The sequence below is a fragment of the Nilaparvata lugens genome, chromosome 12, assembly GCF_014356525.2.
Source record: "Nilaparvata lugens isolate BPH chromosome 12, ASM1435652v1, whole genome shotgun sequence".
NCBI classification, from domain to species: domain Eukaryota; kingdom Metazoa; phylum Arthropoda; class Insecta; order Hemiptera; family Delphacidae; genus Nilaparvata; species Nilaparvata lugens.
In genome coordinates, this window is record NC_052515.1 from 7,307,043 (window position 1) to 7,451,221 (window position 144,179).

The 144,179-nt window shown below is 34.0% G+C and overlaps 4 protein-coding genes across 5 annotated transcripts in view; 3 read left to right on the forward strand and 1 right to left on the reverse strand.

Annotated features, from left to right (window-relative positions):
- Positions 1–13,312: 13,312 nt before the first annotated feature.
- On the reverse strand, positions 13,313–66,079 carry LOC111049637. Its single transcript, XM_039438837.1, has 23 exons — positions 65,964–66,079; positions 64,641–64,755; positions 60,849–60,959; positions 59,419–59,520; positions 57,729–57,863; positions 56,621–56,752; positions 53,984–54,181; positions 53,207–53,269; positions 52,010–52,054; positions 51,023–51,184; positions 43,228–43,416; positions 41,727–41,810; positions 36,533–36,664; positions 34,478–34,687; positions 33,285–33,347; positions 32,670–32,699; positions 22,754–31,798; positions 21,712–21,792; positions 20,685–20,729; positions 16,736–16,783; positions 15,946–15,993; positions 15,189–15,266; positions 13,313–13,482 (listed from the first exon to the last, which is right to left on the reverse strand). Exons 1-22 carry the CDS (start codon positions 65,966–65,968, stop codon positions 15,234–15,236), a joined length of 11,076 nt encoding a protein of 3,691 aa, XP_039294771.1. The 5' UTR covers positions 65,969–66,079; the 3' UTR covers positions 13,313–13,482; positions 15,189–15,233.
- Positions 38,247–40,937, forward strand: LOC120353805. Of its 2 annotated transcripts, XM_039438843.1 has the most exons (3): positions 38,247–38,386; positions 38,844–39,211; positions 40,361–40,937. In XM_039438843.1, exons 2-3 carry the CDS (start codon positions 38,850–38,852, stop codon positions 40,758–40,760), a joined length of 762 nt encoding a protein of 253 aa, XP_039294777.1. In that variant the 5' UTR covers positions 38,247–38,386; positions 38,844–38,849; the 3' UTR covers positions 40,761–40,937. The 2 variants fall into 2 exon arrangements, with proteins under 2 accessions (XP_039294777.1, XP_039294776.1); XM_039438842.1 differs by lacking the exon at positions 38,247–38,386 and having other exon boundaries at positions 38,557–39,211.
- Positions 66,080–68,073: 1,994 nt separating the features above from the next.
- On the forward strand, positions 68,074–73,976 carry LOC111049636. Its single transcript, XM_022335764.2, has 4 exons — positions 68,074–68,396; positions 70,880–71,074; positions 72,249–72,360; positions 73,660–73,976. The coding sequence occupies exons 1-4, from the start codon at positions 68,340–68,342 to the stop codon at positions 73,917–73,919; spliced, it is 624 nt and encodes a 207-aa protein (XP_022191456.2). The 5' UTR covers positions 68,074–68,339; the 3' UTR covers positions 73,920–73,976.
- Positions 73,977–136,549: 62,573 nt separating this feature from the next.
- Positions 136,550–144,179, forward strand: part of LOC111057874 — a 195,662-nt gene continuing 188,032 nt past the window's right edge. The window contains exon 1 of the mRNA XM_039439440.1: positions 136,550–136,900. The gene's annotated coding sequence lies outside the window, so the exon portion shown is untranslated. The remainder of the gene's footprint in view (positions 136,901–144,179) is intronic.

The following is a 144,179-nucleotide window of genomic DNA, read 5'->3' on the forward strand; positions in this document are numbered from 1 at the left end:
CAATGCCAAATCTGTTTTTGACAATGTAGAAAGATAATTAATCAAGGCAGAGAATCGGCAAAGCTGTTATCCCATCTTAATCAACTGTCATTATAACGTGGATCTCACTATAGCGCCATCTGCTCTGTTAAATGATACACAAGTATAGCAACACCATTGCAAATCACACACTGCCATTATAACGTAGACCTCACTATAGATACTCAAAGAATACTTTTGAATATCTATGTGATAGCTGTGACCGTTGCTGGCCGTTACTCTGTATCTGTGACAAAGAGAAGCCTCTATTCCACTTCATTGGCAGCCATGACAGAGAGGGAAGAAGCGGCGGGAAATTTGAATGGCCTTATTGTTATAATGGGAGCTTGCATAAAATACTAGGCGCAAATCAGTTATATTTAATAATAACTACATTGAATTTTTATTGAGCATTTCAAATGAATGTATTACAGTTGTTATGCATCCATAAAATTAACTGTTTGAATTGCTTTACTTGAAGCCTTAGATACATTGTTGATACTGCCACAGAGGAAAGAAACACTATTTATGCTTATTCCGTGATACTGCTTAGCCGTACAAGTGCTCTACAAGTTGAAAAGCCATACTGTAATACTGCAAAATTATGATTTTAGAGATTGGATTTTTATGTTATTTTGAACAAAGAATTCGAAAAACCAGTTTATGTTGACGTTTCTTTGATACCAGCTTACGGTACTTATTAACTTAGTATCTACAATATCTCCAAGTTCAAAACATGAAGGCAAAGTATGATAGGTACGGTAGTAAAAAAAATAACAAACTAACTTGAGGACGCTATTGGACGGTAATATTTCTGTCATATTCAGATCATATGAAATAAGCAAAGACCTTAAAGATTATCATTCTCTTTAAGGTCTTTGGAAATAAGTTGTACGAAATCATTTTTTCATGTCATAGAACTACTACCGCCTAATACCGGCCTAACATCACACATAACAGGCATAACATGATCATACATATTATAAGCTAATGTCTATATGTTCATTCCAGTCAAGTTTGTATATCATCATCATCATTATATATATATCACTAGCAGGTAACCCGTGCTTCGCAAGGGTCTATTTTAAAACTTGACGTAATGAAATCCAGAAGAATTGAAAATAGGCCTATAAGAATCCTCGTTTGATTAAGAATTTATAAGCAGCATTTAAAGTAAATCAGTCCAGTAGTTCAGACGTGATGATGTGTCAAACATAATTTCCCTATCCTCCATACACGTGTGTATACGTCTTTAAGCCAGTTCTTTCCTCTATTATAGTATAGAAGATGATAGATAGATGGATATATAATCCATTTTATCTATCATCTTCTTTTCTATAATAAAGGAAATGATTGAGAATAAATTTTGAAAGGTTTGAGATATCGATGTGCGGTTTTCACCACACCTTTTCTCTGGAAATCCTGTATCGGAATCATGTATCATATGACCACCTTTCAATTAAAAAAAGAAGTTGTATTCAAAATGGTGGTTCCAAAATGGCGGAAAAAATTTGGGTGCGACGGAAAACCTGTTTTCATCATTCGAAAAGGATCCCCAATCATTACGGTACCTATCTTCTAATTTCCCTTTTAAGAGAAATGTTCTGCTGCTTCCTTACAACAAGTGAAAGCATGACAAATAATTGAAAACTTGACAAACTGAAAACTTGATGTAATCAAATATTGAAGAATTTAAAATAGGTTTTTATAACCATCCTCGGTTAAGCAAGAATTTATAATGCAAAATTTCAAGTTAATCAGTCCAGTAGTTCAGACGTGATGATGCGTCAAACATAATTTTCCTATACTACTTTACACCTGTATACGTGTATAATCCAGTTCTTTAATATAATAACATTTTTCAATTCCGACCATATGATTTGGTGATTTTTTTATGAAATCGTATGTACTATTAATGAAGTTTGAACATTAATTTTGAAAAATCTAGAAGGAAAAGTGAAATTTCGGCTTCCAGGTGCACGAGATTGATATTTTTAGAATCTATGTTCAAAATTAGGAGATCTGAATCATTCCTGTTTTTCCCGTATGCAATCCACAAGTTGACATGTTTTGATGCGAACAAACGAACAAACACAACCCTACTCTCTCTTATTATATAGATTATCGATTTCTATCTAGTAATAACTAAAAATCAATTAATTCTAAACACCGAAGACAGCAAAATTATTCGAAACAAAGCAATGTCTTCAGAGCAGAGCAGTCTTCAACCTGAGGCCGCACTGCTGGATGGTTAGACACAGAACAGTGATTTTGTTATTAGTCGGGGCGTTTAGAATAAAATACATGAGCGATTATGGACCAGCACACACTCTGGTCTACTATCTACCGACGGCTGTTGGATGACGCAACGATTACCTATAATAACAGCTGATTTTTATTTCAATGTGTGGCGAGCTCACAAATCTTTTCCCATAAGGATTACATGTAAACTTTGAAGGACCGTAGGAAAGAGTCCTGAAGTCGGATTATAAATTTGATAGGCCATAAACCTGGTCCTGAACATAATGAACACAACTAAAAAAAGATCATCAAATTCGGTGCACACATAAAACAGTTATTGAATGTCAAAATTTGATGCTCGATTAATTTTTATTCATATAGATAGATTAACGGTATATTTTTACTTTCCTTGCCCTATTACCATAGGTAAGGAAAGTATTGCTTTCCAAAAAAAATTAAGGTACCCCAATTTCAAGTTTTCTATACGTTTCAAGGCCCCCTGAGTCCAAAAACATGATTTTTGGGTGTTGGTCTGTGTGTATGTGTATGTGTGTATGTATGTCTGTGAACACGATAACTCCATTCCTAATTAACCGATTGACTTGAAATTTTAAACTTAAGGTCCTTATACCATGAGGATCCGACAATAAGAAATTCAATAAAATTCAATTCAAGATGGCGGAAAAAATGGCGGATAATTACTAAAAAACCATGTTTTTCAAGTTTTTTTCGAAAACGGCTCTAACGATTTTCTTCAAATTTGTACCATGGATAGCTATTTAAAGCCCTATCAACTGGCATGAGTCTCATTTCTGGGAAAATTTCAGGAGCTCCGTAATATTCCGCCAGTGATATTCGGTGGTCGAATGATGCTCGTGTAATCTACATTAATGAAACTATGTCTCCGTTCTGCAAGAGTATCTTCAACAAAGGAAAGGAACTTCAAAAACAAGGTCATTTGAAATATGTGTGGTTCAAAAATGGCAATGTGAGCTTATTCGTCAAAGCTGATGATCGTTCCAAAAGTGTACACATTTTAAGAATTGAGGACTTCAATAATTTAGTTACTAAAAGATAAACTTTGATTGATTGATCTATTTTTGTCATACTAGGCTATGTGGGCATGTAGAGAGTGCAAATTGCCGTCTAATGTTTTTATATTATTTATTCTATTTCATTTTTTCTATTCTTATTATGATTTCAATAATTTTGCTTGCTTGATATTTGATTATTATGCCAATTTGCATATTAACTGATACACGTTTTGAATGCTATGTGAGTGGAACAAGAATAATTAAGTTAATTGCAATAATTTTCAATATATTTCATTCTATTTTATCATGAACTAAGACGTTTTTACAATACGTTGATGAATTAATTCATTTCAATTCTATTATTATTGATTTTGTTCAATGATTAAATTGAAAACGTTAACATTAATTTATGAACGGTGAATCATGTGATAAAGGCAATATTGGTAATTCACATTATATGTGATTTTTTTTTAAAGTTTCTTTGAGGAGTCTCCTGCTTTGTGCATTATTATTCAGATTCAGTACCTATTGTAGATGTACCCAATCTGTTTCTGCAATTCGTATAAAATATCATCTATTATGAGGTATGAATGTAGTGTGAATGTTGCATGTGGGAATTAATTGTTTAATTAATTATTGTTTTTCTGTCACAACTTACTAAATTGTATGTCAATCTCATCATTCTTTTATGGGGGCTAATGTGAAGTTTTTTGAGAGTGTAGATGATGTTAACAATTGTTTTCTTACTGGTAATAATAATCTTACTATAGTACACCAAAATATTCGTAGTATGAACCGTAATTTTGACTCCTTTATCACATACTTGAATTGTTGGGATAAAAGACCGGATATTATAGTTTTATCTGAAACATGGACTCAATCTGAAAATGATGCAGCTATGTATAACATTGAAGGGTATGATAGATATCATGCTGGTGCTGATTTCACAAGAGCTTCTGGTATTATAATATTTGTTGCAACTGAAGCGGGTATAACGTGCTCTGAAATTACAGCAAATATCATCGGTGCTGATTCTGTATTACTTGAATGTCGCATGTTTAACTATTGTTTCAGTATTCTTGGTATTTACAGATGGCATGGTGTACAAATAGAGAATTTTCTTGATAGTCTTAATGAATTGTTGGAGCGCTACCAAGCTGCAAATTGTTTTATAATAGGTGACATTGATATTGATATAAGCAGAATTGGTGATATTAAAACTTTAAAATACTTAGAAATGTTGTTTAGCGATGGGTATGAGTGTCTTATAGACATGGATACTCGTCGCTTATTGAATGATAGTTCATCTTGTTTGGATCATATATTTTTTAGATCAGCCTTAAGTAAAAGAGCTGTATCAAGTGCAGTAATTGAATCTCAGATTACTGATCACAGAGCTGTAGCCGTTTCCTTATCTAAAAGTAGTTGTGAAAATTTCAGATTGTCTTCAACGGAGAAATTAATAATAGATTATGATAAATTAAAAAGCTTACTAATGCATCATGACTGGAGTTCGGTATATTGTTATAATGATGTTAACTTCAAATTCAATACATTTATTGGTGTTTTGAATAATTACTTAAAACTGTCAAAGTACACTATTCTTGTAAATTTAACCAGCCATGATAAGAAATTGAAACCTTGGATGACTGAAGGGTTGTGTGCTGCTATAAAAAATCGTGATAAGCTTCACAAAAAAATGTCCAGAAATCCAAATGACAATAAATTAAAATCAGATTATTTGAAATTTAAGAAAAAGTTAGTTGTGTGGATGAATGAACAAAAACACAGGTATTTTTCTCATCTCAATGTCTTACCTATCCAGCAACAATGGTAAGATATTAATAAATTGTGTGGTCAAGCGTCAAGAAAACAAACAATTAGTTTACAGATAGGAGGTACAATTGTTAGAGAAGATCAGACTGTAGCTAAGGAGTTCAATAATTATTTTGCTAAAGCAGCGGTTGAAGTAACTTCTTCGGTGAAACCTTTATCTGATGAAAATAAGCAACTGTTAAGGAATAAATTTAAAATAAAGAATTATTACAATTCAATATTCCTTGAGCCTTTTCATTTTGATGAAATTGATAAGTTAATTCAGAGTTTAAAGAGTGGTAAGTCTCCAGGCATGGATGGATTTAGTGGTAGGTTAGTAAAAATAGTGTCTACATCAATTATTCCCGTTCTTTGTGACATTTTCAATAGTAGTATTCCTTGTGGAGTATTCCCTGATGCCTTGAAAATAGCCAAAGTTGTGCCTATCTATAAAAAAGGTTCAAAAACTGATATTGCCAATTACAGGCCAGTATCTTTGCTTTCAGTTTTTTCTAAAATACTAGAGAAACTAGTAAAGAAGAGAATTGTAGATTTTTTCAATTTTAACAAATTCTTCTACAGTGGCCAATTCGGCTTTCAACAGGGTTTGAGTACTGAAATTGCGCTGAATCACTTTATGACAAATATTTATAATAGTTTGAATACTCGTGGTAAGATGAAAGTTTCAGGGCTCTTCCTTGATATTAAAAAAGCTTTTGACACTGTTGATCATGATATATTGATAAATAAGTTGTTCATGTCTGGGGTTCGTGGAATCCCCTTAAAGTGGTTTAAATCTTATTTAGAGAATAGGAGCCAATGTGTTAGTATAAATGGTATTAATAGTGAATTGGTTGTAAACAGCAATTGTGGAGTCCCTCAGGGTTCAATCCTGGGGCCTCTCTTACTTTTAGTATATATAAATGACTTATTCTCATTGAATTTTCATGGATCTGTAACATCATTTGCTGACGATACTGCACTGGCCTATTCAGCTAATAGTATAAATGAATTACAACTGATGTTACAGTCAGACTTGAGCAATTTGAGACTCTGGTTTGATGGGAACAAAATAGTGTTAAATGCTTCTAAAACTAACTTCATTACTTTCTGCCTATCAACGGTTTTTGAATTCTCAGTCCCTTTAAAGTATCACAAGATAGATTGTCAAGCAGAGTCATGTAAATGTAATAGTATTTATCAAGCTAATTCCTTGAAGTATCTTGGTATGACTTTGGATGACAGATTAATTTGGACAAATCACATAACAAATTTGAAATGTAGACTTCTTTTTTTAATTAGGAAATTTTATAATCTTCAACAATTCTTACCTAGATATATTCTCCATCAATTGTATTTTGCATTTTTTCACTCAAAACTAGATTATGGATTATCTTGCTGGATGTCAACATAATGCTTGTCACTATAATCCAGTTGTAATTCTACAGAAAGCCATAATACGCATCATTTGTGGTGTTAAAAGAAGGATTCACTCGTTCCCTTATTTCAAAATTTTGCAAGTTCTGCCCTTGAGAAGCATGTATGTGTTCAAGGTGCTGTCGTTGTTCTTTAAAATGAGTGGGAACCGAAATATGGGGATTGCGCCTGAAACTCATCCAATGGGTGAAGTGATAACACGGCAAAGAACAAGAGAGTTGTTAGCAACACCAACGCCTTATCAGGGGTGCCCACAAGGGGGGGGGGCATAGCGCAATTTGCGCCATCAACATTTTTGGGGGGGGCATGATTTTTTTTATATTTTATGTCAAAATTTTGAATCATGGCTGAAAAATCAAGGTATTAAATAGAGATATCCCAATGTAGATAATTTTAATACTTTTTCCCACCTTTACAATGTTATATTTTGCAAAGTTTAACTCAATATGAAGCATAAAAAATGCAATTGATAATATGTTGTATGCAGGAATTTTAGTAATTTTAAGCCTATGAGTTTGAAGGTAAATCTTTGACAAAAATAAATTATAACTTCATCATCCACTATTATTCTGATTTCCTTTGCTCAATTTTAATTTTTAATGGTCCTGTGTTTGAGTTTCCTTGCTGTTGCAACCTAATTTTCTTAAAAGCACACTGATAAGTTAAATTGTAATGTACATTTTATTCTAATAATTATTTTAATTTCGAAGGCATTTCATGATGATATTAATGTCTCTGAAATGGGAATGAATTATAAACAACATCGCAAACTCTAGTGAATTTGACAGAAGAAGAAACTTAAGATGAAATAACTAAAAAAAATATCAAATGAAGCCAATTTCAATCTTTCAAATTTACACCCTATTTAGCACACAGTGACCAAGTAATTATTGTAATGCTTCATTACTTTTTTCTGTTTCGTATAGTCCAGTCAAATTCGTATAGTCCGGTCGTTTTTCAGGAAACAGACCGAAAGAATCTTTCGCGACGGTTCTATATGTATTTTGGGGCGCTGAATGCTAATCTGAAATTTGCTGACACGCCAGAGGGTGGCTTCAACCCCAAAACTCCCAAAAAAACCCAAAATTTCGGACTCTTTTCAAGTTTTCCATTTAATCTTGAGAACCTTTAACTTTTCGAGAAAAGGCATTCATAAAAAGCATGTTTTTCATAGATAAATAAATGAATAAAATATTAAAGATAATAGAATTTCCAATAAATTGAGTGGTCGTGCAGGACTCTACGATTTTTGATTCTGGAGCTAAGAGTTCTCAAAAAAGGGGTATTTTTTAAGGGGTTTTCAAAATTATGCAAACCTACCACTTCTACCCTATACAACTAGGGTCTTTTTCTAGTAATGATAGAAAGCCACACATCAAGTGAATTAACAATATTAATTCTGAACAGAATTCCTTATGTACCTATTTTTGAATTTAGTAGTGGTCGGAGGGGGAATACACCCAAAAAATAGAAAATCTTGTCCTACAGCCAAAATTCAAATTTTCATTATAATACCTTTTCATGGTCTTCCTAACAAAAAAGAAACATATTTCGGTTGAAATCACCTTACGAGGGTTATGTTCTATGAGAATCACTAGTTAGATTTCAGTATTTCCTAGTGGGGGGCACACATAAGGATACGTCCAGGATCGAAACTTCAAACACTTATAACTTTTGACTGAATGATCACATCTCCTCGTACTACAGCTCGTTCATATCAGCTCGTCAAGGCGGTTGAAAATCATGTATCATCTCACTAAAATTTGTTTAAAAAATAGGAAATTCCTCCTTTAGTGTATTTTAGCCCATATTTCAATGCATAGAAAAATGACCGATTCAAAACTGTGTGTCTCGGTAACTCAGAATGATACTTGGTCTTGATTTGAAGAAAATTATCTCCTCTTTTATGTGAGGTGAATGATTTTTGTAAAAATATAATCGTGAAGTAAGATACGTTTGATTCAAAAAACTAAGAAATTTGCGATATTTTTTCCATTTTCACAGTCTCGACAGTTTTTCGATATAAACAGTGATGCAAGATCAATTAAGTCAACTCAGCTTATAGAGCATGAAATTTTCTCTCATTTAAGACCAATCGCAGGTTTCTATCATGTATTGTACTCATTCTAGAGACTCTTTAATAACAGTAAAATTGCAAGAAGAGTGAGAAAATAGAAAGCATCATTCAATTGCCTGTAACTTTTCAACGGTATTGAAAACAGAAGTATAATTCATGGGAGTGAAAAGAGGAGAAAATTCATCACAAACTCGACTACTTTTTGGATTTTTTATCTGAAGTGTTCCACAAGATACGCAACGTTGCACATGCGGAACTGTGAAAATGGGGGAAATATCACAAATTTCTCGCACATTCAAAGTTGTGTATCTTGTGGAACACTTCAGATAAAAAATCCAAAAAGTAGTCCTGCGCGACCAGTCAAATCATTGGAAATTTTATCATCTTTGATATTATATAGAGAATGCTTTTTTTCGATAAATTCAAGGTTCTCGAGATTAAATGGTAAACTTGAAAAAGTTCAAAAATGTTGGGGGTGAAGTCGCCCTCTGGCGTGTCAGCAAATTTCAGATTAGAATTTAGCGCCCCAAAATACAGATAGAACCATCGAAAAAAATTCTTTCGGGGCTGTTTCCTAAAAACGACCATTTGACTGGACTATTGGACTACTACTGGACAAGTTGTTATCTATTATATTAAGCGAGCAGTTTCTGTTTATATTTTTCTATTTTTATATCTGGCTATCTGGTTATATGGTTATTTATGATCAACGGATCTCGGAAACGGCTCTAACGATTTTCACGAAATTTGGAATATAGTAGGTTTATGATATCAAACTTCGATTGCACTAGGTCTCATCCCTGAGAAAACTCCCTGAAGGACATGAAAAGGATAATTCATCCTTGGAAAAACAGATGATGATTCCGTCGTCTGTCGATAACAGAAGATGCGTGTGCCATTGTGGGAGATCAGCTGTGTAATCAATTAGCTTATCGTATCTCGCGAGAAATCTAGAAATATTTCAATTGAATCGATCAAAATACAGTAATCTGATTTGTTGACATGAGATGGTATATATCATAATATTCAAAGTTAATTATTATTTTACAGTTTTAAGTGATTAGTGAGTGTTATTTTGTTATTCAATTTGGTATGTAAACAATCTAAATTAGAACTTTCATGTTTTCAAATATTTGGACTGAAAATTTCACTTGAATTCAAGTGTATGAAACATAACCTACTTTTTGGAATATTAAATATTCCAACTATAAATTTTATAGTGTATAAATCAAAATTCGGGGAAGAAAAAGTTTTGAGCTGTGCCTGTTAGTCCTTCCCTAATCATTTCAAAGAATTTAGTTCTGTTTATCAATGAATAAATAACGAGCAAAGCTTGGTGCCCCGATATTTGGTATTAATAGATAGAATTTACAAGATGTACTTGTTCAGATGATATCTTTATTCCAAAAACCGAACCATTTAAAGATACATTTTGTTCGACTTGTGTTATTTACTCCTGTAATGTTAAAAAGTAAATACTATCAACAACACAACATCAGTGACAACCTGTTCCAATTTATGATTAATATCGGGGCACCGAGCTCCGCTCTGGAATACCTACAAAAGCATATAAAAATTATTACGAAAGAAGAAATTATAATGAATATTCATAGTTCATACAGAAAGGTTCTATCTAATCACAGTGGATTGAGATTAATTCTCAGAGGAAGGCAAAAATTTCTCTCACAAAAGCATGTTAAATTTCAATCCTGATTAATTCCACGTGAACCAAATCACAGAAGACCATCTCAAAAAGATAGCTTATCTGATTGGTTCTACTGGAATTAATCAGGATTAAAATTTAACCGGCTTTTGTACAACTACCACTGAGTACCTGATTGAATTAGGTGAAAAAGTTCAACAGCTGAGTCATAATTTTGTCGCTCACTCACTTCCATTATCAACAGACGACAAATTTATCAGCTGTTTTTCCAAGGATGAATAAATTATTTTAATGTTCTTCAGCGAGTTTCCCCAGGGAAGAGAACCAGTGCAATCGAATTTTTATATTATTAACCTACTATGTTCTGAATTTCGTGAGAATTGTTAGAGCCGTTTTCGAGATCCGGTGAAATACAAACATATAAACATTTGAACAGAAATTGCTCGTTTAATAGTATAGGATTTAGAATACCTAAACTTGCCGACATTATATATTGTATGAATAAAATCGTTCCAAATTTGTATGAATGTTCATCAAAATTGCTATGCAATATTCTTTTGCAATAAAAGAATATCAATTATATTATTATTCAACTTTTTATAAGTAACCTTCACATTTAAAAAGCAAAGCCTCCCTTACTTATCTTTTAATATCCTATAAAATATTTGTCATGTAGTTTTTCCTGATGTAATGTAGTACTTTTTAGTCCTCCCGAACAAGAACGGGTGCACTGCTAGTCACAAAAATAACATCAAAAAGATACTCCATTTCTATTTTAAAAAGATAAGAGTCGATGGTATATATTTTTACAATATTATGAAAACAGAAAGAATTCCTCACAAGAACAAAGGTAAATAATGTCCTTTGGAAGATTATAATGTAGAATTAGAATTGGGGTACTTTGGGGGGGCATTACATTTGGATTGGGGGGGGGGTGGCATTACACTTGGATTGGGGGGGGCATCACACTTAGATTGGGGGGGCTGGGCACCCCTGCGCCTTATTGTACCAGGTATAAAAAGAGTTTTGTATTTTTAGGATGCAAATATTACAACTTGCTCCCTACTGACATAAGGAGAATCAATTCTTTGACACAATTCAAAGTGAAAGTAAAGAAATGGCTTTTGAGTTTGTCATTTGAAGATTTAATGATGTTTAATGAACTATAATACTTTTATTTTTTACCTTTATTAATTTATTTTTTATTTGTTGTACTCATTGATGAGTTCTACGACTTTGTCTATAATTAAACACCATCTCAGTGGTGTTGATGAACTTAAATATTTTTGTGTACTCATTAATTAGGTTTTTTTTTTTAATATACAACCTTGTCTTTAATTTGATATTATTATTGCAATTTTTTCACAATTTAGTCTGTACTGTGATACTGTTGTTGTAATGTCTTACTTCTAAGTGAGGAATTTATTTTTCCTTGTTGACAGTCTGTGTGTTATTTTTAAAGCTAGTGTTTATTTTTTTTTTTGCTTTTCTCTTCATAATGTCATCTATACTTGAGCAATCTAAGCCTTGTTTTATTACCATGGGATGAATAGTTTAATCAAGAATTAGTTGTTGGTTGTGAGTATTTATTATTGAATTGTATGGTAAAGCGCAAATTGATTCCCATATGCATGTGTGAGAGTGTGTGTGAAAGTACATTTTGATAAAAATTAGCAGTGTTGTCAGTTCCTACTAACGGGCAAAAGACTTTGTTCTTTTTTGTTAGTAGTAATTTTATTTTGCTCTGTGAAAATCATAAGTTTGTTTTTTTTCATTTTCTCTTATATATATTTTTGAGTTTTAAATTACAGTATGTTATTATACTCAAGAGAAGGAACTTGTACTATATGTTGTATTTGTTTTGATGCAAAATAAAAATTATTTGATTTGATTTATTCTTGAGAAAAATGGCGGATAATGACTAAAAAATCATGTTTTTCTCAGTTTTCTCGAAAACGGCTCTAACGATTTTCTTCAAATTCATACCATGGATAGCTATTCATAAGCCCTATCAACTGGCATGAGTCACATTTCTGGGAAAATTTCAGGATCTCCGTAATATTCTTAAGAAAAATGGCGGATAATGACTAAAAAACCATGTTTTTCACGGTTTTCTCGAAAACGGCTCTAACGATTTTCCTCAAATTTATACCATGGATAGCTATTCATAAGCCCTATCAACTGACATGAGTCTCATTTCTGGGAAAATTGCAGGAGCTTCATAATCTTCTTGAGAAAAATGGCAGTTACTGAAAAACCATGATTTTCTCAAAAATGACTTGACGATTTTTTTCAAATTCATACCCTGTATAGTTTATCAGCTATATAAACTGGCATGAGTCTTTTTCCTGAGAAACTAATGGGGGGTCCACTCCATCCTTCAGAAATGGTCTTTGTAACCTCCTTCTCGTGTATGTGGTAGGTAGGTAGAGCAGTTTATAAAAAAAAGAACACAGTCATAGTCGAGATATTTAACAGCTGTTTTGACGACTTTTACACAATCATCGAATTTCACAATTTACACAAAGGAAAAAGTACTCTGAAAACAATTATATACACACATATACAGTAATCTGATCGTAGTTGCAAATATGTTGCCGCCAATTGTCATTATGTTATTCCCTAAAATTATTCTCGTTTAAGAATGAGGCTTACAGTTCAATGAGCAAGGAAAGTTGTGTGAGTGTACCACACCAGATTTTTCTCTATGGTGAAAGTGATGGGTACAATGAGAATATTACCGTATTCCCATAGGTGTTAATGGACTGTTCTCATACTGGCTCAGTCTTGCTGAGTGGGAATATTATTTCATTCATCCATTTATTCATAGGATAGATCAAACAATACAATACAATGGAGAAGAAAAAACATCCATTGCTCAAAACTTCTTCACCTATCATAACTGATGGAAATTATATTGTCACTGAGCCGTTCACTTTCAATGACACTGATAAATGGGAATCCAGCTTGATACATGATTACTCGTACTTCTACCGCTTATATGAATAGTTCAGTAAAGCAACTGAATGCAATAATTTATACATTTATTTACATTTTTTTGTTTTCTAATCAAGCTTATAATTCCACCCTGAAAATGCAATTGAATTGATAGATAATGAGGTGGTGGACTATTTTCAAGCGATGTTTTCGAGACGTCTTCAAAGTTCTTTACGCCTGACTAACAGGTTTCCATTACCCTGAAACAAAACAATTTATTTCATTAGGAGAATTGGGAATAAAAATTAAATTTTCAAACGTTAAAGATTGAGGTGAATCAAAGATTTTTATGAATAAAACCAGTGTAAAGTTTATTATATCATTCAAACAGAACATTACTCTGATACTTAGAATTTATTATATCATTTGATTCAGTCACTCAATTTTCAAGGTCTTTCATATTTGTGAATACCTCATCTTTTTATCATATTTCAATATAAGAAATAAAAATAATTTACAAGTATAATATTATTATGATGTATTCTTTAGGAGTAAATAATTTTTTAAATCATCTCCTCCTCAACAAAAAAAAATGTTTCTATTTTCATTTATCTTATTCTGTAGGAGTGCAAAATTATTTAAAAAATCTTTAAGAGTGGATAATTTAAATACAATAATATTACTGAGAAGAAGATAGCTTTTTAAAAATTTCACTAATACAGTATTAACTTACTGAATATTTCAAGATTGAAAACATGATGGAAAAATTAAGTTACTGAAAAACAATTGGGCCTAAAATTTTTTTCATTATGATTGTCATCAAAACTAGTCTGAAAAAAACCATCAATTTTCCTTCTACTCAACATCTTACGCTATGGAAAACTATAGAACTCCAGTTCATCCATTGATAACCCAAGTAGTTCTGAGATCATTAGAGCAGTACAAATTATATAGTCCGCATCACAAAAAATAGGCTTACCATGAGGTTGGTTTCCAATAATGAGACTGATAGAGTTGAGATATGAGACTGGAAATATTTTTTTCCTACAGGTACCTTGAAAAGTGACCATTTCTACACTGATTGCAGGCCGCAAAGAATCACTTTTCCGCTCTAGTGCGCAAAGTATTACTTTGCGTACTCTTAATACTTTGCCTATTTTCTTGCAGCCATCCCAATCAACTGTTGACATTGTTGGCGTGTATTTTGAATGCGAATTTGTTCTATCTATTTTTTCTGATTTCCAAATAAATAAAAATGAGAAACTCATTAAATTATACATTTTGAATATTATTGATGATTCATTATTTCAAATAATATTTTTTCATTCATAAATTGATTGGTTGAAAAATTATTTAAAAATTAAGATTTACTCGAAATTATTCAAATTTTCAAATTAATTGGATTAATTTAATTTTTAATTTGAATAAATTATCGATTATTAATTTTCAATTGGATTATCAAGTTTAAAATAAATTAAAGTTGATATTAATAACAAAATTATACAGACAAACATTTTATGGATTTCAGCCATCATTTTACCCATAATCAACCACTTTTCATATTCAATGGTAACTGTAGGAAAAATTTAATGTGAAATAAGGGCGCAAAGTTCCTCTGCTGCATTCAAGAAACCATTCCGCCCTCGCCTATGGTTCGTGCGTAAACGTTTCTTTCGGTGCAGCAAACTGTCACTTTGCGCACTAGTTGCACAAATAACAATTTTAGAAATAAATATTGTAATACCTATTTAAAGCCTAATGAGCTTTTCTATTTGGACTTAAATTGATGGAAATATTATTGAAGGAGGTCATACCTTCGCCTATTGGCCGAAAGATTATGTTGAAATTAAAATATTTAAACAGCTTTCGCATTCAGTTACAGTTGTTTGCTTTTGACTGAAGGGATGAAACGACAAACATCACCAATTCATAAAAATAGTGAATAATTGATATTATGAACAGTTACCAATGTAGATTCAGTTTCCAATCCTAATATTGCCAGTACACTCTTCTAATCGTAGTACACGACATATTCTCCAAAAACCTGAAAAATATTCAAGTGGATTATGTCATTTCAAAAATGTGGATAGAATTATGATGACAAACAATGGAACAGAACAGTACCGTCAACCGGGGTGACTTTGTACCATCTCGCAGAAAAATATTAAAATTATCTCCAATCTCTGTTACCCGAAATCGATGTTCAACATTGGGCAGCAGAAGCTGAGAAATTTTTCGATAAATAGTTTAAAATTTTTCAAGTGGATAATGTTTTTATGTTATTATTCATTCTGAAGATTTACAGTTCGTTTCACATCTCTTGGAAATAAACATGAATCCATAGTTTTTTGAAATTGGGATAGAGTCACCCCAACCCGTGGGTATCTTTAATATCTTTATTAAAGTGGATAAAAATATTTCATGAAAAATAATCTTTAAATATTGCAGAATACAGTAAAAAATATTGCAAGTGATTTGTTTCAACTTTAGTATTGGTTGCAAGCTATTTAAAATTTCAACTTTCCAAAATTGGGACAAAGTCACCCAACCCCGGTTAACTTTGAAAAGCAAAGTGCAAAGTAACAATAAGAGAAAACGATAACCAAGTAACAATAGTCATGGAAGAAGTAACGATAAGAAATCAAGATAACAAATACTGAACAAGATATACAGAGTATAAAGGCTTCGAACTGTAAATCCAAATTATACCTGTATAGACTTACCGACATGAATCTATCGCCCAATAGAGGTATCACATCTCTTCCTCCTCCCTGCAAAAATGAATAGAATAAATTGATGATGTTATTAGGGAATGATAATATAGATCATTGATATCAATATATATCAATGAATTTATAAAATTCTATTATAGAGATTGTAAATGCTAATGTTTTTTCAGGCCCAGTTCAGTTACCAATAAAATACACGAATAACAACAAATAGACAAACTAATAAATATAGAGTTATAATGTTCAACATAAATATGTCTCGTTGGGTTTTCTTCCTTTTTGTGAGTTCAGATGCCAAGCTATCCCACAGTCCCCTCCTCCCCTCCAGCCATGACGTCATGGCTCGCTCATCCTCCAAGTGATTAACCCTGAGTCCCGTTTCATAGGAATACAGTGGGCAGTCATCCATTAAGTTGAAAATTAATTGTAAAAATGAGTTGTAAATTTGATTTAAAGTGTATTTAAGTTGTAAATTTGATTTGATTTTTAAAAAAATACAAATAAATAAATCTGATTTAAAGTGCTGCATCGTCTGCACATCTCCACAGGTGCAGTGGGGGTCAGTGGCTATGCCACAAGTAGTCTTTGCTAATAATAGAGATTATTATAGGGGTAAGAAATACCATTTCAATGCCATAGAGCATGAACATTTTAGAAATGGGATACTACATTCAATAATAAAACTTATTGCGAAAAAATGAATCTATATAGAAATAAAGTATCAAATGTTTTTATTCTCATTCTTGAATGATATTAAAATTGAAATAATATATGTCATACTTACAAACACAGTATTCATAGAAATGAAGTGTGTCGACTTTCTCAAAACCATCTGCAATAAAACAATAATTGCAATTAACATAGGTATTGATTGCAATAAACAATTATATCAAATACAATACAAACAATAGAATGAGAAAACAATTTTGAAAAATCCCAGAAATATAATCAGATAACAGCATAATAGTTAATAATATAATTTTGAATAATATACTATGAAGATTCAAACTGATAAAAGTAAATAACAACATCACTAAGTACATCCATATCTACAACCTTTGGAGAACTGATTAAAAAGCATATTGTAAAAATCCTTGACATAGTGAAGGTATTATAATCACACAATTGATTATCATCAATACTCTTGGTATTGAATTTTAATTGAGAAAATACTCTTGGCTGTTATTGCTGAACAGATTCTAACTATATAATTATTCATGCGGTTATATCCTATACTATTAAACGAGCAGCATATATATATATATATATATATGTATGTGACCGGATCTCGAAAACGGCTCTAACGATTCGCACGAAATTTGGAAGAAATTAGGTTTATGATATGAAGATTCGATTGCACTAGAGCTCAACCCTGGGATAACTCGATGAAGGACATTGAAAGGATAAATACATCCTTGGAAAAACAGCTGGAAATTTTGTCGTCTGTCCATACCGTGGAAGTGAGTGAATGAGTGCATGTGTGTGGGATTATCCAGCTGATCTCACGAGAAGGAAAATTCAGCAAGAGAAACTTATTTTCGTTTATTTCTCTTTTTTTTAGAAAACATGTTTACTTCAGAAAGTCCAAAATAGTTACTAGATGCTGTTAGTGTAGAATAGTTCATAGTATATTAACAAATATTGTAGCAAACATAGCATATCATTTGTCACAATCCAGCCCACGTTGAAGCGTCATGTGTCAAAATCCAGCTCCATGGGGGGGACACGGAAATATATAATTATTGATTTTGAATCATAAGACAATAAACTAAGATTATAATCGTTCAACCATGAGTACGATTTCTTCGTATAGAAGGCCTTACCTTGTGTCGGCAAATATTGCAGCCTATTTTGCTCCACGGAGGGGGGTGAATGTACAGAAAAAAGGGAATTAATAATTAAAATGGTTGGATTAAAGAAAATAATTGAACAGTTACAGTATTTGAGGTTATAATTTAACAGAATGTAGTTATAGGTTAGGTTGTCTAACCTTCATTTAGCCGGGATATTGGTATCATTAAATTCGGAGTGTTTAAGTAGAATGACTGGTGTGCGGATGAAACAGAGTTTAATGAAATGGTAATATGGATATATTCTGAAAGATATACTTTTACAGCAGATATTGAATAAATTAATGAACAGATTTTACAAATTATGATTTTTAATGGATACAGAGTGAATATTGATTGATAGCGGATTTGAATCTTTAAATTATGAATACTATGTGAAAATTTGGTACTCTTTGATTGAACAAAATAAAATGGATAATAGCCCTTGGAAGGGTCATAAACTGCACTAACTAAATAGGCAAAAATAAGTTAATACAAAATTATGATTCAGAAAATAGAATAAATGAATAGTTAAAATTATTGTCAGGGTGGGGTTTCACCTAAGGAAAATAGACCTTTTGGCTAAGTACAGCGTAGATATTTAAACTTATTTAATACAATAAAAATCATTTATGATAACTTTATACCCTTAAAACTATAGTCATGACTTTTCTCAAATGGACGAATTTATACGCTGTGTAATTTTCGTAGATCAACGGGGATCCCCTTTTATATATTCGAATAACTTACGTAGACTTTTGTTTCTGTTTTTTTTTCGAAATATATTCGGCCGTAGAATATATTGTTCCGGCTGGATCCTTCCGCGTGGCGAAAAACGTCGAACAGACCTCACTAATAAAATTCCAGGGTTTATTTAAATGAAATTGAAAAAACTTAGTATCACCAGTTATTATAGGAACTTTAAAACAACTTTTTAAAACAGAAAGACAAAGATTGAATTACATTAAACAGAAATTAAAGCTTTTGAACAATTAAGTACATGGACTAGGTCTGCATCCTACTAATGATTTCTGCAAAATGGCCTCGAGTCTTCTTCTTCTAATTTCCACTTGAGTTTCTTCTTCGAAATTTATCTCGCCAAATTTACATATTAATTCAGGATTGGTCAGATTCTGTGACGTAACCAATACGCTGAAAGGGTGGTGTCAATGTGTCCAACTTTAAAGCTTTTAAATAGGGCGAAATTCCTGATTTTAAGTTGTTCCAAATTATCATTTAGTTCCATATAATTATGAGAATACACAAATAAATAATAAAATTTCATCTATGGTGATATGCATTTGTAAATAACTTCAAAGGGTAGCTAATTTTTATAGAACATAGACGTGCTTTTATAACATAGAGTAGACATATAAGAATATACATGCTTGTAATAATAACGGACATAATAATAATTAAATATTTCTTTTTTTTGTTTATGGTTTTTTATATGTTAGAATATCGACCCTCAATCATCATATACTGGCTAAGCTAATCTGTCTTCATATTTCTAACAAGTATATCTTTATGATAGTTCATTAATTAAATAAATATTCAGGCCTATTCGGCATAGAAATTAAAATATAAAAATGAAAGAATTGATATTATATAATTTTTACGATCGATCATCGGTCGAACTGCCTTCTCAATTGGCTACTTGTTGACAAGTTAGCTTTGGTCTGTTTTGGGGTTATGTTTTGGTTCAAATCTAACCTTCAAATATTGTATTACTGATCAAATTAATAAACATACTAACATATATGGTTTTTTCCGTTGACAAAATTTTTGAAAGGTAAATAATTACTGATTTATTTGTTTTATACTCTGTAGGTTAGATAACAGTCGTCTATCTACCTCAGATAAGATTGTAGTGCTTTTCGGTGATTGAATCTATTTTGTTCTTATAACGGCTTATGAATGAATCGATTTATAGTTTGAAGGCTATACAATCTTTTGGTACATCACACATTTTAAATCGAATTCATAGTATATCTATTTGTAATTGATGATGTGTTTGTTTTTTGAAGTGTGAATAAATTGTTATTTTGATGAGTGATAGTAGCTTAACCTAGATTTTGATTTGGACTGTAGTATAAATTTGAAAAGGAACAGTTTTGGGCGTAAGCCTGTTGTGCCTCCTCATATAACTGTAAAACTAATTGTACGACTGAGAAAATAAATAAATATAAACTATAAATTCAATCTTCCGTTACAAATTGTCTATGCTTTTACACTACAGAGCAAAGATCGGTCCCCCGATATTTATTATATTAACTGGCATGAAGTAAATATTAAGATCCTCATAACACTGAATTTATCGATTCTTGCATGACAATATAACATTTTCTTTTATTTTAGTGGGGAATGGAGCCAACATTATGGTGAGGGTGATGATTGATTATATGCCTTTATTAGGGCGGAGTTAGGACTCCAGGTCCTCTCTGCCATACAACCCTAATCCAGAGAGAGATGAATGAAACTAGTTAAAAAAATGTAAGAAAGTTAGTTACTAGTTATTTCTGTAATAATTGAATACTTTATTAGAAATTCTTTGTAAGAATGAATTCTTCATTAGATTTGACGGTGGGTTAATTTCAACCACTTAATAATTACTAGCAGGTAACTCGTGATCCGCAAGGGTCTATTCAAAACTTGACAAACTGAAAACTTGACGTAATGGAATCTTGAAGAATTGAAAATATGCCTATAACCATCCTCGGTTAATAAAGAATCTAAATGCAAAATTTCAAGTTAATCAGTCTGGTAGTTCAGACGTGATGATGCGTCAACATAATTTTCTTATCCCGTACGTGTATAAGCCAGTTCTTTCCTTTATTATTAACAAATAAAGTTGTTTATGAACAAATTAATAAGGCCTATTAATTTGAGGCTAACAATACTCACAGGCTCGACGAGAGGCCTCAGGTGTGGAGGTAGCGCTATAACTTCCTGCGAAAATAAAAATCTTCAGTAATTTATGTACGGTAATGAATTTCTGTAAAATGTCAGTAATGGTAATACATATAGCAAAGGAACATTTAAGAATTATACAATAGATTGAAGATACTGTTTAATAGATACTTGTATCAGATGTCTATGATTATACTTTCCAGTGTAATGATTCAGCTAGATAATAACAGAGACACTAATACAAGTACCTATCTATCAAACAGTATATTTATTCTATGATAATATTCATCCAATTTTTTAATTGATTCTCAAAGTTATTCAATGACCGTAATCAATTTATTTCTTTAGTCATTCAGATATTGAATGACAGCGACTTGATATTGTTGTCAAAACCACAAATTTCTTAAAACAATTTATTTGATACTAGCTTCGGTTGTTACACCATTATCAGCATTATCAAGACCACTAATATATTAAAACCAATTCAGATAGGAAGTACCTCAGAACTGCAGGTTTCAATTGTCTTGTGTACAAACCTAACCTGAAAAGTTCTGTTCAATTAGGTTTTAAAGGTGAAAGCAAAGGTTAGAGAGGTTATGTTTTGGCTTTTAAATTGCGATGAGTTAATATTTTTATGAGATTTGTTGATAATTTTACATTAAAATTGGAAATACTCGCACTTTCGTATGACACCCTTCAAATACTTTAGTTTTGGTTGTTGAACTGTTATCAATCTTGAGTTTCACAATGGTGTAATCACCAAAACTAGTTTCTCGAACTAGTTTTAAAGTTTTGAATTGTGAGTTTTACTAGAAACCACCGAGTATCTGAAATTGTTCTAGTATATTAGTGGTCTTAAAAAAACCAAGTCGATTTTATTCTTTATGGATATCTACCACATCATCTTCACAACAACACATGACGTTTATTTGGATTTTATATTCGGATAAAATACTTGAAATTGATCAAGATATTTTTGAATATTTGAAAATGATGTTTTATTTTATTTCAACAAACGTACCTGTTCAATGAATGCAGTTGCTTCCTCTAGATCGGTGATCTCATTTTCGATTTGCAGATCAGACACCAATTCATATTCTGTCTGGAACAGAACAAACTGAATTACGAGATGTTAATACTAATTCACTTAGCAAACAATATTAAAAAGCTCGTGATTTCAATAATCTGTGGCTGAAGATTTGTTTTTCATAATTATGCTGTACTCGTTGTTAAGCACTATAACTATGATCAGACTGGAGAAAACTGGAAATATTCAATATTGAGAAAACCGAGAAGTGAACACAAATCGAATAACAAACAAAAATTAATCTATAAAATGAATAATAATTGAGAAATGAGTATTTAATCAATTGGAATCACTAGTATAGTGTCTAGATGACACAATCATCTTACACACAAAATATTTATCACCTACTCCTCAAAATGGGAATGATCTAGACATGGGAAAACGTAGATACTAATACTAGGACAAAGAAGAAATAATATGACTGAAACTTTTTGAGAATAATACCACCGTTGTCGAGTATAATATGCTAGCATAGATAGTAAGAGCTAAGCCTGTCTTTTATTCTTAATCATTCTATGATTATGTGTTAATGTCATTGATTAATATTAATAAGATAACTAACAAGTCTGATATATTTGCGTAGTGAGATTCTCACACTTCCTTACAACTTATGCATTATAACTTAATTATAAAATACTAATTTGAAGTAAGAGGTAAATCAGTGAGAGTGAAGATATGCATTTAGGACAGATTTAAGCGGAAACCTTTTGTGGTTTCTAATGAGTATTGTTGTACAAAATGAATAAAAAAATTAATATTATTTTTTTAAATGTATGTTTATTCAGGGCTACTTATTTTTATTTATAAAATAACATTATAGTAGGCCTATCCTTTTTTGAAAAAGTAATGTTATTTTGTAAATAGAAATTAATATTACATTACAGCCCACGATAACAAAACAGAAATATTGTTTTTCTAATTGCAATGATTGAAAAAAATATCATAGATGGAATTGATTGGGAACAATATTACTCACGTCGAGAATCTCCTCCACTAATTCCACTTTGGCCGTCATCTCAGCATACATGGCAGCCACCTCGTCCAGCCCCATATATCCGTCGAAGTTTTCGGCTTCAGTGGGAGGAGCCTCAACAGCCATTGTGTCCAAGCCTGCGATCAGCAGACCATTCCTCTCCACTGCTGCCTTCAGAGCCTCCAGCTGTTCGAGGGTATCGATGCCCTCGATGTGCAGGGTGTAGCTTTCCCAGTTGTCGTTGGGAGGGATCAGCTTGGCAATGGTTTCATCCCCCATCACGCTCAGGAAACTGGTCGGGTCAATCTCAGGGGTGGGTTCACCCGGAAGAGGTCCCGAAACAAACACCGGTACAGGTTGGATGATGACCGGGTTGTTGAACAGGAAACTGGGGTCTTCCATGGGGAAGTTTGCCCCTAGGCTCATCGGGGTTCCCCCTAAACCCATTGGGTTTCCTCCCAAACCACCATACATTGGAGTCCCACCGAAACTACCTCCGAAATCATCATCCAAAATCAAATTTGGTTCCCCAAAACTCAACAGATTATCACCCACTACCCCATCCAGCTCCCCAAACTTACTCCTGTAATAATCGGTGAGTTTCAGCAGTACATCGGGTGACGATACTGCTCCAGGTTTGGACAGTGTTTTAATCATAGCTAACAGTTTCGAACGTTCTGAATTTGGAGACAACCCGGAGATATCACTCAAAAACGGATCCACATTATCAACAGTTTCTAGATTGGGATCTGGTTTTGTAGCAGATAGCCCCAGCTCCATAGCTAGTCGATCGTCCTCCAAGAAGCTGTCAGGTAGTGTGTTGGTGGTAGTTTTCAAAACAAACTCCTCAATCTCTTCAATTGTTGCAGTGTCTGCAGAGTCCAGAGGTATGGCTAGACGTGATTTCTTACTGACTTTCACATGTTTGCGTAGCCTAAACACAAGACGATCAAAAGTTGTCTGATCCAACACTTTAGGTTCAGTTGACATCACTTTGACAACATCATCAACAATCACACTGATGTAATCCAGTTCCAAGTCGAGGTTTTTGACGGCGTGTCGATGTGAGATGTAGTGTCTCAGCTTCAGTAGATGTTTCCTGTAGTAAATAGTGTTCACCAGGTCAGGTTCTAGTTCGATAACTTTCTCCATTTCCCCAATCAACTTCATGAACGGTTTAACCTCTCTTGAGAAATGGAAAGGCCGATCAATTTCCTCGAATATATCCTCGATTACTTCAAAGTAGATATCGGAGTCAAGGAGGTTGGGTTCGATAGCTATGGATGCTCTGAACTCAGACAGAATGTTCCGGTAGTGTTCAGACCTTGTACCCTCTGTACCAAGATACTGGAAATCTGGGATGTAGTTGTAGAGGTCATAGATTATGGGGAGATACTTGTACCTGAATATTAATTTCGGTTCACGACTGATTAGTTCCTCAAGTTTCCCCATCAAACTACGGAAATTCTCAGTGGAATATGGGAACAAAGAACTACAAGTTAGATATGTTGATACCCGAGATAACGTACCAATGTAAGTGTGTTGGTTTCGTATGTTAGCATCTGATGAAATCACGTTAGAAACCTGGGTAACCATATTCCTGTACAGATTCCTGTTTACTCCTTGTGTTCCAAACAAGTGTACATCCAATAAGAAATCATAAAGGTTTCCAATGGTTGTGAAATACTGGTTATGGTTTGTAATGTGTGTTTCTTCACTGATATGATTCTCCACATCAAACAACAAGTTGATAAGAAGCTCAGAATCTGGTAAAACACCACAAGTATCATCGAAAGCTTTAGAAATCAGCATAATCAGTGTAGAATACTTCCCAAAACCATTGTTCTTTGGTTCCTGTGAAAGCATTTTTTGAAGAGTCATCAAATCCTGATAGTAATCTGAGTTATCCAACACTTTTAGACCGAATTGTTTGACTTGGGAAATATAACCAAATAGATTCTTGATGATTGGATAGTATTTTGGAGCTTGGAAAACGTTGATTTCAGTGTTTATGAGTTCTTCTAACTCTGTGAGAAGAGTTGTAAACGGGTCAGAGGTGTGTAGAAAGAAACTGGGTGTTTCAATGTAGGTTGAAATATCTGAGAAGATTTCTGATAAATTTTCAGAAGCTTCCACAGTTCTATCAATATCAGACTTGATTTCAGTTAACAACCCATTATAATACTGTGAATCCACAGCACTTATGCCGTATTTCTTCACAATTTTCGAATATTTTCTGAGTTTCTTTATTTTCAACGAGTATTTTCTTGAATAAACCACTTTTGTTACTGTGCTACTAGATGATAATGCATCATCCAAGTTTGTTATCAACGTTTCATAGGGATCTTCGTTGAAAGTCTCATACTCCGGTATAACCAACAGTTCATTGAGTTGAGACACATTGTTCTCATACCAGACTACATCCTCGATTTCAGGGTCGGCTGAGACTTCTGTCATCATTTCTTCTAGAACTGTGTTGAAATATTTGGGATCGACATATTTAATACCGTATTTTCTGACATCCACCACATATTTCCGCAATTTCCTTACATATTTAGAGTATTTTTTCGTGAACAGAACAGTGTGACCAGTTTGAAACCGGTCTTCAATCTCATTTATCAAACTGGTATATTGGTCTAGATTACTCAAATTCTGATCTGTCTCGAAATAACTGGACAACTCATTGATAAACCCTTCATAGATGGTTGAATCTGGGAAAACTCCATCATTCTCCAACTCATTCTGAAGTTGAGACAAAGTGAACGAGTAGGCGTTAGTGTCTACCACACCTATACCATACTTCTTAGCTTCTGTGGTAAATATTGACAATTTCTCCAAATGAGCAGAATATTTTTTAACATATAAATCGTTGGATCCTGTGCTTAAATATGCCTCAAGTTTTGTAATTACGTCGGTGTACGGTTGTAAATCGTAGTTTACATAAGATGGTGTGACAAAGTACTCGGAGATCTGTGAAATCAAGTTCGTGTAGCCTTCATCCACAACTTCATCAAGTCCCAAGTCCTCTTCAAGTTCGTGAAGTATTGTATTATAATGATCTGGGTCCACTGACTCTATACCATACGTGTCTACATCGTTTATATATCTATATAGTTTCTTAATCAATGTAGTACGTTTGATAGATGTTTTTTTAGTAGTAGTTTTTATTGTGGTTTTTTGCATATACGTCTCCAACTCCGTTACAGCTTGTTTGTAAGGATCCAAATTGAATTCAACATGACAAGAGGTATCAAAATAATCAGAAATTTCCGAAATAAGGTCCTCAAAAATCTCTAAATTTTGAATTTGTGGGTCAGCCGTCAAAGTGCTCCACATCTGTGTCACAAGTAACTGATAATAATTGTTATCGATATTATTTTTTCCGTAAGCTACCACATCTGAAGAGTATTTTTGTAGTTTTGTTAACGGTTCCAAATATATTTCATGAGACGGTAACTGTTTCACATAGGTTTCAATTTCAGAGATAACTGAGGAATAGGGGTCTGAGTTATAGGTAACATAGGTTGGTACTCCAAAGTAATCAGATATTTGTGATATCATATCTTGATATTGTTCCTTGTCATCTAAATGTGTCTCCAGTTCCAACTCTTTATTGAACTGTGTCACTATATCCTGGTAATATTGGAGATCCACAGCGGTCGGTCCAAAACTTTTCACATCTGCTGAATATTTGAACAACTTTTGTATCAGAATTGAAATCTTTGATGATTTTGTGAGTTTTGGTTCTTGTTTGATGTAGGTTTCCAAATCTGAGACTAGTTCTTGGAATGGATCTACAGTGTTTACTATATTCGTTGTAGGAGGTGGATCGAAGTAGGTAGAGATCTGTGAAATCATACTAGTGTATTCGCTGGTGGATTCAATTTCAGGGTCTGTTATTATCTCATCAGTCAAACTTGTAAGCAGCTGTTTATACTGAGTCATATCCACAGCTTTCACTCCATACTTCTTGATTCTTTTGACAAACTTTTTCAGTTTTGTAATTTTCAACGAATACTTTGTAGCATAAACTACACTAGTGTCACCAGCAAATACATTTTCCAACTCTGTAACTAGGTTACAATAGGGTTCAAAATCTATTGATACATAATCTGGTGTAACAAAATATCCTTCCAGTTGTTTCACTAAATCTGTGGTAACTTCTACATCAATTGCTTCATCTGAGATGATTAGATTGTTTAATTGTTGTACCAAACGAGCATAATGTTCATTATCTAAACTAACAACTCCGAAACGTTTCACATCTGAAATATACTTTGTTAACTTTTTCAAAATAGTTGTATATTCTGTGGATTTTTTTGAATGACCCAATACAGTTTCCAATTCCGAAACCAGCATTCTATAGAGACCTATCTCATTAGTTTCTCCATCATTGGGATCATAAACTTGCTGTATTTGTGTGATGTAATCTTTCAAAATGTCACAATCTACCAAAGTGGTATCTTTAGTTATCTCCGAATCCAATTCAGATAAAATACTCTGATAATAGGCTACATCGACTGCATTGATTCCATAACGCTCAATATCTGAAGTATATTTATGAAGTTTTTTCAAGAGTAGGGTGAATTTTGGTGATAGGTTGCTAGTGCTAGCTTGGAATACGGTTTCAAAATTTGATATTAAAGTTTTGTAACTGTTCAGCTCTTGTGGCTCAACAGTTGTTGGTTCAAAATACGTGATAATTTCCGAAGTGAGCTCTGTGAATTTTGAGGTATCCACTGTAGGATCCAAATTTGAAACCTCGTTTTGAAGTTCATTTATCAGCACTCTATAACTATCCACATCTACGGCACCCAGACCATATTTTTTCACAACTGACGTATATTTGTACAATTTTTTGATCAGTGTTGTAGTTTTCTTAGTGTAAACAATTTTGGCTTCCTGTTGGAAAAAGTTGTCCAAATTTGTAACCAAGGTGCTGTATTCATCCAGATCGTACGAGACGTAACTAGGAGTCCCGAAATAGCTGTAGATTTGATTGAAGATTTCTGTATAGATCTCGAGGTCTCCTCCATCAAGTAGAGGGAACAATTCATTAGAGAGTTCAGTGATCACTTCAACGTAGTGTCCAGTATCAACTGAACCTAACCCGTACCTTTTCACATCGGAAATATATTTATGAAGCTTAGTGACTAGTAGGGAGATACTAGTAGTGTATTGAATCCTAGGATCTGAGCGTAGAGTAATCTCCAGCTCAGTTACAACCATCTTATAAGGATCAAGATTATCTTCCACACAAGTAACTGTAGTATCTTCGAAGTGTACAGAAATCTGAGATATCAAATCGATGTATGGTTTTTGGGTTTCAACATCCAAATTGTTGATGACCTGTTTCTCCAAGTCTGTTAGTACACTTCGGTAATTTTCAACTGGTACAGAACTTTTTCCAAATGTTTTCACCTCAGTTACATAGGTGTTCAATTTTGAAATAGGGTTCAAAATTACACCGTTCTCAATTTGTGGATCAGTAGTGAGATAATTTTCAAAATCAGAAACCAGTATTTTATAGGAGTCCAAGTCATGTGAAACATAGGTAGGGGTGTCAAAGTAATCTGCCACTTGTAGAATCAAATCTATGCATGTTTTCGAAGTATCACTATCCAAATCTTCATGCACACTTTCCATGAGTTCTGACAAGGTTTTCATGTAGTATTCGTGGTCTATTTCTGTAACCCCAAAACGTCTCCAATCTGAAATATATTTGTACATTTTTGTAATATGGATAGAGTATTTTGTGGTGTAAGCCACTCCCGAACTAGTCTGCAAATACTTTTCCAACTCAACTATGGCTCTTTCAATGAAGGGATCCACTGGCACATACTCAAACACTTGTTTATCCTGGGATAACTCTGAGATTTCCTCCACTAACCCCAAATATTCAGCACAATCTTGCTCAATATTCTCATCCAACGCTATCTCAGCTTGTAACTCAGCAATGATACGCTGATAATCTTCCGTATCAACAGAACTACTTCCGTATCTTTTCACATTTGATACATGTTTGTACAGTTTCCTGATAATTTTCGAATACTTTTTCTTGTAAACAACAGTAGAACTCACTTGCAGATAGTTTTCCAACTCTACAATGGACTTCTCAACAAAAGGATCAAACTCGTAAGTACCGTAACTGGTGTCTAGAATATAATCTGAGATTTCATTCACAAGTCCTGTATATTGTTCACTGTTTTCAATACTGGGATCAGATGATACATATTGTACAAACTGATTCAAAACTGTTTGGTAGCTGTTCAAATCCACAGACTCAATTCCGTAAACCCTTACATCAGAAATATACTTGTAAATCTTTGTAATTATCTTTTTGTAACGGGTAGTGTGTAGGATTTTAGCATCAGATTCTATCAGACTCTCCAACATGTTAATAGATCTCTCAATGAAGGGGTCTACAGATTTCAAACTTTCAATCTTTGAACTCTCCTTCAAATATCCCGTAACTTGTCCTATGATATGTGTGTATTTATCAATGTCATCAATACTCATATCGTTAAATATTTCTTGATTGATCTCTTCCAAAATACTGATATAACCCTCGGTATCTACAGCTTCCATGCCAAACCGTTTCACTTCAGAGATGTATTTGTATATTTTCGTGATGTGGGCTGAGTATTTAGAGAAGTCAGCTCTAGGTTCGGAGAGGAAATAGCTTTCAAGAGTTGAAATCGACCTCGAGATGAAGGGGTCTACTTCGTGAAGTCCGTAGGATGTATCCACAATGAATGATGATGTTTCTGAGACTAGATTTTCAAAAACCTCAGGATTTTCGAATACTTCATCTTCTTTCACCTCCTCAACAAAACCATTCAACATTTCATAATAATCTTCATGTTCCACCGCTTGTATCCCAAATTTCTTAACACTTGTCACATATTTTCTCAATTTAAAAACATGTTTATAGTATTTCAAAACTTTTGTAACATCTTTTTGGTGTATGAAACTATCGATCTCGGTGATAGATTTCTCAATGAATGGATCAATCTCATGAGTACCCATCAATGGATTCTCGATTTGTTCATTAATTTCGTTGATAAGAAAAACAAAGATTTGAGAGTTTTCATCTGGAATCAAAATATCCTCACGAATTTCATTGATAAATTCTTCTACTTCAATTTTGTACAAACCAAGATCCACTGTTTCCAAACCAAACCTTTCGACCTCATGTACAAACTTATACAAAGTCGTAATGTACTTAGTGTATTTGGATATTTTTATTTCTGTATTGGTAGTTAGAAAATATTCAACATCTGAGATCAATTTCACGAAGTTTGGATCAACACTGTGAATGACATAGTTGGGAGTTTCGATGTAATCTGAAATTTGGTTCAGAAAGTATGTCACTTCCGAAGTATCCTCCACATAACTTTCGTTCTGAGTAATATCACCAACCAATTCCTGTATAATTTCACTGTACTGTTTAACATTCACCGAACGTATACCGAACCTTTTTATACTCCTCATAAATTTCCGAATTTTTATAATCTTCACACTTACCTCATTTTTCACAATTGTTGGGTTTGCTTCAAAGAAACTCTCCAAAAAATCCACAGATCTTTCAATGAAAGGGTTCACATCCACCGTATCATAACTGATCATATCTATGTTGTAGTTGATGTTGGATATGAGTTTCAAATAACGGTCTGGAGTTACAATTGTCGGATCATTAACGATATATTTCTCCAAATCCTGTAGTGCTAGTTGGTACTCTTCCGGGCATACAGCATTGACTCCATACTGTTTCAAGTTTTGTATGTATTTTGTTAGTTTTGTGATTATTTTCTTGTATTTAAACGAGTACACTGATGTTGTCCTTGATTCTATCAGAGCCTCCAACTCTGAAATCAACCTGCTACAAGTTTCAACCTCATCAATAAACTCTACGTTGAACCCTTCTTCAACAATAAACTCAGGAATAACTTCCAAACTCTCTAAATATGTAGTAGAAGTGGATTGTTCAGGATCAACAACTAAGTAAGAGGCCAGATTTCTAGGGTTCACCTCTTCTTTCATGTACAATTCAATTTCATTCATAAGTTCCCCATTGTAACTATCAATATCTACGTCACCCGTAGTAACTTCATTCATAAAATCGTGCATACGAGACAAAAGTTTAGTATAGCTGTCCTGGATGACGTCACTCGGTTTCCAAGCCATAAAATTCTCCAAATCATTCATAATTCTCGAAAAAACATTCCCGATCACACTAGACTCCTGTTTCAAGATTTCAGGAATGGATTTCAGTTTCTCCTGAACCTTTTCCATCACTGTTGAGTATTTTTTCTTGTTCACAATTTTCCTGATACTACTCCTCTTTATTGAAATTGATTTTACCTTCTTGAAAAACTTTTCTGAAAACTTCAAGTTAGTTTTCAAACCTTTCACAATGTCCCCATACTTTTTCACATTCTTCAAACTAGGATGCCCGGTGACAAAATCGCTCAAATTTTGTAGGATTTTTTTAATCTTCTTCATAGATAGATTGTCGGCCGCATTGATGCTCTGTTGAGGAACGTAGGCTTGCAAATCTTTCAAAATCGTCGTCAACTGATCAACACCATCAATATCTTTCTCAGACTTCATCAACAAACCCAGCTCACCCACAACATCCATCCAGTTATCGTGAAGGATTTCAGCATTTTCAGCTATTTTCTTCTCCTCCAAATCCAGCTCAGCCAGAGGGGTTTCAAAGAGTTCGTTCTCAATTTCTTTCTCTCCCGCGAGATACTTGGTGACCATTCCTTGGAAATCCACGTTGGGGTACATGCTACTCAAGTAGCTCTCGTCGAACGGGAATGAGAACTTGAAATCTGGAGTCGACGCTATTTTTGTTTCCTCGGAGCTATCGCTGAAACTTCCCAACTTTTCTATGAGACCTTTCATGCCGCCTCCGTTAAGTTTCAAGGTCAACTTGTCGAGGGATTTTCCGACCGGCTTCACAATGTCGACTGCGTCTATACCTGTGATGGCCAGCGAGAATTTTCCTTTCGGTTTTTCTTCGATTGTTTCTTCGGTGACCTGAAAATGAGAATAATTGAGTGATGTTGTGGAAAATTGACAATAGACAAACTTTGTTGAACAAACGTTGATATTGCAAAGCTTCTCCAGTTGTGCTTTTTCATATGAGTATAATAATTATTATTAAAAGAAGATGAATGAGTAAAGAATGGTGCCTAAAGAAATTTGTTACAAATTAAAGAGTTTTTATTTCCTATATCATAGATTGTTAATATTCTTAGGATATTAGGAATCAGCTAACCGTTCTTATAATCTGTATGCATCATTTCACCAATTAATCGTATGTTTGAGCTGCCCAATAATTTACTGAATGTAATAATAATATTCAATAAGCTTCTGATTGCATAAAAATTCATGTTTCCTTCCTCTCTGTAAAAATCTGAATATGTAACTCTAGTTTGCGCACAGGCATTTGCTCATGTAAACCATTCTCTAAAAATGTATTTACTTTAGTATATTCATGAGATTTTTCTAATTTTTTGTTGTTGTTTGTATTGAAACTGTGTTCTAGTACATACGATTTTATTTGTGAATAGATATATTTCTGTCCGTGAAAAATGTATGGTACTAGTACTGTATTGATATAGAGAAGCCACTTCATGTCTCATATTAAATTTATGATGATGTTCATAGTGAATTTCGTCTCTAATCGCGATAGAAAGATTGACTCATTGAGATATAATAAGATACCCCCAAAATAGTTCTGTATGAGAGGTTCAAACGAGAGAAATTTCACTCCTGTTTTCAAAACAAATAACTGTATCATTGAATTACATAAACTAAGATGATCATTGGGAAAAAGAATTGAAGGGGAAATTGTGAATACAAAGTATTATCATTAATTTTATGATAAAATTCAATTGTTACTCACAGTTTCTGTAATAGTTCTTGTGTATTGACCCTGCAATAGAAAAACGCAAGATTAATATTAGGAAGAAATCATTTCATTACATATTCCATATGAAAAACATCAATTACCAAAGTATATGATTTGTCAATTTGTTATATTCATCATTTGAGTAATTTTATTCAATGTCTGTTTATTAATTCCTTCAATTATCTGTAGTTGGTAGTTGAATACGTTGTGAGAACAAACTTTTCAATGGATTTATCACTAACGAAACATTTTAATTAACAGAATCCAATCTACTTAAGCTAAATGCGATTAATACATTATTAGCACTAGTCTTGAATAAACATTAAATTGAGAAGAGTGATTTGAAGATAGTCGATCCTCATTCATAAGGTAGATTAAATACTTATATATTCATGAAAATAACCATACTTCAAATTTCAATGCAGTTCATGAGAGCAATGCATTTTGAAACGAATGTTCTTGAACAAATTTATCATACTGTTTCATGGAATAAATTTTCCATGATAAATACATAAAGATAATAGGAAAAATATTTAGTTGGTAGGAGTGTAGATATCATTCGATTTGTGGGAAAATTGAGAATTAAATAAAACATTATTAAAGACTTACATCTTCATGTATAAAATCCAAGTAGTCACTCAGTCTAGTAAGCATCTCTGACGGCAGTGCTTTCTGGAGAAAAAATATGGTCAAATTATTCATATTAATTCACCAAATTCACATAATTTGTATGTGTTCTAATGGGGATATTCATACTGGTTTGGACGGGCTGAGTGGCAATAGTCCCATGAGAATTATATTTTCACTGTACCTAACTGACACTCTTACTGATACTAATATGTGGTTATCCAGTTCAAGTCTTATAATGCCAGCAGTACATTTTGTCAGAAGATGTGTTTTGGATTATATAAAAATTCTAACTTGTGTTTGTAGCAATAAAAACTATTCTTATTCTTATTCCAGTCAAAATAATTGCTGATTATTTCTATTCCCAAGGTTAGTCATTTCAAGAACTTATTTTCTGAAGCAGTATGAGTAGATTATTGAGAGAAACTGATAAGTCAATACAATACTTATAACCAGATAATAACCAGTACTATTTATCTATATAGTATACATATAGTAAAGTATAGCATACATAAGTGTGCAGATGTGTATGCTTTCTTTATATTGGTTTAAAAATGATAGTTTAGAAAAATCGTTTAAAAATACCAAAATAAAAACAGCCAGTTTCAAAAGCTTACTCCATTTTCACGTTTTTAAAATAAAATATTATCATTAAAATATTATCATTAAACTATTATTTGTTGCTTTCTTTATAATATACGTTCTCAAACATTTTCTTATGATTTTTATTACTAGCAGGTAACCCATGCTCCGCAAGAGTCTGATTAAAAACTTGACATACAGAAGTCTTGAAGAATTTAAAAAAGGATTATAACCATCCTTGGTGAATTAACAAGAATCTATAGCCTATGCAGAATTTAAAGTTAATCAGTAAAGTAGTTCAGACGTGACGATGCGTCATTCGTGAATTTCCGATCCCGTACGTGTATAACCCAGTTCTTTCATTTATTATAATATAGATTATTATTTTCTTACAAAGAAAAACACAGATCGGGGAGGGGGGGAGGGAACTAAGGATACCTGGTACTATTTGTCTCCCAAATTTAGGGAACATTAAAAAGTCCGAAATAGGGTTATGTCTTCTAGGTTTTCACTTGAACAACTTAGTACAAAAATATTTTTACAAACCATATTAGTAATATTTTCTTCTAGTGAAAAAAATTTTTCATATCTACCTTTTCAATAACTTGTTGCAGATACTTGATGATACGTTTCTTGGAGAATTTTGATTTCTTGCTCTTGCGTTGCTTTTTTTTCTTAACAATCCTGACATCTTGTATCACAGGATCGCTATTCTCTAAGACCTCATAAGTTGTAATAGTTGTTGATGTAGTTATTGACTCAGGAAGAGCCTCGTAGAACGATAGGTCTGTACCAGTAAATATCTAGAAAAAAAACAATAAACATTATTTAAGCAAAAAAGGCAAAACATATTTTTGAAAGATTGAAGTAGAAATGTATGAAGCAAAGTTGAAATATTTGAGAAAATACAGTAGAAGTACATGGGCCAAGGAAAATATGGATAGCCAATGTTCGAAAAGAGATGGAGATGGAATGCAGAGGTTTGCGAGAGAGATAAGAAGCGACTCCAAGTTGCAAAAACTTGCGATGAAAAAGTACAGAAACATTAAAAAATGTGCAAGTGCATAGGTAGTAAAACAGTACAAGTATAAAGTTGCAAATTAAAAAATAACTAAGAAGAAAAGTATATTTTGAATTTAATTTAATTCATTTATTACTCACAAATAATAACAATTTTGTTTCATAGAATACTTGAAAGTTTTATGATTGAACAGCACTGGTTGTTCAATTATAAAACTCTCATTTTTCATTTTTTCAATAACAATTCATTTTTACACTTGAAAGTTGCATAATTAGCCGAAACAGGTCCAGGTCCAGACTACCAGAAAAAAAGACTAAACTAAAGATTAGCCGAAACCAGCAAAAAGACTACCTACTACTGTAGCTATTCCAATCAAATAATAATAATATTATAATCCATCAAGATAACAGCACATCATTTATTTGCTTAACTTACTCAGACAATTGAAAATTATCATTATTGACCGAGCCAAGTAAGGTCTAAGATTCAAGTCGACGGTTTGGCATTTCTCTTTATGTTTCAATGTTTCTATGTTGCGCATTTACGGCGAAACGCGGTAATAGATTTTCATGAAATTTGACATGTATGTTCCTTTTTAAATTGCGCGTCGACGAATATACAAGGTTTTTCGAAATTTTGCATTTCAAGGATAATATAAAAGGAAAAAGGAGCCTCCTTCATACGCCAATATTAGAGTAAAAATCAGACTATAGAATTATTCATTATGAATCAGCTGTCGAGTGAATTATAAATTGCATGACATGACGCATGCAATGCAAAATCTCAATGTAACTTGGTAAAAAATCAGCTGCTGTGTAGACTAAAAATTGCATGTCTCATTGAATGCAATTTTCATGCACTATTAAATTAACTATTGATTGCGTGCAATAACGCATGCAATTAATAACTAAAATAACACAGTATTGTCTCTCGAACTTTCTCTGCTTTCAACTCGGGCCGTCCTGTTGCCAGTATGTCTTGAAGGAGATTAGCTTTTGATGTTAGCATTTTTGATACACCAACCCCAACAGCCATTAGCCGTTTTCACACCGATATTTCGCCGACACTACATACAGACAGGATTTACTCTGATGGATAGTATAATAGGAGGCTGCGGTTTATAACTGCGCGAGGTCTACTGTTCACAGTACTACTAGTAATAATCTATCATATCATTACCCACGCACCCAATCACAAGTATAGTTTATACTACTTGTTATACTTAGCATTTGTACCTGCTTATATGTTCACCACTCAGGAAAGAATTCGTCATTTATTTTCAAATAATTTAAGTGAGTATTAATAATTTAATCATTTATTATATTATAAATATTTAAGAGAGAAATGCAGAGACAAATGCTTGCTGGAAGAATGGAAGGAACAAGAATAAGAGACCGCCCTGGAACACGCTGGCTGCAGGATGTGGAGAAGGATTCAAAGTACTCGGGAGTGAGAAATTGGAAGAGGCAGGCATGTCAGCGAGATTATTGAAGGCAAATTGTCGAGGAGGCCAAGGTCCACACAGGTCTGTAGCGCTTCGTAAAAAAGTGAGTATTATAAATATTATCAATTATTAATTTATTTAAAATTTAAAAAATTAACAAATTATTGAACCAAATTAATTTACCTGATTCAGAACCATTCTACGTTCATCGGTTGGGATGGAAGGCATCAGTAGAGGGTCAGATACTATCTCATCAATATAGGACGGCAGCATTACCAAAATGTCAGCATCAAGGGCAAGAGGTACAAATGAGTCCTGGAACAATTCTAAAAATATCTCAGTTGTCGTTCAATTTATGGGAGGGTCAATCAATATTATTTAAAAGGTAATAAATAATTAGGGTAAAATACACTGGTTTATTGTGAATTGGAATTATTTCATTTACTTATTCCATTGACAATCACAAATCATAATTATAATATAATATGATTGGGAGAAGACAAGAGGCATAGCCCAATCCGTCTTCTCCCAAATTATTACAAATAAGTTTCAAAAAAGAATGAGGTTGAGATTCCACTTTTCATTTCAAAGAGACCAATTTCCACTTCAAAACTAATGAATAAACTGAACATTTTAAATTTTGATATTTAAAAACTAATCAAAAACAAAAATATTTCACTCAAATCTCTACAAATTGGAAAATTTTGAGTAATTTTGCAAAATTTTGAGTCAGAAAAGAAACTTATAGATGGCACTCATATTTACAACGTGTAATGTTACATTAATCATAATTTTTATTGTTTGACAGGCTATATCCGGGGAGTTGGTGTGAAGGTGAGATTTGCAAAAATTCGAAGTAGGCTACCATAATTCAAAGTATGTAACAGAAATGACATTGAATGGTACTAGTAGTCTTAATTCAGCTTGTGTGTTGAAAAATTAATGCAGGTACATTATAAAATGAAAGTATAGTACCCTTTAATATTTTTGGAACAAAATATTTCAAATTATTATTTATTTCACAGTTTTGAATAGTAAGTAGAAGGAATTTTGTTATCAATTCGGATCTTAATCTTTCTAGATTCAAAATGAATTGTTTCAATGTGGAGATTAGTAAAGAATTGGAAAGTCGCACATAACCTTTATTTGGACAATTTATTTTATGAAATTGTGATGAAAAGAAGTTTTGGACTGTAGTCTGTTACTTTGTCCTTAAGTTGATTGTAAATGATGAATAAATAAATATTAATTAAATAATAAAAAAGAGTACAAATTGTAACGTAACTACTAGTTTCGGTGATCATCATATTGATGTACATTGATATTTAGTAATTGCTACAAAGGTGAACGTATTTGGTGGGAGTATTTCAATTGTACGTACATAAGGCGTACAGATTAATATTTCATTATCATAATAATAGTACCCCTATAAGAGAAAAAGTATTTCCAAGAAAATTATCATTCTCAAGATATACATGGCATGATATATGAATTAGCATCACTGTAAATTAGCCTATATGGAAATGATGGTGTTTGGATTGAAATTTCAATCAATACTTTTTTAAGCCTTTAGAAACGGTTTAAAGGCGTTTAGATAATTATTATTATACTTGTTTACCTATTACCTCTTACTATTATGGTCTTTTTAACTCCCAACTTAATTATGGACTTCGACTGTAGGGTAACAGTAGCGAGATGAAAAAGTATTCGTATGGCAGAAAAAAGCTATTCGTTGCATAGTTGGCCTGAAAAGTGATGAATCTTGTAAAAATAGCTTTATCGAACTAAATATTATGACTCTTCCATCTATGTAGGGGAGAGTGGGGCACTATTGGACGGGGGCACAATTGGACATGGCCATTTTAATGTTGAGGGAATTTTTTTCCCCTTTCCCACACAATCACACCTGGGACAGTCTCATAATACTGTGGAAAGTTTGGTTGTTGTATCGCGAGGCGTTTAAAAATTATAAAATAATTTGAGTTTTTTGCTGAGAGTGAAGTGATTTTCCAGTTGCACGGATTCTATTTTCCAAACGTAAGTATTGATTTCAAGATTTCTAATGCTTTTTTTTTAGATAACTTGTTCATTCAGTTACCCATGCCTTGGGCTAGGATTGAGGTTATGTCACATCTGTTCTCACAACTTGCATTTTAGAATACAAACCTACCATGGGGCAGTTTTGGACAAATATTTGGGGCACAATTTTTTATAAAAAAATCACTGTATCGTTTTTATTGATTTTATAATGTTGATATTCTGAACTGAACATTTATTCTGCATCATTTGGGGACCAAAAATTTATGATCCAAAAACTAATTTTGAACTAGCCTAGTTTTCTAATAAAATTTCAAAATAAATCTACCATCAAGTGCTTGAACAGTTTTCTCATTTTAATCATTTAGGTAATGATTATGTTCATGTATCAATTCATGAATAAATGAATAAGTTGTGTAAGTGCTCCGTGCTCATATATTTTGTTGGATTTTTACAGGTTAAAATGGTCAGGAAGTATCAAAAGAAGACTGACAGATTGGATATTTCAGAAGAAGCCATCGTGCAGGCCCTCAACGATTACAGAAATGGGAACTACCGCTCTATTAGGGAAGCAGCAGAAGCACATGGACTAAAAAAATCAACGCTTCATTTTAGATTAAGTAAAATAAATAAAAAAGAAAATGAAGGACATAAACCTGAGGACATCGATTTGGAAAAAGAGCATGAAGACTTACCTCAACCTGTTAAGTCGATTACAGTAGAAGATATGGCTCCAGTTTACAATTCGAAATATTCACATAGGCAGGTTTTTACTCCAGAACAAGAAGCCATGATTGTGGACTATTGTATTGAGAGGTCAAAAATCAATTTCGGCCTCACATATTCCATGACAAGAGAACTTGCCTACAAGTATGCTGTCGCCCTGAACCTCAACGAGCGCATTCCTCAGAAGTGGCACACCACCAAGTCAGCTGGAGAAGAATGGATGTATCACTTCATGAAGAGGCATTCAGATCTTTCCCTTAGGCAAGCTGAAAACACCAGTTTGTCTCGCAACACAAGTTTCAATGCACACAATATTGGATTGTTTTTTGATAATCTCGAAACTGTGCTTGCAAAAGTGAATCCCCCACCTTCAAGAATAGTAAATTTAGACGAAAGTGGTATTAGCACTGTATTAGAGGCACCAAAAGTAATAGCAGCTAAGGGTACAAAACAAGTGGGACAAGTAGTATCTGCAGAAAGGGGAGAGCAGATCACCTTTTGTGCCTCCATTTGTGCTGATGGAAGCTATTTACCTCCAGTTTATATATTTCCAAGAAAACGGCCAAACTTTGCTTACATGATAGGTTCACCTGAGGGCTCCAAAGACCTGTATTCCAGCAATTCAAACGGCGCCTTGCAGCCGAATACAACATCTAGCTATCCGAAAATCCTGGCCACACAATCAGCATCAGAGAAATTCCCAAACTGAGTAAAAAACCGTTTATTGAGTCTTTCACTGAGACAAATATTAAAAGTGGTTTTCGAAAAGCAGGCATCCAACCATTGAATCGCCATATTTTTACTGGTGAAGATTTTAAAGGTGCAAGTGTGACTGATCGCCGCCCTTCTACATCAGCTTATCCAGACAGAAGTGTGCCAAGTATGCCTACATCTTCCAGCATAACATCTACAATTCCTGCAACTGATTTGATCGAAATTAGTACTGGAGAGCATTCAGAGATGGCACCTGCAACCCCTCAACAAGAAAAAACAAAGACAATAGCTCAATAATTTCCCCAGAAGACGTAATGCCCTTCCCTAAATATGTACCAAAAACAAACCAAAAACCAGGACGAAAAAAGGTCGATCACGAATTTTGACTGATACACCTGAAAAAGATGCTCTTTTGAAACAAGCAAAAGAAAGAGAAGAAAAGCGCTTGTTGGCTGAGAAACGGAAGCTGGAGAGAGCAGCAAGAAAGGGAGATAAAAGATCAAAATTTGAAGGTAGGGTTATTTCTAGAAAACTTTTCCAAATAGACTCAAGTGACACCGACGAAGACGTTCCAAAGTATGATGATGGAGGAGACAGCCCTTTCTCAGAGGAAGAAGATGATTTTGAAGCTCCATTAAATGACCAATCTTTCAATGTAAATGATTTCATTTTAACAAAGTTTCCCACCAAGAAGACAGTGTACCACTTTATTGGACAAATAGAAGAAGAAAATGAGGATGGGTTCAGTGTTAAATTTTTGAAAAAAAGAGAAAACTCTCTAAAGTTTTTTTTCTCAGACAGCCCCGAAGTCAGTATTGTGGACCCTACTGACATTTTGTTCAAGATGCGACAGCCGGATATCACTGGAGGAACATCACGAGCAGCCAACTGCTTTGTTTTTAAAGAAGATTTGTCACTATATAACTTCAAATAATATGGAAAATAGTTTGTTTTTGTTTAGTTTAAAGTCAATTCAGTTTAAAAGACAATTCAGTTGAAAGGAGAATAAGTTTAAAGACAATTCAGTTTAAATGATTATTTTTTTCTAGTTTAAAAGTCAATTCAATTTAAAAGTAACCTAATTATTTCAGTTTTAGGTGAATTTTTGAAAATTCCAACAAAAAAAATTATCCCAACAATATCCTATTGGCTAAAGCAGAGAGTATCTTAATCTTACTGACATCAATAACTGGACTGGTAATTGATTTGTAATCTTAATTTTTGTAATATGTTTGACTGGGTCGCGTGTTGCGCCCTCACAAAGTGTCAAAGCCTATTGTATAATATTATGTACTTATTGGTCAATGAAAATTCTTATTTCCTACAGTTACGTTGAAAAGTGGCCATTGCTGCACTGATTACAGAACGCAAAGAATCACTTTTCCGCTCTAGTGCGGGAAAAAGTTTTCTGCACTCCAGATTTGCAACATGGCAACGCAAAATACTTAGTAGGTTATATGGAGCAACAGTGCAGCAAAATCAAAATGAAGTTGGTAACAGTGACTGGGCTGCTATAGTGAGCAGAGGTGCAACGAAGCACAACGCGCTAATTATTATTCATTATATATATTATAACCAACGACAACGAGGACTTAAGGATTTTAAGATTAAGGTTTTTATCAATAATAAAATTACACAGAAAAACATTTGATGCATTTCAGGCAATTTTACCCATAATTACCCACTTTTCATATTCAATGGTAACTGTAGGAAAAACTTAATGTGAAATACGTGCGCAAAGTTCCTCTGCTGCACTCAAGAAACCATTCCGCCCTCGCCTACGGCTCGTGCATAAACGTTTCTTTCGGTGCAGCAAACTGACACTTTGCGCACTAGTTGCACAAATAACTATTCTTATTCTTGTAATTTTATGGATGATTTCATATTTTCTATAGCTTACATGGTTCACAGCAGAGGGATCTCCTTTAGTCATAAACTCCACGTAACCATAAAGTCTATTGATCAAGTCTATTGGTAGTGTTCCCTGTAACAAACAGATTTAGTATTTTTATTTAATTCAATAATTCACTTATTGAATTCATATGAATGTTTTCTCATCATTAATTTTTCTCAACAGTACAATAGTAAATTCGTATGGCTTTTGTTGGTGGGGAGTCCCTTGCGGGAAGGTCCCACCGCCTGAGTATAATTTAAGCCGTCAATGGGCCTTACGAATGTCATACTTCAGCCGGGACCGACAGTTTAACTTGCCCATCCGATAACATGGGAGTGATCTGGTTAAAAAACTTTTGGTAATGAGAGGGTTTGAACCCGGGATCTCTATCTCTAGAGCGCTGCTACGCAAGCACTCTATCCACTAGACCACGGATCACTCCTCTCAACAGTACATGGGATAATATTATAACATCCTACAAACATTTCTGTAGAGGATGATGAATTCTATAAGATAACAGATCAAGTTTGCAGTTATTGGAAATGTTTCTGTTCAGTAGTGAAGGTGATACTGTGAAATATATCCTTATCCAATGGAAAACTTCAAATTTTCACAACTAGTGTTTCAACAATAATCAAGAAACTTGAAAACAAGAAATGCCTAGTTGTAATTTATTAGTAAGAGTTAATTTAATAAAAGAAACTTGTAATTTTATGAACCATTAACAAATAGTTCCAAACTACAACTAACTAAAAAAGAAACTCACTTATAAAAGAAACTTGTAATTCTATCAACCATTAGCAAATAGTTCCAAACTACAACTAACTCAAAAAAGAACTTATAGAAGAAACTTATAGAAGAAGCTTGTAATTTTATCAACCATCAACAAATAACTAACTTTATCAACCAAACTACAACTAACTGAAAAGTCACAAGTGACAATCATGTCTATTTGTTTTCTCTATTCACGGATTTGATAATTAAGTGTAATGATAATTCATAATTCACCTCCTATCCCATATTAAGTGTTCTAATAACTAATTATGAACATTTATAATTTATCTCCTAATTTTGGATTTGTTCAAGAAGCATTAGCACTACGGTTTTGTAAGCAAAGTTTAACATTTATACTATGAAGTGTTCAACCGATTATAATTAAAGTGGATAATACCTTGGAGAAAAAATAGCAAAAGAAGATATCCCATGGTATAGGACGTTTATGTTCCAAATTTCACTGTTAATTCAAGCCGATAATCCCAGTAGTTAATTTTCGTGATGTTATATACGCTGGTAGTCTATCATACTGTGCCGTTCTTACACTATCACCCCCCCCCCAAAAAAAAAAAAAACAGTAATAAAAGACAGTAGTCGACTTGAGTTAACAAAATATCGGCTTGAAATTTGAAACATAAACGAACTATACCATAAAATATCTACTTCTGCTATCTTTTTCTGTGCCTATACTAAGAGTTTGAATGAATTGATTAAATTTTTTGTTCAAACTTACTTTGTTGATAATTTGCTGCAAATAATCAACCACAACAGGCCTTGTCACAGTTATGTCGATTTCTTCAGTTTCAACAATGATGTCCTCTTCTGGAATAAAACTTTCAATGTCCGTAACTTCAGTCTCATATGTAACAGTATCAACCAGTGGTAATGTATCTAGAAATGCTGTATCGGATCCTGATAGAACCTGAGATTGAAAAGAGTTCAGACGAAAAATGTGATTAATTTGAATCCGTCAATTTTGTATCATTTCATTACAAATTGATCAACAAAATATTATATAATAATCAACTATATAATACTAGACTTGAAATATTAAAATGGAAGCAACAATGCTCAAGAAGTTTTCAAACCATATTATATGAAAAAACCTATGAACGATAAAAAATGTATATTCAATTCAAATTTCAAGCAGATTATTCTTAATTGGAGCTGATAGGTTCTAATATCCTTGATGTATTTTAGTATGGACTACTTGGAGGGATTTTACTTTAATCTAGGTCTAATCCTTCTTCAACTTTTCAAAGTCACGACTAGTGTTAGAGATTATTATTCACTCTCAATTTCATTTATATATTTGGGGATATTTTAAAAATTTGGTTTAAATTCTTCAATTGAACGACAAATTAACTGAAAGAATCTACTGAAATCAATTGAAGGACAATAATTCTTCAACTGATTACACGACAAATATCAATGCTGGATTATATTTTCAATTGTATAACTGATAATAATAATAATATCGTGTGACCTGGCTGGCTCAGGTCTGGTGTCAGAGTTTTCAGGTCGCAGCTGATCAATTTCAGGGTCTCTGACATGACCTAACGACTGCTTTTGTGGCAGCCGGGACCGACGGCTTAACGTATAATTGATTACTCATTGTATTTTTTCAATTTAACCAACTTGTAAGCTGTTAATTTGTGCTTTTAATATTGGAAATGTTCAACTCAAATCGTGTTAGGCCTAGTTGGATATGAATTAATTTGATGGAAATATTATTCAGGATTATAAAGTACAAGATGAACATCACGAGATCTATACAGAAAAACAAATATATTTTCAATTAAGTTACAGGACTTGGAAAAATGAGACATATGGTACATAATATATTCTATTTAATAAACGATTTATTTATAATTTGTTAACCCTGCCTCGGTGACATTATGGAACAATGCAACAAACATTTACGATAATAAATTCTCCATCAAAAAGTTATCCGTCTATTGATAACTCTGACATTTACTATAAAGTTCCATAGATCTCGAATTGAAGATTCGATTTAAATGTGAGAAGAAAAATGTAATATTACAAATACCCCCCTCTTGACATAAAAAAATTTTACTGTTTGAAAAATTAAAGAAAAAATTTACATTGACCCTAATGAAAATTGTTGAAATTTAAATTCGAGAACAGTAACAATTTTTTCTAGAAAAACATACATGTCATCCAAAAATATTGAAAATTATTATAAAAATTCATCAATAGCGTTTGTTATATGTTTCCAAACATATCTCAAAATATAGAATATCAATATTACTTTTGATTTAGCTTTATAATTTAAAGAAAAATATCTCAACAGAAAGTTTATATGTAAAGAATAGTTTTTTGAAATTGCACACAAATTTAATAGATAGAAAAATTTAATTTTATTGCATAAAAAAAAATTTTAGTATGTTGAATAAAAAAAATTATTATTATTATTATTTTTTTTTTTTTTTTAAATGAATTGATGAATTGTTACATTTAATTTTCACATAAAATTTCAATAAATCAAAAATGTTCATTTCTTTCACTATTGCCGCGGTTGATTTTATTGATGCACATTTTGGAAAACAGTCCGTTAAGGCACTCAGTATGATTTTCAGTTAAGTGTGACTCCAATGATGACGTTAAGTGTTGGGCTGATCTGGTGCACGAAGTGTTGGGCTGATACTTGTAGTCGACTCTGCATACCAAACTCGATACTGGGACATCTCAGTTAGCATTCTTCATGTTTGTAGTAGACAGCTGCATTCCAAACTTGATACCGGTGACATCTCAGTTAGCATTGCTTCATGTTTGTAGTATACGGCTGCATTCCAAATTCAATACAGAGTCACATAATTTTGTATCATATTATAATTATACAATGTACATTTCAGGCTTGAAATGACAATGTAATTCATTTTTTGGAAAAGAGATAGACGCTGCATACAGGATTAATTTAGGTGAGGATTAATTTAGGTAAGGTTTGGTTTTTTGATATTTTCAGCTTTCAAGGTTTAGAGTTCTGCATACAGGAATAATTTAGGAGAGGATTTTTTGAATCAATTCTTTCATGATACTGTGACTGTTCTTCTGAATTCAAAGTTGTGAATGTGAACATGGTTGGCAATTACCTCCAGGTAATGCAGTAGTGTTGAAGTTTGAGATACAGAGTCAGCAATAAGCATTGGCATTGCTATTGGCGTATGCTTTGGTGTCGGCTTGGCATCGGCGTTATATTGGCATTGATGCAGGCATTGGCATTGGCATTGGCGCAGCATTGACATCAGCACAGGCATCGGCGTTGATTTTGGTATCAGCATGGCGCAGGCATTGGCGTAGCTATTTGCATGATTTTTGTTGTGGCATTGGCGCAGATTTTTGCATTTGGCGTTGTATTAGTGTTGGCGCAGGCATTGGCATTGATTTTTGATGTTAGCATTTTTGATACACCAACCCCAACAGCCATTAGCCGTTTTCACACCGATATTTCGCCGACACTACATACAGACAGGATTTACTCTGATGGATAGTATAATAGGAGGCTGCGGTTTATAACTGCGCGAGGTCTACTGTTCACAGTACTACTAGTAATAATCTATCATATCATTACCCACGCACCCAATCACAAGTATAGTTTATACTACTTGTTATACTTAGCATTTGTACCTGCTTATATGTTCACCACTCAGGAAAGAATTCGTCATTTATTTTCAAATAATTTAAGTGAGTATTAATAATTTAATCATTATTATATTATAAATATTTAAGAGAGAAATGCAGAGACAAATGCTTGCTGGAAGAATGGAAGGAACAAGAATAAGAGACCGCCCTGGCACACGCTGGCTGCAGGATGTGGAGAAGGATTCAAAGTACTCGGGAGTGAGAAATTGGAAGAGGCAGGCATGTCAGCGAGATTATTGAAGGCAAATTGTCGAGGAGGCCAAGGTCCACACAGGTCTGTAGCGCTTCGTAAAAAAGTGAGTATTATAAATATTATCAATTATTAATTTATTTAAAATTTAAAAAATTAACAAATTATTGAACCAAATTAATTTACCTGATTCAGAACCATTCTACGTTCATCGGTTGGGATGGAAGGCATCAGTAGAGGGTCAGATACTATCTCATCAATATAGGACGGCAGCATTACCAAGATGTCAGCATCAAGGGCAAGAGGTACAAATGAGTCCTGGAACAATTCTAAAAATATCTCAGTTGTCGTTCAATTTATGGGAGGGTCAATCAATATTATTTAAAAGGTAATAAATAATTAGGGTGAAATACACTGGTTTATTGTGAATTGGAATTATTTCATTTACTTATTTCATTGACAATCACAAATCATAATTATAATATAATATGATTGGGAGAAGACAAGAGGCATAGCCCAATCCGTCTTCTCCCAAATTATTACAAATAAGTTTCAAAAAAGAATGAGGTTGAGATTCCACTTTTCATTTCAAAAAGACCAATTTCCACTTCAAAACTAATGAATAAACTGAACATTTAAAATTTTGATATTTAAAAACTAATCAAAAACAAAAATATTTCACTCAAATCTCTACAAATTGGAAAATTTTGAGTAATTTTGCAAAATTTTGAGCCAGAAAAGAAACTTATAGATGGCACTCATATTTACAACGTGTAATGTTACATTAATCATAATTTTTATTGTTTGACAGGCTATATCCAGGGAGTTGGTGTGAAGGTGAGATTTGCAAAAATTCGAAGTAGGCTACCATAATTCAACGTATGTAACAGAAATGACATTGAATGGTACTAGTAGTCTTAATTCAGCTTGTGTGTTAAAAAATTAATGCAGGTACATTATAAAATAAAATTATAGTACCCTTTAATATTTTTGGAACAAAATATTTCAAATTATTATTTATTTCACAGTTTTGAATACTAAGTAGAAGGAGTTTTGTTATCAATTCGGATCTTAATCTTTCTAGATTCAAAATTAATTGTTTCAAGTGTTTGTGTTTTGTTTCAATGTGGAGATTAGTAAAGAATTGGAAAGTCGCACATAACCTTTATTTGGACAATTTATTTTATGAAATTGTGATGAAAAGAAGTTTTGGACTGTAGTCTGTTACTTTGTCCTTAAGTTGATTGTAAATGATGAATAAATAAATATTAATTAAATAATAAAAAAGAGTACAAATTGTAACGTAACTACTAGTTTCGGTGATCATCATATTAATGTATATTGATATTTAGTAATTGCTACAAAGGTGAACGTATTTGGTGGGAGTATTTCAATTGTACGTACATAAGGCGTACAGATTAATATTTCATTATCATAATAATAGTACCCCTATAAGAGAAAAAGTATTTCCAAGAAAATTATCATTCTCAAGATATACATGGCATGATATATGAATTAGCATCACTGTAAATTAGCCTATATGGAAATGATGGTGTTTGGATTGAAATTTCAATCAATACTTTTTTAAGCCTTTAGAAACGGTTTAAAGGCGTTTAGATAATTATTATTATACTTGTTTACCTATTACCTCTTACTATTATGGTCTTTTTAACTCCCAACTTAATTATGGACTTCGACTGTAGGGTAACAGTAGCGAGATGAAAAAAGTATTCGTATGGCAGAAAAAAGCTATTCGTTGCATAGTTGGCCTGAAAAGTGATGAATCTTGTAAAAATAGCTTTATCGAACTAAATATTATGACTCTTCCATCTATGTACATTTACTGTAATCTGATTCATGTTGAAAAAATATAAAAATGATTTTAAACAACACTATCATCAGCATGCACATCTAACTAGACACAGAGATAACATAGTCACGCCTTTTTTAGACTGAGCAAATCATTAAAAAGCCATAGGTATCAGCAATATTTATTGTTTAACAAATTGCCGCGCACAATCAGGATCCTTCCAACAAAAAAAATTTATCCCAACAATATCCTATTGGCTAAAGCAAAGAGTATCTTAATCTTACTGACATCAATAACTGGACTGGTAATTGATTTGTAATCTTAATTTTTGTAATATGTTTGACTGGGTCGCGTGTTGCGCCCTCACAAAGTGTCAAAGCCTATTGTATAATATTATGTACTTATTGGTCAATGAAAATTCTTATTCTTATTCTTGTAATTTTATGGATGATTTCATATTTTCTATATTTCTAATTTCTAAATATTTATAATATTTCTATTTTCTATAGCTTACATGGTTCACAGCAGAGGGATCTCCTTTAGACATAAACTCCACGTAACCATAAAGTCTATTGATCAAGTCTATTGGTAGTGTTCCCTGTAACAAACAGATTTAGTATTTTTATATAATTCAATAATTCACTTATTGAATTCATATGAATGTTTTCTCATCATTAATTTTTCTCAACAGTACAATAGTAAATTCGTATGGCTTTTGTTGGTGGGGAGTCCCTTGCGGGAAGGTCCCACCGCCTGAATATAATTTAAGCCGTCAATGGGCCTTACGAATGTCATACTTGAGCCGGGACCGACAGTTTAACTTGCCCATCCGATAACATGGGAGTGATCTGGTTAAAAAACTTTTGGTAATGAGAGGGTTTGAACCCGGGATCTCTATCTCTAGAGCGCTGCTACGCAAGCACTCTATCCACTAGACCACGGATCACTCCTCTCAACAGTACATGGGATAATATTATAACATCCTACAAACATTTCTGTAGAGGATGATGAATTCTATAAGATAACAGATCAAGTTTGCAGTTATTGGAAATGTTTCTGTTCAGTAGTGAAGGTGATACTGTGAAATATATCCTTATCCAATGGAAAACTTCAAATTTTCACAACTAGTGTTTCAACAATAATCAAGAAACTTAAAAACAAGAAATGCCTAGTTGTAATTTATTAGTAAGAGTTGATTTAATAAAAGAAACTTGTAATTTTATGAACCATTAACAAATAGTTCCAAACTACAACTAACTAAAAAAGAAACTCACTTATAAAAGAAACTTGTAATTCTATCAACCATTAGCAAATAGTTCCAAACTACAACTAACTCAAAAAAGAACTTATAGAAGAAACTTGTAATTTTATCAACCATCAACAAATAACTAACTTTATCAACCAAACTACAACTAACTGAAAAATCACAAGTGACAATCGAATGAATTGATTAAATTTTTTGTTCAAACTTACTTTGTTGATAATTTGCTGCAAATAATCAACCACAACAGGCCTTGTCACAGTTATGTCGATTTCTTCAGTTTCAACAATTATTTCCTCTTCTGGAATAAAACTTTCAATGTCCGTAACTTCAGTCTCATATGTTACAGTATCAACCAGTGGTAATGTATCTAGAAATGCTGTATCGGATCCTGATAGAACCTGAAATTGAAAAGAGTTCAGACGAAAAATGTGATTAATTTGAATCCGTCAATTTTGTATCATTTCATCACAGATTGATCAACAAAATATTAGATAATGATCAACTATATAATAATAGACTTGAAATATTAAAATGAAAGCAACAATGCTCAAGAAGTTTTCAAACCATATTATATGAAAAAAACCTATGGACGATAAAAAATTTATATTCAATTCAAATTTCAAGCAGATTATTCTTAATTGGAGCTGATAGGTTCTAATATACTTGATGTATTTCAGTATGGACTACTTGGAGGGTTTTAGCTTTAATCTAGGTCTAATCCTTCTTCGACTTTTCAAAGTCACGACTAGTGTTAGAGATTATTCACTCTCAATTTCGTTTATATATTTGGGGATATTTTAAAAATTTGGTTTAAATTATTCAATTGAACGACAGATCAACTGAAAGAATCTACTGTAATCAATTGAAGGACAATTCTTCAACTGATTACACGACAGAAATATATGCTGAGTTTTTTCAATTCAATAACTGATATAATTAATTAGGTACTCATTGTATTATTTTTAATTTAACAGACTTGTAAGGAGTTAATTTGTGATTTCAATATTGACAAAGTTCAACTCAAATCGTGTTGATTGAATATGAATTAACAATTTGATGGAAATATTATTAGGGATTATAAAGTACAAGATGAAAATCACGAGATATATACTGAAAAAACAAATATATTTTCAATTAATTTACAGGACTTGGAAAAATGAGACACGTAATATATTTGATCATTTATCATTCATATTCATTATCTTAATAAAATAATCTTGATCATTATAATTGGCGTATAATTTCAATTATTTTGGTTTACTCAATTGTTTTTTGATTGAATTGATATTTGTTTCTGTTTTTCAAAACACGAATAGAAATCAATACCGAATTGATAAATGTTTCATCAATTTATCAATATCAAATATTCTTTGATAAATGAGATACGAGATAGAATAACATTGGATGAGAGATGGGCATTATAATAGAATATCTATAAGAGTAGGCCTATATTGTTTTGGAACCTTTTATCTATAAAAATTTGGGATAGATAGTTTTGGGCTCTCCAAATTACTCTATTTAAGTACTCTCCCAATTATATTGTATTTTATGAGACTCAGTTAATGAATTAATGAATAAAATAATATTTGAATAAGACTAACCTGATTCATAATGAAAGCGAGCTCATCTTGTGGTAAGTCTGAGACCAAATTTGGATTGGATAGAAGTCCAGTGACATAGTTCTGTACTGATACCTCTGTGAAATGCATATCGAGGTAAGAGGGATCCACGACTGGTTCTTGGATTACTATTTGTGATATGTCCTGCAACATGAATAAGTATTTGAACAAAAACAACCAAACTTATTCGTTATAAAAAATTATTCTTTCTACAGATGGAAATTACTGAGATATTGCATTTACTCAAATGCTAATAAATTTATAATTATTATTGAACGAAAATTCAAATTAAATGCTGTAAATCATCACAGAAACTTCTACTACTGCAAATATTCACAACAGGGTAAACAGCTAAATGGAAATTCGATGAGCGTAACTATTCAAAAATCATTTGTCATTCCCGGGCTGACAAATAATTTTTGTATAGTAGCGCTCACCGAATTTCCATGAAGCTGTTAACCCTGTTGTCCATATTTGCTGTAGCAAAGGTCTTCGGGGTGATTTACAGCATTTAATTGGGATTTTCGTTTAATAATAATAAAATAATTATTTAGTGAGATTGTTTTAGTAGAGTATCACTAATATTGTAAAATCTAGCAATTTTGGAAAAGAATAATTTTATAAAATTGAGCTTCACTGACAAAGGCCTAGTTGCACAAAAGCATATTTAATTTTAATGATGATTAAACAATGAGAACCAATCAGAGAAGGAGCCTTTCAAAAGAAGGCTTTTCTGATTGGTTCTCGTAGCATTATTTACAGTTAGAATTTAAAAGGCTTTTGTGCAACCGGGCCAAAGTCTACTAAATACAAGATTCTATGCATTCACGCATATTCTTAAATGCATCACTTTTTTCGAAAAAAATCATTAAAATATGAGAAGTCGACTACCCTAGTTCCCTACCAGAAATTTCATTTCTATTTTAATTTATTAATTTTCAAAAATTGAGACACTTAAGATTCACTTACCTGCTCGTAAATGGTTTCAATAATTTCATCTTTTTGATCAATAACCTGCAACTGGAGAAAATTATTGGGATTTTTTCAACAATAAATACTGTAATAATTATTACAGTATACGTAAATACAAATTATATTGCATCATCATTATTATTCTTAATAGTACACAGTATTTTCTTGGGCTATTCGATAAGACTCATAATTTAATGCTCTTTATATTTACTCAATATATTTAACTAAACCCTTCAACTTATATTTATAATGATTATTAACAAATGAGAGGTTATTATTACTGTATAATAATTATTTCAAATATCCAATAAAAGCTATTTAAATAGAGAATATATATGAAAGTTTAAAATAACAGTTTCAAAATAAAGTTTTATTGAGAACAGATGTAGGGTGTGAATTCTAAACTTGTAAGTTATAATTTTGTTGGTGACGTGTCTGTAACGTTGGAGGTGTCTCTGTTCTGACTTGTATTTTGGCCTGTTCTTTCTCTCTAGAAAAATGGCTGGCTACGTGTGTTGTTGTAAAATTTTGCTCTGAATCATTTTCGTTTATTAATGTTTTAAATTGAGTTTTAAACAATTTATAGTGTTCTATTTTGTTCGTATATTGCTATTTGTGTATTCAAGCCAATAGCCACTGTTTTTCAACTGTAAACTAGATAAGTATTTTAGTTCGTAGTTACTCTAAATGATTAGGCTTATAAGATATAGTTCTTTGTGTATTTGTATAAATTCATCTGAAGATTATAAGTTCATTTGCTCTGAAAACTGGATTTCTCATTCATAGGCGATAGATCCATTCATAATTTATCAAGAATCTATTTCATTGGAGCCGACAACTATCCTTAGGTTAATAGGTGTTAAATGCTATTCCAACCGATTTAAGGAAAAATTGGTAGCACGGCAAACTCATTATGTTCTGTAAATCATATCGTTTGTGAGTTTTCAAGAGTTTACAATTGATAAAGATCAACTATACAACGGAATATGACTCAATAACTGAGAATTTTCCAGGATCTGAGATTTTTTATTTGTAAATTCTTTGAGTCAGAACTTCAGGGTCACAAAATCTTGAAAAATCAAGAACATCAAAGTAGGATGGTTAAAAAAATGATTGCGTGCAGAGAAAAAACAATTATAAAAATATATGAGAGAGTTTGAGCCTACATGAAATGAATCAAATGTATATACTTACATCTTGACTCAAGTAATCAATATAATCGACTAGTTTATCCATCATTTCTGTAGGAAGAGCTTTCTGGAACAATATAACACGAAAATAGAATATTTAAAAAACAAGAAAAGATTTCGAATGAAAAAAGAATTTGTCAGACAACGCCATGAAGAGTCTTATTGGCACTATCAATTAGGCTATCACTTATAATATAGAAAATAATATTTTCCTACAGTTTCCTTGAAAAGTGACCATTCCTGCACTGATTACAGAACGCAAAGAATCACTTTTCCGCTCTAGTGCGGGAAAAACTTTTCTGCACTCCAGATTTGCAACATGGCAACGCAAAATACTTAGTAGGTTATATGGAGCAACAGTGCAGCAAAATCAAAATGAAGTTGGTAACAGTGACTGGGCTGCTATAGTGAGCAGATGTGCAACGAAGCACAACGCGCTAATTATTACTATTATATATTATAACAAAGGACAACATTTTTATTCAATTTGACAATAAATTAAGGTTTTTATCAATAATAAAATTACACAGAAAAACATTTGATGCATTTCAGGCAATGTTACCCATAATTACCCACTTTTCATATTCAATGGTAACTGTAGGAAAAACTTAATGTGAAATACGTGCGCAAAGTTCCTCTGCTGCACTCAAGAAACCATTCCGCCCTCGCCTACGGCTCGGGCGTAAACGTTTCTTTCGGTGCAGCAAACTGTCACTTTGTGCACTAGTTGCACAAATAACTATAAAAAGGTTTTTTGATACTGACGAATATTTTCTCCTACCTGTTCAATAACTTGCTTCAGGTATCTCAGTATTTTCTTCTTCAGAACAATTCTGTTCTTCGTAATCGTAGTTTGCTTTCTGTTGACAACCATCTCTGTTATCAGCTCCTCTTCTGAGGACGAAGATGAAGAAAGAGACATGAATGAAGAGCCGGTCAATGGAATTTCGAAGAATGTGGTGTCTGATAGTGTAAAAACCTGTAAGAAATATAATAAATAAAACAGGTTTTGTTTCATAGAAACATACAGGGATAACGCTTTATTTATTCTTTATTCATTTATACGATAAGTGCGTCATAAAAATGATAAGGAGAGGGAAAATAAGGTAACCTTGTGCTATTCTTCTCCCAAATTTAGATTACACATGGTCCGAAATATCTTCAATTCACATAATTTTCAGTCCTCAAGTATTTTCACTACTTTGGGTGGATAGTGTTGAAGTTAAAAAAGTTTTTGGACTTCAAAGGAAAGCAATCAGAGTTATGAGCAGTTTTACCTCCAATGCTCTTTGTAAAATGTATTATTTTATTGGAACTGGTTTTCTGACATTGTCATCGCTATATTCATGTTTGGAAATTCTCTGTTATGGACACAAAAAAATCGGAACAGAAGTAAGATGCAAACAAGAAACTGAAACACCGTCTTAAATAATGTCAAAACAAAATAAGTGGCAAAGGTAGAGGGGATCAAAGAAGGTTACTGAGTGAATAAAAATATAAATCTCAGTACCCTTTCAAATTATTCTGTCACAACATGTTTCGGACATTCATGCCATTTTCAAGACTTGATTGATTCCCGAAGCATGTTGTGACAGAATAATTTAAAAGGGTACTGAGATTTAAACTTTTACTCATATTAAAAATAGCTCTAAAGAAAAAATACAATAAAAGGTTACTGATATTTTTGGGATAATTCATGTATTTGAGTTTCTTCGCTTACTTCTAGCTTCTACCCCGGTCGTGTGTTAATGAGAAGGATATTATTTTATATCCTTCTTAGAGAATCGACAATTATTTATTGAAACACCGCCGATTTATGAAGTTACATTAAAATTTTATATTATCGTTATTCTAATTGCATTTAATCTTCATTCTCATTGATTAATTTTTTATACTTTGTAAAATTCGTTGAATAATTAGCTTTACCGTCATTCAATGTAAATTAGTGTATAAGCCAGTAAATATTGAAACATACATAAATAAAGAAATCTAATCTAATCTACCCTGCCTTTGCCCCACCACTATGTACTGACTGATTTAGATAAAAATTATGATTTGAATATAAACTATTTACTTTTTGAAAAAACATTTTATTTATTACAAAACACATTAATTACAATGATAACTCTGATTTGCACTCAGACGAGTCTGTCCGTCTTACTCGAAGTTTGATTTAGACCTAACTAACTGGCACTCTACTAGATAATCACAACTATGCTGACCAAACAGCTAGCAGTACAATAGAGTGGTTGTATGCAGTTTTCACTCATATAACTTACATGCATTACTTTCAAAACTCCCAGCTACCTTCTAGCTTCATCGCTCCACTAAGTTTTGACCCCAAGGAAGTGTTATAATATGACTAGACTCACTACCTCCGTAAACAAAGCCATAGTGCATGACAGGAGGTTGATGGTAGTCAGCACAGGTGCTCCTACACCAGTAAAAACACTAGCTGATATATATCAGCTGAAATCAACACACTTTGCCTCCATGGTACACATTGGGTAACGCTGATTGGACTAGCATATAATGGCGGTCAGACAAACTTATGTTCTCCTGACCAAAAAGTGCAGAACATATTGAAGAAATTGAAAAAATATAGTGTATGTGCAGACATTTGAGACTCATGAGCTTTATATGTGTTGAGTATCTGCCATACGTTAAATAAATAACACAATTTTATTGGTGTAGATACCCTACCTGTGTTGATGTCACCAGAATGCACTATGGCTATGTTTACGGAGGTAAGTGGCTCACAGACTAGACAGGGAGGTTTTGTGGCAACACAAGACTAGATAACAAGACTAACATTCAATCAATTTGTAAATAATCTACTGAGAATACTGAAGCCACAAAAAGTCATTCCTTCAACAATGAATCAAAATGAATTTCCATGTGAAGGGCTTGAATATCATGAAATATTTAACATAGGATTGCCGATTTTAAAAACTGAAATATTTTTAAAACTAAAAGCGTCAGTTTACAAGCAGAAGGCATTAAGTCAAAAATTATAGTTTTGAGAAAAACGATTTTGAAAGTTTGCATGTTTACTCTAATTATCTGTGTTATATGATAAGATCTGTGTTACTGGTGAAACACACCGAGTCGACTTAATGCGTTTCTCTTGATCAAGAATGTGCGGTAAGTTTGAATGAAATAACTAAGTCCTCTTAGTGCTTTTCTCTTGAAATAAAACAACACAACCTGTGTTGATGCTTTTTTGAATCAGCTGTATCTATGGGAATATCAACATCAGAGCTTAGTGCTTTTCACCAGTCGAAAGAGCATCGAAAAATGTACCACTTAGTGCAAAAATCTCATTTTGTCCATTTTTTGACTTAGTGCATTTTGCTTGTAAGCAGGCGTAAATAATTTCCAACTGATTGTTGAGAAAAACTGGCAAGATCTTACTGACCTTGCTCAAAAAATCGTTCAATTGTGCTGGTGGTATATCGCACTCCAATTCTTGATTGGTGATCAATTCTTCAATGTATACTGGTGCTGCTTCAATTAATTCGGGGTTCAAGGGCGGTGGTTGGAAAATTATCTAAAAAAAGTTTCAAATTTACAATAATATGAACATAAATGATTATACAACATATATACCGGTTGTCCAGACACCAGACAGCATTAGAACAGCTCAATATTATTCAAACCAATCAATACAAATTATACAACTTAAATAGGTACCGAATATCCAAAATGCATTAAAACAGCACAATATTTTCCAAACCAATCGAGGTATGAGACTGAACACAGACCTACAGGCAACAAATCACAGGAAATTGCTTACCTTTTTTGTGTCATCAAGCAATTCTAATTCCCACCCCAAAGTTAAAGGAGTTGCAACTCAAGAATTGTAAATTTGAATCCCTATGGTGAGTTCCACGTTATAATGGCAGTGGATGATCATAGGAGAACAGCGTTGCCAATACTTTACCTTACCACTGCCTTCTATATAGAGGATAGGTGATACTAGTATATCTAATGTGATATACTGTTCATTCTTGTTAAAAATGATCAATTATATTTTATTTCTAAAAAAAATATACTTTTAATGATTAAATAATAGATTTTCATAGTTGAGATTATGCTTTCTAATATTTTTCTAATATAAATAAATTATTTTGTTGATTAATTATAATTCTACATTGTTAAAAAATTATCTGGCAACGTTGCAGAGCTGAGGAAGAATAGCGTTATCTGCCTTGTCCAATGATAGACAAGGATAACTATACTATTGTTGATCAAATACTGCCATTATAACGTGGACCTGGTTATAACTTATGATAGCCTACGTTATTTCAAATAACACAGTCAGGGAGGAAAAACGAAAAGAAATATGAGTTCATTTCTGTCCTAGATTCAAGATCAGAGCTGAATAAATTGCCACGAATCTTGAAAAATCTGGGAAAATTCCTTGTACATTTTTAATAAAATTAGTTATTACATGAAAGTTACTAATCAAGTATTAACATCAACCTCGGCAGAAATTAATATGAATCATAAAATATAATAATTACAGGTTCTAGTAGAGGTGCTCTATCCGTGATGACGACTGTAGTAGTTTCTATTACATTCTCATTTCCCAGTACAGGCAAAGGAACAATTTCTTCGACTGTTTCAACAATCTCAACCACTTCTGTATCCATAACTACCTGAAAAATTGAAGGAATAATTTTATCACAGTAATAAGATATTGAAGAATCTATCATAATGAAATAGAACCGAATAATTGATGTCTTTCACTCTACTTGAATTGTTTTATAAATACAGATCCATGTTATGAATGCTCAACATCATCGTCAGTCGCAGGCTAAAAGACTAAGGTTCAAGGCTCTAAGTTGCATCTCGAGATCTTGAAACTTGAGTTTAAGGTTCTATAGGTTCAACCTTCAACTATATGTTTATCTGTTAAGGAGTTCCGCCTTAAACAAACATTCTAGCAAAATACACCGTGTCCCACGAAGAGGTTTACACGTTTAATTTTATATTACGTGCCCATTCATGCACCGTTTTTTTTTTTAATTTTACACAGTTTACAAAGTAGGTTCTAAAAATATTCTAAGAGAATTTCAGCTCCTCAACCTTCAAAGAAACAAAATGATGACATATTGAAAATTTTACTAATTTGCTTCCTACAAAAACTACTTTCATGAGTTATTATCTGAATTGTTGACTACGTTGCGGTAGTCTTGCCTCATTTGATGGTACCAGAAATGGATCAAGAAATCTTCCAACAAGATGTTGCTCCTCCTCATTCCGCAAATCATGTCAATCAATTACTAAATGACGAAATTAATGACCGTTGGATTGGTTGTGGAAGTGATTTTTTAGATTGCCCAGATTTAAATGTTTGTGATTCTTTTTATGAGGTAGGCTACTTAGCTTCAATAATGATGAGGAACTGAAACGATCAATAGAAGAGGAACTTCTCCGGATACCGCAAAGTCTCTTTGTAAGAGCTTACGAATCATTTCTTAAGTGCTGTTATCAGTGTGTTGCTGTGGATGGGCTCCAATTTGAATAATTTTGGACTTAAGAGTGCAACAATAAACATTTTCATGAAAACAAAAGACACCCTTTCAAAGTATCGTTTTTCAATATGCCGCCATTTTGTTTCTACGTAGGTTAGGGAGTTGAAATTTTCCCAGAATATTTTTAGAACCTATCTACTTTGTAAACTGTGTATAATTTTTAAAAGTTCGGTGCATGAATGGGCACTTGATATAAAATGTAACGTGTAAACCTTTTCGTGGGACATGGTGTATATTAGGAATGATAATTATTGGTAATATATCAGATAACATAATTCAAAGGTTTATTTTAATCATATCTATCTATCTATATATATATATAGTAATACTAGTCTTGTATCAAGAAAATAACAGATCGGTGCATATAAGATGTGTACATAATAATGTATCAGTGCATAATAAAAAATGATTGCACTTGTGATGTCTTCTTGAGGTGGAATCACTTTTCACTACTTTGAATTTCACTTTGCACTTAACATAGAAACAAGTATTTGGGATTTGAATTTTGACAGTTTACAAGAGACCAAATCTAGAGATAGAGCAAGTTGGAAGTGACAAGTGACTACCTGATTTTTACTTTTTGAATATTGTATTTGTTAAAAAAGATTTATATTGATAAAGATTAATAATTTTTATTATTGATAAAAAAGATTAATAAATAGAATAAAAGACTCACATTAGGTTCATTTCGTATAGTTTCAGTTTCAGTGATTAATGTTTGTAGGAGCATCGCCATTTGCGGTGACTCGGGTCCGTAGGTTGAAATTGTTTGAATCATCTGAAAATATAACAAATTCTTAGTTACCATTGTTTTCATGGTGTTATTGCCTATTTATTTGAATATCTTTCATGTAAAAATGAATGAAAATAACACTAATAAAAACATCCACACTAAGAAACCTATTTGGGAACAATGAACTAAGATGGGAAAGAAACAAGCAAATAAATATAAGAAAAAAACAAAGGATTGAAAAATGAAATGAAATTAGTAACTTCAATTGCAATAGAAGGAAAACTTGCTATATAAGTGATAGTTGGTGATTAAGTCTGTGCAAAGGCTAAAAATAAACTTTTTACACGTTACAATATTTTTCAATTTTTTTTTATTTGTATATCATCAAGCTATTAAAATGAAAAAGTTTTCTCAGGAATTTTTTTTTCTGATCATTACTTTTTGAGATATGTTTAAATACGCCTAAAGTTTAAATTTTTGGAACAGAACATTTTTAAACTCGGTGAGAGATAAATCCATGAGATTTAGAGGAAATATTCTTCATGGTATTGTTGATCTAGTAAAGCAAAAATGTTCTGTAAATATCAATTTTTGAGATAGTTCTTCAATTCACTAAAAATAACTTTTAGTTGAGTTATTTTTGGTAAATTGAATAACATTTCCAAAAATTTATATTTTCAGAATTTTTTTTTACTAGATCAACAATACCATGAAGAATCTATCCTCTGAATCTCATGGATTTATCTCTTACCGAATTTAAAATGTTCTGTCCCAAAAATTTAAACTTCAGTCGCTCATATCTCAAAAAGTGATGATCGGAAAAAAATGTTTTCCTGAAAAACTTTTTCATTTTTATAGCTTGATGATATACAAATCAAAAAAAATTGAAAAATATCACGAGTAGAATAGTTATTTGTATATCTAGAGTGAAAAGTGCTGTTTTTTCTCCCTGAGGGAAAAGTTTGAAGCCCGAGGCGAAGCCGAGGGCAACAATTTTCTTGAGGGAGAAAAAACATTTTTCACTCGTGTTATACACAACATTTTTCCTCCATTTTATTTAAATGGAGTCATTTTTCCTCCCAAGGGAGTTTTTCTGTTTTTTACTACCGAGAGCGAAAAAGTGACACTTTAGTATTATGTTTCAGGGAGTAAAGTAAGTACTTTAGACATTAGGTGGAGGAAAAGTTTATTTTCGGGCTTTGCACAGCCTTGAAGAAGCAATGTATGTCCAAGTATATAGGCTATCAATAATCATAAAAAAGAAGAATACATACAGTATAGCTTGCTACATCAGTGATAATTGGTGATTAATGTATGTCCTGAATATATATTTCAATCATCATCTGAGAAAGTGGATTGAAATAATAGCCTACCTCTTGAAGCATCAGGGGGGCATCATTTCGTTGTATAAAATCAGTCCAACAAACAGGAGTACATGTATTAGCTTCATAGATTTTTGTTCCTTGTACTTGTACAATTGTTGTCTGAAAATAATATAGAAATATTGACAGTGAATAATGACATACTATTATGACATTTGTGAGATATGTAAATATACAATACTTTAATAAATAGGCTATAGCAGGTGCCGTGAACCTAATGATAACTGATAAACAGCAGTACACAGATACAACAGTAGTATGGTAGTCTATTATACTAGTAGTTCTGCGAACAGTAGACCTCGCTCATGAATACAACTTTCAAATTAATGAGAAGGGCCATTATGAAAGTACAGTATATTGTGAAGATTTAGCAATGTCATATATTATTTTTCCATTGAAAATGCTAGTGACACCGGAAAATTTTTCCAGGGACACCGGACTTATAAATGTCTTTCGATGAAGTAACTTCTTATTAATTTGAAAGTTGTATTCATGAGCGAGGTCTACTGTTCGCAGAACTACTAGTAGTTTTCCAGAAACTACTCGTCTATGGAACAGGGAAATTTCGTGTTGAAAAAGGGAAAAATTGTGCAGTCAAGTGAGACGTTTTCTACAATAAATTAATAAATACAGCACATCTTAGAGCGGCACGAGTTCTATTATAGAAAATGAGAGCCAATTTTTTTACTTATATTTATTTTGGGCAAGATTTACTCTCAACATAATGTAAATACAATGATCTTTCATTTTGAAAAAATAAAAATGGCTGTATCTTGCAAAATAGCGGCGCTAGATACGAACAAAGTAACCTTCTTGTCTGCGGTTTTTCAAATAACGAAAAAACCGGAGGTCTTATCAAAAATCGTTATACATAGGTTTCTGCGCCTTGTTTCAAAGAACTTGTATACCAAATTTCATCCAAATCGGACAATAACTGCGACTGTAACTGCGGTACAAACAAACAAACGGACAAAAGCTGATCGAGCCGAAACTAAGACCTCAGCTTCGCTTTGGTCAATAAACCATTTAGGCTACATGGTAACATGGCTCTCGAGGTCGATGTAGGCTGAGTAAGGCTCAGAACTGATATCCTAATATCGCTATTGAAATGTTCAACATGCTGCCACCATCTGTGCGTCATTTGAGTGACAGTGAGTTTAAGAGCAGACTCAAGTCCTAGCTGCGTGCCAGACCATACTACTCCTGGAGTGAATTTTTTCAGGAGTCTATAGTTGATATATTGGGGAGTCCGATCTCACTAGGCATCAAACCTGCAATCTATGTAGAAATCAATCTGAAAACATATTTAGTTAAATCTAAATTAAAGACCATCACCGTGTTTAGCCATCTATGCCATTATGTTCTATTTTTTGACGTGACAATGTTGTCAAAAACTTTTGTGTGAAATATGTATATTGACGTGATGACCTACACAGCGCATCTGGCTGGCTAATGGTCCTACGAATAAAGATTTGAAGATTATAGTAATATTTCAACAATTGTAACAAATATGTTAGCCAATATGATTATTTATAACGATGGTAAAACGCTAAACTCTATTGATGACATAAGTAGGCCTAATATTCTTAAGGTACTGTCATGTTAAAAAATATTATAACAACAGCATAACTGTTATAGGAAGAGGTTTCACCATTTTAGGACAACGTAGAAATTTTGTAGAAATGAAAGATTAAAGGTTTAATCATAATTTGTGAAAAAGAATTCTAATCAACATGCTAGGTTATCAGAAAGCCAAGTGACTTCAGCAAGAGAATAGCTATACTAAAGCTATAATAAAATATTTCAAAATTACAATCTTCTTGGATTACTGTCAATTATTTTAAGCTATAGAATATTAAGGCTCACCATGAATACTGTTAGCACTTCTCATAGATAACATTAGTGGTACAGTTAACCAATAAACAATGCAAAAAATTTATAAGCGCTCAAATATAAAAAATATCTCCTAGCGAGAATTAAACCCATATTTATTATACAAACAGAAATAATATTCATTAACTGCATTTCTAAGCTAATCTACTTATGTATTGGTTAATTTACACAAAAAATTGCGTTCTTCTTACCCTAGCTCCCAACCAATGTTGATCCAAAAATAACTCTTCAGGTTCAAGTCAAAGTGAAACATAGCAGCGAAGTAGTTTAATTTGCATTTGAAGTGTTCAAAATGAATAAAATTAACAAATGTGTATAGCATAAATAACTTGGAAATGTTTGATAATATATGTTTGGAGTTGCTTTTGGATTTGGAGGTTAGCCGTTACGTGAAACATAACCTAAATTCAATTCAAAATTCAAATCAAAGCAAAAATTGACTGGAAACTGGATTGTAATGGAAAAAAGAAACGGTTCCATGGAATGGAACAGATGTTTGTAAATGAGCGGGTAGTTTGAAAAAGCGGTAGATTCAGGGTAGGTGAGGTGTTTAAATAGTTACTGAATTTTGCATATTATTTTATAAACTAATTGGGAGGGTAGCAGATATTTGATCACATTATGTGACATTATAATCTTGATACGTAACATTTCAAAGAAATAGTAAATCTTGATAAATAGTTTCAACGAGAATATTAGCCGAGTTTTAAACCTTGAAAGAGCTAACTTGATACTTCAAAATTCTCACAAGATTTATCTTTTAATATAGCTTATTATTAAAAACAATCAAGTTTGAGTACCGTATGCTATTTTAGCTACTTTTAAGTTTTACAAGTCTCACATTTTTACAAATTTGAAAAATTCCATCTACAGATCAATATTTTATAATATTGCAGTGTATCTGATGATTTATTCCATAATACCTAACTTCATGTGTTAAGAGTGTTCATGTGTTTTATAGTCCATAAGAATACACTAGACTCAAATCACATAATAGAAGGAATAAGCTTAGTATTTCTATTTATTTTTTTCTACTTTCATCTTTCTTATTAAAGATTGAATTCTATATTAGAAAATGAAACATTCCTATGGATGATGGAATTTATTCAGTCTTCAATTCCCGGTTGATGACCTCAAGTTTGGAGATTTAGTTAGGGATAGCAAGATACACTGTGATTAGCGTCCTCCTTATTGTACAAAAAAGTTCTATTTCATAAAGGAATGTAGCAAAATATTGGTAAATGTGATAAGAAGAGTGAGAAAGACTTTTATGGTCTACTCTATTCAATAAGTAGCCTATGGAGATTGATAAAACTACTTGTTATGAATCTTAGGGGATTAACTATTGCAGTTATAGACGTCATTGAAATTAAGTTCATCCTCAAGAATTTATAGATTATGCAAAAATCAATATCGATACCTAGTTATTATCAAACAAAAAGAAGAGAGAACGAAGAGCTTGAGAGAAAATGAAGAGGAAGAAAGAGAGCCAACGGTAATGTGTTATCTATAATACACACATGATAGATGGATAATATTATTATAGAATAGAATTATCATCACTTTTTCAAGTGCATTGAGTACATGATAATTCATTATTACATAATTGCCCACTACACTTCTACTTAAGAACTGTACTTCAACTGTACTGAACTGATCTTCCTTGATAGGCCTAGAAATACCCAAGTAGTGTAAATAAAAACATAACAATGGAAATTTCATTCATTCAGAATAATTTTCTGTCTCATCCAAAACTCAAAATTGCTCACAAAACTGACGCACTTCAGAGAGGCAAGGTGTTCCTCTCCAATAGTCATCCACAAGATTTTTCTAAGAGTTTTCCTTATTGTTCCTAGAATTGGATAATAAGATAATCCACTGAATACTCACCAGTAAAAGAGTTATGATGATGCAAGAGATGAATTGCATCTTCATTTTAGATCTAATTCTCATCGAAAATATGACTTCAAACATATTGTGGGCTCTATGACATGCCTTTAGGTTTCTGAAAAAATATCATCATAAATAAATTATTATTTCAAAAACTCTTACTTGGAAAGCTAATAAAGCATAGTTCAAACACTGTCTCTTCAATTTCGAATGTCAATACAAGTTTTTTTAAAATCTATTCACTCAGATTCCTTATCCTCACAACTTACAATAAAAATTATATGCGATTGTTTTCAAATTTACTTAACTTATAATAAAAAATTGAGTGTAGTAATTTTCGTGTTTGATTTAAAAAATGCATTTATTATCATACCGTACTCAAATATTGTCATTTTATGATATAGGTTTCTACTACATTAATCAGTTTTCAGCCTTTGTATGGAATTCATAGAATCTTGAAGAATAATGCTGTGTGCTGTGTATTACAAACACTATGTATTCCGATTGTATTGTGTGTGAATGGAGATATCTGAAATTATTTGTCGAAATAAAACATTTTCAGAACTTACAAGTTTGTGAACTCATTTCAATGTGGAGAATGTGTTACTGAGAATAATATTGAGAAGTAGCGTGAAGAATTTTAGGTGAGGCAGAACTTGGATAATATTGTATAAACAATGTTTTTGGATTTGTGCGAATTATTTCTAGTCCACTTTCTTGAATAACGATTTTCCATAAATTTTGTAATTTATTATTGCTATGCTACTCACGTCATAAACAAACTTCCAGGATCAATTTCTATACATTATACATTTTTTGGATTTTTGTAAATAATTTCTATTTCACTTGACGTAGCCTACTTGAGAAAGAATTTTTATCGAAGTTTTTGTTAATTATTGCTATCATGCTACTTTATCAACTCTATGTTTTATTTAATTTTTATGCAAATGATCTTCGGAATAGCACTTTCTTGGAGTTAAATCGATTAATATTATGTTTTACTCACTTAATACATAAAATTTTTGTCAATAATTATTGCTATGCCACTACTTATTATTACTTCATCAAGCCACTCTTCGGATCGGTTTTAATACACAGGAATAATTCATGTGAAAGGATTATTCTTTAAAAAGTCATTTTTTTATTTCTGCCAATTATAGGTACTTTTCCTAATAATTATTTCAATAAAAATTGTTTGCCAGTTTTATTGCTAAGCCAATTGCTAATCTACTTTTATATTAATCATTGACCACCTGCTCGCGAAATATATAAAAATAACAATACTTTTTCACAATTTTTGTCAATTATTTCTATGTTACTTACTTCATCAACCCACTTTTCGGATCGATTTTCGGTTGGCTGCGACACCGCGAACTGCCAAAAACGAAATGAACGAGGACAAAAGAAAATTTGCAACAACTTTGTTCGAAAACAAAACAAAGAGCGAAGAACAATTGAGAGGATAATTGAAAAAGTGTGACGACATTCGTCTAACAACTACAAAAATACGGCTCACAAAAGTAACAGGCTTGATATCAAGGAGAGAAAGATGGAAATAATTCGTCCAACAGTAAGAAAGTAACAGAAAGATTGGGAAAGGATAAAACTTAAAGACTTGATATCAAAAAGAGAGAGATGGCGAGAGCCTAACAACTGTTACAGAAATAGGCTATGTTTCATGAAAGCAAACTGAAAGACTAAAACTGAAAGAGAGATAGAATGGAAGACATCAGCAAACTGAAAGACAGTGATGAGAATAATGTAAAGTAACGATAATGAGATATGCAAAGAAATATAATTATAATAATGAAAAATTAATGAGATCACAAAACTTCAACAATACCTGACAACTTGTCAAATTTCTCAAAATATTTTCAAATAATACCTCATCAGTGATCCATTTTAAAATACTATAATAGAAATGGAATTGCATTCAAATTGATATTGAGAAAGGTTGTAGAATTAATTCAGGCTATGAATTGTTCATTAATAGAATAAAGCTTGATTCGTCTTCAATGCCACTGAACAGCGCTTCTATCACTCCGAGAGAAAGTTTGAAATTAATATGTTTGGAGGAACGATGAGTTTGATAGTATGATTGGTGTTTGGGAAATTATCAAAACATAAAACTTTAAAAAGCATATACAAGTACGGAAGCTTTCTCTATGATAATATTTATAAGGAAATTTTATTAGGAATTTCATGATAATGTCTTTTGTAAAGGAATTTCATCTAATTTTCTTATTTCTCTGGAAAATTGATGAGCATCAGACATTATTTTGATAAAGTTTGAAGTAAAATTACTTGGTAATACATGTTTAAAAAAAAAAGTTTTTTTTGCGGAATATAGATATATAGGAAAAAAATGTGGTGGAAACTGGAACGGACTGATTAATAATTTATAAATGCAAAGTATTGGAAATCCCCATTGAATCATTGTCCATACAATAATTGAGAAAATATAGTCTTGAATGTATAAATAAAAATTAAGACATCGAGATGCAGACATTCATTAGAGAGAAAAAAATGATTACATAACAATTCATATAGCCTAGAAGATGAATATTTTTCTTCAAATTGTAATAGCCTACTACAATATAAAGATAGAGAAATAGAGAAAATTATTACAAGATAAAGATATTAAAAAACTGATTTTCCTAGATAGTGATATATAGAAATACCATTATCAAATTTTTACCAGCACTGAGACGTTGTTTCATCAATAAGGAATAATAAAACTTTGAGATTGTGTTGGAGAAGTAGTCCTTCTGAATGGTATGGATATCCTCCAAAACGTGATTCGCTAGTATATCAAAAGGGTGAACACTGATGAAGGAAGGATTGTAGGTCATGAATTTCCTCATTTTTAATTCATTCATCGATGTGAAGCTATATTATCAAGATAATATTAATGATAATGAGTTTGTTTTAATAGGCTAACTACATGATGTTAACGATCATAGAACAGACATAGGCTATTTCTACAACAATATTCTTAACCATATAGTAGATGGGGTCTATCGGAGATTGACAATGGTGTAACAACCGAAATCGGTCTTTCTAATTTTCGATAAAATCGTCTGTACGTGGTTTTTGACAATTTCTTAGTATTTATATTCAACATAGTAGATGAGCCTACAATACAAAGTATTACTTGAGAGATTTTGTATAGAATGAATATTGCAATGAAATTTATTTTCCTATTTTGGAAGAATGCATCAACTTATCCCTTGTTAAGAAGCCCACATTGATTGATGTTTCCAAATATCAAACCTCAAACACAATCTAACAATAAAATATTCTTATAATATATTTCCCATTTCCTGTCTGAACATACTTGAAGTTTTGAAATATACTATGAACCTTATCAGTATACCTTCCCAAGGTCAATAATTTTCGCAAAAATTCTGAAGAGAATGAAGTCATGTGACCTGGATACTGTGTGGAGTGCATTTTTTTCTCATAGGAACAACTAAACATTTTAGAGCACCGGGAAAAAGTCTATGACGATTTCTCAAATTGGTCTCTCCGATTAAAATGATATCTCAAGTAGGCTACAGTACTTTAGAGAGATACTAGAGCTTTTAATCGGCTACTCCAATTGATATTTCAGTTTGCAATTTTATAAATTTGGTATCATTGAGAATTCAAGTTAGTTGTGGAGTTGTTTTTGTAGTAGGCTAATTAGACATCATCACAATGAGAGGAATTCAATTAGTTACTTTGAGTATTATGCTCCTGACAGGCCAGCAATTGGTAATTATTTTTGTCAACAATTTATAATACTATCATCATCATCATAATTGAATCACTAGTTCCCATTTATATTCTTTGTCGACTCGATTTCCTTTATGATATAGTGATTTTATAATAATTACTTTGAAACTATCAAGTAGGCTAGCTCTATAGAAATGAATAGATACAAAATTGATAACTTTCAATGAAATCTTGATTATTTTCCATTGTTGGAAATGGAAGTTGAGTCAATCGTATTATAATATCACAGAGAAACGAAAACTATATTTTCGTTCATCTCTAATAATTATTCAGAGAACTGATAATTTAAACTGATCTTCAAAAATATTTCGTTCATCTCTTATAATAATAGAAAAACGAAAACTATCTCGAACGAGAATGTTATAGTTTTATATTATGATCGTAATGTTTTAAAACGATTTCATCCATATCTGATAAAATATAACTTGAGATTCAAGATTTCTTATAAAAAATGCTTGTGCTATGTTTATATTATAAACTCAAAGCTTGTAAGCTTGACCAAACATGGATAATATACGTTTAATATGGAATTAATAGTATTAATACCTACCCAAATAGAGTAGGTGACGATTATATCATAGTTATCATATTGCTATAGAGAGGTATACTTGAGGTACAGTATGATAATTTATTCTAAAATTATTGTTTTTAGCAATTTCTTGAGTAAGGATTCTCTTTTATATATGTAGGGAGACTGGGGCTAGTGTGGACACTTTTTTTCATTTTGCTATAAAAACTTGGAAAACCGTTATTATCGACCAAATTCACATACTTTGCATAGGTAATCTATTTACCTATATAACAGACTCAGAACATGTGCAAAAATTAATGTTCTGGGGATGGAAATCTAATTTTAAAATAATTCTACAAATGTCTACTCTAGCCCCTATATGGGGCTAGAGTAGACAATCAATATTTTCGAGTGGGGCTGGAGTGGACAAAATAAAAAATCTAATTTTTACAATACTTTTATAATACTTTTATACTTTTATACTTTTTCTATTTGAGAAATCTGTGAGTCATTTATAAGATTAAAAATGGAATAATAAGTTGAAATTTCTAAGCCTTTAGATTATTTGATATAATAATTTTTGAAGTTTACTTCAAAACTAAAATAATTGGCTGTCCTCTTTGTTCCTCTTTGTTCCCTATCATTTTATATTTGTGTATAAACTCTTCTGAATGATGAAATTACGCAAACTTAAGAATTTATTTATTTATTATTCATGCAAACTTATTCATATACTTACTTATTTATTTATTCATCCAATCATTTACAATTATCATGATCATTAGGTACATTAATTCATTGAAAAAATATCTTATTATAATATTGGATATCGGTTGTCATTCACAAGCTTTTTCAGATCAAAAGTATCAAGCCAAGCTGGATTCCTACATCATATCAATGACAGTGACCGGCAAAGAGGCAATATAATCTATTATTTTAAATTGGTCTGTTTCCAAGCAGCACAACCTAGCAACTGGTCCTATAAATATTATTGGGATGAAATTCTTACTATACCGGTCAATTTTACTGTCACTGATATAAATGGGAATCCAGATTTGTTAATAAAGCATGGATATTGACTGAACCTTGTGAATTTCTGTCTTATTTCCTATAAATTTCTCTTCTTGATTCATAAAAAATAAAATATTTCATAAAAACATTGTAGCTATAAAATACTTTTTCCAAGTTGTAATCTGAATATTGACTAATAAACCCTTTAAATTTCCATCTCAATCGAGATCAATCATTTTTTCATCTCATATCAATTGATAAAAGTAATATTTGATAGAAATAAATAAAAATCTAAGTAGGTTCCTTGAAAAAAAAACATCGAACTGTTTATTTAATAGTAGCCCTAAGTTAACATAAAAAAATCTATGTGTATTGTTGGAATCATAAACGCTACCTTTAGGTAGCCTACCTACCTTAGGTATTGCTAAAATCATAAAGCCTACTTTAGGTAAAGGCCACTTAAGGCTACCTTCGAACTATTGAGTAAACCTCTGATCATTTATGTTATGCAACAAGTGACTCATCATCATCTCGATTTGAAAATAATATATTAAAAAATACTGTACTATATTGTTCTGAATGAATGGATTTATAATAAGCTTTTCCTAGAATGAATGTCTCATTAGATCTTTCAAATTTCCATCCCTGTTTCTACGTTATTGCTGTCTTTATTTATAATGTGTGAGGTTAATATTTTATTCCAATGAATATGAAAAGCATGAGCTTCTTTTACCTAAATATATTGAGTGAACCTTTGACATCGTCGATATCTCATTTTCAGAATCTTCAATGGAACAAAATTATTCAACAAAAGAATTAAATTTTTTAATTTATACCTGATGAGGATTCTTTTACACTTCAGATATTAGTAATCTATTCAAATTCATATTTTGTTCCAACAACTCTCTCATATTGAATAAGAAAAAATATTCTTTTGCAGGTTTCAGGCAGCCCAGCACCCTCGGCAGGACTAGTTGAGTCCGTTATGTCAGGACTGAACAATGTAATTCAAGATTCTTCTACAGTCGAGGTTGAAATGCAACTAAAAAGTGCTTTGAATGCAGCAGGCTGCTCGAAAGATGCTGTTGATTTATTGAAATTTTCAGCGGGGAAAGCATGTATCGCTGTGTTCCAGGTAAGAACAAGTTATTGAATATATAATCAATAATATTGGTAATGACAATTCTATTTCAATACGAGCGGGTGCTCCGCAAGGATATGTTCAGAGCAAAACAGATTGAATTTAGTTTTATAGATCCTTGTTGATATTGAAAGTATTGACAACTTACTGTGCAATTTATTCCCGTACAGTAATGATTTACAATAGAGAAACTATTTAATTGGGCTTTTATCTTTGTATCACAAATTGAAATATATTTTTTAATTATTAAAATTATAATCAATTGATCAATAAGAACAAAGGTTTTGTAGTGTTTTATACATTAAATGAATGAATGAAAGAAAAAACGAAAATCAGCTCATAACCATCCTGGGAAAATTAGGAATCTTCAGGCTATGCAAAATTTCAAGTTGATCAGTTCAATAGTTATTCAGACGCGATGATGCGACAAACATGAATCTCGTATACCTTACATGAGCCAACTCCTTCTATTATGGATAGTATTTCGCTCATATATATAATATATAGATAGCCTATGCATATATTGATATAGATTAAACATTATTGAAGTGATAAGTTTAGTAATGTACCGGTAGTTTAAAAGTAATTAGTGATTAGTTCAGCTCTTAGTTTATAGTTATTATTTCAATGTCATGTGGGCCCAATCAAAAATGGTTTCTAAAACAAAGAAATAATTAAATTCATAATTTTTTAAAATCTGCCATCATTAAGCTGCGTTCACACCAAAGTTAATAGCAAAATGTGAATAACTTAATCCTTATAGATTCTATCAGATTGAACATATCTTATCATGCACAATCATGATGAACATATGTGTTTGTTAAGTTCCGTTCAATCCAATAGAATCTATAAGGATTAAGTTATTGGACATTAAGTTATTATTAACATTTTGTTAATAACTTTGGTGTAAACCCAGCTTAAGGAGTTGAATTTGTAACAAGATTGTGTGATTCCCAGCTTGATATAATATATCACTTCATAAAATGGTATCAAACATGAGCAAAATATTTTCAAAGCTTAAGTGCACGGTATTCCCCTACATTCACGGTAAGTGAATGAATGAATAGGCCTAGATAGGAAAGTATGCAATGTTGTCGATTCTAGACAAACACAGTGTACGATTTATTTCAAGTTATGATTTATATTATTCGTTTTATGAAAATTGCAGGCGTCTGTATCCTACCAGCAATTTATTTTGAACATTATCTACGCCGTGGAGAAAATGAAGGTATATACCGACTACTCATGCTTCCTGGGAAAATCAAGCTACATACGAGAACGTAAGTTGTATTATTTTTTCCTTTGTTAGTTAAAAAATAATCCCATAGTATCCTACCGTGGGTATTTAAGAAAAATTCTATATGAAATATATTTGTGTTCTATCAGGTGAAAAATAGCACATCACGCACAACACAACTGTAATATGGAAATCCACTTTCGTTTTCACTTTTCGCGTTTTCGCTTTTGTGTGGATGTGACACAATGCCACAATACTGAGATTGAAATAGTGCTCTACCTGATCTCAAATTGTGAAGCACCAGAAGAATTTCGAATTGTACATCTAAATGATAACAATCGGAAGATATTGTTGATCAAAAACTAAAATTCATCAGAATTGATTTTTTCTTTAATTTTACTCATTTTTGAAAAATCATAGCTTAGTACTAATTGGAGATAGAAAGTTCCTAATGATCTTATTTTATTCAGAATTGTATAATCAAAAAAAAGACGGCAGCAAATTTTTCTGTCCGATTACTGGATTTGGCATGAATAGCTGAAAACTGGAAAATGAACAGAAAATAAGAGGTTTTTGGGCTATTCACCTAGCACAAGAAAATTTTTCATGAAGAAATTAGTTCTGGACTTCTTCCATGTATCCAAATAATATATTAAATAATCAGAACTACAATATAAATATAATATTCTACAATATGTTTATCAAAATAAATTACAAGCAACAATGTATGGCCTATAGTGACTGGACTAATATTCTCTCATGCGTTTTTAATGTTGTGTGGAATGATAGATTATTGATATAATGCTTTATTTTCTGAGGATGAAGCTCAACATGCTATAATGCATGAACAATGAAAGGAATATGATTATTATTGGGACTATATTACTTCACTTATGTGGTAAATCAAAAAAACAATTTTGATCATCATTTCATGATCCACATAAAGCCGTGTCCACACCGAACAAATGTTCGACAAACATGTTTGTTAAAATAGTTTGGGCAAATTTTATTATGTTTGACAATGTTCCCCGTGGCCAGTGTGTACACGTCACCAAACAAAATATTTTTGTAAGTGGGGAGAACAGGTTTTATGTTTAAAAGCTGCTTTACAGCTGTCAACACTGAAAATGTTTGGGAAAACAGTAATTTTTTATTTGACAAACAATGATTGTCCAAACTTTTTGAAATGTTTGTCACTGAGCTCCTCAACAAACATGTTTGCCGAACATGTATGTAGAACATTTTTTCAGTGTGTGGATGGCTTTATAATAATAATAAACAGAATCAAACTCGCCAGTGGTTCGGAACCCACTTTTAAAACAAATTTCACGTTTTGTTTCAGTGAAATGCTACCTGGATAACCTGAATAAAAATATGGTCATCAACGAAGTCCCGACTTTTTTCTCACAAGTCAAATCATTAGTAGATGAAGTCAACAAAATTGTCGACTTGTACAAGGACAGCTACAAAAATTGTCTGGATGAGCAGACTTCCCTCACTTATGAGATTGGAACCGAGCAATACTCCAGCCTGGAGTCACTTGTTCAGTCACATTGTCCAGCTGGAACTTCCGTGGAGAAACTGAGGAACAACCAGAACTAGTTGCTTCCAATTATTGTGATTGTCTCAAAATAAAATAAGACTTTTTCACATCCCATATAGCAGATTCACATCATTGTAAATATAGTACCTATACAAGAAGGAAATTGGAATTCTAAGTAGGCCTACTCTTTATTAAAAGATTTTATTCACAACATATACTATTCACATTATATAAATAATATTTATATAAAAAATTATGTTATAATATTCATAAGCCTAACATATTATGTTGTGAATGAAAGTTTTTTTATGAAAGGGTAATTAGTTTTTTTCCTGATAAATAAGGGTAGCTCTCAGCAAAAAGTGAATTTATACAAGAAGGTATAAAGAAAGGAAAAAACAAACTGGGAATCGATTTATCCGTATACAACTCAATGCTTAGTGCCCGTTACACAAAAAGCCGGTTAAATTTAATCGTGATTAATTCCACAAGAACCACAGTTGAAATTTAGCCGGATTTTGTGCAACCGGGCCTTAAACTCGTAGAGCATGATTCAGGTTCACATTACTGTTAGTCATTAACCATTGAACTATACGTAGCCTATGTATATCATACTATGGTATCCAGTTGAAAATAAACAGTTGGAGTTCGACGAGCCTAAATTTAATAATAATTATGTAAACAACATGAATAGTCTTATTCCAAATTTAAAATATGAAATAATATACAGACTGCTGAATGTTTTGAAATAGGTCTATAGGTCTACTAGAGCAGCATATAGTCTTATTCCAAATTTAAAATATAAAAATAATATACAGACTGCTGAATGTTTTGAAATAGGTCTATAGGTCTATAGGTCTACTAGAGCAGCCTACATATTTTCTCAATAATTATTTAATTAAATCCAAACCTTCAATAACTGAAACTGCTGGTTTGTCATTATTCTGTCTGATACCTATAATAATGATGATTGAATAATGCTTTCTCCTTCACCTCCTGTCTAAAGTGCTTACTTTACTCCCTGGAACATAATACTAAAGTGTCACTTTTCGCTCTCGGGAGGAAAAAACAGGAAAACTCCTTAGAGCGTAAAGTAGCTCCATTTAAATAACATGAGTAGCATATCTCTATTTTAAAAACGTACATTTGAAATAGGTTAGAATATCTAAGCTCAGATGAAGAAGCATATAGAGTGGTCATCAAACCAACTAAATTCAATACCTCAACCAGATATTTGATCAATATATGAAATTAATGTTTGTATGCTAAAATTATTACAAACTTCATGTTACTATACTAAAAAAGTGTATAAATTTTTTCTCAATCCATGTTATTCAAAATACCAGCCAACGAATATTCATCATCAACTAATCAAATTTGAAACGGGAACTTCATCATAGTTGTAGTTGTGGCGGCCATTGTTGTTACAACTTTTGCCGACAGATAGTGCATGGCGCTGTCGGTGGAGAACTGTGATTACAAGCCAGCCCAGCCGTTTACATTAAAGATTATGATTGTTGTAACACATTTTTTGGTCACGTACGTTTTTGAAAATTATTTTATTTGCAGTTTCTATAAGAATGTAGGTGGAGAAAAAATGTTGTGTATATCACGAGTGAAAAATGTTTTTTCTCCCCCAGTAAAATTGTTGCCCTCGGCTTCGCCTCGGGCTTCAAACTTTTCCCTCAGGGAGAAAAACCAGTACTTTTCACTCTAGATATACAAATAACTACCTATTATCTAGAAGCTAATTGTTTTGTGTTTGATAGCCTTAGCGGTCAATTGCATAAATTAGCCTACATTAAGATATAAATAATAGCCTATCATAAAATGTTGTCATCTTAGAGAACCAATGATGCTAGGGCTCTGTAAATACTTTATAAGTTCTTATAGACTTATAAATTATGCGATGTCAACCAATGAACAAAACTGACATCAATCCAACGTCATCATTCTACGGTGGTTAGTTGACTTGTCTTTTCGAGCAAGAGCAACTAACCTCAAGCAGAGAAAACCTATACGATACATTATAAATTGTTTATTCTATGTCCCAAGTATCTATGTCGAGTGTGGAAAATATATTCACAGGGAACCTTATTCCTATGTGAAATATTTGCTGTAGCGATTACACAAGAAAAATACGCATTTGTAAGTCAACCTATTTAGAAGAATAGGAACTTTTAACAACAACGATTCATCAATTTTAAAAGAGAAATTGAAATGTTCCTTTTTCTCCGGCCTCTCATCGAGAAGTTATTCGACTACATTTTCCTCCCTCAAGGGTAGAGGAAAAAATCTTCCGAATCTCATTTCAATGCACAACCATTCAAAAAGTTTTTGAAGTCTTAGAAAATGTCCCAGGACACAAATTATCACTCTCCTGATAACTTTGCTTTTATACGAGTGGCAAGGTTGACCTTTCAAGAGCAACAGAGAATAAAAAGAGCAAGTGAGAAGACGATGAGGAAAAAGAAGTAGCAGTAGGAGAAGAATGAGAGAGTGGGAGAAGAAGAAGAAGAAAAGAAAGAAGAATAAGAAGAAGAAGGAGAAGAAGAAGAAGTGAAATAAGTTTTCAAGCTGAAGTTAAAGGCTCAACGATCAATGAATGCCCAGTAGTTGTTCTTTTCAGAAGAAAGAAACTTTAAAAAAAAGTTGCATAAAAGTTGTCTCTGACTAAGCCCATACAAAAGTGACAGATTTTCTCGTTTTTCCTACTCCCCTCGCACTCATTCCTTGACATTCCCTCTCTCCCTCCCCCTCTAGTCAACTTTTACACTTCTCTTCGCAAGATAATTATTAATTATTTCTAATTACGTCGCCGACTGGCTTTCTTTCTCAGCCGCTTTTCTTTGGACAGCACTTCTGGTTGGTTTCAATTATTTTCGAGATTCCTCTCTGTGATAATTATTATTATCATTCAACAGCCCTTTCTGAATAATTTCAACACTCTTCTGTATTCATTCATTTGTTTCATTGTATTCCTTTTGGTTCAACTCTTGTTTTTCTCGTAATATCACTTTCTACTATAATGATAATTTTCTATAAAATATAATTCAACGAAAGAAAACTTATAACATTTTTTTATTCTATGAATTCAACAATGTTTATTTTTGTACAATTGCATTTGATTATGATTCTGATCATGGGATCAAAACACGTCAATTAAACAACTCAACAATGTAGAGAAGGTTATCTAGATTATTTCAGTAAAAGAGTATCATTGCTAGCCCCAGGCCTATACAGTGGAGCCTCGTTATAGTACATTTTCTGTGGAGTCCCTTGGAACTTTCATGTATCTAAATGTTAAAAAGAGGTACATTATTTTGGCTTAGAGACTAATTAGGCACATTATTTGGCCTATATTCACTAATAGTCACCCTTGGGTTGGAGAAATCGTTCATGAACTGTTGTATTGTAATCTTTGAAACCAGCAATTAATCTGACCCGACCGGTTAATGTTCTAAAAATTATACAGAGTTGATGTAAATTATGGAAACAGCTCAATATTCCTTATACAAGAGTAATTTGACAGTAGGTTCTATTGGATATCCATTTGAATTGAAAAATTACTTTTTAAAAATATATTCTCTCGTTTCGACATCTAAAGCTGCGTTCACACCAGAGTTATTAACAAAATGTTAGTAACTCAATCCTTATAGATTCTATTAGATTGAACGGAACTTGACAAACACATATGTTCATCTTGTGTATGATAAGTTATGTTCAATCTAATAGAATCTATAAGGATCAAGCTATTAACATTTTGTTAATAACTTTGGTGTAAACGCTGCTTTAGAGCCTCATATGAATCAACAATTTTTTTCAATGAGAAGATGCTCATGTGATACATAATTTCAATAAAGAGTTTCAAGAGAAAATGAATGGCGAAACCGCACATTGATATCTCAGTTTGTTGAAAATGGTCGCTTGTAGACCACCTAGAAGGTGGGTTTCGATTGTGTCGCCTTCGGCTGCCTAAGCGATTAGTCAAAATAGCAACTTTCCGAAACAATAAATCGAATCTATTTGTATCGTATTCACTCAGTTGATATCTTACTTCATTATATTTGATATAAAAGTGATTCTAATACTAAATACGATATCAACTGATGGATATGATACAAATAGATTCAATCTATTGTTTGGGATAATTGCTACTTTTACTTTCCTTGCCCTATTACCATAGGTAAGGAAAGTACTGCTTTCCGAAAAAAATTAAGGTACCCCAATTTCTAAATTTCTATACGTTTCAAGGCCCCCTGAGTCGAAAAAAGTGGTTTTTGGGTATTGGTCTGCATGTGTGTGTGTGTGTGTGTGTGTGTGTGTGTGTGTGTGTGTGTGTGTGTGTGTGTGGTGTGTGTGTGTGTGTGTGTGTGTGTGGTGTGTGTGTGTGTGTGTGTGTGTGGTGTGTGTGTGTGTGTGTGTGTGTGTGTGTGTGTGTGTGTGTGTGTGTGTGTGTGTGTGTGTGTGGTGTGTGTGTTGTGTGTGTGTGTGTGTGTGTGTGTGTTGTGTGGTGTGTGTTGTGTGTGGTGTGTGTGTGTGTGTGTGTGTGTGTGTGGGTGTGTGTGTGTGTGTGGTGTGTGTGTGTGTGTGTGTGTGTGGTGGTGTGTGTGTGTGTGTGTGTGTTGTGTGTGTGTGTGGTGTGTGTGTGTGTGTGTGTGTGTGTGTGTGTGTGTGTGTGGTGGTGTGTGTGTGTGTGTGTGTGTATGAGTGCGCGCGCGCGTGTGTGTGTGTGTGTGTGTGTGTGTGGTGTGTGTTGTGTGTGTGTGTGTGTGTGTGTGTGTGTGTGTGTGTGTGTGTGTGTATGAGTGCGTCTGTGTACTCGATATCTCATCTCCCAATTAATTAACGGAATGACTTGAAATTTGGAACTTAAGGTCCTTACACTATAATAAGGATCCAACACGAACAATTTCGATCAAATGCGATTCAAGATGGCGGCTAAAATGGCGAAAATGTTGTCAAAAACAGGGTTTTTCGCGATTTTCTCGAAAATGGCTCCAACGATTTTGATTAAATTTATACCTAAAATAGTCATTGATAAGCTATATCAACTGCCACAAGTCCCATATCTGTAAAAATTTCAGGAGCACTGCACCATCTATGCAAAGTTAGATTTTAGATTCTCAATTATCAGGCTTCAGATACAATTTAAACAAAAAATTTCAAGTGGAAAAGATTGAACATAAAAATCTCTACTATTAATGTTCAGTAGCATTTTCACCCAAAATTGAAAATAAGCTCGAAATTCGAGAAAATAAGATTATTCAATTGCAAACTGTTGTCAACTGTTGATTCTATCAAATCATTCACTATGAAGAGATAGCAGACTTCGTGTGTCTGCAGCACTATTGTCCTGTCACCAGCTGGCTCAGATCTTAGAAAAGTAGACTTGAAATGTGCGGGAACACTAGCGTCAGGTGATCAATTTTCATAACGACAAGGAAAGTTGTGTGAGTGCGCCACACCAGAGTTTTACTTAACGCATACGCAGCCGAACGCGGATCCGCACAAAAGAAAACGCACTTTTTTGAGAACCTTTTCTAGATTGTTTATGGACACGACTCAAAGCTTTACTTCTGCGAAACTCTTTGATTTTTATAATTGATTTTCAATTATAACCAGAGTAGCTCACTCCTAGATAGTAATAACAATTTTCTCCAGTTTTATTTAACTTTGTGGTTATGACACTATTGGAAAATATTCAATGTTAAAGAAATGTACATGTTACAAAAATATCATATGTTTAATCACATGATACATTTCGGTGAGTGAAACTGAGTCAATAACAAAACAGTAGTTTCGACCCAAAACAACTTAGACATTTACTTATTTGGCTTCTAAATTTACTGTTTTCCTTTTCTAAATTCACGTACTTTATAAATTTTAATAATTTGATAAAGTTTTCCGTTCTAGTCAAAGTTGAATAGTATCACAGGTGTTCAAATATTTTCGTAAAAACAAGAAGGTCAAGTTCTTATCAAGTTTTTTTTTCATAGAGTTTGCAGTGTATTCTGTCTTGAAAATCAAGAAGCAATGACAACAAAGGTAACCAAACACAAGCAGAACGACGCCAAAACAGCAATCATTGATGGCTTGAAAAGAATGTTGGAGACTGAAGGAGCATCATCAACCGAATTGAAGAAATTCATCTACCAACATTTAAATCTTCAACCGCAACACAGACCGAAGCTCTCGGCCATGCTTCAGCTGGCTTTGCGAAAAGGTTTGCAAAACGGAATTTTAGTCAGGGAACAGGGAAAATTGTTTTTGACTGACGAAGAGGGAATACCAATGGAATCGAGACGGAAAAGAACAACAAAGGAGAAGAAAACGAAAGGGAAAGGGAAAAGCCAAAGATCTGGAAAGAGAGGGTCCAAGTCAAAGAAGAGTAAAGATAAAAAGAAAAAATATTAGTAAATCTTTAAAATACTTGAAATTTTTACACCTCCAACATTTTGTTTCTTGAACTTCCAAATTTCTGTTGACAATGTTAGTTATGTAGTGCAAAAATTCTTGGGATGAATAAATTTTGTTCGTAACTATTCGCATTCAATGTAGATAACGTTACATTCAGCAATTATAATAGAATTCAGCCTACTGTAAACAAATTCAGCGAGAACTAACTATTCGCCTAATTTATCTCCAACCGATTAAGTGACTCGGAATCTGGTTAAAGGCGAACGCACAATCAGCAGACAGACGTATGCAGACAGGGGGAGAATGACGGATGGAGACAGACGGACGTCAGTATGCGTTGCAGCATTTAAACACCTGGGAGGGAATTTTTCTCAGTCTGCTGCTAGGCCTATGTGCGTTTGCCTTTACTGTGTTTTACTTTTGGTGAAAATGTATCTCTCATAATTCACGCTCAAGTCTATGGTGCTGATGAGAGCATCTATCATCCTTAGAAAGAACATCTCACATTTTTTCATCTTCTCTGTCCATCAATATCCAAGTCGTTACAACTGAAGATCTCTTTCGAATTCAAATTTGAATCTTTCCTTGTATTTCAGCGGCTATGCAGTAAGAATCAAGGTAGGCCTACTCTGAATACTATAAATTATTTTATAAATGTACTATAAATTATATACTACAATTTTATTTATTTATTCATTCATTCTACAAAACACTATTATCATGCCATTAGAGGAAAAACTAGGCTGAGCCTGTACTATTTCTCTCCAAAAAATTTGATAAAATGTTGATGTTGTTCAAAGGTTGAGGTTATGAAATCACACACTGCTTCGTCACTTGATTTTCGGTCCAGGAATAATGATTTGAAAATGTTGAATTTTGAAGGTTGATGTAATCACGGTATATAGAAAAAGAACTATACTATAAATTGTAAATTGGAGTGGCCGTAGTCGAGTGGATCAGATACTGGCTTTATGATTGAGAGGCCCGGATTCAAATCCCAGCCCGGGCAAGATATTTATCTCGGGCCACTCCCGTGTTTCGGATGGACACGTTAAGCCGTCGGTCCCGGCTGCCTAAAAAGCAGTCGTTAGGTCATGTCAGTGGCCCTGAAATTGATCAGTAGCGACCTGAAAACTCTGACACCAGACCTGAGCCAGCCAGGTCACTCGACATTATTATTATTATAATTGTAAATTATAAATTGAAACACAACTACCAAAAAGTAATCTTATAACAGTACATCGTATCAAGAGAGAATCATAGATAAATATTGCATTATTTTGTAATGTCTTCTTCCAACTGAAGGAGAAACACTGTTGAATGATGTTTTCCAGTTCATTTATAACAAATGTTCACAATATTAACGTTGATTTATACCCGGTCTCATCAAGCTTGGTCAATATATCTAAACATGGATAAACCTCCGATTTACAAGTAGTGTGCACTGAGTTATCAATAGTAACTATTGCCATAGAAATAATAATATATCCCTCTGCACTTGTTGTAAAGCATACCTGATTGATTTGACTATGTTCAAATGTCTTGGTGGCACCGAACATCAATGTTCTAGCCAACTCGATCAAATGAAAAATATAAAGTTACTTGATAGCATTCTCTGAACACTGCCACCTCATCTGGAACGCGTAACACTATTTCTTTGAACTATTTTACTTATAATTTTCTCATCCATCTCATCAATCTACTCAAAAAGTATGATTTCACTGTAGAGCCGTGTCCACACTGAACAAATGTTCGACAAACATGTTTGTTGAAACAGTTTGGGCGAGTTTCATCATGTTTGACAAACAATGTTTGCCCGTGGCCAGTGTGGACGCGTCACCAAACAAAATATTAATTTGTAATTGGGGAGAACAGATTTTATGGGGTAAAAGAAAGGAGACGGGACCGCCGAAAGCAATGGATGAACAGGTAGAAGTTCTAGTGATCCTTCAGTGGTCGCCTATTGTTAATGAACTTTGACATTTTCGTGGTCTATTGTTAAGGATTTCACTCTGAGGAATAAATTGATGGCCCAGTCTGATTACTTAAAGGCATTTTCAGCTGTAAACCAGTGGTAGCCTGCATTGATTGGATAAACACACACATTACTATCGATTATAAGTACAAATATAGTCTAACTAACAACGTATTATTTTTATAAAGATTATGTCCTTTTATACTTATCCTTACGTCCTATTATATCCAGTGTACATGATGAGACTAAATACATTACATAGACATATCATCAGCTGATGAAGAGTGCACGTGGTCTGTAACCACGAATTGTATGTAAGTCAAGTTAGTCTGTATACAGCTTGTGAGCAAGTTGAGTTTCATCAAAATGAATCATTAGAAATAATTGAATAACAAGTACTTGAACACTGATCTAGATGCAATAATAAAGTAAGAATACAAGTAACAGGTGGAAAGTAATAGATGAGTCCCTACCAGCTAAAACTGCCTTCAAGGATGCAGACGGGGCCACTCCGGCCACTAATGAGGGTAATGAAGCGGATTCAGAGGACAATGGAGTGTGATAGCCGAGAGTTGGAGGATGAACCTCTTTGGAACAATTGCCCAGTGTACAGGCAGCGCGACCCCTTCTCCTTTCTTCAACCCGGTTTTATGTTTTACAGCAATAATTGAAAATGTTTGGGAAAACAGTAATTTTTTTGTTTCACAAACTATTGATTGTCAAAACTTTTTAAAATGTTTGTCCCTGAGCCCCTCAACAAACATGTTTGCTGAACATGTAGGTCGACATTTGTTCAGTGTGGACATGGCTTAAGATTCATATCAAGTAGGCTATAGCACATTCCCCACTCTCCACACAAAGCTAGCCTGTCTGGCAAGTACAGCAACATCCCAGAAACAATTAGACCTTCCCATACTATCACTCTACTAAAACTATAATTTCAATCTTACCCCACACACATATTCCATTTCCTCAAGTAATATCCAGCTAATGTGCATTGAAACAGCATGGTTCACAACAGAAGTTTAGAGAGTATAAATGCCGCTTTCAAAAACAATCCCTTTGCCAGCCCCTTCAAAAAGGGGTCGTATTCACTTCGAATTGTCAGCATTTCTAGTATTTACCATCAATGCTCCCCATGCAACAAATGCTGACAGTATAATAGCTGACAAACCATAGTGAGACCAACTTCGAATTGTCAGTACTTGTTATATGCACCGTCAATGTTCCCCAAGCAACAATAATGCTGACTGTTTAATAGCTACAAAACCATAGTGAAAACCGACTTCGAATTGTCAGCATTTCGTATATGTACCGCCAATGCTCCCTATGCAACAATAATTCTGACAGTTTATGATGAGTCTTATTGTAATGTAGGCTACTATACGTGCGGTAATTACCCTACGAGTGTAGGCTACCCTTCACTTGTCTTTGTTGTAGTTTGACTCCTTTATAGTGCCGTGTACAGAGGGCACACCGTAAACGGTAACGGTAATTTCGTTGATGTCCCACTCTATAGTTTGAAATTCACTTTAATCTGTCAGCAATGTTAATGAATGCAACACCAATCCCACTCATTTGATCAATACTGACAGTTCCAAGTGGAACTCATGAACTCACTGTATATAGCTTCCCATTTAACAAATGCTGACATTTATAAGTGAATCCTTACACTTTGACAAAGTAATTTTGTTGCCGTTTAGTATTATGGGAGAGGAGAATGGTTGCGGCTTATTGTTTGAATTTCAGCACAATGCTCGTTTCAACAGCTGTTCAACCGTTGTTGGCCTCTGTGCTTCTATTACAACATGTGGTGCAACATGTGTTAATGGAAACTGGATTGCTCTCTGCTGTTCCTGGTGAAGAAGGTCTGTACCTTTTACAGAATGGTGTTAACGGAGAAAAGCTTTGTTGCTTTTTGATGCTGTTGAAGTTTTGTTACATTTCAACAATTACAAAAAATTGTTTTACATGAACTTTTGTTGAAATGGTGTGAAAATTTATTCATTCACAATGCAAATGACACTAATTTAATTGGTAGACAAAGTAGTCATTGGGCTATTTTATTCAAAATTTATAGGTGACAAAGTCCAAGATAAGGTTAGAAATGGATTACTTATTGTTGAACGGGCGTTAGCGAGTTCTCACTTTTGGCTTACTGAAGGCCAAATTCTTTGTGCGTCTGATTAAATGTTCTACAATAATTTAAGAAAGAAATTATCAATCAGCTTCAAATTTCAAACACGTATTCTTCGAGCCTTTTCACAGGTCAAGTTCGTTGTACAGCAAAATTGACTCTCTCCTCCATCTTTCTTCAGGATATAACAAATAACATTGAAAGTGCATGAGAAGAAATTGTTGTGATTTATCATTTAGTCGGGTGAAGAATTCATTGCATGCAATTACAACAGTTTTCTTATATTCTCATAAATTCTTTCATAACATCAGCTGTGGCTATTTGGAAGCTATCACACAGACATTCATGATGGAATGCGTTTTTGATGGAATTGTATGCAATGAATCAATTCTTGGATAGGCCCCTTCCGAATTAAATGGATACGTCTTAAAAAATATTCAATGGAATGTACTTGTTTGTTTATTGAGGTCTGTCCAAGTTCGTAGATATAATGGTGGAGAAACTGAGCTTCGAATAACTGAGCACATAGGCCTGGTTAATAAATGAATTGGCATGGTTGCATAAACGTTCATCAGATTCTACCGTGATTAACCGCTGATTAAGACCTCTCATTTACTGATTATTGTGGCATTCAACCGCCATTCAGCATTCAGCCTAATCCCGGTTCAATATAATTAAATTTTGTGTAAGAAGATGGATGTAGAATAATTGTAGAAATAGTGCAACAAATTAGTGATATTAGGGAGAAAATGTACAGTTGGAGAGTGTATTGAAAAACGGCTGAGAATGATAATACAGAATCAGGTCACTCATGAACAAAAAAGTTCTAGTACCTACCCGCAATGAAAAATATCATTTGGGAAAATAATTATAGGCTAACATATCATGATGATACATTTATTCCAGAAGAGTATTTCCCTTTCTGAGCTAGGATAGAGTGGAGTGGAATAATACCAGCAATGCCATCTACAATAAAATAATTGAGCAAGTAGGCTGGTGCGATAGTTCAAGCTTGACTGTCATTGGTCAGCTATTCCCAGTGTTAAAAGTGGGAGGGCTAGTCTCGTCCAGTCACAGTGCTTTATTCTAGCTCGATTCCACCATTTTGTTAGCCGATCAACATTGTCAAACATCGCACACTATAGGAGCTTATTATATCATGTAGCTCATTGATATGAGCCATTAGAAAATGTTAATATAATTGTGGGGCCTAAAAGCAAAAGCTGCAAAATCCACTTTGTGAAATTTTACAGGAGAGCAAAAAGAAAAGTTGAGGTGGTGAAACCAAATGTACAGGGATGAAATTTTTTCTATGAATTCGAATATATTAATGATGAATTTTCCCAAAGTATTAAGGCTTCAAATTCATTTGTTGAGTAGTTACAGCTGTTTTTAGTTGTGACTTTGCAGGTTTTGCTTCTCAGTTTTGGATATTGCTGATTTTGCTTCCAACTTTATATTTTATGGCTCCAGATGTTAATGAATATTGGGCATTTAAATCTAGCATTGCCTATTTTAACATAATATATTAAATTTTAGCATTGTTAAACCATCATGTTAGCGTTGCCTTTACCATAATACTACTTAGAATTTGAGGAAATAATGATGTACACAGGAATAAAAAGATAACTTTTTTATTGCTGCCTTTTCCTTGCTTTACTGGGTGACACCGGTGAAATACCATTTTCTTCATCAGGTTCCATTACACTTTAAGTTTATTGAAATAGCTTAATAATATGAATATTAATAAATTCGTGAGCAGTTACCGTATTCACTACAAACCAATCCTCATTGGAAGTCAACAACATACAGCCCATCACAACTAAAAGCGGCCATGTTGGTCACATGACCAAATCAAGAACTCTGATTGGTGGAATTGGATTTTGTTGGTTATGCTTCTCAGACGTCAAACTTTGAACTTGGATATTGCAGACTTTGCAAACAAGGCTATATTTCATATATTAAAATGAAATATTTCCGAGCAGTTTTTGCCTTCAAGAGTTACATATTCTGAAACTAGACACAGAACAGCTCACAGTGGTACCAATAACTCAATTCCGGAAAAAAGTGGATTTTGCAGCTTTTGCTTTTAGCCCCCACAATTGATGTGTTAGATTTTTAATCCATATTCTGTAATATATCCCTCCAAATCCATAGTTATTTTAACTAGACTCTATCAAACCTACAGTTACTATCCTATATAAGTGACCATTTCCATATATTATCTTTAGTAACTGCGGTATCTCATTAGCTTGGTCAATTTTAGAAAAGAATCGACTACTGAAGTACCCTCTGAATTTTATTTCTTAAAACACTCGACATGTCCCAGCATTCATGCTATTCTCAAAAATTAATATAAAGTATTCACGAAATAGCATTATAATACCCTTTTTCGAAATTAATATAAAATAATAGATTAAAAACACAAATGAAAACTACTGGTTTATTTTCGATGTTTGACATCTTCTTCAGGTTCTAAGTAGCCCTTAATACATACATTTTAAGATAATATCAATTAGTATGAGAGATGCCTTGTTGAACCATTTGAGAGTGATATTATTGAATATTATAGCTAACAAATTCAATTTCAAAGCGGATAGCCTTTTATTTTTCACAAGTAAAGCATTACTTATCAAGCTAAATACAAATTATAGACTGTAGGAAATTAATGCAATGCAAATATGTACTATTTGGGATAAATTATGAACTCCAATCATTATCATTATTTCTATTCATGATGAAAATAACAATATTGTGTATAAGCTTGATTGGCTTTATTCAATAAAGTTTCTATCCTATCTAAAAGTAGAAAAAAGTAGCCTAGTATTACCTATCATATAGGTAATGAGATAAATAAAATATAACAGAGTTTCTCCATAGAGAAACCATTCTTCATCCCTCCAACTTCTCACTGTAATAAAATTTTCCAGTTGAAATTTTGATGGAGCCCAATCTCCCAATAAAGTTGCAAATCCCTTCAAGGCAAAAACAGTAGCGGCGTGAATATTGAGATAAGTTTGTAACATTGTTAGGTTGGTAGCCAGCAGGTCTCAGTTGGTTTGAAAAAGTTTTCCGAGATTGAAAACAAGCTACCTTCAGTGAGATTCAGTTTGAGCTGACAGCAATGAATGAGTGAGAAGCATTTCGATGTTATATATGAGGAATGCTGACTGTTGTGAGTGAAGCCGTGAAGGCAAGAGTTTGCGAAATTACTGTAAAATAGCTTGGGTCGCCAGTTTTACGGTTATTGAAACTTCTTCGATGTGCAAGAAGTTTCTTGGAAAAGTGAATATTTTGATGCTAACAGAGATGTTCAAGACTTTAATTGGCCGGGATCTTGTTGAACAAATAGCTGGAAGACAGCTTTCAAAGACTTTGTTCTCAGAAACACAGGGATTTCTTGAATGTAGTGTGTGGAGAGATAGATTTTGAGATAATAGAAAGCTATTCAATACCCAAAAATTATATGGAAATAATTGGAACAGGAACCACACGCGTAGTCCAAAACTGTTACCCCTCCCCCGCAAGTTCAAGTATTAGTCTTCACTGAAGTATATAGATTTGATGAAGCGTACAATTCATGATAACATGATGATCAATGAGTAACTGGATGAAAAACTCAATGATATGATCACAGAAAGTGAATTATAGATGCTACATGCTAAAGTAGACTACAATAGGTTGTTTAGAGAAGCGCTTACACCAAAGTTATAAACAAAATGCAAATAACTTAATCCTCATAGATTGAACGGAACTTGACAAACACATATGTTCATCATCTGTATGATAAGTTATGTTCAATCTAATAAAATCTATAAGGACGGAGCAATAAATATTTTGTAAATAACTTTGTTGTAAACGCAGATTTAGAAAAAAGTTTAAGTTTTTTTTCAAGTTTTAAAAATTTTAATTATTAACACTGTATGTTTAAGTCATCAGTGGTGATTTAGTGAAGTATTCTTATTTAATTTGGTTTTAAACTCTTCTGAATTCTGAATTCCTAGTTTATAAATATTTTAGACAAAAATCATGAAGTGTAAACATAACCTTTTTTTGCGACAATTTCTATCTAAATTTGGGAAAGGAAAAGTTTTGGGCTTTAAGCCTGTTGTTCCTTTCCCAATCATTCATAGTTGAGAATTATATTGTATGTAACAATGTATAAATAAATAAAATAAATGAATGAAATGAATAAGTAAATCCACTCAATATTCAGTGAATCTTGTTCAAGTACGGGAAACGAAAATGGAAAGCTAAACTGAAACCAAAACTTAATGGAAATGAAGGATGAAAATCAATCTAACAGAGACTTCAAACCACTCGATTTGGTAAGTACTGTCACAGAGGAAAGACACACTACTTTATGCTTATTCCGTGGTACTGTTTAAGTATTGGAAACGAAAATGGAATATTGAACTGCAACTAAATGGAGATGGAAAATGAAAAACTTCTTGAACGAATGTGGAGAAAGATTGCATAATGATTGTTTGATTGATGAAACAAAATAAAATCTTATAGCACCCTTTATTTTTAAAAAAAAAACTTTAAAATAGTTGAACAACTAGTAAGATTTTATCTTGTTTTATTAATTCAAAAGTAGCCTATGTCAATAAGTGTTTGATTGTTTGATGTTTATTATCACTCAATTGATATTCAATAATGTTGCTGAATGATAAAATCAATACCATGATCATCCTCCCTTGAAAGCCACACACTTTTCCTGAATCAGAGTTTCCTATCTCAAATTGGAAAACTTTGATTAAACACTTTTCCCGTAACCAATCACAAATGGGAAGACTTTTTAATTACAGACTCTTCTAGAAACTGATGAGTCAGATGCAATCTTCGTCTTGGGGGTAAGATAAATCTCTATTTTCTATTACAAAAACAAATTGAGCCAAAGTTTCGGCAGGACAGTATCAGTCTCTTGAGAACCCATTCTTTTTTCTCTCTCTGTCCTGCCACTTGATTGATGCCTGTTGTCCAAGTGGAATTCTTTTCATCAACATCCCACCCACCTCTTTATTTCTTCTTCCGCTTCTGTTTCCTTGAGTGTTCTTTCCCAATACTCTCCCAACTTGGACCGTTTGCACAGTAACAGTTTAAACTAAATTTTATTTTAAACTGGATTAAATCCGTATCGTTTGTTATAATTTGATTCATTTTGAGTTTGAGCCACCAGCTGATTAAATTCAGTTTAAGCTTTGACTGTGCAAACGGCCCTAGTACCAACATTGCTTTTTTGTTCATGTTGTTGACTTTCCATGTACTTTATTTTCTCTTTTTCCCTCTCTCTCTTAGTTTTCTTTAACATTGATTCATGATTTTATGATGTTTGTTTTAGTTGTAGCTTTGTAACTTAGAATTGTATGGAGGGTTAAGTGTAAGAGGGCTGCGCCGTAACTTCTCCCTCCTAGGTTTTTAATAAAGGCTGCGAATTAATCAATTTCTCTCTCTCTCTCTCTCATGAGGGTTGTGCATGAACAAGAGCAGCTGATTTTCCTTTATTTGGAGGATTGAGGTAGTTACAAGCTCTAGTAGTCAATGGCAATAGAAAAGAATTTAAACTTTTTCGTATTCAAACATGTATTTTTAAATGATGATAGCTGACCTCCGAAATGGAGAAAGTACTTAAAGAAGAAGTATTTAAATACAGTACCCTCATTTGAACAAATTCTCAAATAATTCACTGAAGACTTAATTTGTGGTCAATTCGTATAATTTGAGCAAATTCCAAGTAATTTGTGGTCAATTCACATGATTTGAGCTGTCTTTTTTGTGCTTCATTCACATTATTTGAGCAAATGATTCGTGATTTGATATTTATTTACATAATTTGAACAAGTTCTACGTAATATATGGTTAATTGGCATAAAAACATAGGTTAATTTTTCATATGTGCGGTTTTTACTTGTATTTCATGCAAATATAGTACATCAATCGCTTCAAAGAATTTTAATAATCCAATTACAAATATGAAAAAGTATATATTATCATAGAGAAACAATAGCGTCAAGTAGATATCCCATGGTAAAGGGCGTTTATATCGCAACTTTTACTGTTATCTCAAGCCGATTACAGTTGATTATTGTCGAATTTTACTGTTTTGTTGGGGTGAGAGTGTATGAACGGCACAATATTGATTGATTGATTGATTGATTGAGTACTTTATTTATGTAGATTACAATATATACTGGCTTATACACTTATATACAATAGCTTACAATACAGCAAAGTTATAGATGAATTTACATAATATAGACTAAGAAAATAACTATTGAACTGTATATGATATGAAAAAGCAATTTGTAATATAATAACTATAGATAATAATCATATTGTTATGCATCTACATAAATTGGCGGAGCTTTGGACATATCAATGTCCATTCTTTGGGAAGAATATTAAAAATATCCTCCCCACTAACTCTCTACCAAAACGTTAATTTCGTTATTTAAACTAAGGATTATTTATTAATGGAAATATTGTAAAAGTTTTAATCAATATGAATATTGAAGAGAAAAAAAAACAAAAATTGATAAAGTAAAATAATTATATAGGTAGATAAGATCAAATAATTGATTAATAAATGAAGTAGGCTGAAAGTAGATCAGGGTTATCAAATTTCAGTAATATACAGCAGTATGCAGTGGATAATTGAAATAACATGAGTTTATATAATATATATATATATATATACAATTCGTTCTATAACATGGTTTAAAGTTTTATATTGGTGGAATGGGTGAGGGATGGTTGTCATGTGATCGTTCTATGGCCGGACAGTTTCACTCCATTATCAACCCTCAATCAATGTGTTGTCAATTTTCACATTACTTGATTATCCTGTGCTTCAAGACATGAATATTTTTACAAATATGAAGCTTAACAACAGAAAAAATAATCACAAACATATTCTTAATACTAAACTGCAATCATCATTAGCTTGTTTCAAGTCATTTCAAACACCTGGTAGAGTTGACTTAGTCACATCTGAAGGCAATTTCGACCACCTTGAAGGGGCTACTCTACACTAATTTGCTAATCTAAGCAATCACAGAAAGGGGTCGCAAGGGGTAGGAGAGAAAGTAAGAGAGAGAGAGAGAGAGAGTGTGAGAGATGGTGAGAGAGACAACGTTAGCTTGTAAGAGAGTGAGATTGAAACTGAGAGTGTGAGAGGGAAAAAGCGTGAGGGAGTAGAAGAGAGAGTGGAAGCAAGAGACAGTGATAGAAGGGAGGAGTGGGAGAAAGAGAGAGTGGTAGAGGGAGTGAGAGTTTGGGAGAGGTTAGCACCCCAAATTTGATTCAAATGGGATGTTCCTCTTATCCAACCCCAAAATTAGTGTCTCATGACTTGGCACGGCTCGATGACTTTGCATCTGGTGCTTCTCTCTGTCCAATTAATGACTGACACAAGGTATTTGACATTTGTGGGATTCACTTTCTACTGTCACTTTTAGTATCATAGAGAAAAGATACCGCATGATATAGGTAGTTTATGTTCTGAATTTCAAGCTAAGCCAATAATTACTGTCAACTACTGTCTATTTTTTCCAAATCAAAATTTTATTCGTAATTCGAACAGTTGAGGGTCCTGCCGAACCCGAAGGTTTTTCGGCGGGTGCCCAGTTACAAAAAACAAGTTACAAAAGAATAAACTCAGAAAAATAGATATGACACTTCAAAGATTTTAAGTATGAGATGAAAGAAAACAGATACAAATTGCTGAAAGAAAATAAGGAATATACATCAGATTCTGATAGAAAATTCATAGAATAGGGAAAATAATGAAAATTAATTGGAAAGGAATGAAATACAAAAAGGAAAAGGGAAAAATTGTTTTACACAATAGCTATTTATGTATTAAGAGCGTAATGCGCGACTTTATCGCTCGCGTGAAACAGTTATCACGCGACGCGAAGCGGAGTGTGATAATTTTGCAAGAGCGATAAAGAAGCATTACGCGCGAATTACATACAAAATTTTTTCTACAACTGCTCAAACCTGTTAAATTACTTATATCAGCGGAGTTACAATTACTGACTTTTTAGGTTAAGATCTGACTTTTGTGCGAGCTGCTTGCGCGGATGGTTGGCGAGTGAAAAAGTAGATTCTCCTCAGAAATAAGCTGTTTTACGAGGAGAATTGAGTATGTAAATTCTTTTTTACGCGCAGTTGTAGAAAAATAATATAACATTTCTATCGTTGAGGCCGGCGGCAGTGACAATAAAAGGAACATTTTAAAACTTCAGGCAGCAAACATTGAAAAATTCTAATAATGTAAACATATGCTGTCATTTTTTTTACTTGACGTTTCTTTATTTATGTGTACATTTTAAAAATTATTAGTTTTATAAATTGATTGTGCTGTTATTATTGAAATATTATTGCTGTTCTGGCCGGGTGAGTGTGTGAGAACGGCACAGTAATGCTCTCACACTCTCGTATGAGTCTACCAGCGTCACATAGTTTTACTATGAAGAGCTTGGATTATCGGTTTGAGTTAACAGTGAAATTTTGAACATAAACATAAACGCCCTATAACATGATATATTTTTCCATGCTATCTTCTCTCTATGCTAGTGGAGTATGATTCACTCCATATTGTTAGCAGCCCTTATGAACATGAATCTCACGAAAGGTAGCCCAAAACGCCAAATGTCATTGAGAAAGGGATGTTTCACTTCTCGGTTCTCCCAGTAGACAAGGAGGTAAAAACGAAGATTATGAGAAATATTATCAATACTGAATTGAAATAGTTATTTGTGCAACTAGTGCTCAAAGTGACAGTTTGCTGCACCGAAAGAAACGTTTATGCACGAGTGCATAAACACTCGTTTATGCGTAAATACTCGTTTAAACACTTCCGTTTATGCGGAATGGTTTCTTGAGTGCAGCAGAGGAACTTTGCGCACGTATTACACATTGAATTTTTCCTACAGTTACCGTTGAATATAAGAAGTGGTTGATTATGGGTAAAATGATGACTGAAATCCATCAAATGTTTTTGTGTATAATTTTGTTATTGATAACTTTAATTTATTTTGAACTTGATAATCCAATTAAAAATTAAATTGATTCGATTCATTTGAAAATTCGAATAATTTTGAGTAAATCTCAATTTCTAAATAATTTTTTTAAACAATCAATTTATGAATGAAAAAAATATTATTTGAAATAATGAATAATTAATAATATTCAAAATGTATAATTCAACGAGTTCTCAATTTTATTTATTTGAATATCAGTAAAAATATAGATAGAACGAATTCGCATTCAAAATACACGCCAACAATGTCAACAGCTGATTGGGATGGCTGCAAGATAATATGCAAAGTATTAAGAGTACGCAAAGTAATACTTTGGGCACTAGAGCGGAAAAGTGATTCTTTGCGTTCTGTAATCAGTGCAGGAATGGTCACTTTTCAAGGTCACTGTAGGAAAAGAGTATATGATCAAATAGTAGAACAAGGAGGAAAGATGAATACGTAGTGAAGGAGAATATTAGTGTAAGAAAGGATACAAGGGGAGAGACAAAAAAGAAGACTGGAAAATTGAATGAAGGGCAATGTAAAATTGTAGGAAGGAAAATTTAAGGGATGTGGAATGGAGTGAGAGAAGGAAGACTAATTATTAAAGACAAAAATGAGCTGAAATGGAGGAGAATGTACGGGTAATATCATGGTTGGGGATGGAAATTGGGTGTAGAAGAAGAATGAGAAGAAAAAAAACAGAAAGGAAATCAAAATAAGAGAAAAAAAATGAGTGGAGAAGGAGAAGGTTAAATAAGTGAGAAAGTAGAATATAGGTAGGATGAACCATGAAAGTATAGGTGCTAAATGTATAGTGGAAGCATTAATCCATATAGTTCAACATTCTTCAGTAATTATTCCTGGTTGAGGTTGAGATAAGGTCAGGTAGTAGAGGTCTCTGATGTCTCCAGATGCTACCCTTTTGCTCATCTCTATCTCTTTTTCTTCTCCCTATTCTTCTTCTTCCCCTTCTTCTTCTTCTTCTTCTTCTCCTCCTTCTTCTTCTTCTTCTTCTTCCTCTTCTTCTTCTTCTTCTTCTTCTTCTTCTTCCTCTCCTTCTTCTTCTTCTTCTTCTTCTTCTCTTCTTCTTCTCTTCTTCTTCTTCTTCTTCTTCTTCTTCTTCTTCTTCTTCTTCTTCTTCTTCTCTTCTTCTTCTTCTTTTTCTCCGGTGTGATGTTTTCATTCTATCCCACCCCAGCACCACCTTCAGAAACCTAGAACTCTGAACTGCAGATGCGTTCCTAGATTACGTCGGCTCGGTTCGCATGAGTGAGAGAGAGAGAGAAAGAGAGAGAGAGTGAGTGAAAGAGAGTGGAAGAAAAGAGGATGAGAAAAGGAAAGAGTGGGAGTGAAGAGTGGAAGAAAGAGAATCCATGAAGTTGAGAGAGCAAGTTGGAATTGATGAGTGTTGAAGAAGCGATAAAGTGTGTAGAGACAACAGAGAATCCAAGGATAAGAGGATCAGCAGGAAAGAGATAATGAATAGAGAGGGAAGATGTAATAAGAAGGAATGAAATGATGATGATGAAGAGGTCGAGAGAGGAAAAGAGATTTAATTACAACAGGAGATGAGCAGAGAATTGAGGTTCGAAAACTCAGGAGAAATGAGGAAATAAATAGAAAGAGGATAGTGCAATGAACGACAAAGATGTAATGAAGAGAAAGACATTCTAAGATAAAGAGGAATAAAATGAGAAATTGAACGAGGACGGGATGGAATGAGAAATTTATTTCGCTTGGACTTAATTGCACTATCCTCGACATGATTTATATTCACTTAATTACTTTCACACCTCTCACTCGTCGTTTCTCCTTTTCTTTAATCTCTCTCCTTCTCTTCTGGCTTCTCTATCACTCCCTCTGTTTCTACTGTATCGAAACTGGTCTCTAGGTAATGGAAGTGGAAAGCTAAATCTAATTATGTGATACTCTAGTGAAAAATCAGAGGTAAACGAGGAATAAATCACTACACGAAATCTGGCTCGAGGAAAAGTGGAGGAGAATGGAATATTTTCAAATTTATATGATAAGAAAAAGTTTTACGTGACAACGACTTTGCGTGGTAAAATAATTTTAATGTGAATATTCATTCGTATAGTAGGAAGAAGGATGAAATAATAAGAGTAACAATTATCACGTACACCCTGAGTAGCTTCAAAGGTGGGTGATTGATACCCAGGTGTTGCTCCTGGATGACTTAGCTCAGTCGTATTGTGGGCGGGGAAAGGAGGCAAGTCGAAGTTCCTCTTCTTTCTTCTTTGTGCCTCAGCTGGTGTGGACAGCAACTCCTGGTGCTTCTGACGGCGTGAAGGTCGCTCTCTTCTCTGATGGCACCACTTCGAGTTAATTTTGTATTGGCCTTATGGCCTCGGTTCCGCTCTAGTATAGTAGGAAGAGGAAGGATAGACAGGAGGGACGGCAGCCAACGGGCTGCTGTGCCTTGGGGAGATGGAAGGATAGGGATGGCAGCCAACGGGCCGCTGTGCCCTGGGAGGATGGGAGGTTAGAGACAGCAGCCAACGGGCTGCTGTGCCCTGGGAGGATGGAAGGATAGGGACGGTAGCCAATGGGCCGCTGTGCCCTAGGAGGATGGAAGGATAGGGACGGCAGCCAACGGGCCGCTGTGCCCTGGAGGAATGTTGGGAGCGGAATGCTGTGGTCTGAGGCTCGTCCGGCGTTTATATACGCTCCCAAAGTAGAGGGAATGGAGTTTCGCCGCCGCCAGAGGCGGTAAGAATTGTCTCGATGCACGGAAGATGGTGCGCCATCGGGACCCTCCTTATCTCTGTGGTCAGCTAGCTTTGCTGATAGCCGAGCGTCTTTCAATAATATTATTAATTATTTTCTCATCACAATTTTACTTTGTTACACAATTTAAAACACTTATTTTATTTATACATAACGATTTATACTACTTTTGTGATTGAAAACTACCACAACATTGTGATTACTAGCCTGGGTTGTAGCCAGCCTGGGAAGTAGTGGCGCAGTCACAGGAGATTGCTTGCAGCGCCTGCGCAGGTTGACTGCTCCGTTTCACTCTCTCTCCAGGTGAATGCTTGCCAGGTGAACTCTTCGGGATGCTGCTGCATTGCTCGTATTCGTGCTCTTTCCAGACAAACCGTGAACTGAAACGAACGCTCTCACTTGCTCTCATTGTCAGCGCATAACACGGACACCCAGAAAACCAATTTATAAGACGTTGTCACGTCAAAAAGCAGACAGATAGCTTTGAAGTAGGAAAGAGAGTATCAACATGAGACTCCAGATATGGGATAAGATATTTCCGCCACACTGCACAGAAAGCAGCTGTTTTCCAGTCCCTACGTAGATCTGAAAGACCTTGTTTGCAGACGACTCTCGTCTGACGTCAGAAAAGGGTTTCTTTTCCAGTCTAGGCCAGAAATTTGTCTCTTTCCAGCCGCTCATGGAAGTCTGTAGTTAATAAGTCATCCGATAGATCGGGCGAGTGTCCACTTTCTTCATCAGCTGAAGTCGCCATGATTTCAGTCTGAGTTTCGAATCAAACTAATTCGCTTCGCAACCAGTTTTTTATTCAATTATTTATTGTTGATTAGTGCATTCCAAATTTTCAAAAATGCTTGAAGATGACGACGCCCGTGATATTCCAAGTGAAATTTTAAAAGAATCTGAAATCCTGACTGAAAATCTTCTACCACTAAAATCAAGAGATAGGTATGATAACAAGTATTCTTTATTTATTTTGTCAGCAATACCTGTAGTGTGGCGAAAAATATTGTTTGCACCACGGGCAAAAATGTTTTTCCGGCTCTCAATCTTTTCTAGTCCTCGGCCTACGGCCTCGGACTTGAAAACCGATTTCGAGCCGGAAAAATCTCATTTCCTGCTCTAGGTGCGAAATATACTATAAAATTGTACAAAAATCATGAAGTGTAAACATAACCTATTTTTGAACATTTTCTATCACAATGTGGGGAAAGAACAGTATTGGGCTTTAAGCCTGTTGTTCCATTGAAAAAAATTATCCAGAATTACAACAGAAGTTATGAGATTTATGAGAAACAAAAGCAAGATATCACTAGAGATCACTGTTTTGGATAGCTTCAATCCTCCCTCACAGATCCTTCAATGACAGACATAGTTCCCTGACAAACAGCCGAACAGCGTGCATTGTCTATGCAAATCTGTCCATGTTAATGACCACCTTACTCAAATTCCTTGAATAATTTATGGATGCTAACCGGTCCAGGAGAGTCATCTGGCAGAGTGCATTCCTTGGATAAATGAGGTCCTTTCCAAAACAGTAGTGCCAGCCACGAAGAGGAAACGGCAATAAGTAGAAGAAGCCGGAATAGGGAGAAGAACGAGGGGATCTGCTGGAAACAGGAATGGGGTGGAAGTGGAATAAAGAGGAGGGTGCGAGTGGGAGAGGAGGATGATGAAGTGTAAGGGGTGAGGAAGAAGAGATGGAAGAAGAAGAGAAGAAGGAAAAGGAGAGAAGGATGAAGGAGAATTACAGGAGAGAGAAAGTGAAGATTGATTGATTGAGTACTTGATTTATGTAGATTACAATATATACTAGCTTATACACTTATATACAATAGCTTACAATAAAGCAAAATTATTGATGAATTCACATAATATAGACTGAGAAAATAATTATTGAACTGTTCATGATATTGTGAAGCTCTTCCTGGGGGAGTCACTCTCACCTCCAAGGATAGGACAATACACGTAGGGTGATGTAATGCTGTATTTGAATGCCTCACATATGTAGGGTGAATCCTGTACTGAGTCAATGGTGTAGAGGCTATAAATTTTGCAATGCGTGTGTGGACGCTAAGGGTACACCAGACTGACAGCATGACATTTGACAATACTTTGAATCAGTCAGCTGCGTTCGAACTGTTTTAAAAACATCTGATCGATAGTAAACAAAGTGTAACCTCAAATTCAATGAGCAATTCGTAAATAATTTGTGCTTTATTTGCAGAATAATTATAATTTTATTGAATAATTTTCTAGAAAATGTTCAGTACAGAACGGTACTCTTATCTAATATACAGTTACTGATAAGTAAGCTTTATCGCTCGGTCGCTAACTATTCCTTTAGCAAATTCTTTCATTTTAAAAGGTAATCACAATTTTTTCTCTTCTCATGAGATCTATTTGAAAGATTCATCACAATATGAAAAGAGCAATTTGTAATAACTATAAATAAAATAGATAATATTGTTATGCATCTACATAAATTGGCGGAGCTTTAGACATATGTCTATTCTTCGGAAAGAATATTCGAAGTATCCTTCCCACTAACTCTTTAGTCTTTACCAAAAGAGGGAGAGAAAGAATGGCAGTAGAGAGAAAAAGAAGAGAAGGAGGTTAAGGAGGGAGAAGTTGTAGAGGAAGAACAATAAGAGGGCTTGAGGAGAATGAGTCGGAGGAGTTGAAGGAGAAGGAATAGAACAATGAAAACTTGGAAGAATAGAATGTGGAGAAGGAGGTGCTGGAGAAGGAAGGGAAGGTCCTCAGAGGTAGGAGAAGAAGAAGAAGAAGAAGAAGAAGAAGTAGAAGAAGAAGAAGGAAGAAGAAGAAATAGGAGAAGATTGAAGAGAAGAAGAAGGAGACAGGTGAAGACGACAATGGAAGAAATAGGAGTAGAGGAGGACCGGGAAAGAGTGAGGAGAAGTCAAGAGGGAAAGTAGAAGATGACAGTAGGAGGAGAAAATTGAGAGGGATAGGAGAAAAATTGAAAAGGATGAGAAGAAGATGTAGGAAAAGTATGGAAGGAGCACAAGGTGAGAACAGGAGAACTAGAAGTAGAGATGGATGGGCCAGATGAGAAGAAGGTGAAGAAGAAGAAGAGGAAGAGAAGAGGAAGAGGAAGAAGAAGGAGAAGAAGAAGAAGAAGAAGAAGAAGAAGAAGAAGAAGAAGAAGAGAAGAAGAGAAGAAGAAGAATAAGAAATAAAAGAATAAGAGAAGAGAAGAAGAAGGAGAAGAAAAGGAAGAAGAAGAAGGAGAAGAAGAGGAAGAAGAAGAAGAAGAAGAAGAAGAAAAAGAAGCTGGTAAAGGTAGAAGAAGAAGAAAGAGAAGAGGAAGAAGAAGAAGAAGATAAGAAGAAGAAAAGAAAAGGAGAATAAGAAGGAGTAGAAGAAGAGGAGAAAGAAAAGAAGAGAGAAGAAGAAGAAGAAGAAGAAAAAGAAGCTGGTAAAGGTAGAAGAAGAAGAAAGAGAAGAGGAAGAAGTCAGAGGTATGTTTGTTTCTGAAACTCATAGATCATGGAACTATATAATTATTATTATCATGGAACTATATAGATCATGAAACTATGAGAATTATTCGTATATGAGACAATTTCTGGAATGGAAAGGCAAGAGAGATTGCAAGCGTATTTCTGGCATTCTGGGATCCAGGTGGTCGGCTAAGGCTGTCCTTGAGAATAGAGAGGCTGGATGAGGATGAGCTCCAGGTATGTTCGCTCGCTCCTAACTTCTTAGTTGTTTGGTAAATTCCCAAGTCTAGAATCTTGCAACTCGTAACACAACAACTGGCTAGCTTGCAAGTTTTGGCAATGATAACTCGAGATGGAATGTCTGAGGAGATGTTGAAGGAGGATATCTTGGAGGAGGAGGGACGTAGAAGGAGAATAGTTCAGAGAAGGAGAGAAGTTGATGAAGAATAGTTTATTGGAGGAGGGAGATTGTAGAAGAGGAAGGAAACTTTGGGGAGTAGGTGGGTGGTTGGAGGAGGAGGAGGCAGACGAATAGCAATAGTATAGATGAATGTTATAAAGTCAGCATTTGGTTTTCATTGGTTTGCTATCCTTGTCTGTCATTGAACGAAGAAGATAGCTCCATCCTTTTCCAAGGATGCACCGTTGTCAAATTGTTTGAAGACTATCTATATATATAAAAGCGAAATGGCACTCACTCACTGACTGACTGACTGACTGACTGACTCACTCACTCACTCACTCACTCACGCACTCACTCACTCGCATAACTAAAAATCTACCGACCAAAAACATTCAAATTTGGTAGGTATGTTCAGTTGGCCCTTTAGAGGCGCACTAAGAAATCTTTTGGCAATATTTTACTCTAAGGGTGTTTTTAAGGGTTTAAAGTTCGTCTTTTAGCATGTATATTCTTCTTCTCCCAATCTCTCAATTATAATTGAAATTTCCATATCATAGATAGAGTACCTCTTCGAAACAGTTGTTAACTGGCAACTAAATTAATAATTTTGTCAGGTTGGCATTAAGTTGAGTTGACTTTGTTAGGTTGGCACCAAGTTGAAGATTTAAATGCATGTATCGCGGAAGATTGATTGGGCACTGCTACTTCAATCCTGGGAATATTATATTACTAGCCGTCAGGCTCGCTTCGCTCGCCATATCCGTTTAGCCAGACGTTAAGTCTGACCCCCCGACTGGATTTTTCTAACATATGATAAAATGCTCAATGAAAATGCAGCGAGCGAAGCGAGCCTGCTGATCTCATTCTTGGACGATCCAGTCGAGGGGTCCAGGGGGCGGAGCCCCCTGGCTAGACGGATATGGCGAGCGTAGCAAGCCTGACGGCTAGTGTAGAAATATGGTGAATTATTGACTCATGCATTGATTCTTTATTGATTCATACAGGTACATCATCAAAACTGATAGGGAGAGAATAAATAAGGTAACCTTGTGCTATTCCTCTCCCAAATTCAGAAAAGGTTACACATTGTACAAAATAGGTTAAGTCTTTAGTTTGTTCACTTCACAAAATTATTATACAATGAAGATAAAATGTTATGATAATATAAAACTCAAGTTTGTTTTTTTTTGTTCCTTCAAAATTATTAAATTAATATGTGAGTATTTCCTATTTTAGTGATAATAATGTGAATTTCTGCTTTTATGTTTGGTTTTGAATTTACTTTGTGAAAATAATTATTAAATATATTATTAAATAAAAAGAAAAAAAAAACTTTTTCAACAAATATAATACATGGAGACTAGAGAGGATAGAGACAATCTAATTGACCAATTAATCAGAATCAATATAATTATATATTGATACCAGGTCGGATAAACCACGGTAATTTATCTGAATAGCAGCTATCTAGCCTACATTGAAAAGCGAAAAAAAAATTGGCAACAGTGCGTCTCTACCATTTTCACTGTCTTTATAAGGTGGATCTCACTATTGAAACGTGAGGCAAAAATATTAAATAATAATCAGAGATAAGAGCGAGCCTATCGTTTCAACTCTTCAATCAATCGGAAGAAAGAAGAATATATTTTCTCTCCACAACAGCTGCAAATTTTGAAACACTCATCTCTAGATCCCGAAAGACACTGAAGTAACGAACGGTTGTTCGCTCTCCCCACTACAGTGTGTGGACAAATCCCACACGAACTTGGTTCCCCGAACCAAGTTGGCCGATCCAAGTTCCCTAGTGTATGAGGCCCTTTAGAAATCAAAATCTGAATTATTCTGGCTGGAATAATGTTTGGTGCGAATAAACTCTCACTGTCATGGAAACAGTGTACTAAAAAGAATCAAATTGAATTGATTGGCATTCTTAGTGATTTTGAAACTCGAATTGTGAGCAATTTTCGAGAATATGATGACAAGATATAAAGAGAATAGAAAACTCAAATTCAAATCTATTACCAAAAAAATAAGTTGAATGACAAAGATTCTTAATCAATATTCATTCAGATTCATTTATGCAAAAATTGAACATATTCACATTATTACTCTCTGAAATACTTTGCTTGAATGCACAATTCACTGATATTGTGCCATCTACTCTAGCATTCCCTTTTATAACATCAACGCTACCCATTAAACTAAATGCCTAAATAATCAAATATTTATTCAGATTTCTTTTTGCAAAAATTAAGCATATTCATATTATTAAGTTCTCAAATACTTTGCTTTAATGCACAATTTACTAATATTGTGCCATCTACTCTAGCATTCCCTTTCATAACATCAACGCCTCCCATTAAACTAGTAGTTAAATGCCTTGACTATACAAAGATTATCGACCAATCAGAACCCGGACGCTCTGCGTCACACTTCCAAACTCCGCCCTCTTCTTCCTGATTGGTCAACAGTTCTATCTATTTCTTCATAATTCCAGTAGATGGCAGCAACAGCGGTTGGGTAGTGTTCTAGAAAACATTTTCTGCCCTTTTTAAAGAAATTGAATTTTAAATTTTTGCATTCTAATACATTATTGAAAGGTACATAATTATATTATTGATTTACTAAGGCCCAGTTTCACAAAAAAGTTCTTGAATTTTGATCATGATGGAGTCACGGAAACCAATCACAGAAGCCTTCTTCTCAAATATATCTTTTCTGATTGGTTCTCTCAATCATGATTGAAACTGAACTGGCTTTTGTGCAACTTGGCCCAAAAGTATTAATTCGAAATAGTAATTGATTTGAAGTGTATAAAAATGAGTGATATTGCATATATTCTTTTCGTATGTAACTTGTATTTGTATGTTGAAGTAAATTGAATTGAATTGAATTGAAAAATAATACTCTGGATACCTTAAAACTCTGCATACTCTGAAAAATCAATTCGAAATCACTTCATCGCATCCCATTCCATCTAATCAATGCTTACAGTTTCAGATGACGCTCACAATATTGAGCTGAAGCATTCTCTACTTGGAATGTCTATTTATCCATCAATTTCAGTTATACAATCATACAAATTTTTAGAAATCCATCACAGTCTTCAGCTCATAACGTTATCGAATATCGTTCATGAATAGAACCCAAAGAGACAAAACCCTAGTGACGTTCTCTGACGTATGTTACTGATAATTCTATTCGAGGACCAGGATAATTATTCTGGTAAAATACAGCGGTTCACGTGGCCTGACAATTGCATTAAAATTGGAAATAAACATAGACCTGGAGTGCTGTTGAAATGTAGCCTATTTGACAGCATTGTAGGTGACAGTTCGAGTTTGGCTTATTAGTTCATGAGAAGAGAGAAGAGAGGATAATGCGGGGAGGAGATAGAGGAGGATGGGGAGAAAAGAGGAGAGAATAGTCATGAAGAGAGGAGAAGGAGGAAGAGAGATGAGAAGACAGGTGGAGAAAGAGAAAGGAGGGAGAAGATAGAGGAAGAGAGGTATTGAGAAGAGAATTGATGTGGAGGAAAAAGGGTGAGAAAAGAGAAAGAGAATGCAAGGGGAACGTATAGAGGATATGCAGAAGGATAGATACGATAAAGAAGAATAACCGACATAGAGGAAGGTAGATAGCATGCTTTTTGTGTAGTTGAGAAGTTGATATTGTGGTAATTATTCATATTGAATGAAATAGACAAAGAAATTGTCAAAAAACCACTGATTTATTGATAATTAGAAAGACCGGCTTCGGTTATTACACCATTGTCAATCTCTAATAAACTAAAACTAAATACAAGAGCAGCAGAATTTATACCATTAGGCGAGTACTGCTATTGGTCGAGGGCATGAACGCCTGCCATTGGCCTAGCCAGACAGTCTCCTCCCACTCAACGGTGTGACAAAATGGCGGCTTAAGCAACAGAATCGCCATGATAATAAAATTTACTTTCAGTACAGAATAAGAACCAAGAAAAAAGTGTGAAAGATAATAAAATAGATATGTAAATGGAAAAACTATTGACTAATGTATGCTTACAATTTTATGATAGAACTAAATTCGTAGTGTTGTATTGGTTGAAATGAATCTGGTCATTTAAACTATACTGGGAATTTTCCTTAATTACTCTTGTTATTTCCAAAGCCTCTAGAATATTCAAAGATCTGCCTTTGTTATTAACATGCAGAAACTCAACATAGTGATTATTTGTTATCACACACACACACACACCACACACACACACACACACCACACACCCACACACCACACAACACACACACACACACACACACACACACACACACACACACACCACACCACACACACACACCACACACACACACACACCCACACACACACACACACACACACACACACACACACCACCCACACACACACACACACACACACCACACACACACACACACACACACACACACACACACACACACACACACCCACACACACCAACACACACACACACACACACACACACACACACAACACACACACACACACACACACATACAGACCAATACCCAAAAAACCACTTATTGGACTCAGGGGACCTTGAAACGTATAGAAATTTAGAAATTGGGGTACCTTAATTTTTTCCGGAAAGCAATACTTTCCTTACCTATGGTAATAGGGCAAGGAAAGTAAAAAGGAATGAGGTAAAGAGAATGAGGGATAAGAACTTCGACTACCTCGGCTACCAGCATAACAAATTGAAGAATGTACCAAGAGAATAATACCAAGAAAAAATGAGAAAACTTGGCAGACAGGACAGGGAACAGTGAAGATAAGAATTTGAAGGGAACGGTGAGGAATAAGCCAATTTGTATAAGGGTAGCCTATATTTTGGTATATATCCTGCCTAGCTAGCTCGGTCGGTATAGAACAATTTATTTCAAAGAATTCAATATAATTCACCTTGAAAGTGAATATAATATGAAGTATGTAATCTATAAAGTGAAGTGAAGTATGTTAATATAAAGTAAAGTAATAACATATGAAGTATGAAGATATTCTAAATATTACCTTTCGCTCTTGATACAGCTTATACAAATTTCGGCTCCAGATGAATGTTGTAAGCTGCCAGATGTAAAAAAACGCAACAAAAAGGAGAACAGAAGCGAAAAAGAGAGAATCATGCAATAGAAAATAGACAAGCGAGAATAGGAGAAGAAGATATACACGCAAACATAGAAAATGACAGAATAAGACTGGGCAGCTGGACAGATACATTGCAAAGTGCTTTAACATGTCAGAGCAAGCGGTGACAAGTCAGGCTATGTCGACGCCGACCTGGAATAGATTGCAGGATCGCAGGATTGCAGGATGCAGGATTGGACAGGATTGAGTGACAGCCATCCTAGAAATCTGCATTTGGCAGGCAGACCAGCAGTCAGGTCGCCGCTCACAGTTCAACCAAAATAAAGCGCACATTGCATCATTTTGGACAGCTGCAAAAGTGATGGCAACGTAGTTGGATTCGTTTTGAAATGTCAGGATTACCTATAAATAACATCATCACTTCTTATTTGAACCAATGCTGACAGACGCAAAAGTGATGGGAGCGTAGTGAAATTCAATTATAATTGTCAGCATCCCGTATAAATAGCTCTAACGCTTCTTACTGAAACTAATGCTGACATGTGCGAAATTGATGAAGGTGATGGAAGGTGATGGAAGGTGATGGAAGGTAATGGAAGGTAATGGAAGATTATGGAAGGTAATGGAAGGTTATGGAAGATTATGGAAGGTAATGGAAGGTTATGGAAGGATGGATATCCACTTCCAACTTTCAGCATAACCTATATATAACTAATAACGTTTCTAATAACCGAATAACACATAACCTAATAACATTTCTAATTCAATCAATGCTAACATTTTGAAGTGTTTGACAAAATAGCTAAAACGGGATTATATTGGTTGAATGTGAACTCCCAATGTGTAAAGTACAGATGGACCAGTGAGCTAAATAAAGTCTACTGGACTAGTCTACCTAGCACTTGCTAGGCCTAATGTACCAGACCAGGGGTACATAAATATTTTTTTCTACAACTGCGTGTGAAGAAAGAATTTACACACTCAATTCTCCTCGTAAAACAGCTTATTTCTGAGGAGAATCTACTTTTTCGCTTGCTAACCATCTGCGCATGCGCAGTAGATTCTATTTACGCTCGCAAATCATTCGCGCATGCGCAGAAGAGTTTCTTTACGCTCACTAATCAGCTGATGGTAAGCAGGTCGCCAAAAAGTCAGATCTTAACCTAAAAAGTCTGTAATTGTAACTCCGCCGATATAAGTAATTTAACATGTTTGGACAGTTGTAGAGAAAATGTTGTATGTAATTCGCGCGTAATGCTTCTTTATCGCTCTTGCAAAATTATCAAATGTTTTGCGCGAGCGATAAAGTCGCGCATTATGCTCTCAATACATAAATAGCTATTTTAGCTAAGAGAATAGATGGTTATCTCTCTTTTTACTTCCCCTTCTTTTGCATCGTTTATTCCTTCTTCGTCGTTTTTTCTCCTTCTTCTACTTCTTCTTCTTCTTCTTCTTCTTCTTCTTCTTCTTCTTCTTCTTCTTCTTCTCTTCCTCTTCCTCTTTTCCTCTTCCTCTTCTTCTTCTCCTTCTTCTCATCTGGCCCATCCATCCCTACTTCTAGTTCTCCTGTTCTCACCTTGTGCTCCATCCATACTTTTCCTACATCTTCTTCTCATCCTTTTCAAATGTTCCCCTATCCCTCTCAATTTCTCCTCCTACTGTCATCTTCTACTTTCCCTCTTGACTTCTCCTCACACTTTCTCGGTCCTCCTCTACACCTATTTTTCTATTGTCGTCTTCACCTGTCTCCTTCTTCTTCTCATCATTCTTCTTCTATTTCTTCTCTTTCTTTTTCATCTTTTTCTCTTGCTCTTTCTTCTTCTTCTTCTTCTCCTTCTTCTTCGTATCCTTTTTTCTCCTCTTTCTCTTTCTCCTTCGTCTTCTTCTTCTCTTCCTTCTTTCTCTTCTTTCCTCGCTCTTTCCTGTCTCTCTCTTCCTCATTATCCAGTCCTCCCATCTCTGGATGAACAATGAAAGATATAATTTTTCTTTCAAAAAGTTCTGACCATCATATCATAAGTTGAAAATGTGAAAATATTTAGCTCGCTGATCGTTCATTCCTCATGTTCAGGATGACTTTTTACAAAATGTAAGGAGTTGTCATCACACAAAACATTCATTCATTCTTCTTCTTCTCTTCTTCTTCTTCTTCTTCTTCTCTTCTTCTTCTTCTTCTTCTTCTTCTTCTTCTTCTTCTTCTTCTTCTTCTCTTCTTCTTCTTCTTCCCCTTCTTCTTCTTCTTGTACTTTTTCTTCCTTACAATTGATTTCTCTTATTTTCTTGAAGTAGAGCTAGATAAGTGGAGATAATTTAGAACCCTTTACACACCTTGTACTCCCAAGGGAGAAATAATAATATAATGGCTAAGAGCATAGCTTAAATTCCTCAGTTTTGCAAAGCCCTCATTTATTCTCCTCCTTCTCCTTCGTATTCTTCTTTTTCTACTTCTTCCTCCTTCATGGACCATCCTTGTAGAAGAGGAACGGATCAGCTGATATACTTGTAAATGGAAACAGTTCTGATTGTACCATTATTCATTAGACTCAAGAATTGCTGTCATTGAAAAACAAATTCAGCTTCCGTCTTTCCCTTCCTATTTCTTCCTTTTTCTCATTAGTCCATTCTATTTTAGAAATGATGCGAAATTATAAAATAAAATGAAAATGTCTTTTCTTAGAGGTTGATGATGATTGTAGATACACTAAAAGCCCGCATACAAATTGATTCTTGTTCGTACGGTATTTTGCCGTCCTTATAAATCCGAATTGAAGAGATGATTCCAAACAGATGATGTTTGTCAAGTTCCGTTTAATCTGATAGAATTCATGAGGACGGAAAAATATCGCACGAACAATAATCGATGTGTGTGTGCGGGGCTAAAGGGATGTATGCACCCCTAGATGTGTGATTGATCAAACGTTAGATCAGACCCGACACCAAAGAAGCTAAAATGGATATTACAATATAGAAATTTGATAGCAGAGGAGCGTAGAAATTAAAATATGATGTATTGTACAAGGCCCCATTAAGTCTAAAACTGGATATGACAATATTGCGGAAATATACAAGCATGCAGGTTGTACTGTTTTATCTTGATTAAGAATTTTTTAAACTAACTAAGAAAATAAACACACTAAAATACACGAGCGGAAGAATAGGGAGAGAGGGAGAATAACATGAGTGAAAAGGAGAAATAAGTAGCCGGAAGACGAGGAGGAGGGGGATGAGTGGAAAAAGAAAGAGGTAAATGAGGATGTGAGCGGGAAGGATGATGAGAAGAGGGTGAAAAATTAGAAGAGGTGGAAGTAGGTTGAGAAGGTAGAGGATGAGGTGGAGCATAAGTTGAATGAATGGGAGGAGGAGGAGAAGAGGTGAAGTAGGAAGAGGAGCAGGAGGATGAGTATTAGATTAGATTGTAGTTCTTCATTCATACAAGTTAAAATAGATTCTGACATTTACACTAAATTTGCGAGAAATTACAGTGTTTTTTCAACGAATTCTACAAAGTATGAGGAATTACTTATTATCACAATGAAGGTCAAATGCAATTTGATTATCGATAACATAATATTGTAATGTAACTAAAGGATATAAAATGATATTATCCTCTCCATTAACACACAACCGGAGAAGCATACTGAAACAAGAATCATACTGAAGCTCAGAAGCAAGGTTACTGAAGGAGGTTGATGAAGGAGAGTAGGAGAAGGATGAGGAGGAGGAGGAGGAGGAGGAGGAGGAGGAGGAGGAGGAGGAGGAAGAGGAAGAGGAGGAGAAGGAGGAGAAGGAGGAGAAGGAGGTGAAGGAGGAGAAGGAGGAGAAAGAGGAGAAAGAGGAGAAGGTGGAGAAGGAGGAGAAGGAGGAGGAAGATGAGGAGGTGGAGGAGGAGAAAAATGAGAAGAAGAAACACGCCAACGACATAGAAGAGAGAAAGAAGTCACAAAGCAAGCAGATGTAAAGAGCGATCAAAGCACTGAGTGAGAGAGTCATACTTTATTCAGCGTCGTGTGTGCTCCATTCTCTCGTCGCGACTGGAATTCAGTGCCACATGAACAGAAGAGACTCTCATGAATACATCACTCAGTGGCGCCGCTCTTGCAACTCACTCTCTCATGAATTTGTCACTGCTCTAGCGACACTAACTCATGAATGGTTCTTCACTCAACCGGTGAAAGTTTACGTACATCTGGCGACTCTAGCTAGAGCTTCACATGAATGAATTTTGCTACTCAATCGGTAAAGGTTCAGGTGTACATGGTGACCTCAAGCTGCGTACAGACTTGAGCGCCACAAACACGCGCATTTCACCTCTCATCACCTGATGTTTCGGATGGACACGTTAAGCCGTCGGTCCCGGCTGCCTAAAAAGCAGTCATTAGGTCATGTCAGAGGCCCTGAAATTGATCAGTTGCGACCTGAAAACTCTGACACCAGACCTGAGCCAGCCAGGTCACTCGATATTATTATTATTATTACCTGATGATACGCTTATTATCAAATTAGCGTATATAGTATTCATCAAATTAGCGTGTTCGAGGCGCTCATGTCTATACGCAGCTTAACTGGAACTTCTCTTGCATGAATAGTAAGCTCTATAGTGGATTCATGTTATAATGGCAGTATTTAATCAGCATTGGTGTTGCTACCCTTGTCAATTATCATAGCCACCTCTAATACAAGGCCGCGGCCTACGATATTGCAACGTCGCAGTGTAGACCTAGAATCTAAAGGTGCGTACAGACTTTCGATCTGCTCCGCAACCAAACGTCACTCCAGCAGAGCGATTGATGATCGACCGGGGAGCAAGAGTGGAACGCGAGAAGAGCTAACATCTCCCGTAACGTCCATGATGGGTGCGACTGCCGAGCGGGGGCGGAGTGACTGCGTTGAGATGGAGGAACGAGGGTGGTACGAGAGCGGAGCGTGCTCGGTGCGGGTTAGAGGCGCGTATATGTGTACGCAGCTTAATTCATGATTGGTGAAAAAGATTTAAAAAAATACCAGCTGATCTTTTTCACCTATCATGTATTAGATTCTAGGCCTACACTGCGACGTTGCAATATCGTAAGCCGCGGCCTTCTATTAGAGGTGGCTATGCTTTTATTCGACAAAGTAATAATGATACAGCTCCGCAGCTTTGCCAGATCGTTTTTCAAAAATGTAGAAGTATTATTAACAACATATTCAATCTTTAGGAGACTTTATTATTTATTTATTTTATTTATCCATTGATCTCCACTTTTCTTTGCTCCGCATATCCCTACAAGTCAGAAGCTGTTTTAATTCTACTATAACAGTAGGCACCGTTCCACCAAGCACAGCCAAGACATTTGAACATGGTCAAATCAGGTACCAATGAGGTACAAATCAGGTACATTGTAAATGACACTAATCTAATAACATTGGTAGATAAAATAATAAGGTAGTCCTTGTGCTATTTTTCTTCCAAATTTATAGGTGACAAAGTCCAAGATAAGGTTAGAATTTCACGTGTTCAATTTTCATAAAATTTTAGTACAAAATGAACATGAAAACTATGAATTTAATCATTGAAACATATATTTTCTTGACGAATAAAATGTAATTTATTATTTCAAACAAGAATGAACAGTAAACATTACATCAGATATTCTGGCATCAGCTATCACTTCTAGAAGGCAGTAGCAAGGCAACTGTTCCCTTATCGGTAACACTGTTCCCCCATATTTCTCCTCTGCCATTATAACGCGGACTTCACTATAGCGCTACACTTGAATGGATCTTGTTACTTTAGAGTCTATCTTACGATAGAGCCTTTGGTGTTTGTGGCAACACTGGATTTAACCTGTAGACCTATCACTTGAATGGATGTTGTTGCACTAAGGGAAGGGTAGTATGTGATGATTCTACCTAGAGCTCCTCTTGCATGGATAATAGCTCTAGCAGCAAGAGACATTCTTGCATACGCGGCGAGTCTAGCTGAAGGCTTAGTGGAGCTGGTCTTGAACACAGAGAATAATAGGATATGTGAAGTTTTTTCTGTGGCTTGAGGCTACTGACGGAGCAAGCAAGCACAGTTCACTAGTGAACTGATCATGTATCATTTACTTGATTCTCTCTCTTCTCAATTCTGTATTGATGTTCACTTCAAACTTCTAGCAAGAGTAAAATAGGCACCTTGATGCTATTTATGGAGAATTCTGACAGTTTTTATTGAATGTCACTATAGTACTGAACATAAAAGAAGATTATGCTATTATTGGGTAGGTGAACAAGGATAGGAGTGTAGGGAAGGTATGGGAGCTTGATTGTGAAATAATCTGGATATGTAGTAGGGTGGGGTGGAATTATGAGGGGAGCAAAGGCGCTAAGAGGATGAATGAAGGGAGAATATTAGAATGAGAAACAAAGATAAGGACAGATAATTCTTAGAAATGATATGAAATAGCAGAATTGGGAATAAAATATTCCAGGAAGGGAAGCTGTTAGGACGAATTTAGAGAAGGAGAAAAAAGGAAAAATGAATAGGTGAAGGATAGAAATATATGGTATCATCCACTACTTATCTTGTCCTTTTTTAGGAAGGTACTAGAAATAAAAATGGGAAAAAGTGAGTGGGGTGAATCATAGAAAGATATATATGAGAATACTAGGACATGAAAATGGAACCTTTCTTTCAACACACTACTTGACAGTTGTCATTTTCCACGATAAAAAAGATTCTATACATCACAGTTTCCGTTTTATTTCATTTTGTAATAATTTCAATAATTCATTACCTAGTTTATAAATTTCCATGAAGATTTCAAACTATTAAATCTATTTTTGATCTTCTAAGCCACAGTACAAACAGCAATACTTCTACCGTTCACTTACAAGTCAAATAGGTGAAATTGAGGTAAAACTATAAGGTCAAATAAATGTCAATTAAGGTAAAATCGGCACTTCAACCATTCACTCATGAGTCAAATTAAGGTGGAATTATAGATAGAAAATAGATAGATGATAATGTTAGTCATAAACTGTGGATATGCTCTCAAGGTCATGAATGTCAAATATTATTTGAACAAAAGTATTATAATATAGAATAAAAAGAGCTTATTGTTATTGAAGAAAAGAGTGAAAATATTATTATTGAATGACAGAACTATCATTATGGATTATTATACTGAGTAGACTTGTAGAGATTGTGAATAGAGTTAATTCCAAGAAGTCATCTGTCAAAAATATGGTGTGGCGCACTCACACAACTTTCCTTGCCGTTATGAAAATTGTTCACTTGACGCTAGTATCCTTGCGCATCTCAAGTCTACTATTTCAAGATCTGAGTCAGCTGGTGACAGGACAATAACGATGGAGACACATGAGGTTTGCTATCTCTTCGTAGTGAATGATTTAATAGAATCAACAGTTGCCAACAGTTTGCAATTGAATAATCACATTTTCTCAAATTCCGAGCTTATTTTCAATTTTAGGTGAAAATGTTACTGAACATTAATTGTAGAGATTCTCATGCTCAATCTTTTCCACTCGATATTTTTTGTTTCAATTGTATCTGAAGCCTGATAATTGGGAATCTAAAATCAAACTTTGCATGGATGGGGCGAAGCTCCTGAAAATTTTACAGATATGGGACTTGTGGCAGTTGATAGTTTATCAATGACTATATTAGGTATGAGTTTGATTGAAATCGTTGAAGCCGTTTTTGAGAAAATCCCGAAAAACCCTGTTTTTGACAACATTTTTGACATTCTAGCCGCCATCTTGTATTGCATTTGATCGAAATTGTTCGAGTCGGATCCTTATTGTGGAAGGACCTTAAGTTTCGAATTTCAAGTTATTCGGTTAATTGGGAGATGAGATATCGTGTACACAGACTCACATACACTCATACACACACACACACACACACATACACACACATAAATACAGACCAATACCCAAAAACCACTTTTTTGGACTCAGGGGACCTTAAAACGTATAGAAATTTGGAAATTGGGGTACCTTATTTTTTTCGGATAGCAATACCTTCCTTACCTATGGTAATGGGGCAAGGAGAGTAAAGACCCTACTGAATAATTTGCATCAATCACATGAAAGCCGCCATCTTGTTGTAGTTAACTCCCGGTTTCCTCAACACTTTCTCATTGCTGTTATCATGTAGAAGCCATTTTGTGGACTGACAATTTGAACCAAAAGCTCAGATTGGCTATAGTTCAATCGTTTCAGCTAATAACAGAAATGAATGGATTAATCTGGCTATGTGAATATTATTAATTCATTTAGAATATATGAATCCGAATGAGAGAAAATCGATGAATATGAACCACTCCTTCTTTCATTTTCCGATGATGGAGACAGAATCAATAAAGAATGCAACAAGGATCTGCGAGAAAATTGATCAGAGGAGCCAGAAGATGGAGGAAAGTGATTGAGACCTGTGCAAATCTTCAAGACGTTTGCAAGACCTTATCACTTTGAAGAAATGGAAGAGAAGAAGGATAAGAAAACGAACTATTAAAATAGGAGGGAAAAGAAGAAGAGAATGAAGAAGAAGAAGAAGAGAATGAAGAAGAAGAAGAAGAAGAAGAAGAAGAAGAAGAAGAAGAAGAAGAAGAAGAAGAAGAAGAAAAGAGAAGAAGAAGAGAAGAAAAAGAAGAAGAAGAAGAAGAAGAAGAAGAAGAAGAAGAAGAAGAGAAGAAGAAGAAGAAAGAAGAAGAAGAAGAAGAAGAAGAAGAGGAAGATAACGAAGAAGAAGAGAAGAAAAAGAAAAAAGGGGAAAAAAAGAAGAAGAAGAAGAGTGAGAAGGAGGAGAAAAAGGAACGAGAAGGGAAATAAGAATTGAAGCGACAACGGTGCTTCATTACTGGCCAATCACATTATCCATCAATTATTTCCCACAGGTTTACTTTGAATTGAAATCTTACTGAACCCTATGTTTGCACTGAGACTGATTGAAAATATCTCAGCATCAATAATAATCATGTCCGACTCTCTAAAGCAATTGAGGTGAAAGGTTTGGAAAAGAATGGGCAAGCAGACTTTTTCACGGACAATAATTATATCTGGCTCTTATCTTTTTGATTAGAAGATAAGAGAAAAAAGTTTGTAAAAGAAAGTGAAACTCTTCTTGTTGAAGACGGTAAATTATCAATGTTGTCGATTGTATTGCTTCTCTTTTAAAGGATTTTCTGTTCTACAGCATCAATGAAAATGATTAAGAATTCAATCAACTTGATTTATTCGATTTATTCAATTCCAGACTCATATTATTATTGAAGAGCTCAATAATGAAGTTAGAGGATCTCTATCTTAATACATCCTCCACCCTTTCTCCTTATTTCATGACTCTCTATTTCCTCATTCAAGTCAACTTCCTTGAACCAAGGGAATTTTCTTTTTCGATCAATTGAATTTCTAGACATGTATGGGACAGGGACAATTCATTTCTTATCTAACGTTTTTCTTCGATCAAAACTGGAATGCAATGAAAGAGCGGCGTAATGGCAGAGTTGCTACAAGTGAGTAACAGTTAAAAATACAGTGGGTGTTACAATAAATTACAGTTTGAGGCCCGGTTGCACAAAAGCCGGTTATATAACCGTGATTCATTCCACGAGAACCATTCAGAGGAGGCGTTTTTGAAAAGACGGCTTCTCTGATTGGTTTTCCAGGAATTAATCACGGTTAAAATTTAACCGGCACTGAGATTTGTATTTTCTGGTCAGAAGGAATTGAATTATGGAATCAATTTCAAAAAGTCGAAAGAAAACCAATTGGATGATAGTTGAAAGCTTCTAAAAAACTGTTTCTATCTCACGCTCGATCACATTGCGTCTGGTATTTATTGTGCAGATAGAGCAAAATATAGATATAGAATATTCTAGACATTCTTTAGCCCACTCTCGTAAAAATGATAAACAAAAAAATCTCAAAGAATCTAATTGAAGTACAAACGCTGTAAAGTTTTTTCCAGCAGCTGAAAGCCTATAATAAGAAACAACATTTTTCCGATAGACATGGGGGATTTCCCAGAGGCTTTTCCAAGAGGGACAGTCAGGAAAAACCTTCATTCTTTAGCAGATGATGTCAGTGGGCAGGTGTGATGCTGACAGTACTGGAAAAAAAGGATGATAAGAGGGTGACGAAGAAAATGAAGAAGGAGAAGAAGAAGAAGAAGAAGAAAAAGAAGGAGGAGGAGAAGAAGGAGAAGGAGAAAACAAGAAGAAGGAGGGAAAGAAATAAGTAGGAAGATAAGAATGAGTAGAGGGTAGTAGTATCGAAGGTAGAAACGTGAGCAATTGTGTCTTTTCATAGCAGAGAGCCGCCTTTCTATAGTGTACAGTGAAGAAAAGAAAACTCATAAGAGGATATAGCCGTTGGGCAATGCAGGCTAATATACGAGGTGAGGAAGATAGGAGAATTTGGGCGGAAGAAAGCGATAAAGAAGGATGAGATGACACACACACACACACACACACACACACACACACACACACACACACACACACACACACACACACACACACACACACACACACACACACACACACACACACACACACACACACACACACACACACACACACACAAAGAGGTGGCAAGATGAACCGAATAATGGAAAGCAGTAAAGTCAGAAATGGATATTGGCGGACGACCGCCAATTTGGAGCTCCCATTGGCAAGATCCTTATTTTTTCTCATCCTCTTCTTCTTCTTCTCTATCTTCTTCTTCTCCTTCTTCTCCTTCTTCTTTCTCTTCTTCTTCTTCTACTTCTTCTTCATCATCTTCTTTTTTCTTTGTTTTCCCCCCCGTTATTTTCCTTCTCCATTCCCCTTCTCCTCTTTCCATCCTCTCCTCACGATTCTCCTTCTTCTTCTACTCCTGTGTTATTTCACTCCCTCTTCCAACTTCATTCACTTTTTCTCCTGCCTTCTTTTACTTCTTCACTCGTATTCTCTTAATTTTCTACCTATCTCTTTCTACGTCTTCTCCTATTTTCCACTTCTTTTCTTCCTATCCTTCTTCTTTTTATTCCTATATTATTCACTTATTCATGCACTTCTCCTTCTAATCGTGATCATTATTCAAGTTTCATCTCTTTCCTCTTGTAGTCTGCATCTTCCAGCTCTTATTTGATTCACCTTCGCCCTCTCTCAATTTCCATCTTTTCTCTTCCACATCTCTCTCTTATTCTTTCTTGTGTCTACTTCATCCATGGCCTTTCATCTTATCCTGCTTCTCATATTTATATTCGTTTATATTATTTTCACCAATCCCTTTGAATATTCCTTTCTTTCAATCATCTCTCATGACATCAATATCGATTTGCTTTCTCTTTTTGCTTCCTCATCTCCTCCTTATCCTTACTTTCATCCTCACCCTCAATTATCTCAATTTTATCTGTTCTCTGTCCTTATCACCTTCCCTTATCTCCCATTCTTCCTTCGTGCTTTTTTTCTGCTACCTTATCTTTTTTCTCCACTATTTCATTCATGAGATCATATTTGCTGAGAAAGCCTATCATCCACCACTGAAATATCACATCCAATAGCATCGCACCACTAAAATATCACATCCTATAGCATCGCACCACTGAAATATCACATCCCATAGCATCGCATAAATAATTCCAGAAGTGATGATTGTGCTCCAAGGCTTTCATTTTTACAGCTTTTACTTCTTTTTTTGTCTCTTCCCATGTCTCTATTTGAGCAAAGAAAGAAATCTGCCAGATCCACCTGTTCTCACATAGTGCGAACCTTCACTTCATACTTTTAGCATTGGTCGAATGGGAAACAATTTACTATTGCTATTACAATTCGCTATGGTTGATATTTTTTCGGTATATTGCCAGTATAAAGTAAAGCATGATAACTGTATAAACTTCACAAGCAAATTACAGTCCAGAACAAACTATGTTCAAGGAGACATCATTGATTTTTGTTGGAATAGTTTATACAGGGTGTGTCACCAAGGTTGTAAGAGCCGTTAACCATAGATTCTCCACATCATTTCTGACAAAAAATGTTTCGTAAACTTTTTCCCTATCCACCTCACTTTTCGAGATATATAGATTTTTCGATATTTTCAGAATATGCCTACTTCCGGTCATTAAATACTCAATAACTCGAAAACTAAATTTGAATTTGAATTTGAAAAATAGCATTTTCCAACTTGAAGCCTTAATAAAAAACCACAAAATATCTAACAACAGATATAATTACATCAATTTCGAAATTGAAATTAATTAAAATTGAAATTCGACCAGTAGTTTTTGAGTTATTGAGTATTTAATGACCAGAAGTAGGCATATTCTGAAAATATCGAAAAATATATATATCTCGAAAACTAAGGTCGATAGGAAAAAAGTTTACTGAACATTTTTTGTCAAAAATGTTGTGAAGAATCTATGGTCAATGGCTGTTACAACTTTGGTGAGACACTCTGTATAAAATACTTAGCTAATAATTAGAATAGTTTCTATATAGTAAAATACTTAGCTGATGATTAGAATAGTTTCTATACAATACTCAAGTCGACTAATTCTGATATCACGAATGTCTGACTGAGTCAGTGGGCTAATCCACGTTAATATATAAAAGCAAAATTACACTGATTCTTGATATTCGGAACTTCTAACTCACTCTATGAATAACTCAGGGGGGCCCACAAGGAGGAGTCAGATTGCGTCCTTGAAATTCTTGGTGGGAAGGGGGCGTTTCCCCGAAAATAGGTCAGTAGTATTTATAATCATGATTTATGAATTTGGGTGAATGCAAAAGCTTATTATTCTCCTAAATCTAGGAGGACGTGAATTTATCAAAAGGCTTGAAGGTGTTTACCTCTAATGAATCGCTAATTGCAGAAAGGGGACATGTCCAACTTTTTCAAAAATTGTTTTTTTCAAAAACTCAAATATTTAATGTAAGATACATCGTTTACTGTAGGAAGGATACATGTCCAACTGAAAGCATTGTAATGACGACGTTTTGAATATATAGTTTACTACAGGTTTAGGTTCAAGTTCAAATAAGTTTTTTGTCTCTCCTGTAAAATTATGAAAACTGGACATGTTCCCTTTCTGCAATTAGCGATTTAAATAATTGAGTAATTCATCAATAAATCGTCTCGATCATCCAGGCATCACAATAAATCGTCTCGATCATCCAGGCATCATCTTCAGTTGAATGTTGGGCATACAGCCCAACAATAACAAAAGAAAAGTGCAGTTCTATGATATTGGTTGACTCTCAGCCTTGATTTTCTAGTACAGTAGAACAAACACAGAAGAAACTTGAATTAAGTATGAGACCCGTTCAGTAAATGATAGAGATGATAATACTCTGGTATAATATGGTTTTCCAAGGTTAATATAATGTAGAGGATGCCATTAAAACTAAATTTTATTACAATTTTCATCTATATTTGAGAAAGGAACAGTTTTGCCCTTCAAGCCTGTTGTTTCTTTCCCAACCATTCATAGTTCAGAATGATAGTGTAACTATCAATGTATAACTGAAAAAATGCCATTTTACTGGAATCATGCAAAATTCCACTAATAATTATTTACTTCCAGCTCTGATAATTGGCTTGTGTTGAAGACCAAACTATAATCCGAAAAATTATATCTATAGGTATGAGTCAAATATTATTAGAGTGTCGTGGGTGATAACAAACTTGTCACAATGCTAAAGCCATGCGAAATTTCACTACATATTGTTTACTCCCTACCTTATTCATTGGAGGATATTGTTCGGAGCGAACAAAACTCTCAAATTCATAAGCATAATAGATAAATAATAGGTAATTTGGACATTAAATGATGAGGGCTGAGTCTCGTTATTAAATCCTCTATCAATCTATGAATATGCGTCTTCTCAATTGATGAATTGATAAATAAAAAAGTACAAAAATATAATATATTCAAAGTACTATAGTGTGCATTCCAATATATTTATATTCTTAACATCTTCAAGGTATTATAATGTAGTACGAAGAAGATAATAACAAACTTGTCATCATACTAAAACCATGCAAACTTTCACTACAAATCGTTCACTTCCTGCCTTTATTATTGGAGGATATTGTTCGGAGCAAACAAAGCGTAATACATCGGAAGCAGCGAGCGGCACATGCTAAGTTTTGCAAAGCAGCAAAGTCCCATCAAGTCACGTTGTGACAACTTGGTGCTTCGCGCTTCGTCTCGAAACAATGGCGACGAAGTTGTGCGAAGCCCCCTACTTAAGTTGGCACTTGAAAGGAGTCAAGTCACGCCGCTTTGTCTCAAGGCAGACGACTGATTAATACGATCAATTTCAGTGCAGTGGCTCGGCGGCTTTCAGATGGGATATGGTGACTGACAAATTTTATAGGTTTAAGTAGTTGTTTGATATGGAAAAAACTTGATAAATTTTGAGAATACCACAATGATCTTGAAAATAGTATCGATTTGAAGTCAGTGATTCATAAATTTGGTGTCATTTCTAATTTTGAAATATCAATACCAGTGGATTTGTTTGAGTTGAAAAATTTGTTGATATTGCAAAAAATCAGAAAAGTTGTACATTTATGAGGAAGTATTGTTGATAGTGAATTTTCTCTCATTGAGAAATGTGTCACAAATTGTATAAATTTGAAGTATTCTACAGTGAATTTAGTGGGTTCGAGTTATTGTATAAATTGTAGCAAGACTTTTGGATTAGAAATTCAATAAAGGAGACCAGTGCAGTTTGCACAATGCCAGTTTAAAAGGAATTTCATCTTAAACTGGACTAAATCCATATCAAGTCACGCTTGTCATGATGTGGTTCATTTTAAGTTTATGCCACCAGCTGCTTAAATTCAGTTTAAGCTTTGCCTATGCAAACGGCCCTAAATTTGATTTCTAATAATAGATGATTGTCTATATTTATATACACTTGAATTGGAGTTCGAATAATATGTTCTTCCAGCTGAAAATTTCTGACAGAAAAATGATTCCTGATTCGAAAAGCAAATCGATGTTCAGCGTTCCTTCTTTATTGTAGCATTTCCGATTTCGGTTCAGCCATAGGTGCGCCTGACGAAGAAAAATTGTATCTTCGTCATCATTTTTATTTAATTATTTATCACTAACCAGTTTCATTTTCTTCAAAATCATTAACACTTCTAAAAATTCATCTTCTTTTCCCAAGTATCATCCCCTAGCAACAGAGCAATCCTCTCTGTAACCAAGAGAAAACAGCCTCACCCTTCAACAAGTTGTGTGTCATTCAGTAAAGCACCCCTGTTGATAGCAGCGCTCTCATCTGGTGAAATTCGAAACTAAAAGTCTCTCTCAAACTTCTATCTATCATTGTCTCTCACACAGGTTTACTCTCTCTCTTCTTCTCAAACATTCTTCCACACAACTACTTACTACTTCACTGCCACTCTTATTCTCTTGCTTTCTCGTAATCACTCACTCTCTTTCTCTCTATGTCTGTCTTAGTCTATCTCAGCTCTCACACTCTTTCTGCTCTCTTCTCACTCACACAATCCCTCTCCCTCAAACCCTCACCGACCCTGGTCATATGTTAATGAGGAGGATATTATAATATGAAATAATTTATAATAAGATACTATTATAATGATGAAGTTGACTATTAGTTTTTGAAACACTACCGATTAATGAAGTTATATTGCAGCATTAAATTACTGATTCTCAAATTATTGCATTAAATCTTCATTCAGATTGATAATTTTTTCATACTTCATAAAATTCCTTGAGTAATTAGCTATAAGGTCTTCTAATGTAAATTATTTATTTATTTATTTATTCAAGGTGATACACATACTATAATTAGGAAAGAAAAAACAGGCAATTGCCCAAAACTTCTTCAGTTCCTGGATTTTCACATATTAAAAATAGTCCAAACAATTATATATAAATAAATTGATATACACGTCAGAATATATTGTAACTAACATGAATAAAGAACTCCAATCCAACCTGATATAATTCATCATGGAAAAATCATCATTCTGACTCACTTTCAACGTTTTCCCACTCTCTCCAACTCTATTTCAGTCCTTCTTACTCTATCTGACCATCTCTCACTCTCTCTCTATAGAGAAAATGACTGGGCCTTACCTTGGAGCACTGCATGACAAATATTCTAATTTCCCTTAATTTCCATTCATTCATCCATTTTCCATATCCCATCATTATTTTACATAATACATATTCATCATCTCATCTCAAAATTTTTTTCTCATTGGTATTGCATATCGTCAATATTACTCGATCAATTTCTTAAATCTTAATTGAATCCCACCGTACAACGTTTGTTCCATTCATCTATTTTTACTTTCCTTGCCCTATTACCATAGGTGAGGAAAGTATTGCTTTCCAAAAAAATTTAAGGTACCCTAATTTCATGTTTTCTATACGTTTCATTACTTTCCTTGCCCTATTACCATAGGTAAGGAAAGTATTGCTTTCCGAAAAAAATTAAGGTACCCAAATTTCCAAATTTCTAAACGTTTCAAGATCCATTGAGTCCAAAAAAGTGGTTTTTGGGTATTGATCTGTATGTGTGTGTGTGTGTGTGTGTGTGTGTGTGTGTGTGTGTGTGTGTGTGTGTGTGTTGTGTGTGTGTGTGGTGTGTGTGTGTGGTGTGTGTGTGTGTGTGTGTGTGTGTGTGTGGTGTGTGTGTGTGTGTGTGTGTGTGGTGTGTGTGTGTGGTGTGTGTGTGTGTGTGTGTGTGTGGTGTGTGTGTGTGTATATAAGTGTATGTGCGTTTATGTACACGATATCTCATCTCCCAATTAACGGAATGACTTAAAATTTGGAACTTAAGGTCCTTACACTATGAGGATCCGACATGAACATTTTCAATCAAATGCAATTCAAGATGGCGGCTGGAATGGCGGGAATGTTGTCGAAAACAGGGTTTTTCGCGATTTTCTCGAAAACGGTTCCAACGATTTTGATCAAATTCATACCTAGAAAAGTCATTTATAAGCTCTATCAACTGCCAGAAGTGTCATATCTGTAAAAATTTCAGGAGCACTGCACCATCTATGCAAAGTTTGGTTCTAGATTCCAAATTATCAGGCTTTAGATACAATTTAAACAAAAAAATTGAGTGGAAAAGATCGAGCATAAAAATTTCTACAATTGATGTTCAGTAACATTTTCACCTAAAATTGAAAATAAGCTCGAAATTCGAGAAAATAAGATTAGTCAATATTGCAAACTGTTGATTCTATTAAATCATTCACTATGGAGAGATAGCAGATCTCGTGTATATCTATCGTTATTGTCCTGTCACCAGCTGGCTCGGATCTTAGAAAAGTAGACTTGAGTTGCGCGGGAACACTAGCGTCAGTTGATAAATTTTCACAACGGCAAGGAAAGTTGTGTGAGTTCACCACACCAGATTTTTAATCATTGATGCTAAATTCTATTCACTATTACTCTATTATTCTATTCTAATATAATTCATCTCATCCATTCATCCCATAATTCTAAGATTCGAATCATCCAGTTCTCAACTTATCATGTAGAGTTACTCATTTAAACATTACTTCGAGTTACAATTCCCAACAGCTCCATTTCATCACAACCCGGTCCTGTGTTGATAGAAAGGATATTATTTTATAGCCTTTTCAGAGAATCAACAATAATTATTATTTGTTGAAACATCGCCGATTTATGAAGTTACATCACAATATTATATGATCGTAATTCTCATTGATCAATTTTTTATATTTTCTAAAATTCGTTGAATAATAAATTAGCATTACCGTCATTTTATGTAAATTAGTGTATAAGCCAGTGAATATTGTAACATACATAAATGAAGAATACAATTTTTGTATTAATCTGAGTACTTTTCTTGAATATTATTCCCATGTTTTTGTTTTAGTAGCCGAAACATGTCGTGACGAAATAATTAAAAAAGGGTACTCAAATTTATATTTTTATTTTTATTAAATGAAGCCCTAAAGAGAAAAAGACAATAAATAATAAACTCTAACATAATCTAATCTGATCTAATCTCTAGGGTTGTGTGGCAGGGAGGACCTGGAGTCCTAACTCCGCCCTCATAAAAAAAATAATCAATCAATTAATCTTTCCATCATTCCCTCTCTCACTCCATATCTCACTTGCTCTCACTCTATCTTTCAGAAATTATAACAACACAGGTAACATGTAATGAGAGCGGTGAACACCTGACACTTGTTGTGACGTCATTGGTGACCCCCCTACACTATGACCCCTATTTTGACCCCCCAATGACCCTGAACCCCCTTGTGACCTCTAAGCTGATAAGGTGTGGGTGAGTGCTGGGTGGTGGGTGGGGAGGGATGACATGATCCCACCAACACTATGCAATTACCATTATTAGCGTATGAAACCAGCAACTTAGCTGTCATTACATTGTCTGTGCTACTGCTTTCCTATGCAATTGTCACTTATTCTGTATCCTCTTTCGTTCTGTCACCCACTATGAATGCTTTTATCTGTTCACTTTATCCTCTTCTTTTTTTGACATCTGTTTCTCTGTTTTTTATCTTGCCTACTTTTCATCCTGCCAACGTATTATCAATGAGTATAAGGAGATGTAAGGAACATACTTTTTTTTTTTTGTGTAATGGGGAACATACTTTTTATCTTTTGTGTAATGGGGTCACTCAGCTATCTTTGGTTATTTTTTTATGTACAATAATTCTTCCTTCTCCTTATCACGATATTTTTTCTTTTAATCACTATCTTACTGACACTGATTCTCTTTATCTCCTTCTCCTCCTTCTCCTCTTCTCCTCCTTCTCCTCCTTCTCCTTCTCCTCCTCCTTCTCCTCCTTCTCTCCTTCTCCTCCTCTCCTCCTTCTCCTCCTTCTCCTCCTTCTCCTCCTTCTCCTCCTTCTCCTCCTTCTCCTCCTTCTCCTCCTTCTCCTCCTTCTCCTCCTTCTCCTCCTTCTCCTCCTTCTCCTCCTTATTGTTCTCCTTCTCCTTTTCTCCTCCTTTTCATCTTTCTCATACTTCTCCTCCTTATCCATCTTCCACTCCTCCTACATCTCTCTCTCCTCCTAAATCTCTCCCTCCTCCTACATCCCGTTCTCGCAACTCTTTATTCTTCTCTTTTCTACTAGTCTCGAAATCCTCTTTCTCTTATTCTTCTCTTCTTCCTCCATTCTCCATTTATCTTCTCTTCTTTTTTATCTACTTCTGTCTATCCGTCGTGTGTTGATGGAAAGGATATTCTGTTATATTTTTCTTTTAGATTCGACACTAAAAAAAATTAGTAGAAACTATAATCTGAACTATGGATAAGAAATGGATGGGACAGTTGACCCAAAAAATTCAATCACCACATTATTATAGAAATCTCTGATGATTTATGTCGATTCAAATCACAATATCATGATATCAACTAAATTCATAAAGATATGTGTTACGCTAGTTCGCCTCCATGGTGCACATTGGGTAACGCTAAATGGACTATCAAATAATGGCGGTCAGACAAACTTATGTTCTACTGACCGAAAACTACACAACATCTCAGATAATTTGGAATATACAGTGTATATCCAGGCATTTGAGACTTATGAACTTTATATGGCAGATACACAACACATTGTGTTGTGTATCTGCCATACGCTAAATAAATAACGAAATTAAATTCTTTTCTACCTCCATCCTGATCAATATTCATTGTTTTCACTGTGGTACACTCAAGCTGAATTGTCATTCATTGTGCATTAGTGTATAAGCCAGCAAATATTGTAACTTACATTAATTGAAAAATTCAATTAATTAATTAATTGAAAATTTGATTAATTGAAAATCTTTCTATTGAGAGCCCCTTTTGTTTTTCTCGTAAGCTGCGTTCACACCAAAGTTATTAACAAAATGTTTATTTTACCGTCCTTACAAATTCTATTATATTGAACGGAGCTTGACAAATACATTATGTACATCATGTGTATGATGAGTAATATTCAATCCAATTGACTATAACATAAGGACGGAAAAATAAACATTTTGGTAATAACTTTGGTGTAAACGCAGCTTCATTCATCTCATCTGATTCCCACACTTTAGAAAATATGTCTCACAACCTTCATAAATCTTCATCCCCCTCTCTACTTACTTTTTCTTCTTCCCATCCTCTCACTTTTCACTTCCTCTCCCATTCTTTCACCAACTTCTCTCCTTTCTTTCCCATCCTTTCTACTCCCCATCTTTTTTCTCCATCTCCTCCTTCTCCTTCTTCTTCTCCTCCTCCTGCTCCTTCTCCTCCGTCTCCTCTATCTCATCCTTCCCCTCCTTCTCCTCCTTCTCATCCATGTCGTCCTCCTTCTTCTCCTCCTTCTCCTCTGGAGGAGGTTCTCCTCCTTCTCCTTCATCTCCTCCTTCTCCTCCTTCTCCACCTACTCTTTCTTCTCATCCTCTCCTCTCTTTTTACCTCCTCCTTCTCCCACATTTTTTCTTCTTCTCCTCAACCCCTCCTTTCAATCCACAGGTGCTTGCAACCAACCCCCTCCACCACTCCACCTTAATTATCCCGCAACCTCAGAAAATAATTCATCATCTTGCCAGCGCGCTACTACCGTGAAATTCACTAGAAACTGTCAGTTTTGTTTGTATGGGAAGCATTGCTGTTATTCATAAGAAATAATGACAGTTGAGAAAGATCCTCACTGCAGCAAGATTCACCTCAATCTGTCAGCATTGAATGAACGGAAAGCATTGGTGATATTCATAAGGAGTTCAGACAGGTGAGAAGAATTCTCACTATAGTGAGATCAACATAAATCTGTCAGCATTGAAGAAAGGAAAGCGTTGGGACTCTATCTATGAGTATTGCTGACGGTTGAAAGTGAATCTCGGTGATGGGTGGTGAGCACTAAAGAAAAGGAGCAGCTTCTTCATTCTCGAGTGGCTTCCAAACAAAAGCTTTTCATGTCTCACCCATCATCATCAAATTAATCCCTGTAACAGAATGCTGCTTCTCTCACAGTCATTTCACGAGTCTTGTGTCTGGAAACCATTGAAATCTCAATTCTATGCTCATATTGTACAGAAACAGACAATTGAAATTGGTCGCACTACGGGTTCACTATCATGAGTATTACACTTTTCAAGAGTATTGAGTTGGGGAAACTTAGAATCTCAATTTTGTGTAATCTTGAATCGAAACTGAAATAATGCGAGCTGAGCCTGTTTCCGCATTTCAATATTTTCAATCGTATGACTATTATATGTTTATGTTGTTGAATGAATTCGTATTCAAATGACTCATATACTGATATGTCATGATATATTTTAATGATTCTTATTTTATAAAAGCTTACCCGGAGATCTTCGTACCGCCAAAAAGTCAATGTATCTCATGTCACACTTGACTTTATTTGGTGAATCATGGAATTTATCTGACAATTTTCATTCACATCTCAATACGGACTTTCTATGTACTTGAAACTACCGTTTTAATACCAGTAAACAATTTTATCACAGAGCAACGTGTTTATTACAGCTGGTAAGTTTAGATGCTCAATCATATCACAACATGATCTTGAATCATGATGATCTTCCGTTAAGGTGCGTACAGACTGTCGCTCTGCTCCGCAACCGAACGTCACTCCAGCAGAGCGATTGATGATCGACCGGGGAACAACAGTGGTTCGACCGGGAAACGCGATAAGATCTAACATCTTCCGTAACGTTCATGATGGGTGCGTGGGCGGTGCGACTGTCGTTCGATGGAGGAACGAGGGCGGTACGAGGGCGGTACGAGGGTGGAGCGTGCTCGGTGCGAGTTGGAAGAGCGTATATGTGTACGCAGCTGTATACGTTAGCCGCTCGGCCGACAATTTCGAAAACTGATAAACTGATAAACTGAAAACGGATTGATATATAATTATTATTAGCACACTATTGAAATTTCTGATCAGAAACCATCGCCAATATTCACACAACATATTCCCAAAGTTCCATGCCGTTCTGTCAAGAAGCTTTCGAGTCTATAGGGAACAAACAAAACTAACACACAAACAGACATTCATTCCCATATATATAGATTATACCGAAACAGACAATCAAACCTATCTTTGCTACAGTTTAATTCTTTAGCAAACTCTGATTTCAAAAGAGTAATCTGGGATGCTCTCAGGGAGACTATCAGGCTAGTCGTGTATTGAGACGCGACGCGACGTGACATGACGTGACGCGTGTCTTCTAGATGAGTTGATATCACATGATCATATTATCATGTTCCAAGACGAAATACATTATTGTTAATGGACTAACACTTGAATGTGGAATTGGATAGATTCCAATCCATTTGTGAGACAATAAATAGGACTTTGAGAAACAGAGCCAGGAGAGAGACAAAACTGGAATTCTATAAGATTATGGCTCTTCCAACGCTCTTATATGGCTCTGAATCTTGGATACCTGAGAAGGAAGAATGGAGTAGGCTACAGGCTGCTGGAATGAGGTTTTCAAGAGTACTAAAAGGGTGCAAAAGGGATGATAGGCTTCATAATGTGTACAGCCGTGTCCACGCTGAACAAATGTTCGACATACATTTTCGGCGAACATGTTTGTTGTGGAACTCAGGGACAAACATCTTTAAAAGTTTGGACAATATTTTTTGTTTATCAAACAAAAAATTACTGTTTTTCCAAACATTTTCAGTGCTGACAGGTGTAAAACAAAACCTGTTCTCCTCACTTACAAATATTTATTTGGTGACGCGTCCACACTGGTCACGGGCAAACATTGTTTGTCAAACATAATAAAACTTTCCCAGTTTCAACAAACACGTTTGTCGAACATTGTTCAGTTTGGACACGGCTTAAGAAGCGAGCACAACATAATCTTCATATGGCAGAAGATTGGGGGAAATTGGCAAAACTGGAAAGATAGCATACTGACCAGCCATATGGGGAGTCATGTTGTTTAACCTGGTTGGGACTTGGGAGGAGAAGTGTGGGCAGACCCCGTAAAAGATGGATGTGATGGTGAGTTAGAAGTCGGAACAGGCAAATTACCTAATCTTTGTAGGGAGACGACGACGACGACTATGTTCGCATTGAGACAAAGCTAGCTAGCACGTTATAATAACCATTCGGGTATTATCTATATAAATATAAAAGCGAAATGGCATCCACTCACTGACCGACTGACTGATTGACTGACTGACTCACTCACTCACTCACTCACTCGCAGAACTAAAAATTTACCGGACCAAAAACGTTCAAATTTGGTAGGTATGTTCAGTTGGCCCTTTAGAGGCGCACTAAGAAATCTTTTGGCAATATTTTAACTCTAAGGGTGGTTTTTAACTGTTTAAAGTTCGTCTTTTAGAATGTATATTCTTCGTATTCTCTCAATTAGAATTGAAAAATGTCCATACCATATGTTAATATAGAACTATAATCTAGAGAGAGTACCTCTTTGAAACAGTTGTTAACTGGTAACTAAATTAATATGATTGGGCACTGCTACTTCAATCAGAGCTATTCCTGGGAATATTATATTACTAGCCGTCAGGCTCGCTTCGCTCGCCATAATTATCCGTTTAGCCAGACGTTTAGTCTGGAACCCGACTGGATCGTCCTAACATATGATCGTCCTACAAATGAAAAATGCAGGCGAGCGAAGCGAGATCTCAGCTGATCTCATTCTTGGATGATCCAGTCCGGGGTCCAGGGGGCGGAGCCCCCTGGCTAGACGGATATGGCAAGCGAAGCGAGCCTGACGGCTAGTATGATAATAAAACGTTAAATTATTTAGTAGACTGCAAGCACGTCATGCTACATTGCGTCCAATCTCAATATGCGTTCAGCTTGAAACACTTCTTTCTATGGGCACTATAGGAATGGAAATTACTTGGTGCATTATAGCATTAGTATATGCTAATGTAATCAGCATGGCTAATATATTATAATCAATTGATATTATCATAGTATTGATATTATCAATGTAAGCTAATTTAACTTACTGATATAAACCGTCATATACACAGAACGCATGCATACATCAGCAGACAGACATATGAAGACAGACGGAGAAAAAATCAAACATCTGCATTCAGATAATTATGTTCTGTTATTGAAGAACCAATAAAAAAATGAATTTGAATTTTGAGACGTAAGACTTTTGACTTATGCATACAGGGTCGTCTGTGTGAGTTGCAATATTCAAACACCTGGTGATGGACCTCCGTCCTTCTGGTTCGTCTGGTCCGGTGTGCTTTTGTCTACATGGTGATCGAGCTTTTGCTTGGAACTGAATCATCCACACCAATTTGTTATAGCACGACAAGGAATAAGATTACGGTATTTGTCATAGATTCATACAAATTGAGAAAACATCTCCTTTTTCCAATATTCAAGGTGAGATATACGATTGTTCTCTCTCTTTTCTCTGCTGACTGCTGCCAAATTCCCACCAATAGCCAAACAGGAAACCGATAAAGATCAAGGATTCTGGCGCAATTTCAAAAACTTGGTGGGGATGTGACACAGATGGAGTGGAAACGAAAGGAAAAGAGAAGAGAGGAAGGGGTGGAGATGAAGAAGTAAGAGTGTTGGTGGAAGGGAAAAGGGGCAGAAATAGGCGCCCCATAAATTGTTCCAGGGGGCCTCTTCATCAACTAGCGATTTACAACTTGGAAAGGCTGGAACAAAATTCAGCTCAGCAATTTAATAGAAGCTTGGTTCTGTCTCTATTCACCATTTTTACTTCTTTTTCCTCTTCTGCTTCTTCTTCTACTCCTCCTTTTTCGTCTTCTTCTTCTTCTTCTTCTTTTCTTCTTCCTCTTCTTCTGTTTCTTCTTCTTCTTCTTCTTCGTCTTCATTTTAGAATCTGTCAACTTTCACATGAGATCATATTGTTTATCGTACCCAGATTTAAACAAGTTAGAGGTGATTCATTTCCAATGATTCAAAATTGCAGCGAAGAGATTCCACCAGCACAAGTCATGATCTACTACACTTTCTAACTTGAATTAGGAACTTTTCATGGTTCTTTCAACCTTGAAATTCAACTTTTCACATTGTTTCTAAAAGTTAATTCATCTGTCAAAAGTATTTGGAATTTTTTCCCCTGTAGAATTTAATTTTAATAGAGCTGTTAATAAATTGATTCTATGTTGAGAAGAAGAAGAAGAAGAAGAAGAAGAAGAAGAAGAAGAAGAAGAAGAAGAAGAAGAAGAAGAAGAGAAGAAGAAGAAGAGAAGAAGAAGAAGAAGAAGAAGAAAAGAAAAGAAGAAGAAGAAGAAGAAAGAAGAAGAAGAAGAGAAGAAGAAGAAGAAGAAGAAGAAAAGAAGAAGAAGAGAAGAAAAGAAAAGAAGAAGAAGAAGAAGAAGAAGAAGAAGAAGAGAAGAAGAAGAGAAGAAGAAGAAGAAGAAGAAGAAGAAGAAGAAGAGAAGAAGAAGAAGAAGAAGAAGAAGAAGAGAAGAAGAAGAAGAATAAGAAGAAGAAGAAGAAGAAGAAGAAGAAGAAGAGAAGAAGAAGAAGACGAAAAAGGAGGAGTAGAAGAAGAAGCAGAAGAGAATACAAAATAAGTTGATGAAGAATCATGAACATAGAAGAAATAGGAGCATAGGGAAATAACATTCAATTTGTAGTAGGTACAGCATGGATTATCGAGGAGAGAATTATTAGCCCAGTCAATGAAGGTCCAAAAAAGCATTTTCGATCCGAAAATTAAATAAAAGCTGAATTTCCCACCATCGATAGAACCCTCCCAGAGGGTCATTCTCCCAAAAGTCCCAAGAAATCCCCTTGGAGCTTTCCCCCCTAGCCCCCCTCAAAGTTGAAAAATGCAGGTAATCACGGAAAATCAATTATCTCTGTACTCATTGATCGGAAACAGTTCTATTATATGCCATTCAATTCCTTATATTATGGACTACAATAATAGTTATATTCATTTTTTCAATAAGATTAACAGTTTTCTTGATAAAATAATATATATGTAAAAATTTAGGGGGTTTGCGATTTGATTTTTTTGTTTTCTTCGATTAACTTCGAAACAAGTGCTCTTGAAGGAAAATGAGCCGAATAATTAATGTAGCCACTCTCATTGCAAATCCATTGATGTATATTGTTATGTATTTGCGATTCGATTTGACGCCGTGGAAGGGGAAACATTCGACGCGGAACGGCGCGGCTGACTCTCAGCCATATTAAACAGCAAACTGGAAATCAATTATCTCTGTAACCATTGATCGGAAAAAAATCTATCATATGTCATTCGATTCGTTACATTATGGACTAAAATATTAGTCGTATCCATTTCCTCAATAAATCGAACAGTTTCCTTGATAAGATAATATATATGTAAAAATTTAGGGGTTTTTCGATTTCATTTTTGTTTTCTCCGATTAACTTCGAAGCAAATAATCTAAAGAAAATTAGACGAATAATTATTGTAGCCACATTCATTGCAAATCCATTGATGTATATTGTTATTTATTTGCGATTTGATTTGATGCTGTGGAAGGGGAAACAGTCGACGCGGTACGGCGTGGCTGACTCTTCACCATAGTAAACAGTAAAATACAGTAGTAGGCCTATGGTACTGCTTTCTAAGTTGCATCTTATTCACACTATGGCGCTCGAAACAATCAATTTTGTCTATTGTTTTGACATTCGATGAAACTAATTTTTCACATTTTTATTCTCTAAATTCTCTAAAATCATTTTGTTGTTATATATATGTGCTAAATCATGCATTCTATGACAGACAAAGATATTGTTTGCAACCGATAAAATAAATAGTCATACTATTACATATTTAAAATATGTATGTATGATCATATTCTATGCTAGAATTTATCATAAGTTATGAATGTCAAAAACTGAGATAAATCATAGATTACAATAGTGTTAGCAGTGGCAATTTCCTGAAAATCATAGCGTGCAGTGTTTGCTGTTTTCTACTGTTAATATTCAAATTTTTACAAATGTTTCACATTTAACCACAAAGTACCCTACCGTATAAGATTAATAATTGAAAGATGATTCATCATCTTCTATTATTTTTGTTAACATATCGATTTTTCACCTCCACTCGCATCTTGTCATTCATTACACAAGGTTGGCAGAAGCTTTTCTTTGTGTCGATTATGTTGATTGAAATTGATTTTGATTAGGGCACCAAAAGAATAGATCATTTTCTATTTGAAGCATTCAAATTAAATCTATTGAACATGATTTTTTATGACTTAGCATTCACAGATTAAGTTGGGTGAAGCTATTTGAAAAATGTACCTGATTATCAATTTCATGGTTTTATACCATTCTAGTTCATTGTGATCATTGAAGGGTTGAAGTGATGAGTTAGTTCAAGTGAATTCTAGTACACAAGTATATTGTGCTTATAATGGGATCTTCTTTTTTTCTATTGATGTTTTGCTCCAGTAGAGAAAATTTAAAATGTTGGTTTTACATTTTATAAGCTTTATAAATAATATAAATTAACGGTATATAAATTGATAAGTCCAGTATTAAATTAATCGATGTTGATTTTCATTGTATTGCTTTGTATCAATGTTACTTGCACTGTTTGCAATTCATCACTATTCTCTCAAGAATTAGTTTTTTATGAATTTCATGATCTGAAAATTGAAATTCAAATGCTATTTGGATGACGTTCATATTCCACTGGCTTTTTTACAATAATTGTTACGTTGAAGAGTAATTCAATCCATTTGGAAGTAAAAGGAAATCACAGTGCGATTTGAACAGTGGATAGTAACTTTGAAATGCAATTGCTCAATTCATTTCGGCTTGATACTATCATTTGTAATTATAGTTGATCAGAAATATGAATTGTATATAATGTTTATATTTCAGTTTGACTAATTTCCTATCACAGACTCGCTTTCATTCATAAACATGATAATCCTAAATACGTTGATTACCTTAAAGATGAAGCTTATCTTACGTCGAACAATGTACAATAGAAACAATTTTCATTAAATTACTAATATTATGATCATTGGTATTTCTGCCTGTGATTGAGAAAAAGTCATTATATGAGCCTTGAAATTCGTACCTAGAAAAGTTGCATTATTACTAGAAATTTTGTTATTTTCACTATTTATTATAGCTACTGTACATTGATTTTTGTAATTATAGAGATCAACTACTTTATTCTGAATCAGGATAAGGATAAATAGGGAAATTGTGAGATAGGGATGACATCCATATTTAAATTTACATAGCATCAATTTGAAAGCTCTTATAATAATGATTTAAACGGAACTGCGATTCTGGCTTGGTATTGCCTCTTCATGTTCAGTAAGAGTAGAACGCTTCAGAGTAATTCGTTCTCACTATATATGATAGATAATATTGGTGATATTTGGTAACATTTGTTAATATTTGAACCGAATGTGCAACAAATTAATCTACTTTCAGCTTGAAAATTTTCAACAGGAGTATAGTATCTCAGGTGGGCCCACCCTTTTATTTTTTTTTTGTTCACGTGATCTGATGATATTCATTCCATTATCAAGTATTTAGATTATAAAGAGTGATGAAACAAGATAAAACGCAAGAAAATCTATGAAAAGAAATTTTGAATCTTCATTTTTCACAAAATAAGGATAAGATGAAGGAGTCGGACACATAATATATTATGAAACTTCGTTGAAAAACATCAATATCTGAAACTAGAGTTATCAAATTGTGTTACCTCTGACTCGTATGGAGAAGGCACAATTCAAATTAATATAATACATTCTGTGAGCAAACAACGAAATCCTGATTTTTATCATGAGCATGGTTAAATCAAGAAAATTGTAATATTTTTTTAAGTGTATTTGAAAGTGAAAATCTATATACAGCGCATGTCAAAACAATAGAAAAAAATTAATTGTTTCGAGCGCCATAGTGTAAATGAGATGCAATGTAGACAGCAGTATTATTCTGTTTACTATGGTGAAGGGAGTCAGCCGCGTCGGCTGTTTCCCCTTCCACATCGTCAACTTGAATCGAAAATACATAACAATATACATCAATGAATTCGCAATGAATGTGGCTACAATAATTATTCGTTACATTGTTCTTTAAAATTCCTTGCTTCGAAATTAGTCGGAGAAAACAAAAAAATCAAATCGAAAAACCCCTAAATTTTTACATTATATTATTTTATCAAGGAAACTATTCGATTTATTGAGGAAATGAATCTGACTAATATTGTAGTCCTTAATTTAACGAATCGAATGACATTTAATAGATTTTTTTCTGATCAATGGTTACAGAGATAATTGATTTCCAGTTTGCTGTTTACTATGGCTAAGAGAGTCAACCGCGCCGTTCCGCGTCGACTGTTTCCCCTTCCACGGCGTCAAATAGAATCGCAAATACATAAAAATATACATCAATGGATTTGAAATGAGTGTGGCTACAATTATCTGGCTCATTTTCTTTAAAACTACTTGCCTCCAAGTTAATCGAAGAAAACAAAAAAATCAAATCGCAAACCCCCTAAATTTTTACATATATATTATTTTATCAAGAAAACTGTTAATCTTATTGAAAAAATGAATATAACTATTATTGTAGTCCATAATATAAGGAATTGAATGGCATAATAGAACTGTTTCCGATCAATGAGTACAGAGATAATTGATTTTCCGTGATTACCTGCATTTTTCAACTTTGAGGGGGCTAGGGGGGAAAGCTCCAAGGGGATTTCTTGGGACTTTTGGGAGAATGACCCTCTGGGAGGGTTCTATCGATGGTAAAAGATTCAGCTTTTATTTAATTTTCGGATCGAAAAAACCTTTATTGACTGGGCTATATACATTCAGTTCTAAAAGTTGTGTAAACTTTAGAACGACTTCTGAAAAGAATTGACTGGAGAGAAGTCTAACTGAGGAACCAATTCCAATAGGTGACCGGGACATCGATGATAATCCAACAAAGAATCCACGAAAAATATTCTCAACTCAATATACGAAAATTTGCATTTTTATCAGTTCTTACTTCATTTATCCCCTTCCTATTCTTCTCAACGAGCCAATCCACCTCTTAACTCTTGTCACGTTCGTCTTTCTTATCCGCTGTAAGATTTTCCGCTTCCACTAATTTCTTGTTTGAGATTCTGTATGGAATTTAAATCTTGTTCATTAGTTTCATACTTCTCTGTGTAACCTCTCATCTAGATATCAATACGAAATTCAATGTTCGTGAAGTTTTGAAATTAATTATTTGAATTTAGAATGATTTATTTATCAACATTGAAAAATAACATAATACATACCTAGAGAATACTAGTCTATGTAAATGCACCAAACAAATTTAATACTAACAATAAGAAGGTTCACATAATATCATAACATTCTGGAAAGCAATATCACTTCGAACCTTTCTGTTTAGTGATTGTCTGAATAAACATAGAATTATTGATTATTTTTTGAAAAGTGTTCATTCTCACTCTAATCATGTAATTATTTAAAGTAGAATATAATATAATTTTTAGGAATGTAAATGTTTATAAAATTTTGGAGCAGAGAATTTTTCTGATAAGCACGCTGCTCTCTCTCATTGCTCAGTCGTTGCAAAACATGACAAGTGATTGTATTGATGAATGAATATTATCAATCTGTTGAGATTTTTGCAAAGTATATATTTATTCATTTCTTTCATTACAAATCAATACATGAATAACTATTAAAACACTTCATTCACATGGGCTACTTTTTAGATAAATAAAAAAAATATAAAAAATCTCAAAGCACCCTTTATTTTTAAAAAAAACTTTAAAATAGTTTAACTATTAAAGTTTAACAATTAATAGTTTAACTATTTCAATAGCTATTGATAGTTAAACTATTTTAAAGTTCAACTATTAATAGTTAAACTATTCTAATAGCTGTTGATAGTTAAACTATTTTAAAGTTTTTTTTTTAGAAATAAAGGGAGCTCAAAGATGTTTTATATTGTTTTATTGATGAATAACTATCTCTGCGCGGAAAACAGTTTTTTACGATAACTGAGATACAATTTCATATAACAGTTCTGCTTTCATATAATATCTCCTTGTTATTAATTTTTACAGTTATAAAAGTCTCCAAAGTGGTTTATTGCTTGTTAATTTGGACTTCCATTTATTAATATTATAAAATGAATTTCATACAAATTGTGGTTATTTTCGGTTCACTAATGTCATTAGTAATGTTTCGATATCATCTTTTCAAAGATCATTCTCGGTTGCATTTATTTTCTCACTCATATATATTAATCAGAGGGAAACCTACATAGCTTTGATACAGTCTCCACTAAAAGTTGAACTGCACACTGGTTCCGTATCAGGGTTGTGTATCAAACACTGGGATAGCCGTTTCCAAGTGAGCATCCTCGATGCAAGGGTGTTTCTGATAAAAGCAAGGGCACATTTCAACAGGATTTAGTTTTGTCGTGAACCGGCGCGGTCACAACAACAACCCCGAAAACATAGATGCGTGACGTTCGTCTCACGAAAAGCACGTTTTCCATAACCTGTCCGGACTTTTTCGAAATTTCCCCCGGAAAAATTTAAACCAATTTCATCCAGATACAGAATAGACTTGGAAACATCAAAAGTGAGAAACAGAACTGCAAATAAAATTTGAAAATTAGAAAATGAACTGTTAAGACTTGAAAGTTCATTGAACACACCCTTTTCGTTGGTTAGAATTCCATTCCAACTGAAATTTGGAACTTCTTCAAAATCTGGAGTTGATCCACAGTGTAACCCTGTAGAAACACTGAAAAGAATAGGTAAGTGTCTGTCGGATATTTGTAATGACTTCTTTCCATACATTCCAATGCATTTTCAGTAGAAATACCTACAACGACATCATTTTCACTGAGTAATCTTCCTAATGTAATCTATGTTTCAAATAACTCCATGAATATGTTTCAAATAACATAATAACTAGTATTATGCTAAATTTCCATCATTCCCAAGATTTGAAAACTTTCTGCTCATAATAAAAAGAGAAAACTATCAACTATCAAGGAGAAATTTGCTTACTGTTTTGAATTATGAAAAACAAAACTGCGGAAGATAACATTTTGAATTGAAAGCTAAGTTAAACATATTTATTATGAGAACAAGAAGGATAAATGATTTATAAAATCACTTCACTTATGGGCTACTGTATTCAAATCAATAAAAAACTTGTAGTACTATTTTATGAAAACATTTCAAAAACTTTAAAACATTTCAAAATCTTTAAAACATTTTAACGACTAGTTTCGACCAAAAATAATGAATGAGAAAAAAATTAATTATATGAAAATGAACATATTTATGAACATCAATATTATCTAGTATCAACTCGTTTATTTTCACATTTATTCAAAAATGACCAATGGTCGAAACTAGTCGTTAAAATGTTTTAAAGTTTTTGAAGTATTTCAATAAAAGGTTACTACAAGTTTCTAAATTGTTTTCATTAATATGATTTATAAAGTCTTCCAATCGACATGATGTAGATAAAAGTTCTCATAGAAACACTTCACTCATATGGGCTACTATTGAACAAATTAATAAAAACATTATAAAAATCTTGTGGTACTCTTTATTTGAAAAAAAAAACTTTCAAATAGTTAAACAATATTAAATTGTTTGAATAAACTATTTTGAAGTTTTTTGAAAAATAAAGGATACTAAAAGATTTTTATATGGTTCTTATAGAAGTTCTCATATCTGATTCATCAACATGTTCTCATGATTGTTTCCCATTTTCAATATTATTAACATGAAGATCACGTGAAGATTCCCATTCTTTCAGACCTTTACACAACATGTAATAAACCCACAATCATAGAAAATATGTTGTATACTTTTATGTTCTCATGATTGTTCCCCATTTTCAATATTATTCCGAATAGGTATTCGAATAAGCAGCTATGTAGAATGAAATAGTTTCAGAAACAATCGCGCTGATAGTTTTTATTGAGGTGTGGAGTGAATCGTTAGCTGGTTACAAAGTTAGTAGACTGTCTACTAACGTTGAGTTGGTTGTACATGAGAAATCATACAGTATGCAAGTAAACTTGCGAATTAGTTCTTAAAATTCTTCTTTTTAAAGGAAAAATTGTTTATAAAAATGTGACATTTTTTCCAAAAAACGTGACATTTTTTCCAAAAAACGTGACATTTTTTCCATATCAGTGTTGTCTACTGTACATTCATTTATTCATCTATACATTGATACATACAATATCATTGATACTATGAATGATAGGAAAGAAACAACAGGCTTGAAGCCCAGAACGGCTCCTTTCCTAAATTTAGGTAGAAATTGTCAAAAATAGGTTATGTTTACACTTCATGATTTTTCTCATACTGTTAATGAACAAGAAAGTAGTGCTAAGTGCTTATCGGTACATAATATTATTGAATCTATTATCACACATCTGGTTTGTGTATATAATTGCCAACTATCAGTAAATAAAGCATGTAGCTCTAATCAGTACATCTTTTTTTTAATATTAGTGTTAGTGAATATTATCAAGTCCGTATCTATTATAAAAGCGGTATTCAAAAAGTACAGAATCTATTGGTCTACTTATCATTAGTATAATTATTCACGCACAAGCCTGAAGCTCATATGGGCATCACACTCAACAAAAACAAACATAATTCCTCACTGAAACTATGAATATATATTGTTATTAAAGTGAAAAAGTAAGTTTAATAGTATTGCATACACAGATGAAGATTTATCATGACTATGACATCAATAAAATATATTTTTCCTACAGTTACGTTGAAAAGTGGCCATTGCTGCACTGATTACAGAACGCAAAGAATCACTTTTCCGCTCTAGTGCGGGAAAAATTTTTCTGCACTCCAGATTTGCAACATGGCAACGCAAAATACTTAGTAGGTTATATGGAGCAACAGTGCAGCAAAATCAAAATGAAGTTGGTAACAGTGACTGCTGTGGCTGCTATAGTGAGCAGAGGTGCAACCAAGCACAACGCGCTAATTATTATTCATTATTATATTATAACCAAGGACAACGAGGACTTTGGATTTTAGGATTAAGGTTTTTATTAATAATAAAATTACACAGAAAAACATTTGATGCATTTCAGGCAATTTTACCCATAATTACCCACTTTTCATATTCAAAGGTAACTGGAAGGAAAAACTTAATGTGAAATACGTGCGCAAAGTTCCTCTGCTGCACTCAAGAAACCATTCCGCCCTCGCCTACGGCTCGGGCGTAAACGTTTCTTTCGGTGCAGCAAACTGTCACTTTGCGCACTAGTTGCACAAATAACTATTGTGCTCATTCATTCTGGCCTCACAACTGATCTATACACTTCTCCCTTCATTTGACAATTCACTCTCTTATCTCGAAGAACACCACTCATTTATTTATTAATTTGTACTAAACAATATAGTGTAAGAATAAACCATTAGTGTGAAGCTACTGTTTTACACTACTCCATACTTGATGAAAAATGTCTTCATTCAATTCATCATCATTATCGTACTCAATCATCCATGATGGATGATGATGATGATGATTGATCCACTAGCTATAACACTGTGCATGTGGTTCTTATGTTAAAATGCACTTTTGGGAATCATAATGATTGGCAATTATTTGCAAGAATCCATTTCCTCAAATTCTAATGAAGGTAACTTCGATTCATAACGTCGTTCCTCAGTTTATTCCATACTTCCTCTCAAGTCATCCAAATCTATATTCAAATAAAATATAAACTTATATATGAATCGTGATCACTATCGTGAAATAGCTAATTATGATTTCTTAAGAAAGTGTTGACCCGAAATTAGAAGAGATTTGTGCAATAAGCACCAGAGTAATCAACTAATGTATATAATTATGTATTGGTGACTATAATAATTATAAAAGAAAGTAGAATTATCATCCGTTGACGAGAGTCCTCGGATGGAGAGGATGACGAGTCAAGACTGGCCTATGACTGTAATGAGACTGTAATGATACTGTAATTATACTGTCATGAGACTTTCATAAGACTATTCTCAAACTATCATAGGAATTATCTCTCTCTTCAGACTGACCGCCTTCAATTTGCAATTTCATCAGAATTTCGTTGAACTAAGATGAAAATGATCTCACTCTTCAAACCGATCTCCTCTATTATGGTTGTACTTATATCAGTAATTTTATAGACTAAACATGAATCTGTGGTAATACTCTAGAAATAATAATTGATCTCTTCAAGTCCTGATTTCAGGATACTGATTTTTCTCAAAGAATTTCTGGTGCTTTGAGGCTGGAAATAAAGTGAATAGTGGAGAAGTAGTAGAAGAAATACCGAAGGATTCCTAAGGGCAAATTATTTTCATACTCTGGAGAAGGAACAGGGTAATAAGAAGGATAAATGAAGGAGAAGGAGGAGGAGAACGAGAAGAATGAGAAGAAGGAGGAGAAGGAGAAGAAGAAGAAGAAGAAGAAGAAGAAGAAGAAGAGAAGAAGAAGAGAAGAAGAAGAAGAAGAAGAAGAAGAAGAAGAAGAAGAAGAAGAAGAAGAAGAAGAAGAAGAAGGAAAAGCGAAAGTAGGGGCTGTAAAATTAAATGAGCGTGAAACCAGATACTAGGTGAGTAGGTGGGTTTGTTTGTGGTACTGAGGAGGAGAAGGAAGTGAGAGTGAGGAGGGTAAAGAGGGGTGAGTGGAGTAGGAGTAGCGGCAGGAGGAGTAGGAGCAATAGGAGGAGGAGAAGTGGAATAGGTGAAGAAAAGCTTTATTATTTCAAAGCACCCGGTGTGTGGTCATGATGGTAATGTCTGAAAAACACACCGAGGGATTCCTTTCTGCTTCGTTGCGTTTCCTTTCTATACGACGGTGCAGGGGAAGGATCGTTGAATGCTTGGAGGAAGGAATTAAATGGAAGGAAGTAACAGAAAGAAAGATATGAGTGAAGTATGTGGTAGTGAAAGAGAGTGAGCGAAAGTGGAAATCAAGAGTTTTCTGGAATTCTCTGAGAAAAGTATTGAGTGGACAAGCAGAGCAGGTTTTCAAGGCTGAGGTGGTAAAAGGGAGAGAAACGGTGAAAAAAGAGAGATAGAGAGAGAGAGAGAGGGAGAGAGCTCGAGATAGAGAATAGAATAAGACATTGAGAGAGAATTAGGAATGTTTGGTATTTCTCTGGGGAAGAAATTTCAAGAAAGTATAATTATGGAAGAGAGTAGTTGCATAAGCTACACGTAACTAGGAAGACAACAAATAGATTCAAAGAGAGGTGTATGATGGATCTCATCAATGAAGATTGAAAAAATTGATAAAATACATAAAAAATAATTGAATGTGAAAGAAAGTAATTGAAAGTTAAGGGAGCAAAATAAACATCGATAACAATTAATATCAAGTGGAATATGATATTGGAGATCAATTCAATAAACCTATTCAGGTTATTAGAAATGTGAGTAATGGTAAAATTGGGAAGTAAATGTGTAGAGCAGGTAAATGAATTATAATACATATGAAGTGATAGAGTTGAATGGATTTGAAGAAGGAATTCGAGTAATCTGAGTAAACGCATGGATGAGAGGTTAGAGGAGTATTTCATTATTCCCAATTATTGTAAATGGGACTCAAACTGCGAGAAAAGATATTTGTAGTATAATACCAAAGTTAGTAGACAAACTAACTGTGTCTACTAAAGTTGGTAAAATACAATATTAAACGAGCCCGTTGGAGATATCTAAAACTTTTGTGCACGAGTCAGATAAAGATATGAGTGATAAATACAAGGAAAGAGTTAGATTATATTAGATTAGATTCCTTTATTTATGTATGATACAAAAATGATGTCAATCCCGGGACTGATTTCCAATCCCGGTATTCTGGGATTATCCAATATCAATCCCGGGATCCCGGGGACTGATCCCGGGATTGGCAAAACTCATTTTCATGCATTTTTTCAATTGTTCCTCCTCAATTCAGGAACAGTGTGTGCAGATGAAAAAGGGCCCATTAAAGAGGGAGAGGCTATTATAAAAATGAACAAAAAAACACTTGGAAATAATATTAAAATTAAACATTATATTCCTATGAATGTTTTCAAGATTAGGAGTAACTGTTTTATTCCATGTCCTACCTTAAATTTGCTGTATCCTAGATGATAGTGAGAACTGAGGAAAGCAAGATAACTCATCAGAGTCTTTTTTATGTAGAATACTTTTTGTAAGACCGTAACGCCATACCGACCAAACAACGCGAAAGCTGAACCACTACACCACTGAATGAAATTTCACAGAGCCAACTATAATATTTACTTCAACTAGATATTCTACTTATGATAGAGAAAGAGAAGAGGAGAGGAATAATTAGACATTAGACAGAGAGTGAATCGTTAGCGCTTTTTTATTTCTGATTTCTGAAGTCTTTTCAAAGTTCGGAATGCATTTCAAGGAAATGCCATCAGCACTATTGCAAATATTGCGCCGTCTAGACTGGTGATTGTGATACTGTGTAAACAGAGTGTAGAGACATAACAACCGATCAACAACCATTCTGTCAATTATGCGAATTCTATTAAGCCAGTACAGAGTACAGTATACAATCAATATTATGGTATATACAACTGTAGGCTGTGCTTGTAGAATAAATTAGTCGAACACTTAGAACAATGAATTTGTTATAAAAACCTCATATTCATCACAGTAAATAAATTCCATATTGATTTTTTTTGGAAAAATATGATTCACAATTTCAGGTTTACAATCCGGAAAATCCCGGGATTAACGCTGAAAAATCCTGGGATTGTTAGGTATAAAAAATGGACCGGGATCCCTGGATCCCGGGATTGACATCCCTAGTTACAATATTTACTGGTATATACACTGATTTACATTAAATGACGATAATGCTAGTTACTCAACGAATTTTACAAAGTATAAATGATTAATCAATGAGAATAAAGATTGAATGCAATAAGAATAACAATAATATATAAATGTGATGTAACTTCATAAATCGGCAGTGTTTCAACAAATAATTGTCGATTTTCTAAGAAGGTTATAGAATATCCTTCCCATTAACACACCACTGGGTGAATAAGAGAGAAAAAGAAGTGAAAGATACGATATTGTAACATACAATATTAAACTGAAAGATATATTTATTATACAATAAATACTGAAGAGAAACCATTAGCAGTATTCTTAGATTTAAAGAAAGCTTTTGATACCGTGTCACATGACATTCTTCTTTCAAGGCTTGATAACTATGGAATAAGAGGAGTCGCATGGAATCTTTTCAAGAGCTACCTATCAAACCGAACACAATGTGTCAGAGTCAATGGATGTATAAGCAACAATCTGAATGTAAAGTTTGGAGTGCCACAAGGAACAGTACTATGACCAATTCTTTTCTTCTCTACATAAATCCATTATGCAACATGGAAATTAATGGATCAATCACCACCTTTGCAGATGATACTGTTCTACTGTTCTCTGAACCGACCTGGGAGATGACCTGGAGAGAAACCGAGACTGGACTTCAGAGGGTGTCTCGCTGGTTGAGTGAAAATCTGCTAACATTGAACCATGAGAAAACCTTCTTTTTGACCTTTTCGGCGACTCAACATGGACAGCCAGCAGGAGATGAGATAGTAATCAAGAATCAACCGAATAACACTTCATACACAGTTCACAGGAAACTCACAGAAATACCTGGGAGTTACTATGGACTCTTTTCTGCGCTGGGATCATCATCCCAATGAATTATGCGGGAGACTGAGGAAGAACATCTACAGATTCAGGATTCTGAGGACACTGGTCGACAAGGGGTGTCTAAGGGTTATATACTTCTCTCTAGCACAGTCCCTCATGCTGTATGGGATTGTGGGATGGGGGCTGCAAGCTTCTTGCACATCGAACCGCTCCTCAGGGTACAGAAGCTGATCATGAGGGTAATCAACCAGAAGCCTCCACGCTATTCATCAGACCAGCTGTTCAATGAGTTTGACGTGATGGATCCAAGACAGATTTACTGTAAGGAGATACTATGCCGATTACACAAGAACCCAACAACATTCCAAAACC

Bases quoted from the DNA above. Each gene is read 5' to 3' on its own strand.
- LOC120353805 (XM_039438842.1), top strand. From the start codon at position 38,790: ATGAATAAGTTGTGTAAGTGCTCCGTGCTCATATATTTTGTTGGATTT. The intron at 39,212-40,360 runs CAATTTCGGCCT...TTCTAGAAAACT, and splicing joins TGTATTGAGAGGTCAAAAAT to TTTCCAAATAGACTCAAGTG.
- LOC111049637 (XM_039438837.1), bottom strand. The intron at 54,182-56,620 runs GTCAGTAAGATC...TATTTCTTACAG, and splicing joins TGAACGATTTTTTGAGCAAG to GTTTTTACACTATCAGACAC. The intron at 52,055-53,206 runs GTAAGTATATAC...CTCCAGTTGCAG, and splicing joins TTGATTACTTGAGTCAAGAT to GTTATTGATCAAAAAGATGA.
- LOC111049636 (XM_022335764.2), top strand. From the start codon at position 68,340: ATGAGAGGAATTCAATTAGTTACTTTGAGTATTATGCTCCTGACAGGC. The intron at 68,397-70,879 runs GTAATTATTTTT...ATTCTTTTGCAG, and splicing joins TCCTGACAGGCCAGCAATTG to GTTTCAGGCAGCCCAGCACC. The intron at 71,075-72,248 runs GTAAGAACAAGT...TGAAAATTGCAG, and splicing joins CATGTATCGCTGTGTTCCAG to GCGTCTGTATCCTACCAGCA.